Below are 141,223 nucleotides of genomic sequence, written 5' to 3' on the forward strand. Positions count from 1 at the left end.
TATCTAAAAGGATGCCTATAACTAGATAGTGCTTCCCAAGCCTGAAAGGTGCTCAAGTTCATGTCTTAGACTTGAACCACTGGAAAAACTTTTGGTCCCTCTTTTGGAACAGGTTGTAAGTAATAGCTGTTTTCCAAATACTCCTATCTATGCAATGGTTGTGTGTTATTCATAAATATATTAAATTTTATAAGAATACATCATGTTTGAATGACAACCTAATTTACTTAAATATATAGGCAACCATGGCATGGTATGTAGTGCATGTTGGTCACGTGCCTAGGATTTATCGAACCAAGGAAGATTGCTATGCTCAAGTCAATCACTACCCTAGTAATTTGCACAAAAAATACAACATAGAAGCTGAAGCTTTCGGGGCCTACTATAGTCATCTGGCCTACCTTGCAAACCGTGGGCAACCGGCCTACTATGGTCTAATGAATGCAAACCATGGCCATCCGCTGGCACTGGAGATTGAAGAGAAGCCACCCGCCGGAGACGTGAATATTAGGATAATTGCTCCTTGGTCTTAGAAAGATGTCATGCTTTTATTTATGGTTATGGCCATTGCTTTTCTTATTTGGAAGCTGATGTAGGCTTAGATTCGTAGAATAGTAGGTGGACTTTGTTGTATGTGGTCAATCAAACAATGAATTTGTTCTAGGTGAACATATGCTATTATTTGACTTTGTTGTATGTGGACTTATTATTAGACTTTGCATTAAACATATTATATATATACATATATATAATATGAACATATGATATTAGTAGTTGTCCGCAGCCAAAACTAACCATGATCGTGTCACGGCCATAACTCGTCCTCGCCTGTTACCCCATCGCCAAAGAATAGATCGGCAACAAGAAGCGGCTAATATCATTGGGATAGGAGAGCCACATGATCCGACAAATGGTGACGGTGTTAATCAGGACGGTGAGAACGAGCAGCCATGGACCCCGTCCGGCTTGCTCGATCTGGGTCAAAATGACCAAGATGGCCAGGTAACTTTGGTATCATGTGACTATGTAGCCACACACACTAATCAATTGATAGGGTCATAGCTTACTTGGTGTCTCCAGTAGGAGCCTCCGCCGGTCGAGGAGGCAGAGGGTTCGGGTAGCAGGAAGGCCAGATCCAAGCGAGGCATGTCAAAGATTCCTGTTGGTAGGAATGCACACTGGCACATCACTGAGTTCGATGAATTCAGGGATCCACTCTCACCGCGTATAGCTTTGACCAAATACAAGACTATCCTCAGGTTACTTGTAGGGGACTTCATCCCGATTGGGTACAGGAAGTGGATTGGGAAAGATGATGACCCGTGGAGGGTTCCTGAAAGTGAGAAGGATTACATATGGGATATCAAGATCCCAGAGTATTTCACTTTTCTAATGGAGTATGACAAGGAGTTAGTCAAGAAAAAAGCAAAAGAAATTATGGGGACATGCTTCAAGAATTTCAAGGGGACATTGTACAAGAATTTTGTCCTCTAAAATAAAGAGCCAGATTTTGATGCTGGACAGTTTAGCAAGCAGAAGTACTTCTGGTAGGATTTCAAGGAATATAGGTTATCCGGGGAGTACTTAGAACTGAGCAGGAAGAATAAGGAGAACTCATAGAAAGCGACGAATCCTCATCATCTCGGCTCTCGTGGCCACGCCAAAAAGATGCTAGAATTTGAAGCAGAACTTGAAAAGATGGATCGCCTTGCTGAGGAAGGCGTTCAGGTTGAGGCTGCCGATTGGCAGCCAAGATCGGTAATATACTATATGAGGAGGAATATACGCCACGCAGAGGATGGGAACTTTAGCTCCACAAATCAACCCATGAGCGAACTCATCCAGAGGATCTCCCATGTAACACCCAAAAACTTTATTACAAATTAGCAATTAATTCTTAGCATTTATTAAATTCTCTATGGATTTTTAACTTATGCAAAAAAAAAATAATAAATATTGGATAAATAAAATAAACTATAAGGTTCAGAAACATGTTTATTGCATTCATGTCGAAGCATATTGTTTTTGGTTGAGTGTAGGGCTAATTGATTTGAAGTTGAGTGTCTAGAAACTCTATTTGAATTTGGCTTAGAATTAAAAATAGATTTGGAAAAGTTTTGTTTTTTGAAAAAAAAATTTACCCTTCTTCCATTCTGGCCCAACCCCAGGTCTGGCCCAGCCCCTTTTCTCTCCCTTCCCACGTTGGCTCGCTGGCGGCCCAGCCGCGCCTTCCCTTCCTCCCTTTCTATTTCTCCCGCACGGCCTGCCACACCGGCCCGCTCCGCGCGTTTTCTACTTCGTCCAGTGCACTCACCGCACGTGGCCTAGTTTGGCCTGCTTCGCTTAGCCTTCATCACCCGCATGCGTTGCTGACCGCTCTCTCCCTCTCACTGCATGCTGGCCCCGCTAGCCAGCCGCCCACAAGCCGTTCTCTTCCCCGTTGCGACGCAGGCCCACCCGTTAGGGCCACGCCCTTCTTTCATTTCTTCTTCCCCAGCACCTTCCTTCTTCGGCGCCCGCCGATGGCACTGCCCGACATGGAAGGCCCCAGCCATCACCCACATATGGCAGGCGGCCAATCCCGCCCAATCTTCTCGCTTCCCTTCCTTATTCCCCTCACCGCTCGTCTTATAAAGCTCCGCGCCGTCCCTTCTCCCTCTCCGATCCTTTGCTCTCATTTTCTAGCAGTCACGCCACAAATATCCCTCACCCGTACCTCGGTACTTGACGTCGACGACCCCTCGAGCTCCATGGTGACCTCCCGCAGCCATAGGTACCGTCAATTTGAGGTTTTGGTCATAGCTTGATCGGATTCATCCTCACCCACGCGCTCTCTTTCTCTCTAGATCACCGCCATCGTCGACTTCACTTCTAGAGCCCTTCCCGGATGTCATGCATCCTTCTTCCCGACTCGTGGTGAGCTCCTCATCCTTCCTCTTCCCTCCATTTGTCGATTCACGCATTGGAACACCGTATCGGCGAGAACCAGTTAAGCCAGCCATGGCACCACCGTGGGAGGTCGCTTCGGCATGTACCCCACCATCATTTTTGTACTCCGTTTAGTCCACGAGGTCTTGTGCTATGCGTCTGTGGGTTTGGAATCGATCGGGGTGCACCAAAACGTTGTATCGGCGTTTGTTGCTGTGCTCGCCTCGCCACTGGCCATGGCAGGCTTGCTGGCGATGTTGTGCAGCGGGGGGGGGGGGGGGAGCACTCGATCGCATTGGCACCATTAGATCTCGCGTGGACGGCCGATATCACATACCCCTTTGTGGATTATAACCGGTCCACCGGTTGGACTGTGGACTCGGTCTGCAGCGCCACGTTAGCACGCCCACCATAGGCGTGGTGAACCACACCAACCAGAGGGTGCCATGTGGCCACCCAGTCAGCCGGTGACGCAGTCAACCGTGACCCACCATGCACTTTTGCGCTTTAGCCCTTCGGTTTTCTCACAATAAACCCACAGTCCAGTTTAATTCAAAGTAATTGCATATCAGTCCTGTTTTTATTCGTTTAGACCCCTGTATTTTCTAGAATTAGTACCCGCAGTCCTATAACCTTGAATATTCATATTTTTAATTGTTTTAATTCAAAAATAGGTTCAATTATTTATAGAAATGCCATTACATCTTAATTCATGCATAACTTTCGTGTTTTAAGTCTGATTTGAGTGATTCTTTCGCTCACGTGTTCGTAGCAATACGTAGAATAGATTTATAAGCTTTTAAACATATATTTTTACTGTTTGGTGTACTGTTCTAATGGAAGTCTATCTTGTATGCATGTAATGATTGGAATGATGCTTGGTTGGTGATTTGGAACATGATTAGAGGGTGAGCCATTTGAGGTGACAAAGGACCCACAGCAGGATCAGCAGTACTTTCAGGACGACTTTGAGGAAGGCAAGTGTACCAAAGGCCCCTTGTTACCTATGAACTATTACCATTCATATTCATGCATGTGTTTAATTTGAAATACCTTTAAGGACTTTACGTAGATGATTGCTTGTACCACATATCCTTGATACCTGGTGTTTTTGGGTAGGCATTATGGATAGATGCTGCAGCGCTTAACATAGAATAATTGTTAAACATGACTAAAGGCTATATACAGTGTGATAAAATGGAGTTTTTTAGCAACAGATAGGGGGCTAGAGTACGGGGTTGAGTACTCTAGTGCCTCTCCATAATGACTTAATCCTAAAGCGGCAACCCAGGAGGGTCTGTACAATCCCGAGTGTCATATGGCTCTAACTTTAGCCTATTAACTAGAGTATACTAGCTCATCTGTAGCTCTAGTAAGGGTAAGAGGGTATCTTTCCTTTTTCTGCTAGGGTGTGTACCATGCTACGATGCCCACGTGTGCCACTCCTTTATAGCTGCAACTTGTTAGTGCAACTAGCTAAGGGTTTCATAGTGAAACCCTGCCATACTTCCTGGGAAGAGGTGTAGTGGGTCTCGCGAACCCCGACATTGGGAATCACGGCTCAGTGGGTAAAGATGTAAAATTTCTATAGAAATATTTAACCTGTTATAACAGCCGTGATCACGGATACGAGCGGTCTGGATCCTTCAAGATTAGTGGTTACTATGGATGGTGGATGGTTGGGAATTGAGATAAATATGACTATACTTTAATATCACTTGGGAATTGGGACTGTTCATTAAAATAGTGATTCAGGATGCTAAAATCTGATCAACTAAAAGTTGCGAACCGCAGTCAAATAGTGTCAAGCCTTTTTGAGCCTCATAGATCCCTTTGATATACTTGCTAAGCATGGTGAGCTTACACTTGCTTTACATCCAATGAAAATCCTGGATGGGTAACAGATAATGGATACGAAGAGTTCTAGGAGGATGTCCAGGACTACTAGGGAGACATTCACCAGTTGGAGTCCCTGTGGCAGTTGGGCTAGTTATTCCGCTGTAATTTTAATAATATTGCCATTGAGCAAACTTTGTATTAACTTTATGATGATATATGCGATGTAATAAGTACTTTACTTTGATACTATTGCAATTTGTGATATATGTGTGTGTTTGGACATCCTGGACGCACATATATGGTACTTGGTTTTGCTATGTAAAATTGGGTGCGACAAATTGGTATCAGAGCTATAACTGACTATAGGATGATCAACCTAGTTAGAAATGGACGTTTCGAGGATCACGGTATCTTTATTTTACTACCTTTAATTTGCTGTAAAAATTTGCTTATCTTCTGTTCTTTATCTTTTGCTAAAAATTATTTTGTTCTAACACTCAACCTTTTCATTCTTATAGATGGCTCATACCAAGTAGACCCCGCGCAAGAGGACCATCGTGATGCCCACTAGGATGACTAGGTTCACATTGGGAAAGCGTGTCTCGACACATCTGGTGGAAGCTCTGAGGAACCAGGAAGAGGAACCGCCTATAGAGGTGCCATGGGGGAACCTCTAGAGGACGCGCTGGAAGATCCAATGGATGAAGAAATAGAAGAGAGGCCCATGTTCGAGGAGCCCATTGAGATAGAGGAGTCTAAGGAGGATCCTATGGAGGAGCATGGATAGGGTGGCTAGGAGGGAGCTAGTGACCCTGACGATGGAGATGACTATGATGATTCTGATGCTGATGGAGGTGATGATGGTGGAGATGGTGGTGATGATGGAGGAGACGGTGGAAATGGCGGTAATGATAGTGATGATGATCACAATGCATTGTTGGCTCAGGGGTGGACCGTGGTGATCCACTACAACTTGGAGGGTGTGCCTACTACCACCCCAAGCTTCTTGCACTTGTACATTGCTACCACCCCAGAGGCACTGTTCACTACAGGACAGAGCATTGGACCCACCCTGACTACACCGGCTTCTGAGAGATAGAAGTGTACATCCGAGAGGGGACTCAGGTGCGCTATATCCACCGTGCCATCACTGCACGGCTCACATGTGTGGCCGTCATTAGGGATGCAGCTCGATAGGCGCTGGTGGTCAACCGCGACCGCCACTTCGACGACATCGTTTGGGAGGACAACTGATATCTTCCTCGCCGTCGGAGCGGCCAGTCTACATGCAACATCACTGCGCCACTTGGAGAGGCAAACCTAAGGCTGAGTCCTACCTTGTTGTGCTTGGCTGAGACCAACACTGACTTGGATCAGGCCCTGGATGAGCTCGATCTCATGGGGAAGGCCTATCTGCAGCTTGCCTGTGAGAACGCTACACTGAAACAACAGTAAGGAGGTCCAGATGTGGAAGCGCCAGGAGTACCTGCTCAGTCACCCCCGAGGAACAGAGGAGAGTTTGGAGACCCCAACACCAGCACCAACGTTGACCCGTACCCATAGGAGAGTCTTAAAAATATGTAATAAACACGCGTAGATGCGCGAGAGAATGTTTAGTTTCTTTCTTTTATTGGTTGAACAAGTGTTACTTGCATGGTTGGATGTTTATCATTATGAACAATGTTGATTTGGATCTTTGATATGATTGTGATGACTTGTGGGCATGTCCACGGTCATTTAGTTAAGGTTAAGGTTTAAGGAATATTATGAATAAATAGTTGGGTTTCGTTTTATCATGCTATCCATTCTGTAATCATTCTGAGTAGTCTATCTTTATCAATTCATATCTCATATTCTAGATGTCCAATGGTTATGAAAATTTTATGGAGATAAGTAGACTTGAACATATTTCTTTTGTCTCTGGAATCACCTCAATACCTATTATAAATTGTGAGATACAGCTGTTGTAAGTTGAGGTTTCTGTGCTGTCAGAATTCTAGAACAGTACTGCTTATCATCTGTATTTGACTAAGTAAACGTCAGAATCTGAACAAGTGTTCTAAATGAAAGTTGTAGAGAATTTCATAAGCTTTCCATAAAGGTAAAATACGCAATCAGATGATAAACATAGAGTGAGATATGCTTGTTTTACCACACTGCAATTGTCCAACTCGCCGGAAAAGTTCAGAACAAATATCTTCTTGTATATCCTACATATATCTCTTATCTTGATCTTGTGATACCTACTCTTGTTAAACCATTATCTTTTAAGGGTTATATTCTTGGACATGTGAGACTTATATGATGCATCTACAGATGGTGAACACCAGGAGGAACAACCAGGGAGGCGAGGACCTGCCACCACCTCCCCCAGTCACCATGGAGCAGCTGATGATGATGCAGACACAGTTGCTTCAGTAGATGGCCCAGAACATGCAGAACATGGGGCAAGGGAATGAGAATGCACCCCCTCATGTCAGAGATAAGAGGGGAGAGTTCCTGAAAGGCAACTGGAGATTGCCCAATGTGATGATAAGGAGAAGGTTTTATATGCCTCTGGACAGTTGCAAGGAGCCGCACTAGATTGGTGGGACTCATTCCGCTTCAGCCATACCAAAGCTAATCCCATCACTTGGGCTGAGTTCCGCAGTGCCTTCCGCTCTCACCACATGCCTGCGGGACTGATGAAGCTAAAGAAGGAGTTCTTGGCTCTCAAGCAGGGGAGCATGACTGTTGCTGAATATCATGACAAGTTCATACAATTGTCATGGTATGCACCGACTGAGATAGATGAGGACGGGAAGAGGCAGGAGCTATTTATGGAAGGCTTAAATGATGGTCTCTAGTACCAGTTGCTGTCTCATACTTTTGCTAACTTCCAACAGCTGGTGGATAAGCCTTTAGTGATCGAGAATAAGCGCCGCCAGATGGAGGACAAAAAGAGGAAGTTTCAAGGACAACAATCCGGGAGCAACTCTCGCTTCCGTGTCAACCCTCAACAAGCTCAACCTCAGCAATGCTATCAAGGTCAGTCAGGTCTCAACCGTAACTAGCAACCCCAGTGTGCACAGCAGCAGCAGCAGTACAAGGCACCAGCTTAGCGCCAGCAGCAGTCCAACAATGTACCTATGAGGAACAATGCCCCTAATGCTCCACAGAATAATGGCACACCAAAAGCGCCAAATGCAGTTAATGATAATAAATGCTTCAATTGTGGAGAGCCAGGATATTACTCCAACAGATGCCCCAAGAGGACGGCTAACCTGTAGCAGAATTATGTTTGGGGGAAGGTGAACCATGTGACTGCTGAAATAGCTTAGGAGGCACCAGATGTGGTGATCAGTACATTTCTGGTCAACTCAAACTCAGCTATAGTACTTTTTGATTCTGGTGCTTCGCATTCCTTCATAGCATATACATTCATAAAGAAGCATGGTATTCCAGTAAGTGTTATGAAGAAACACATGTTAGTAAGCTCACCTGGAGAGGTAATGAAAGCAGAGTGGATATGTTTCAGCATAAGGGGGGTAGAATTTCAAGCAAACCTTGTAGTTATAAACTCATCTGGTATTGATGTCATCTTGGGTATGGATTGGTTAAGGTTGCAGAAGATAGTTATTAATTGTGGCAATAGTTCTATGAATCTTAACACTTCATCTGGAGAGGAAGTTGAGTATGTGGCAACTCAGTTAGTTGTAGAAATCTGCTGGGTTAATCAGTTGGAGGGCACAACCTTAGACGATATAAGGATAGTAAATGAGTACCCAGATGTCTTCCCTAAGGAATTGCCAGGTATGCCACCTGAACGAGACATCGAATTTATAATTAAACTTTTACCTAGAACTGCACCTATAGCTAAGAGACCCTATAGAATGGGAGTGAATGAATTAGCAGAACTTAAGAAACAATTAAGAGAATTGTTAGATAAGGGTTATATTCAACCTATTTCTTCACCTTGGGGTGCACTAGTACTATTTGTAGAGAAGAAAGATGGTACACAGAGAATGTGCATAGATTATAGGTTACTTAATGAGGTCACAATTAAGAACAAGTACCCACTACCTAGAATTAATGACTTGTTTGACCAGTTAAAAGGGGCTTGTGTGTTTTCCAAGATCGACCTTCGATCTGGATACCATCAGTTGAGAATAAGGCGTACTAACATCCCCAAGACTGCTTTTGTGACCCGATATGGACTATATGAGTTCACAGTCATGTCTTTTGGTCTGACAAATGCACCTGCTTACTTCATGTTTCTGATGAACAAAGTGTTCATGGAGTACCTTGACAAGTTTGTTGTTGTATTCATTGATGACATATTAGTGTACTCCAAGAATGAAGAACATGAAGAACATTTGAGGTTGGTGTTGCAGAAGCTTAGAGAACATCAGCTTTATGCCAAGTTTAGCAAATGTGAGTTCTAGCTAAAAGAAGTATCTTTCCTTGGTCACATAATCTCTAATGGAGGAGTAGCAGTAGATCCCAAGAAGGTTAGAGATGTGTTGAGTTGGAAGCCACCTAAGGATGTTAGTGAGATTTAGAGTTTTCTTAGTATGGCTAGGTACTACAGGAGATTCATCGAGGGATTCTCTAAGTTAGCAAAGCCCATGACTACTTTGTTAGAGAAGAATACCAAATTTGTATGGACTAAGCAATGTCAGGACAATTTTGAGGAGTTGAAGAAGCGACTGACTTCTGCCCCAGTGCTTATCTTACCTGATCTCGCCAAAAGCTTCTCCATCTATTGTGATGCCTCACGGCAAGGTTTAGGTGGCGTTCTTATGCAAGAAGGTAGAGTTGTTGCCTATGCATCTAGACAGCTGAGAAAACATAAGTTAAATTATCCGACTCATGATTTGAAATTAGCTGCCATGGTACATGCTCTCAAGATATGGAGGCATTACCTGATTGGTCATAAGTGTGAGATTTATACGAACCATAAGAGTTTAAAGTATATATTCACACAGTCAGATATGAATCTGAGGCATCGCAGATGGCTAGAGTTAATCAAGGATTATGATTTGGATATACACTACCACCCAGGAAAGGCTAATGTTGTAGCAGACGCCTTGAGTAGAAGGAGTTATGTGAACATGGCCTATACAACTCAACTACCTAAAGAGTTGTGTGAGGAGTTCAAATACCTGAATTTGGGTATTGTGGCTAACACCATGGAGTTAGAGGTAGAACCTACTCTGGAACAAGAGATTCATAAGGGACAGCTAAATGATGAGAGGATCAAGGATATTGCAGAACATATAGTGATTGATAAAGCCCTAGGATTCCACATGGATGATCAAGGGACAATATGGTTTGGCAAAAGGATTTGTGTGTCAGAAGTGAAATCTATTAGGGAGTCTATCTTGAGGGAAGCTCATGACTCAGCCTATTCCATACACCCGAGGAGTACTAAAATGTATCTTGATCTTAAAGAGAGATACTGGTGGTATGGACTAAAGAGAGATGTAGCTGAACATGTGGCCATATGTGACATGTGCCAAAGAGTAAAGGCAGAACATCAGAGGCCAACAGGTTTGCTACAGCCTATGAGGATACCCGAGTGGAAATGGGAAGAAGTTAGAATGGACTTTATAGTTGGATTACCCCATACACAGAGAGGATTTGACTCTATCTGGGTAATTGTAGACCGTCTGACAAAAGTGTCACATTTAATTCTAGTCAAGAAAACTTATTCGGGTGCAAAGTTGGCAGAGTTATACATGGAAAGGATTGTATGTTTACATGGAGTACCAAAGAAGATTGTTTTGTATAGGGGTACATAGTTCACATCACATTTTTGACAGAAATTGCATGAGTCCATGGATACAAAGTTGAACTTTAGCTTGGCTTACCATCCTCAAATAGATGGATAGACCGAGAGAACAAATCAGATCTTAGAGGATATGCTAAGGGCTTGTGCTCTACAGTATGGGACAAGTTGGGATAAGAGTTTACCTTATGCCAAATTCTCCTATAATAATAGCTACCAAAAGAGTCTTAAGATGGCACCGTTTGAGGCATTATATGGCAGAAAGTGCAGAACCCTGTTGTTTTGGAATCAAATGGGGAAAAGTCAAGTCTTTGGACCAGATGTTTTGCAACTGGCAGAAAAACAAGTACAAACAATAAGGCAAAACTTGAAGGTTGCACAGTCTCGACAGAAAAGCTATGCGGACACGAGAAGAGATTTGGTGTTTGAAATCGGGGACTTTGTTTATCTCAAAGTTTCACCTATGAAAGGAGTTAAGAGATTTCATACCAAGGGAAAGTTGTCACCCAGGTATGTGGGACCATTCAAGATCATCAATAGGAGAGGAGAAGTTTCTTATCAGCTAGAATTACCGGAGTAGCTCTCAGGTGTTCATGATGTCTTTCATGTGTCACAACTTAAGAAATGTTTGAGAGTACCTGAGGAACAACTACCTTTGGAAGAACTAGATATCTAAGGGGATCTATCATACAAAGAATATCCAGTGAGGATCTTGGAAACAACGGAAAGAATCACAAGGAGCAACATAATAAGAATGTACAAGGTTCAGTGGAACAGACACTCTATGGATGAGGCAACTTGAGAAAGAGAGGAAAATCTGAGAATTGACTATCCCACTCTCTTTGAACCATCTGAATCTCGAGGACGAGATTCATCTTAAGGGGGGTAGGTTTGTAACACCCAAAAACTTTATTATAAATTAGCAATTAATTCTTAGCATTTATTAAATTCTCTAGGTATTTTTAACTTAGGCCAAAAAATATATTGGACAAATAAAATAAACTATAAGGTTTAGAAACATGTTTGTTGCATTCATGCTAAAGCATATTATCTTTGGTTGAGTGTAGGACTAGTTGATTTGAAGTTGAATTCAAATTCTATTTGAATTTGGCTTAGAATTGAAAATAGATTTGGAAAAGGTTTTGTTTTTTGAAAAAAATTACCCTTCTTCCATTCTGGCCCAACCCTAGGTTCTGGCCTAGCCCCTTTTCTCTCCCTTCCCACGTTGGCCCGCTGGCGGCCTAGCCGCGCCTTCCCTTCCTCCTTTTCTATTTCTCCCACATGGCCTGCCGCACCGGCCTGCTCCGCGTGTTTTCCACTTCGTCCAGCGCACGCACCGCACGCGGCCCAGTTCGGCTTGCTTCGCTTGGCCTTCATCGCCCGCACGTGTCGTCGACCGCTCTCTCCCTCTCAGTGCATGCTGGCCCTGCCAGCCAGCCACCCGCAAGCCATTCTCCTCCCCGCTGCAACGCAGGCCCACCCGTTAGTGCCACGCCCTTCTTTCTTTTCTTCTTCCCCAGCACCTTCCTTGTTCGGTGCCCGCCGATGGTGCTGCCCAGCATGGAAGGCCCCCGCCATCACCCACATATGGCAGGCGGCCAATCTCGCCCAATCTTCTTGCTTCCCTTCCTTATTCCCCTCACCGCCTAGCTTATAAAGCTCCGCATCGTCCTTTCTCCCTCTCCCATCCTCTGCTCTCGTTTTCCAGCAGCTGCCGCCGCAAATCTCCCTCACCCACGCCTCGGTACTCGACGTTGATGACCCCTCGAGCTCCATGGTGACCTCCCGTAGCCATAGGTACCGTCAATTTGAGGTTTTGGTCATAGCTTGATCGGATTCATCCTCACCCACGTGCTCTCTTTCTCTCTAGATCACTGTCGTCGTCGACTTCACTTCCGGAGCCCTTCCCGGACGCCGTGCATCCTTCTTCCCGACTCACGGTGAGCTCCTCATCCTTCCTCTTCCCTCCATTCATCGATTCGCACATTGGAACACCGTATCGGCGAGAACCAGTTAAGCCAGCCATGGCGCCACCATGGGACATCGCTCTGGCGCATACCCCGCCATCGTTTTTGTACTCTGTTGAGTTCGTGAGGTCTTGTGCTATGCGTCTGTGGGTTTGGAATCGATCGGGGTGCACCAAAACATCGTACCAGCGTTTGCCATCGTGCTCGCCTCGCCGCTAGCCATGGCAGGCTCGCCGGTGGTGTTGTGCAGCGAGGGGGGAGGAACACTTGATCGCATTGGCACCGTTAGATCTTGTGTGGACGACCGAGATCACGTACCCCTTCGGGGGTTATAACCGGTCCACCGGTTGGACCGTGGACTCGATCTATAGTGCCACGTCAGCACGCCCACCATAAGCGTGGGGAAACGCACCAACTAGAGGGCGCCACGTGGCTGCCCAGTCAGGCGGTGATGCGGTCAACCGCGACCCGCCGCGCACTTTTGCGCTTTAGCCCTTCGGTTTTCTCAGAATAAACCCGCAGTCCAGTTTAATTCAAAGTATTTGCATATTAGTCCTGTTTTTATTCATTTAGACCCCTGTGTTTTCTAGAATTAGTACCCGCAGTCCTATAACCGTGAATATTCATATTTTTAATTGTTTTAATTCAAAAATAGGTTCAGTTATTTATAGAAATGCCATTACATCTTAATTCATGCATAACTTTCACGTTTTAAGTCCGATTTGAGTGATTCTTTCGCTCATGTGTTCATCACAATACATAGAATAGATTTATAAGCTTTTCAACTTATGTTTTTACTATTTGGTGTACTGTTCTAATGGAAGTCTATCTTGTATGCATGTAATGATTGGAATGATGCTTGGTTGGTGATTTGGAACACGATTAGAGGGTGAGCCATTTGAGGTGACAGAGGACCCACAACAGGATCAGCAGTACTTTTAGGATGACTTTGAGGAAGGCAAGTGTACCAAAGGCCCCTTGTTACCTATGAACTATTACCATTCATATTCATGCATGTGTTTAATTTGAAATACCTTTAAGGACTTTGCGTAGATGATTACTTGTACCACATATCCTTGATACCTGGTGTTTTTGGGTAGGCATTATGGATAGATGTTGCAGCACTTAACATAAAATAATTGTTAAACATAACTAAAGGCTATATACAGTGTGATAAAATGAAGCTTTTTAGCAACAGATAGGGGTCTAGAGTACGGGGTTGAGTACTCTAGTGCCTCTCCATAAGGACTTAATCCAGAAGCGGCAACCTCAGAGGGTCCATACAACCCCGAGTGTCATATGGCTCTGACTTTAACCTGTTAACTAGACTATACTAGCTCGTCTATAGCTCCAGTAAGGGTAAGAGGGTATCTTTCCTTTTTCTGCTAGGGTGTGTACTGTGCTGCGATGCCCACGTGTGCCACTCCTTTGTAGCTATGACTTGTTAGTGCAACTAGCTAAGGGTTTCAAGTGAAACCCTGCCACACTTCCTGGGAAGAGGTGTAGTGGGTCTCGCGAACCCCGGCATTGGGAATCATGGCTCGGTGGGTAAAGATGTACAATTTCTGTAGAAATATTTAACCCATTATAATAGCCATGATCACGGATGTGAGCGGTCTAGATCCTTCAAGATTAGTGGTTACTATGGATGGTGGATGGTTGGGAATTGAGATAAATATGACTATACTTTAATATCACTTGGGAATTGGAACTGTTCATTAAAGTAGTGATTCAGGATGCTAAAATCTGATCAACTAAAAGTTGCGAACCGCAGTCAAACAGTGTCGAGCCTTTTTGAGCCTCATAGATCCCTTTGATATACTTGCTAAGCATGGTGAGCTTACACTTGCTTTACATCCAATGAAAATCCTAGATGGGTAACAGATAATAGATATGAAGAGTTCCTAGAGGATGTCCAGGACTACTAGGGAGATGTTCACCAGTTGGAGTCCCTGTGGCAGTTGGGCTAGTTATTCCGCTGTAATTATAATAATGTTGCCATTGAGCAAACTTTGTATTAACTCTATGATGATATATGCGATGTAATAAGTACTTTACTTTGATACTATTGCAATTTGTGATATATGTATGTGTTTGGACATCCTAGGCGTACATATATGAGTACTTGATTTTGCTATGCAAAATTGGGTATGACATCCCAGGTAACTGAGGAGGTGAGGCAAGGGATTCGCACTTCTAATAGAGAGAAAGAGGTGCTCACCTAAGCACTTGGAACCAAGGAGCACCCTAGTCGCACTAGAGGAACCGGTGTTGTTCCTTGGAAACTAGCATTCCCCCAAGAATCTAACATTTACTGGAGCCGCTCGAGGGGTAGAGTGGATCAAGAGGCAGAGTATTTGAGGCGACTAAAAGAGATGGAAGAAAGAATGGATGCACGGATTGAGGCGACTGTTGAAGCATGAGTCCAGCAAATTTTACTATCCAAGGGGTTAGGAGTACCACAAAACCCTACTCCTACTGACTTTAGCCCACAGTTTAGGGGTCGCAGCAGCTGTGGATCGACCCCGCTCAACGAAGAAGATGCAAATGTGCCTCATTTGGTGGACGACATCACTAAACCCGTCAATGTCAAGTTGTACATCCGTCAGGAATGGACAAAGGACAAGGTGGCGCTCGGCCAGGCCTAGCCTATAGGAGACGGGACAATTAATGGCCGTCCAATTCTTCAGGGGCACGCTCGCATCACCATTGACAAAATACTTGATAAGCAGTATAACAAGATACACATTGAGTACCCCGTAGCGAAAGACAGGCCAAAACTTGGTCATAACAAGGGCTCTCAAGTGGCCTAGCGTAAGCGCTTCATTAAGCTTGACCACCAATTGTCCTCTGATGATGAGGATGACTGTGAGTCTTCACCAACCCACAATGATCACTCACCATCTCCCAACAGAGATCACTCCCCTCCTCATCCCTTGCCATCACCCCCGAGAAGACAGAGGTCTCCTTCTATTCCTCCTCATCCGACTCCATCTTCATCAGCCTCGAGAAAAGAGAAGACTCCTCCTCCTCCTCCATCTTCATCAGCCCCAGGAAAACATAATTCTCATTGTCATCCTCCTCCTCCTCCTCCACCTCAGCCCAATACAAGATCAAAGGCATCCTCGTAGTCGCAGAAAAGGTCCTTGGATTCGGTCGCTAATGCTCCCAAAGTGGACCAACAAAAAAGAAAAAGGCCGTTCAGTGGCAGCGTTACAAACTTGATGAAAGAAAATTTTATAGCACACATCTCGAAGGAAGATTGTGTTAGTTTCTTCAATCTTTGTGCCTCACTACCTCCGTTTTTGTTGAAGTCTGAATTCAAAAGGCAAACATAGAATCAGTACGCTACAACAAGAGCCAAAGAAGTACACAATGAATTCATCGAAGATTTATGGAAGATACAGAAGTACATCGAAGACAACCCCGAATTAACCATGGAAGAGGCCGCGAACATCTATTATGATGTACAAGAGATGGGAACACCGACAATAAAGTATGAAAGGGGCAATCTTTTGGTTCCCGATCACAAGTATAAAAATTTAACAACATATATGCGCTAGTTGCATGAATATTACATGGCTCAAACATAAGAGATGGAGGACTTTGGTTTTGAGGTTATTATCTGTTTGCCACATGTTTTTTATTATCCTGAAGAAGAGAAGTTCGATATCGAGTGGGAGTGCTTGTTCCAGCTATACCAGAAATACTCTCTCGATACACAAATATTGATGTTGTGGACTATGTAAGTACCCTACACGCACGATATTACAATTAACTACTCTCTCAGGACATAAATTGTTAACTTTTGAGCACTTCCTATGATTTTATGTAGGTGTATAGCAAAATTTTACATACTAAAAAGCAAATGGGATAACATAGGCTTCTTGGACCCCTTGCGAGTCAATGAGAAGACATGTTTAGGCCTCCATGGATGTGGCGTGGAAGACCTAAAAGTGAGATTGATTGTTGTTTTTGATTAATTCAAGATGAAGAACAAAACCCACATACTTCTAGCCTACAACTGCGAGTATGTGTTCTCGGCTTTTAATTTTATGCTTCTTTTTTTGTTAAGATTATTCGATGATTAGGATTATGTGATTGCAGCAACCATTTCGTCTTCATTTGTGTCAATCTTGCTAAAAATCTGATCGAGGTGTAGGACTCAAAGAAAAAACCATTTCATCATCTGGCTGCACTGGTGACAGTGCTGAATTAGTAAGCGATCCTAAGAACATATTATTTTGTAATCACACATACTGCTTTCTAATGTTTCTCCTTTTACTACTGCATAGTGTCCGAAGAAGACATATCGGTAGGACGCAGGTCCCATTCAAGGTTGTTGAAATGGAGGGGAAGTGCCTAAAATAACCGACGGAAAACAATGAATGTGGGTTTTATGTAATGTGGGCAATGATTCGCTACATCGGCGGGAAATCGGAAGATGCGGATAAGTTGGTGTGTATAATCCCCATTTCATTTATGTCTGTTAATAATTCAACAAAATGATTTACTGATTCATCTTTGGATATCATCTTTTTTGAACGACAGCGCAAGAAATATAACCACGAAAGGCTGTTAGACATGGAGATCATCGCACTGCAATCGGAGCTGGCAAAATTCATCTTAGCCGAGATATTGAAAAAAGATGGAGCATTTTCCATCGCACAATCCGTGAAGTTCAAGGACCAGTATGGCCCAGAGCGGCTCGCTAGATTATTGTAAGAAGTCTGAGAAGCATTGCACAATCCGTGTAGTCGGGGAACATTTCTTTTTTATTTTGAGGGATCCAGATCTTGATAAGAACATATAACCATAACATTTGTAATGTTTAATATTGATGGACCTATCATCTACGTAGCGTATATAAAGCGAAACCTGATTCCACGAAAAAATATAAATTAAAATAAATTATAAAACAATAAAATGCGAACGGGACATCACTGCTGGTTAGCAGCAAACCGGCAGTGTTGTCGTAACCATCACTTCCGGTTAGCAACAAACCGGCAGTGTTGTTATAACTATCACTGTCAGTCAGTAACAAACCGCCAATGATGGTCATGATGGCACTGCCGGCTTGAGCACTAAACCGGTAGCGTTAGATTAGCTATCACTGCCGGTTCTTGTCACAACCGGCAGTAATTCTTACGATAACACTACCGGTTGAATCATAAACTGACAGTGATGTTCGCGGTTACACTACCGGGTGGTCTCTTGTCACAACCGGTAGTGATTCTTACGATAACACTACTGGTTGAATCATAAACCGACAGTGATGTTCGCGGTTACACTACCGGGTGGTCTCATGAACCAGCAGTGTTGGTGGACCTAAATTCTACCGGTTTTAGTAAAGAACCGACAGTGAAGTTGAAGAACATTGCCGGTTTGTAGGAACCGATAGTGATAGCTAACTCTCATCACCGCTGATATGGTTGTGCCGGTTTAAAATCTGGCAGTGATGGGATGTTTTGAACCTGCAGTATTGTCGTGATCTAGGGTAGTGTCGGGGCATATCCTTTGTTAGTAATTTCTCTATTGCTTTGTTCGTTGCTTTCACTTGCCTCCATGATCGTTTTGGAGCTTGTGAAGTTATAGTGGCAGTGGTTGCCGCACCCAAAAATGCACACTGAATGCAGGTTAGACTTGACAGTTTGACACATTAGGGCTAGACTAAATTAATCTGTCTTTACACTGTCAGATCAATGGTGCTCTGCCATGTTACACAACACGAGTTTGGTGACATGTTTCGCCGGTGACTGCTGAGTGCTGACTAATATGCATGCAGATCCATTTTAGCACGCATGTTTGTTTGCCTCCGCTACATGCATCCAACTTGAAAGATTCAGTGTACTACCAGTTCAGCAGATGAATAATGCAGTGACGATGAAGCCTAATGACACTATTAGAGGTTTGTCGTGTTTGCAAATCACTTAAGCACGCACGCATGCTGTTTGTTGTTTAATACTGTAGTCGGATTTTCTCAGAAGTAAATATATTGCATGCATGAGCTAGATTTACATGTTCTTACACTGGCTGCGGTCGAAATTATTGTGTTCAAGCTCACGAAAGAATACAATAAAAACTAATACAAAATTAGATCATATTATAAGATATGATGGAACCACAAAACCAATAGCATGATGGATGTCTTTTTTTGTGTGCACTATGGATGCCTTATATTTTGATAAAATTAAAATAGTAATGCATGCATAGAGTATAGAGAGTGATGATGTGGATAGCCTGTGCATGATATGGACATTTTTTAGCATGGGGATGACGTCGATTACTTGCATGAAGTGGTAAAAGTTAGTTCAGATGATGTGGCATTTAGCGTAATGACATGGATAGCATGTATATCCAGATTAAAAGTTGGTGAGGTTTACTTTACTAAGATATATAGAATACATATATATAGATATAAATGTGTACCTATATTTTAAATTTTAAAAAACACAAACCACTAGTATTCAAAGGTTTTTTTTTTCGATCCAGACCAAATGATGGTAAAGCATATATAGCCAAAGTCTGTGCATATTGTCGACAACTGCAACGTATACGTGCAAAGTAGTGCTCCGATCGATGTGAGCGAGAACCCAAATATAATCCCTACCAGGCCGGCTAGACACCACCACGAAGCTTCACCCCTTGCCCTTGCAGGGCTAGCTTTGGGAGACATACAGTCTGGTGTTGGGAGTTCGGACCACCGCGTGAACCAAAGGCAAGTCCAATTGTCCAAACAGGTACAGGTACTCACGTACAGGAGTACTAATGTGTTTATTAATTAAATTATTAATAATTCACCGTACCCCTGATTTGCAGCCACTACCAGAGGCGGCTTCTTTGCCGAGTGCCTAAGGCCAATATACACTCGGCAAAGCCTTTACCGAGTATTACACTCGGTAAAGAGCGCTCGGTAAACAGTTTATCGGCAAAGACCTCTTTGCCGAGTGCACTTTATCGAGTGCCAATCTGACACTCGGCAAAGAAAAATGGCCGTGACGGCGAGCGCCACCGTGACGGCAGCTTTACCGAGTATCAAGGTCAAGCACTCGGCAAAGGCACCCGCTTTGCCGAGCGCCGTTGACTTAGACACTCGGCAAAGGTGGCCACTTTATCGAGTGCCACCGACAAGACACTCAGCAAATCTGTGATGTTTGCCGAGTGCAATGGCCATTGCACTCGACAAAGCATGTTCCCAAGTAGTTCCCAGGTAGTCACTTTGCTGAGTGTCATGGCCATTGCACTCGGCAAAGTGGCTGAAAATAGCCTTTTTTATTTGTTTTTTACATCTCATCCAAACAAACAGAAGATATATATAACAAACATCACCAACATCACATATATATCATCAACAACACATATATATCACCAACACCACATATATATCACAAACGTTACATATATATCACAAACGTCACATGTGTCACAATATATCATAAATAAGTTCACAAGCAATCCAAGTGCTCCATCATCGTCAACCACAATTGCAAATAAAAGTACCATTAACAACCACAAGTATCATCACTGATTTGGTGAAGGATTCGCTGAAACATGAGGATCGTTCGATGCCGCCGATTGATTCTGCATAAAGAAGAAGAGATTGCATGTGTGAGACAAGATAAATATATACCATACATGAATAAAATTTTCATACTCCACTAGATTTGACCATAAGCATAAACATACAAACTAAAACATTTATACTCACAGGAGTAGAATAGTGAGGAGTTGGAGGTGGAGGTGGAGCGAATAGCGAAGGTGGCGGAACTACACCCGTAGCGGTGCCAAGACTTTGCATGTACTGAAGAATCTCCGCCATCCTTCGCTGCTCGGCCTCCCGCTCAGCCTCCCGCTCGGCCTCCACCCTCTCCATCTTCGCCTACATCTGCTCCCGTATCCTCCTCTCTTATTCCTGTTTGCACATTTGCTGCAGGGACAACAAATTTTACTCGCTCCTTTAGCAGCCACGCCAAATGCCCGTTCTAAGAAAGCATCGGTCTTGTCGATTCATTCATTGGTAACCTGACCCTGACTTGCGCGGCCCGTGTACATCCACTCACGGTCCTCCATCGTCTAACATATATAGCGACGAGTAATATAAATATCAATTGCATCTACACGACGTTCCTACTATCTAATAGGTGAGGATATGTCCTAATCCCACGCGAGGATCCGTAGATGAGGTTAGTTTTCACGCTCTACTCCTATCTGAGATAGAATTTCGGCAGCACCTCCCCGATGTTCTCCAAATACACGTCCTGCTAGGAAGAGTGTGTATCTAGAGAACAAAAGGGAGATGATGCCGAAACTCTATCTCGGATCGGAGCAGACCATGAAAACTAACCCCACCTACGCATCCGCGGGCTGTCCAAAAAACGTGGATAATTCGAAATAGATACGGTTTTAGATATGGAAATATCTGCATATTTCCAACCGTATCTCTTTCGAACGGGAGACGCCTAACTGGGTTACGTGATCTACGACCATGATACGGAAAGAGGGGTTATACCTAGGGTGGCGGTGGAGTCAGGCTAGCGGGGCCATGGTGGGTCGGTGTAGTGGCGAGGCGACGCGGTGCAGGCAGACCCGCAGCGGCGAGGAAGGCAATTGGGGTCGCCAAGGTACTCCGGCTCCGCTCCGATGGGCTCTTCTCTGCAAAAAAAAGAAACATAAAACTATCAATACAAAATTTCGGCAGCACCTCCCTGCACGGTGAGGTTTCCAAAACCTGCAAGAAAACCAACGGCACGATGGCCGACATGGCCAACATGCACAAGATTATGTAAGGAACACCTAGCAACATAATCAGGATAAGCAAGGATCAGGGATTACAAATTCAGGATCTGTATCCCATTACTAATATATTCCATAAGCTATATTAATTTATGACAAATATCAATCCATGCATCCACAATCCATCCATGCTAAACCTCAGATTTGCAACTATGCACCATAACCAGCGTCCACGAAGGCACCCTAACTAGGACATCTTAATCTATTCATGCATCCACATCCATCAGGCAGAGACGGCATAGGGGCTCACCACTGCAGAATGGCGACCGAGATGACTGGATGCGAAGGCGTCATTGCTTCGGCAGCCTCCTTCTCTTCCTCCTCTCCTCCTCCTCCTCTCTTTCTCCTCCTCCGACGACGCGGCGCGGGCGCACGGGCGCGTGAGCGGCACTAGCGCGGGGCGGGCGGGCGACAGTGGCGCTGGCGCGTGCGTGTGTGCGTGTGTGCGGTGTGTGTGGGCCGGCCCAGCCGGCGGGGTTAAATCCCCCCTTTGCCGAGTGCCCCTGATCTAGCACTCGGCAAAGGTTTTTTTTAATTTTTTTTACTTCTTTGCCGAGTGCCACCTGGCCTGGCACTCGACAAAGAGGGTTTTTTTAAAAAAAATTTGCCAAGTGCCCCCGATCTGGCACTCGGCAAAGTATGTTTTAATTTTTTAAAATTCTTTGTCGAGTACCAACCGGTCTGGCACTCGGTAAAGAGGGGGTTTTTTTATTTTTTAAAAAATCTTTACCGAGTGTCAGCCGTCTTAACACTCGGCAAAGAGGCTCCTTTGTCGAGTGTTATTTTTTGACACTCGGCAAACAATATTTTTTTATCATTTTTGACCTCCAAACTTTTTCTGCAGTCCTCATAAAATATCTAGTACTCCATGTTCCAATGTGGCATATTTCTAAGACTTTTTCTATATTTCTTTAATTTATTTCATTTAATTGAATTTTCTTGGATAATTCAAATTATAACGGTTAGTCATTCGAATAATAAAAAAATGAATGGAAAAATAATATTCATGTTATTTAGTATAATGTGAGGCCATATCCAGGAACAGACCACCAATTTCGAACATCTTGTTCATGAAACATGACCACAAACTTACGGTCAAGTTATTTTTAAATTCTATAAAAAGCAAACGAAGTCCAAAAATAATGAAACTTATCAAGATGTCAAGATATCATATGTCGAGGCTGTGATAAAAAATTGAGGAGGTTTCGCACAAATCTGTCACGAATGATGCTTACCACCTCGTCGCCCTCTTCACGAAATCATGAAACTTCTTCGGAGATTCTTCGGTTTGCAAGCATCGTACATGACAACTTGCGCGAAACGTTCTCAATTTTTTATCACAGTCTCCACATATGATATCATGACATCTTGACTAGTTTCATGATTTTTGGACTTCGTTTGCTTTTTATAGAATTTAAAAATAACTCGACCGCAAGTTTGTGGTCATGTTTCGTGAATATGATGTTCGAAATTGGTGGTCTGTTCCTAGATACGGCCTCACATTATACTAAATAACATGAATATCATTTTTCCATTCATTTTTTTCATTATTCGAATGACTAGCAGTTATAATTTGAATTATTAAAGAAAATTCAATTAAATGAAATAAATTAAAGAAATATAGAAAAAGTCCGAGAAATGTGCCACATTGGACCATGGAGTACCAGGTATTGTATGAGGACTGTAGAAAAGTTTGGAGGTCAAAAGTGATAAAAAAATATGATTTGCCAAGTGCCAAAAAATGACACTCGGCAAAGGAGCCTCTTTGCCGAGTGTCAGGATAAGACACTCGGTAAAGGATTAACCCTTTGCCGAGTGTCTTATCCTGACACTCGGCAAACCACCTCTTTGCCGAGTGTTATTGTTTGCCGAGTGCTCGACACTCAGCAAACAACCTCTTTGCTAAGTGCTAGTTGTTTGCCGAGTGCTTTCTCTCTGGCACTCGGCAAACAGCCTTTTTGTCGAGTGCCCGATAAAAAGCACTCAATAAAGTCTGGGACACTCGACAAAGAAGCTGTCTCCGGTACGCTGGTTGTCATTGGTAGTCACTTATTACGGCTCTCCTCAGAACACTTGTCAGGTGGTTATCATATATATTTTACTCCAACTACTGTGCTTTTTCTCCTGTCATCGACCGGCAAGTTGTGTCGACACGGTGGACCGGCCCACACATGTGTGGTGAGCATATAGCCAGATCAGATTAAGTATTTAAGGAATTAAGTCAACAAGCAGAGTTGATTACAGGTAAAGGATGTCAGGACTAAGGCATTATACGAGAGAACGTATTGGCTATATGTTTAGCATGAGAATATAACACCATTCGCTCGGTGAGCAAAGCATTAGAGGTTTTGTTACTTTGGATATTTTCACTAATAATGAATGAAAAAGTAATGTTAGAATTTGTTTTTGATTTTCCCCCTTCCGTTTGGTGTTTTCTTATCCGTTTGAGTGTAATCAATAGATGAGCTAAAAACTTGTAACAACTTGGCTGTGCAGAGATCAGCACTATTCCTTTTCTTAAAAAAAAGAGGAATATTCGGGCCTCCTGGGTTCTAATATCTGAAATAATCTGTTTATCATAAACGGTTAACAACCATATAATGGAACGGGGCATAACTTACGGTAACCAGTTCAGAAATAATAAAATTGTCAATAAATTGGACAACACGTATGACATCCGGAGTTTTATGAATCACGATTTGTTTTTGGTTGGTGCAGTATCGATATTTTCACACCAAGGCCTCCTTTGGAATGCAAAAAAATTCTTATAAAAGTAAATTCATTCCAGCAAAATTTCTGCATAATTCTAGAATGTTCGCATTCCAACAAAATACTTAGAATTGGTAGTTTCATCAATGAGAAACGTTTTTGTAGTTAACAATTTTAACGAGATTTTTTTATTGCATTGAGAAATATTTTTGAAACAAATATTTACTAGCTAGCCTATCTCTTTTTAACACATAAATAATCTAATTACAGGCACACAGTACATGGAAAAGTACAAGAACTATGCGGGAAGACCTTATATCAATATCATTCATGCACACACAAGCTAAGAAGAATCAAGGGGCGGATGCATATTAGGTGAAAGGAATGGGCGGTTGCGATTAGTCGTGCGCTGTGTTCATATATAAGTAACCTATATACGTGTGCTCTTGCATTTCTCAAGGTTTTAATTTGGCAACAAATTAAGGGTTCAATAATGGACTACATCTTCTAGCAGGCTTCTAGCTAACTTTGTAAGGATGCTTGTTATATGAGATAGTTTGGTGAGTTTGCAAGGGGTCAAGAGAGGTTGAAGATTTGATTATATTCAAATAAATTATACTATCTTCACTCTTTAGAGACGTCTCTATCAATAAACGTCTCTCAAACGATTTTTAGAGGCGTCTCTATCAATAACCGTCTCTCAAAACAGTTTCAGAGATAACATGTCTCTAGAAATCGATTTCTAAAGGTAGTTGGTAATGTGACCAGCCTCTAAATATAGGTACAAGTTGGTGGTATTATTATTGTTGGTATCAACCTCTATTATTATTGTTGGTATCAAGACAAGCCAAATAAAAGCTATATATGCGAAATAACGGCGGCAAATTATTCAATGGTGGCAGTGGCACTGCATGCAGTTTGTGTAATCCCTTCTACAAGTACTTGATTTGTCCAAGTTCCATTCCTTCTCGCTTTCCCACTACTGACTTCTGTCAGTGAGCTTAATTAAATACAGAGGTATCGGTTCCTGTTTTATAGATTTGATTTGGTTCATCAAATCTTTGGATGTATAGTGCGTTATTACTTGGTATATCGTGCAAGGATTTGTGGGGCTGGATCGGAATGGGTTAAAAATAGATCGGAAAGGACTATATATATTATGTAACTATATTCCGATCGGATTCTACTAAGTACGACGCATCTTCTCGCATGCTACTCACTCCATTCCAAATTATAAGTCATTCTAAGAATCTTTAAAAGTTAAACCATCTCAAGTTTGATCAAATTTATATGATAAGATAATAACATTTATGATGCTAACAAAATATCATTAGATTCTTCATTAATTATAGAGTTAAATGTACGGTAGGTCCATTAACTTTTGGTTGTGTGTCATTTAGATCCATCAACTTTCAAACTGTATTTTTGGGTGCATTAACTTTTGGTGGTGTGTCATACAGGTCCATCAACTTTCAAACTGTATTTTTAGGTCCATTAACTTTTGGTGGTGTGTCATCCAGGTCCATCAACTTTTAAATTATATTTTTAGGTCCCTAAACTTTTTAACTGGTTCACCGTAGGTCCATACCCCTTTGTTTAGCGAATAGATCTGACATGACACGTTAAAAAAGCAGCCACCGTGAAGTACATGACGAGATCACCATCCGGAGATAATCTTCAATACAAAGAATCTGATGGGATCACCATCTAGGGTTTCTCGTGCGACGGCTCGACGGGGAATAAACTCCACAATAAAATCCAGTCTAATCTACCCGGTATAAGACCGAAGGCCACCGGTATAGGCATGCAGGCCACCTAACCCAAACAAAACTCGGACTCCACTAGCCCAACTAGGACCGATTGACCCTGAGTCCCTAATTCGACTAACATGCACGGCACGTCCAAATGCAGCCACCAGTTTGACTCACGTAGCCACTAAAAGCTAGATGCTAGATAAAAGATCGTGTATCATCACTAGATAGGAAACTAATACATGGAAATAATAAAATACTACGGCAAGGATGCTAATTACGTTGGGAAAATTCCATTGATGATCTTTACCTCTTTAGAATTAGTACTGATGTATTTTGTTGGCTTCATTTTCTTCTCATTTCCACGTAATAATAAGGCACCTCTATAAAATATCTTTGATGACAGTCCAACAGTTGTAAATTTCTCCATATCAACAATATATTTATCCTTAAAAATAATAGTCCCAAATTTAAGACCAGAGAATATTAACGAATTACCAGCTGCTACATTTGAATTATTGCTAGACAAGTCTCCATGAACATCTTGAGAAGCTATGGACTCATCACCTACTCTACGGTGACTGCGTATTTGGCGTGCCATGTCCGATCTATTCACTAAACGAAGAGGTATGGACCTACGGTGAACCAGTTAAAAAGTTTAGGGACCTAAAAATATAATTTGAAAGTTGATGGACCCGGATGACACACCACCAAAAGTTAATGGGCCTAAAAATGCAGTTTAAAAGTTGATGGACCTAGATGACACACTACCAAAAGTTAATGGATCTACGGTGCATTTAACTCTTAATTATATTTTTTAGTATATCTATTTGATGCCATAAATCTTTATAGTTTTCTCTATAATTTTGGTCAAACTTGAGATGCTTCGACTCTCTAAGATTCTTGGAATGACTTATAATTTAGAATGGGGGGAGTAATAAGCAGCCCGAGAGAGACAGAGAGGCAATTTAGAGTATCTGCATATGGTGGATTGGCAAAGTATAGGAGGTAGAGATACTCCCTCCATTCCAAATTCAAGAAATGTACTAACTTTTTCTATGCATTTACATACATATGTCTAAATATATAATGAAAGCTACGTATCTAGAAAAAAAAGATAAAATGACTTACAATTTAGAATGGAGCTAGTATATTAATTGCAATATTTCTACTTGTGGAAGACTGGACTTTCTTTTGCTTTCTCCGATATGATCCATCGTGTGTGTGTCCTCGCTCGATCGACAGGGCATCTTCTTTGTGCGTGTGCTAGTACTCGTAGAGCTAGAAAGCGCATCTCCACTGCACAAAGAAAAATGGCGAGATAAAGTAGTTAATCACCGGCCACGGCTGTTAGGCATCATATCGCACGTAGATTATATACTTAACTCCTATTTTTTTAACTTATTACCAAGCTGGCTATTTTAATATATATCTGGCCCGTGATAGCTCAAAGAAGAAGGTAAGTGTTACATCGAGTTGTGTGTTGTGTAGACATATCGTCATTGCGGCGATCACGTATCAACTACTAGTACCAAAGGACACACGATCATGCACGCTTGAAGTATCAAGTATGTCAATTTGGCAAGGAAAGCCTGTCACAGTGTCACTAGCATGCTCTTTTACTCGGGGCATGCCATACATGCAAAGAAACAAAGATACTAGTGGTTATTATATACGTCGTCTGGCCGGTTGGTGTCATGACACGTATGTCGAGCGTACATATATATCGATCTAGTGTGAACGACAAGAGTTAGGCATGGATGCATGCGCGCGCTAAGCTAAGCCTCCGTGTAGTTTGTTTTTAGTCTAGTGTTATGCATTGATCATTGACATTTGGTGGTGGAGTCGTATGGAACTAGTTAAGAATATCCTTGTTTAGGTCACCGATATCTTTATAATTTTTCACATCTACGTAGGCCTTGCGTCGGATATGTAAATGTATTAATCCCTTAGATACATACAAACTGTATATGTTTGACTTAACATTCTATCTTGTTTACATGCATGGATATGTTACCTTAGAAGCCAACTAACCCCAAGCCATAAACAAATATTAGGATTATTCATAAATGAACAAATATGAATTGATGGCATCATCAGTCATCACTGGACAAGGAAGCTTTCAAGATGAATATTGGTGGTGCAGTTGGTGACGGCCATGACATATGATGCTTGCGGTCCATACATGCATGTGTGGGTGTGCCTACTTACTATGCCCGTGTTTAGTTGACCGAATTTTAGAATTTGGGCTACTGTAGCACTTTCGTTTTTATTTGGCAATTAGTGTTCAATCATGGACTAATTAGGCTCAAAACGTTCGTCTTGCGATTTTCAACCAAACTGTGCAATTAGTTTTTTTCGTCTACATTTAATGCTCCATGCACGTATCGCAAGATTTGATGTGATGGCTACTGTAGCACTTTTTAGGAATTTGGGTTTGTAACTAAACGCGGCCTATATATAACATCAAGATCAAGTTTGGAACATCGACAAAGCCACATTCACTACTTGGTTTGAAGTGACATGATGATGGGCCTCTGCTGGATCATCACAGTAAAGAACATTACCTCTGCGGCTCACTGCCCCCAGCTGCAGGCCACTACTGTCTTGTCTACTACTCACCACACCAGTCTGTTTGTGTAAGGGGTGTGGTGCGGTCAATTATTCGGCATACCACCAATCATGGACGATGATGATCCATGCATGCATGCTCCGAAATGGACGTCGCTATATGCTATAGCTGATGCTCCGTTTAATTTGACACACGAATTGAAGCCCCTCAGCTAAACCGGCCGGTGCATTGCATGTGGATAACTATTTTTGCTGCTAGCTAACCATTACCAGCTGCTGCTTCATCCAAGTAGTCCACCAAGCTCATCGTCATCGTCATGGGCGCGCACTAATGAGGACGTACTCTACTTTCTTCTTCTTTCTTCTTTTTTTACATTTATTTGTTAAGTTTCTACGCGGTGAAAAGCAGTGAAAATGACACAACTCGCGCCATGCCTGCCTGCCAGTGCCAGCTTCTGCTTGGTCGTTGTTGATTCCTTGCCACCGTGCTGGTCGACATGGCTCCTTTGCTCACCGATGCCATTGGCTCATCGGTACGTCGTCGGTCCTGGCCTTGCTAGCTCAGCTCGTGAATGGATGTACGGTGGTAATGTGTCTGATCTATCAACTTCCTTTTTGTGCACCCCATCAATATATACTCCTACTAGGCAGCATGTTGAGCTAGCTAGTCGGTGGTGGTAGTGAATATATCGGGGAACACAGAAAGAAAGAAAGGTGATTCCATGTCCACCTTTAGACCTGGAATCACTTGCTTGCTTGGAGTGCTATATAGATATGGAGCTAGTTTATAGGCATATATGGTCCTAGCTAGCTAGACGGAATCGGAATCGAGGTAGCTACTTGCATAATAACTTTTGAATCGCCTTGTTGCCTTTTTTATGGCTTTATTAGTTCCTTTAATTAGATTAATTGGTGTGTGCTTAGTTCATCAGCTGACTAATAAGGCACATAAATTATTACACTGCTCATTTAGATGTCTGCAGTGCAGGGATAAGGATTTTTACCACCTTTAATTTGGATCAGCAGATCGAGATCACGCAACCGCACTCCTATATATCCTTGAGGGTAAAAAGTCAGAGGGCTTGGGGCCACCGTCACGTATGAACTAACACTACTTAAGTTAAGTCTGAAAGGATTCTAATTTAATTTTAGAAATAATTGAACTGGTCGATCCGGCGAGCCACGAATGATGATATGCATGCATGTAACCATCCTATGAAATGAATGATTCCTACCTCCTTGTGCTCGGTGACCCTTAGGGATGGCAACGGGTACTCGCGGCCCGTTTACCCGCGGGTAAAAACCCTATTAGGGTACGGGTTTGGGGGATTTTGCCCCCCACGGGTATGTTACTAGGGTGATTACCTCACCCATCAGGGTGAAGCGGGTATGGGTGCGTTCTTGTATACCTCAGACTCGTTACCCTGATGGGTCCCCTGTTTGAGTATGACACATAGGTTCATTCAGTCATTAAACAGTATATACGAGAAGAAAACCCTAGCGTTCCAATTAATCCTCCTCATTCAGCAGCGCCTGCAACCCAGGCGTCTTCGCGTCTGTTCGCATCCGCTTCCTGCGCCGCATACTTGCATGATCATTCTGAATTTTTGATGATGTTAGCTGTGTGAATTGTGATCTTGTGTTACTGTTAAATGGGGATGGGTCACCCGATGGGTACCCGTTACCCACGCGGGTGATGGGTCTGGGTAAATTTGAGACCTGTCACGGGTGACGGGTACGGGTGACGGGGTGTTTCAACCCTGGTGGGGGCGGGTGTGTTCTTCTGCCCCCCAGCGGGTTTCTCACCCGTTGCCATCCCTAGTGACCCTTCTATTTGATGATGTGATGTGTGTGTTGTGCATTGCCTTGTCCTAAAAAGAATGCAATTCTAACTCTATCCTTAATCAAACTCTCTAAAGTTTAATCAAATTTGTAGGAAAAAGTATCAATATATCTAGAACAGAAACTATGCACATACTATAAAAGTATATTTTTTATGGTGAATCTAATAATATTTATTTAGTATCATAAATAATGATACTCTCACTAGTACATAGGTGTGTGCGCTTCAATCCCGGTTGGGAACGGGCTTTAGTCCCAGGTTTCCCAACTAGGACTGTGGATCCGGGATTAAAGGCCGGGATACCGGGACTAAAGCCCATCATCGGAACTAAAAAATAGTTTAAATTCCTAAAAACCTCTTCTTGCGGTGCGTGAGATTCGAATTCAAGACCCCTTGCCTCACGTGTAGCTTGCTTACTAACTCAATTCCACACCACATGTGACCAAGGTCTGAGCACTTCTCCTTTTGAATTCACCTATGGGGGACCTTTATTCCTTGGTGGAAGACCTTTAGTCCAGGGTTAGTAACACCAATCAGGACTAAAAGGTCACCCTTAGTCCCGGTTGTTACCAACCGGGACTAAAGGTTGGAGAACCTTTAGGATGGCTTTTAGTCCCAGTTGGTGTTACCAACCGGGATAAAAGGACCTTCGGTGCCTCTGAAATTTAGACCTGAGACTAAGACATTAGTCCCGAACCCAAACACAACTGAGACTATGGAGTAAGACGTGTTTAGTATAGTGTTAGATAGAATACCAAAATATCATGTCTCTCTCTCCCACCATACACCTACCATGAAATCATAGATCTAATTACACTTACCTTCTTAAGAAACCACCTTCAAAGAAATAAAGATCAAAATCTCCTCCCTTGTATTTCGCAATTTTCTCAGGACCTCCAAGGACGCGGACAATAAAAGGTGGCTCAATCTGTACAATTCGGGTCGAGGGGGGAAGAAGGGTATTTATAGATGTTTTTATAGGTGGCAGATTAAGAAACCCCCAAATATAAAGTATAAATATTGGCGGCATGTTCGTTTACATTGGCGGTGGCGTTAAATAAACCACTAATGTAAATGAACTCTTCACTGCTTGTTGACTTAATTATGCCGCTAGTGCAAATGCTATATTTACACTGACAGTTGACTTAAGGATTTTGCAAGTGTAAATGTATCTACACTGGTAGTTCATCACTACCCCAGATTTGGACATTCACTGCTGGCCTCATCACTGCCGGATTTGTGACAACCGGCAGTGATGTACCTTCACTGCCAGGTTATGAGCTTGAAAATGAGAAAATGATTGGGGCTGGGCTAAAACCGGCAGTGAAGGACCACGTCACTGCCGGTTTGTGGCTTCAACCGGCAATGTTTTGGAGGCCATTCATCACTGCCGGTTTAAGCCAAGAGCCGACAGTGATTTTGACCAATCACTGTCGGTTCTAGCTAACAACCGACGGTGATAAGCCTATAGCACAAAAAGGTTAATTGCAGCTGTCCTCTTCTTCCTCCTCTCTTCCATCCCGATAATAGAGGCGCACGTTTGGGCCCTTACCTCCATTGTTGTGTCTGCTCTTCACCATGAAGCTAGCGCTTGGATTTTGAAGAATGGCTTGATCTTTTTGCTTTAAGGTCAGTAACAAACATCCACTCCTTTGATTTTGTTGCTTAATTAGCTTCATTTTGATGGCTACATTGCTTGATTCTCATTCTAGTTCTTTCTCTATTCTAGAGAGCACTTTTTCAATTGGACATTTGTGCAAGGCTCAAATTATGGTGAATCCATCATCCAAAAGGTTGGTGTCTATGAACACATTTAAATTCCTAGCTAATTATTCCTATGGTGGTCAAGATCATCATTGTTAGTATGTGATGCTATAATTAGTTCTTAGAAGTAGAGTAGAATAGATGTTCTTCATTATTGTGCAATAATTATTTTTACTTACGATTTTCAATTTATAGGGCCGGGGCTACCAATTTCAATTTTGCAATAATTAGTGTGCAATAATATTTTCCAAAAATGGTACTTTCGAGCTACAATTGTTGTTCATCAAGCACGATTTCTTATTAATTCTTTATAATTACTGTCTCAGTATTTTTTTGTGTAGATATAGATGGAGAGTGGATGCATCTGTCCTGAACGGACAAGCGGTATATGCATGGCGTCAGCTAGTTTATCACCTGATGCCAAAGCCTATGCTGAGAATGGGAACACTATCTTCTGCCCATGCAAAAATTACAAGAATCAAAGGAACTTTCATCAAATGGAGTCTATACGATCGTACTTAATTACTAGGGGGTTCATGCCAAACTATATGATATGAACTATGCATGGCGAGGTTGGTGTGAATGTTCTGTAGGAAAACGATGATTATGTGGATATGCCTGATGTAGCCATCCACGATGCTGACGAGGAACCCAGTGTCAGCACAGAACCCTATGGCCACTAGTTAATAATGTGTTTAGTAACACGCTAGCTGACGACACCTGAGGATAACGATGGTGTTTCTCAGCTACTACAGTAATGTAGAGACCAGATGTCTTAGTGAAAGACAGCTGAGAAAGCTAGAGAAAATATGACAAGATGGCAAAACACCATTGTATAGGAATTGTCCAATGAGCAAACTGGAAGCCGACATCATGCTTGTTAGAGTTCAAATCGACAAACGGATTGAGCGATAAAGGCTTCGATCAGTTGTTAGGTATAATAAGAAAAATGCTTCCAGAAAAAAATGAGTTGCCAGAAAAGGACATTCTTGGCCAAGCAAATGATCTACCCCATCGGTCCTCGAGGTTGAAAAAATCCACGCGTGTTCCAATGATTGCATATTATACCAGTGGAGAAAAATACAAAGACTTGGACAAGTGCCCCAAGTGTGAAGCTCCACGGTACAAGGAAGGGCCATCAGATGAGGGTACCAAGACCAGAGGAGGTCTCAGTAAAGGATCGTTTGGTATTTTCCTATAGCTCCCCAGGTGCATAGGATTGTTTGCATGTGCAAAGTCAGCCAAGCTGTTGCGCTAGGCATGGTGAAGAGCGTAAGAAAGGTACAATGATGAGGCACCTCGCCGATGGGCATGACTGGAGGACTATCAATACTATGTTCTATAAGGACATCGGTGGAGAGGTAAGGCACCTTTGGTTTGCTTTGAGCATAGATGGGATGAATCCTTTCGACCAGGTTAGAAGCAATCATAGCACCTAGGCCAGTGAAGCTCTGTATATACAACCTTCCACCTTGGGTCTGTATGAAGCGGTCGTACATCTAGATGCCACTACTAATCCAAGGGCCAAGACAACCTAGGAATGACATCGATGTGTTTCTAGAACCAGTGATCGATGAACTAGTGGAGATGTTTGAGAAGGGTGTGCTGGATGTTTGGGACGAGTACAAAAAGGAACATGTCACGATCAGGGGAGTACTTATCGCTACAATCACCGACCTACTAGGTCGAGGTCCATTGTCCGGAGAGAAGACAAAAGGCTATACTGGATGTGCCGAGTGCTTGGACGACACCGATGCGGTAAATCTGCCAAATAACTCAAAGATGGTTTATATGGGACACCGTAGGTTCCTACCTAAGGATCACCCTTATCGTAGGAACAGAAAAGATTTCAACGGTACTATTGAGAAACGCTTAGCTCTAAAATATCGAGACGGGCCTATGATACTTCGAGAACTCAATAAACTGGAGCCTGGAGGTTGTCCTTTGGAAGGGGGACAATGCAATAGCTGCGCCTGATGGGAGCATTTAGAAGAAAAAATCGGTTTTCTAGAAACTACCTTACTGGCCATTTCTGAGTGTACGCCACTGTCTTGATCCCATGCACATCACTAAAAACGTGTGTGCTAACACTCTTAACACCTTGATGGACACCAAGGGGGACATCAAAGGATTCACTAGCCATATGCCTAGACATGCAACACTTGGGAATTAGGAAGGAGTTGCATCCCGTGGAGCTAGAGAATGGCCAATTCAAACTTTCGATTGCGTAATGGACATTGAAGTAGGAAGAAAAGCGTTCACTTATTTCTTTCTTCAATGAACTCAAAGTCTCAATGGGCTACTAGTGTGAACTCGAAGAGGCTAGTGAATATAAGAGAACTCAAGTTCAACTATAGCCCTATGAAGGCCCATGACTATCATGTCATTATGACTCAGCTGCTCCCTAGTTGCCCTATGTGGTATCCTCTCCCAAAGGTCCTGCGCCCTAATCATAAAGCTTTGCTCGTTCTTCAACGCGATATCAAAAAAGGTCATTGATGTGTCCACAGCTAGAGCAGCTACAGCGGGACATAGCCAAAACTCTCGTTAGGCTTGAGATGCATTTCCTGTCGACTTACTTTGATATCTTATTGCATCTGCTCATTCATCTTGTTGACCAAATTAGAGCCCTTGGCCCAATGTACCTGCATCAGATGTTCCCTTTGGAAAGATTGCTGAAGGTTTTCAGGAGGTATGTTAGGAACAGATTCAGGCCAGAAGGGGGCATGGTAGAAGGATGGTCAACGGAGGAGGCCATTGAGTTCTACACATATTATCTGGATATCAAAAGGGTCGAAGTTCTAGAATCTCATCACGAGGGAAGACTACATGGCAAAGGAACGATCAGGGAGAAATCTGTTATAGTAGACGACCCTATTTCTTTCAGATAGACACAGTTCACTGTTCTCCAGCAAGCCGAGGGTGTGATGCCATACATTGACGAGCATAGGCAATCGCTGCAAACTCTGTATCCGAGCAGGTCATGGGCTTGGCTAGATAAAAAAATATAAGGAGGAATTTGTCAACTGGTTGCGACATCCCTTGCATGGAATAAAGTTGGGTAATCAACTAGATGCCTTATCCAAGGGAGTTTCGAGTACATATCTTAAGTATCAAGGGTATGAGATCAATGGATTCACATTTTACACAAAAAGCAAGATGGAAAGAGCACATACCAAAATTGTGGATGTTCGTTTTGATGCTCATGACAGAAAATGGCAACGTGCAAGCGACATATTATGGTTTCATAGAGGAGATATGGGAGCTAGCCTAAGGTCCTGTTGAAGGTAGCTCTTTTTCAGCTGCTTGTGGGTCCGGCTCGAGGAAATCAACACTGACAGTGAAGGGTTCACTACAGTTGATCTCACTAAGACCGCATACAGAGACTGACCCCTTCGTCCTTGCAAGAGATGTTATACAATTCTTCTATGCAAGGGACAACAAGACAAAAGGAAGGCTAAAGGTAGTCCTAGAAGGGAAAAGGAAGATTGTCGGTGTCGATGGAGTGACGGACGAAGAAGACTACTAGGGGCTATCAGGAAATGCCTCCATTCGGGTGAACGTACCCCTACCTATCCTTCAAGAGGGTGACTAAACCTGCTTACGTATGGCTTGATCACAATGAGGCCCTCATTGTTGGCGCACCTAAAGATAGTTAGATTATCGTTAACTATGTAATCATTATTCAGACGTTGTTCACCAACTATGTAAGCTAATTTATATTTTGTGTGTTTCTCTAAAACTAAATAATTGACTATGTAATCAAATATTGAGATGATGTTCAAAAACGCTATTATTTGATAATTATAGACAATTAATTAATTATCATGGAATTAAATAATCAAGACACAAATATTTGTATTATTTTACAATAAATTATATGTATTTACTCCCGTTCAGAGGATAAAACAAAAAAGAAAATGTACCTTAATGTACTCCCTATCATAGTGCAGCGGTAAAAGCCAGCTACTGTGAAGCCCGCGCCCTTGGCTAAAATCCTAGGTGCTGGCAAACTTTTTTTATATTTTTACATAATTAAATGAACCTCAAATTAAACTATAAAAATGATAAAAAATGTTTCCTAACGTAAATCCTCCTTTAACGTAGCGGTTAAGCCACTGATCCCTCTTTCTCGCTCCCTCGGTTTGAAACCCAGGCGAGACAAATTTTTTTATTTTTTTTATCTAGAGCCCACGGTAGTGGCTCTGATTTTAAAAAAAATAAAAGTTGTCGGTTTGTCAGGCCTGTCACTATCGATTTTTCTTAAAAACCAACAGTGATACATGGAATCACTGTCGGTTCTAAAAACCGACACTAATGACAACTATCACTACCAGTTTTTTAACAAATCGACAGTGATATGGCAGTGGCTCTAATTTCAAAAAATAAAAGCTATCGGTTTGTCAGGACCTATCACGATAGTGATACATGGAATCACTGCCGGTTCTAAAAATTGACACTAATGACCCCTATCACTGTCGGTTTTTTAATAAAACCGACAGTGATATGAATATTCCCTCATGGGCCTAGCAGTGCTCCCGTTGATCACCATAGCAGGAGCACTACTCCCACCTACCGCGACAGCTAGCCTATAAAATGGTGACCTACTAGGGAGCCTCTCCATGCATGTTGGTTTCAGCCAGGGCTTATCAGCCATGATACAATGTTTTTCCTCTTATAACAAACCATAGATATCGTTATGCATCATAGTCCATCAAAATGGTGCACACAAGAGGTACTAGAAGAATGCTACTGAAGATAGAGCAACGCCTGAAGATTGAGAGTTGCCACGAGGTTCACAGAGTCATTCCGCTGCGGTGCGCATCTGGAAAAAAGGCCATGTACAGACAAGGCATGGATTCATTCGATGCCACCTTGTCATCTCCAACCAGTATAACTCGTAGACCACCTCGGTGCTGCTATTTGACCCTAGTTAGTGCTAGAAGAATGATACTAAGGATGGTTAAATTATAATGTGTTGATACACATTGATTGTAACATTGACCTGTACGTAAATAGGTCTTTGTTATCATATATGGAATTTTAGTGTAAGGTCTTTGTTATCGTATATGTAATTTGTTTCTAATATTTTGTTATTTTTTTATGTATTTCATTACTATCTAAATAAATATATCATTGTTGTTAAAACCTTCCCACTGTACTATCTAAATAAATATATCCTTTACATATATGCACCTTCACTGTCGGTTCTATTTACAAATCGGTAGTGATATTCACTTTTACTGTTGGTTCTATTTAAAAACAGGCAGTGATGTCCATGCCCCCCTATATAAAACAAACCGCCGACCACATACATCGATCCCACCCACCCACGAACTTTGACAGTCTCATTTCTCACGTTTCACTCTCACTTCTCAAGAAATCCACTCTCTCTACGTAATTTGGTCATGGCTCCTGCATTTTTCAATGGTATTGATATGTTGTCTTCTCCTAATATTCTATCTATATTCATTTAATCTATATTTATATTCATGTTTCTTGGCATTCTACATTTATATATATTCTTATTCCTTGCATTCGATCTATATTTAATTATGTTGCCACATTTTACTTGGAAGAATTTTTTGTGCATATATTTTATGTTCATATTTTTTTACATTTTATCGATCAGGTGCTATGAACAACGGACCTCCCCCATCACAAGAACTAGGTTTCCACCCTGGCGATGAGTCATTCGCTCCTAATGTGGCCATTCCACAATTTCCTGTTCTAGCTATTGTATGAAATATTTTCCAACATCTTTTATTTTTTATGCTAACAAATAAGTGTAATTAGTTTAATATCATTGTTGCATACATATATGTCATAGACTATATTGCCTAATAGATTGGCTACGAACAACACTTAGCTGGTTCTTTATCTTGGACATCGTCGAGAACACGGCATCTAATGCAAGTGGTCGGCTATGGACATGTGAACTCAGTTTTTTCATCCCTTTGAGGGGTGCAAATCATCGGAACCATATCCACGAGATGGGAAGACAGAGCCTGGACGTGATAAGCAGCCTAATTCAGTGTCGTGCGCATCTGGTTAGAGGCACTTCGACGTGTTTGCTATGATGTGCCTGATTTCTCGCACTTCAAGGGAACTTGCTTTGAATGCTGGTGATATCCCTGTCCCGCAAGCAAGCGAATGGTTTGCGAGCTACAACCGTGTGGATGTGGTAAAATGGTCACTTATACCTGAGTCATGGTTATTTGTTGTTTATTATTGTCATAACATTCTCTAATTTTTTTCTTTTTCTCCGCATGTAGATTGTGCTCTTGGACCTCAACCTAGCTCACTATAGAAGGACGTCAGTACTGCATAAAGATTACTAACAGGGGCAATGGTTCGTTCAGTAGGTTACATCTATGATCGACCATTCTTTCAGTATTGTAAGGCACGACGAGAGTGCACTCATACGGGCATTGACCTTCATCGATACAAGTGGATACATAATTTGTGACATCAATTACCATATATGGCTACAGAGGCATGTTAGTGTGCATGGCCTGATCGATCCCGACAATGATTCTGATAGTAATTAATATTTATTTAGCTAGGTTTTTAAGGTTGTAGTTTAATTGGGTTCTAATTTTAATTTGTACGACTTGTGTGTTTAATTATTGTCATGCATGTAATTCGTGTAATATTTGTTGGGCAACTAGAAATATACATTCCGATGTTGTATTGGTCTTAAAATTATTCTCAGGCTTGCACGTGACACAGGTGAAGGAAACACCAAGTTTGGAGATATTTCCAGAGATGGTTTGCTACTTTCTGAGGTTTAATTGAATTTCCGCGCGATGACACCGAATTAATTATAGGTTGAACTGAGTCTACCCACGAAAAGATCCTAGAATGGTGCTAAACTTTTACACAGGCTCTAATGTACCCTAGGGATAAGAATTTTGTGGAGGTCGATGAAAAAATCTATTGGGTCCAAGATGTAATTCACCCTCTTTTGTCTCATTCAGCATAGAGAAAAATATATTAATAAAAAATGAATCAGAAAAATCTCAGATCTTGTTTGGGACCTTAATTTGGGGTATACATGCTTTCCAAAAAAATTTCAAGCCATTTCGACATAGGCGGAGTATACATGCTTCACATAGTTACATGAGCCCTTTCATCGAACCATGACTATACACATAGGTTATCAAGATTTCTGTGGTTCAAACGCATTCCGGTGTTGTATTGGTCTCAAACTTTTTCTTAGGCTTGCACGTGCCACATGTGAAGGAAACACCTAGTTTGGGATTTTCCAGAGATGGTTTGCTACTTTCTGAGGTTTAATTGAATTTCCGCGCGACGACGCCAATTAATTATAGATTGAACTGAGTCTATCCACGAAAAGATCCGAAATGGTGCCAAACTTTTACACAGGCTCTAATGTGCTCTAGGGATTATAATTTTGTGGAGGTCGATGAAAAAAATCTATTGGGTCCAAGATGTAATTCACCCTCTTTTGTCTCATTCAGCACAGAGAAAAATATATTAATAAAAAATGATCAGAAAAATCTCAGATCTTGTTTGGAGCCTTAATTTGGGTATACATGCTTTCCAAAAAAAAATTCAAGCCATTTCAACATAGGCGGAGTATACATGCTTCATAGAGGTATATGAGCCCTTTCATCGAACCATGACTATGCACATAGGTTATTATGGTTTCTGTGGTTCATACGCATTTTGGTGTCGTATTGGTCTCAAACTTTTTCTTAGGCTTGCATGTGTCACATGTGAAGGAAACACCTAGTTTGGGATTTTTCGGAGATGGTTTGCTATTTTTGAGGTTTAATTGAATTTTCGCGTGACAACACTAATTAATTATAGGTTGAACTAAGTCTACCTACGAAAAGATCCAGAATGCTGCCAAACTTTTACATAGGCTCTAATGTGTCCTAGGGATAAGAATTTTATGGAGGTCGATGAAAAAATCTATTGGGTCCAAGATAAAATTCATCCTCTTTTAGCTCATTCAGCACACAAAATATAATAAATAAAAAATTAATCAGAAAAAAACTAAGATCCTGTGTGGGGTCTTAATTTGGGTGTACATGCTTGCCAAAATTTTCAAGCCATTTCGACATAGGAATACACATGCTTTTATTTATTCAGTATATATAAACATCACTCTCGGCTTTAAAAAACCGACAGTGATGAGACAAAACCGACAATGATGTTGGTTATCACTATCGGTTTATTTTGAAAACCGATAGTGACATATAAAAAATTAAAAAAAATTGTGCCAGCCCTTGGGTTCGAGCTCAGGGTCTCGGGCAGCAGAGTTCCGAGATTTAATCAGCTGCGCTAGTATAGGATGTGTGTCAAGGCTAATTTATTTTTCCTTTTTAACCTTTTAGAGCGCTTAATAAATTATAAAATTAAACCAAAAAATTTGGACCACCTGGGACTCGAACACGGGTCTCGAGGGCTAAATTGCAGGGGTCTTAACTATTGAGCCAGTCGGAGGAATTTGAAAGAAAGGGAAAAGATATCCTACTTAACCCGTAACTGCCACACAACAATCACTGCCGGTTCAAAGAATGGTCCAGCAGTGATATTGCTTCATCACTGTCGGTTTAAATTTACAATCGGCAGTGATGAACCATTTCCCAATGTCATTTAATATTTATAAAATTGAACCAAAAACTTTGGGCCGCCTAGGACTCGAACACTGGGTCTTAGGGGCTAAATTGCGGGTCTTAACCATTGATCTAGTTGGAGGAATTCGAAAGAAAGGAAAAAGATATCCTAGTGAACCCCTAACTGCAACACCTCAATCACGGTTCGATGAATGGCCCGGCAATGATGTTTCCTCATCACTATCGGTTTATAATTAGAACCGACAGTGATGAACCATTAGTGTAAAAGCAAGGCGTGGGTTAAAATTTTCCAAATTCATTTCAACCCCGCGCTAACCCCTCCCCCACGCTGTCGGAGCACCACCCCACGCCGACGGGCACCACCGTTCCCCATGCACCCGTCCACCGCCCCCACGCCACCGTTCCTAGCCCCACGTCCCTCTTCTTCGACGCCAACGCCCGTGCACTGCCCCATGCCAGAGCACCACGCCCTCCATGCCCTCATTCCTCATCCACGATGCTGACCGTGCCCCTCCTCCTCCATGCCTACACTCCCACCACCGAGGCCTTCAGGAGCGCGCAGACAGCTGCTTTCCCACCCCCCCATGGTGAGTGCGTGGCTCACTGCCCGCTATGTGTTTGATGAAATGCCCCATGGTGAGTGCAAGGGCCCTGGTATTCTATAGTTGCTTATGATGCTTGCATCCGCCTTTGCCTTCATGCATGGGCTAGAGGCTGTATGGAAGCTCCTATTTTTCTAGAAAATGAATGCACGCTCTTGAGAAATACATTCAGGTAAGTTAACTCTTGCACATAATTGAGTATAGGTCACTAAAACCAAACTATAAGGACTGCACTAGATATTGTATCAGCACCATGCTCGCTACCTCTAGCAACTATCAGTTCTGTCTGTGATGAGGAATTGAGGATATCCATTACTTTGTGTTTTGCATTTATAGGGTCAGGTGGCAGCACCTAAAAACCGCAATTGTTCAATGTAGGAACATGTCTATTCTATTATTGTTCTTGGTTATAGCTGCTGCTGTCCACTATGATATGGGATTTTCTTTAAATTAATTCACCATGAAATGATATTGACTGTTGAGGCACATCGTGTGTTTTTGTTCAAGGTCAACTATACCAAAAATCGGTAGGTGTGTAAATCCTACCTGTTCTGTGTGCTATATAACCATGGCTATCAAAATCATTCAGCTTGCATGATCCTCCATGGTTCCTATATAATTTTGGTATTGTGCATCAGTATACAGCCTATAAAGGGCTTGCAATTAGAATGAGCTTAACCAGATGTTGGTCTACTCCATGGTTCCTATATAATTTTGGTTCTGTGTTGAATGTTGGCATTTTAAACAACTATTTTAACTTTTTAGACGAGAAAGTACTTTGTTACAACAACAACAACAACAGCAGCAGCAAAGCCTTTAAGTCCCAAACAAGTTGGGGTAGGTTAGAGTTGAAACCCAGCAGAAGCTATCAAGGTCCAGGCACATGAATAGCTATTTTCCAAGAACTCCTATCTAAGGCTAAGTCTTTGGTTATATTCCATCATTTCAAGTCTCCTTTTATTGCCTCTACCCAAGTCAACTTCGGTCTTCCTCTGCCTCTCTTCACATTACTATCCTAGCTTAGGATTCCACTACGCACCGGTGCCTCTGGAGGTCTTCGTTGGACATGTCCAAACCATCTCAACCGGTGTTGGACAAGCTTTTTCAATGCTAAAATCATGAAGAACAATTTAATTTGTTAGATGCTGCAAGTACCTCCTCTCACAATGTAGCTTGCTCCATGCCTCTTTATCTAGATAATATTTGTTCATTAGCTGTATGTGAACTTAATATTCTGATACATCATGTTTGAATGACTAACCTAATTTACTTAAATGTATAGGCAACCATGGCATGGTATGTAGTGCATGTTGGTCACTGTGCCTAGGATTTATCAAACCTGGGAAGATTGCTATGCTCAAGTCAATCGTTACCCTGGTAATTTGCACAAAAAATACAACACAGAAGCTAAAGCTTTTAGGGCCTACTATAGTCATCCGGCCTACCTTGCAAACCATGGGCAACCGGCCTACTATGGTCCAATGAAATGCAAACCATGGTCATCCGCTGGCACTGGAGATTGAAGAGAAGCCACCCGCCGAAGATGTGAAGATTAGGAGAATTGCTCCTTGGTCTTGGAAAGATGTCATGCTTTTATTTATGGCTATGGTCATTGCTTTTCTTATTTGGAAGTTGATGTAGGCTTAGTTTTGTAGAACAGTAGGTGGACTTTGTTGTATGTGGTCAATCAAACAATGAATTTGTTCTAGGTGAACATATGCTATTAGTTGACTTTGTTGTATGTGGACTTATTATTAGACTTTGCATTAAACATATTATATATATATATAATATGAACATATGCTATTAGTAGTTGTCCGCAGCCAAAACTAACCATGATCGTGTCACAGCCATGACTTGTCATCGCCTGTTACCCCGTTGGTGAAGAACAGATCGGCAACAAGAAGCGGCTGATATCGCTGGGATGAGAGAGCCGCATGATCGACAAACGGTGACGGTGTCAATCAGGACGGTGAGAACGAGCAGCCATGGACCCCGTCTGTCCTATTCGAGCTTGGTCAAAATGACCAAGATGGCCAGGTAACTTTGGTATCATATGACTATGTAGCCACACACGCTAATCAATTGAGAGGGTCATAGCTTACTTGGTGTCTCCAGCAGGAGCCTCCGTCGGCCGAGGAGCTAGAGGGTTCGGGTAGCAGGAAGGCCAGATCCAAGCGAGGCGTGTCAAAGATTCCTATTGGTAGGAATGCACACTAGCACATCACTGAGTTCGATGAATTCGGGGATCCACTCTCACCGCCTATAGCTTTGACCAAATACAAGACTATCCTCGGGTTACTTGTAAGGGACTTCATCCCAGATTAGGTACAGGAAGTGGAATGGGAAAGATAATGACCCGTGGAGGGTTCCCGAAAGTGAGAAGGATTACATATGGGATATCAAGATCCTAGAGTATTTCACTTTCCCAACGGAGTATGACAAGGAGGTAGTCAAGAAAAAATCAAAAGAAATCATGGGGACATGCTTCAAGAATTTCAAGGGGACATTGTACAAGAATTTTGTCATCCAAAATAAAGAGCCAGATTTCGATGGTGGACAGTTTAGCAAGCAGAAGGACTTCTGGTAGGATTTCAAGGAATATAGGTTATCCGAGGAGTACTTAGAACTGAGCAGGAAGAATAAGGAGAACTCACAGAAAGCGATGAATCCTCATCATCTCGGCTCTCGTGGCTACGCCAAAAATATGCCAGAATTTGAAGCAGAACTTAAAAAGATGGATCGTCTTGCTGAGGAAGGCGTTCAGGTTGAGACCGCCCATTGGGAGCCAAGATCGGTATTATACTGTATGGGGAGGAATGTACGCCACACCGAGGATGGGAGCTTTAGCTCCACAAATCCACCCATGAGTGAACTCATCCAGAGGATCTCCTAGGTAACTAAGGAGGTGAGGCAAGGGACTCACACTTCTAATAGGGAGAAAGACGTGCTCACCCAAGCACTCAGAACCAAGGAGCACCTTGGTCGCACTAGAGGAACCGGTGTTGTTCCTTGGAAACTAGCATTCCCCGAAGAATCTCACACTTACTAGAGCCGCTCGAGGTGTAGAGCGGATTAGGAGGCAAAGTGTTTGAGGCGACTAGAAGAGATGGAAGATAGAATGGACACATGGATTGAAGGCGACTGTTGAAGCACGAGTCCAGCAAATTTTATTGTCCAAGGGGTTAGGAGTACCACAAAACCCTACTCCTACTGCCTTTAGGCCCACAGTTTAGGGGTCGCAGCAGCTGTGGATCGACTCCGCTCAACGAAGAAGATGCGAATGTGCCTCATCCGGTGGACGGCATCACTGAACCCATCAATGTCAAGTTGTACATCCATTCAGGAATGGACAAAGGACAAGGTGGCGCTCGGCCAAACCTAGCCTGCGGGAGACGGGACCATTAATGGACACCCAATTCCTTAGGGGTACACTCACATCATCATTGACAGAATACTTGATAAGAAGTATAACAAGATACACATTGAGTACCCCGCAGCGAAAGATAGGTCAAAACTTGGTCATAACAAGGTCTCTCAAGTGGCCTGGCGCAAGCGCTTCATTAAGCTTGACCACAAATTGTCCCTCTGATGATGAGGATGACTGCGAGTCTTCGCCCACCCGCGATGATCACTCACCATCTCCCAATAGAGATCACTCCCCTCCTCATCCCTTGCCATCACCTCTAGGAAGACAGAGGTCTCCTTCTATTCCTCCTCGTCTGACTCCATCTTCATCAGCCCCGAGAAAAGAGAAGACTCCTCCTCCTCCTCCATCTTCATCAGCCCTGAGAAAATAGAATTCTCGTCGTCATCCTCCTCCTCCTCCTCCACCTCAGCCCAAAACAAGATCAAAGGCATGCTTGCAGTCGCAGAAAAGGTCCTTGGATTCGGTCGCTAATGCTCCCAAAGTGGACCAACAAAAAAGAAAAAGGTCATTTCAGTGGCAGCGTTACAAACTTGATGGAAGAAAAATTTACAGCACACATCTCGAAGGAAGATTCTGTTAGTTTCTTCAATCTCTGTGCCTCACTGCCTCCGTGTTTGTTGAAGTCCAAATTCAAAAGGCAAACACAGAATCAGTACGCTATAATAAGAGCCGATGAAATACACAATGAAGATTTAAGGAAGATACAGAAGTACGTCGAAGACAACCTGAATCAACCATGGAAGAGGCCGCGAACATCTATTATGATGTACAAGGGATGGGAACACTGGCAATGAAGTATGAAAGGTGCAATCTTTTGGTTCCCGATGATAAGTATAAAAATTTGACAACATATATGCGCCAGTTGCATGAATATTACATGGCTCAAACAATAGAGATGGAGGACTTTGGTTTTGAGGTTATTATCCATTCGCCACATGTTTTTCATTATCCTGAAGAAGAGAAGTTCGATGTCGAGTGGGAGTGCTTGTTCCAGCTATACCAGAAACGTTCTCTCGATTCACAAATGTTGACGCTTGTGGACTATGTAAGTACCCTACATGCACGATATTATAATTAACTACTCTCTCGAGACACAAATTATTAACTTTTGATCAATTTCCATGATTTTATGTAGGTGTATAGCAAAATTTTGCATACTAAAAAGCAAATGGGATAACATAGGCTTCTTGGACCCCTTGCGAGTCAATAAGAAGACATGTTTAGGCCTCCATGGATGTGACGTGAAAGACTTAAAGAGAGATTGATTGTTGTTTTCGATGAATTCAAGATGAAGAACAAAACCCACATACTTCTAGCCTACTAACTGCGAGTATGTGTTCTCTACTTTTAATTTTATGCTTCTTTTTTCGTTAAGATTATTCGATAATTAGGATTATGTGATTGCAGCAACCATTTCGTCTTCATTTGTGTCAATCTTGCTAAAAATCTGATCTAGGTGTGGGACTCGAAGAAAAAACATTTCATCATCTGGATGCACTGGTGGCAGTGCTAAATTAGTAAGCGATCCTAATAACATATTATTTTCTAGTCACACATACCGCTTTCTAATGTTTCTCCTTTTAATGTTGCACAGTGTTCGAAGAAGATATATCGGTGGGACGCAGGTCCCATTCAAGGTTGTCAAAATGGAGGGGAAGTACCTAAAACAGCCAGCGGAAAACAATGAATGCGGGTTTTATGTAATATGGCAATGCTTCGCTACATCGGTGGAAATCGAAAGAAGCAGATAAGTTCGTGTGTATAATCCCCATTTCATTTATGTCTGTTAATAATTCAATAAAATAATTTACTGATTCCTCTTTGAATATCATCTTTTTTGAACAACAGCACAAGAAATATAACCACGAAAGGCTGTTAGACATGGAGATCGTCGCACTGCAATCGGAGCTGGCAAAATTCATCTTAGCCGAGGTATTGAAAAAAGATGGAGTATTTTCCATTGCACAATACGTGAAGTTCAAGGACCAGTATGGCCCAGAGCAGCTCGCTAGATTATTGTAAGAAGTCCGAGAAGCATGCTTCATCTTATCGAATATTTTTTTTTATTTTGAGGGATCGAGATCTTGATAAGAACATTTGAATTGTAACCGTAACATTTGTAATGTTTAATATTGATGGACTTGTCATCTGCGTAGCGTATATAAAGCGAAACCCGATTCCACGAAAAAATATAAATTAAAATAAATTATAAAACAATAAAATATGAACGGGCCATCACTGTCGATTAGCAACAAACTAGTAGTGTTGTCATAACCATCACTGCCGGTTAGAGACAAACCAACAGTGTTAGGCTTGCTCAACACTGTCGGCTTGAATCATGAACCGACAGTGATGGTTACGACAACACTGCCGGTTTGATCAATGAACCAACAATGTAGTCTTGCTTAACATTGCTGGCTTGAGCCAAGAACCGACACTCTTGAAGCAACCGTCACTATCGATTGGAACTACAAACGGGTAGTGTTGTTCAACTAGACACTACCGGGTGGAAGCCAGAAACAGACACTGTTGCCTGTAGATCAGTGTCGGTTTTTAAGGACCGGCAGTGATGTCAACCCCCATCACTGTCGGTATGCCACTATCAGTTCAAAATCCGATAGTGAAGGAGGTTTTTAAACCGACAGTGATGTCCAGATCTGGAGCAGTGCATAGTCGTAGGCCTACAGATCTGTTTCCACTACCACCTACTCTTTATAAACAGCTTGTGAAAAAAAATCTAAGCATCAGTAAAACTCGCTTCTTTACTGGTGACTTAATTTATGTGCTAGTGCCATACCGGCCGTAGCATATCATGTTGCATGGGCACGGGACGCATGGCCACTCGTGATCTTATTTTGCATTATCACATATCTATCATCGCCTGCTTGCTGGTTCAAACCGATCTATCGAGGAGATATGAAGGTGCTTCGGCGAAAGCATGCGTGCACACAGCTTTCTGCTGATTCGCCACATGAAAAGGGAGAAACTATACAACGGGCCACAGTGTGTCACCGTGTGTGTGCGTGTGTGCATGCAATGCATGCATGCGGAAAGATAGGTTAACTGGGAAAGCTAGTGTACCATCGATCGAATAATGGAAAAAAACCCAGACACGCCACATGCAAACGACGCTTTCTGCCATCACGTACTGCTACTGGTCCTGCGTTAGGGTTTTTCTCGCCCCTCATTATCGCTTGGGGTTCTTCTTCCCGACACCACTCTGTGATCATATGCCATGCTGCCGGCCGGCCGGCCGGGTCCTACCTGCTTCGATCCACCCAAAAACTCTTGAGTCCAACCGTCCATATGTCCCTGCAGTCTAGCTGCATGGTCTTGCAAAAGTGACCAGGTCAATACCTCGTGGTCTCTGGCACGATCATGGCAACCACAGTACAGTGCCTCCCTGCGAAATGCTCATGATGAGTAACTGATCAGTGACGAGAACGAACTACCACGTACTAGTACTCTGCATTTTCAAAATCGTTATTATTGTCTGCTCAAATTTCCATGCGTGGAAACGCGTAGGTCGATCGGTCTCTTTTGGTAATCAACGAAATTTTCTATCTTTTTCTCTTATATAAAAATAAAAAAGTGTCCATACATGCAACGGAACGTACTTAAACACCTTGTCGCGTGGTCACCTGAATAATTTATGTAAATGTTAGCATCATTTGTTCCAATATGTAACCGGACTTCAACCATTGCTGGACGCACAAACATGCACGAGTCTAACTCGTATGAGTTGGAGTTTCACTTTCAGATAAGAAAAGAAGGGACGCAAGAGTTTTGTAGGAAACAAAAAGAAAAGATGCATGAAAAAATCATTTTATATAAGGTACATGTTGACGCCGAATTAGACCACACACCAGCAATGGCTAGCATGCCCGCGGTTGCAAAGAACATTGATCACAGCAAGAACACAGCGAATCAACGAAACCAACCGTGGGGTTGGTTAGGCCGATAGTGTGCCAGTTCTTTGTGTGGTAGACTCCCGAATGCCTCTCGGAAAGACTCATCGGGGAGGAGCACGTGTTGGTTGTCCTAGGGTTGGCAAGGCCACTTGGAATGCCACCAAATCTCGCCGGGAGACGTGACAAACAACAAGGTAGAGAGAAACTAGCACAAAAAATGGAACTAGTTAGCGCATTGCCCTCGTTTCATATTGGTACATTTTCGCATGTCAACAGTATAGATATAAATACATACAAACATTTAGCTTTAGTGGGGTGTACACGTTTGGCTTCTTTGCCTGCTATGCTGTTTTCGCTTGGCCTGCCTAGACAAGCCTCCTTGGCCTGGATAGCAAAGGAAAAGCGTACTTTCACACGCACCTAGGAAGCTAGTAAAGAGTCGAAGATGGACTTTAGTTCTGGTTACGTGAGAGATCTTTCAGAATTTAAACTATTTTTTAGTTTTGAGGATGGGCTTTAGTCCCGGTTGCGTGACCCGAGATTAAAGATTCCGACCTTTAGTCCCGGATCCGCAATCCCAATTGAAAAACCGGGACTAAAGCCAGTTTTCCAACCAAAATTGAAACCCACCGGTGTACTAGTGGAAACGGCATGTACTATTCAATTTCTTATCTGGCAAGTCTAGGTAAAACCTTTCAAGGGATCCAAACGTTTCCTCGGTCTAGCTTACATCGAAGTCACATCTATTTGCAATAGTTATGCATGTGTCACACGCACGTGTCTTTGAATCCATTCCAATTCACTTTAGATTTTTTAAAAATAAATCCTGTTTAGAAGTTATTTTTCTCAAGCTTGTTTCATTTTTTTCGATTAATAATATTTCTTAAATATTTTTTGTATGTCTTGTCCAAATTATATATGAATATGAAATTATGAACTAATTATCTCTTGCTTTTGAGACTAATACTAACAGCCCGGCTGCACAAAAGTCAAACATCGAACATTGCATTTAGAGTTTTTATCACTAGGTCCACGTAACAATCGATGCAATTAGGCCCTCTTGCTCCTGCCCGCCTTCCGGCGCCCTGTTCGTTTGAGCTTGCTTGGCTTGTGTTTGATTTATTTTCAGCAAACGAACAGTATTTTTCTCTCACACCAAATCAGCCAACGGTACTTTTAGTCATGCCTTATAAGCCAAATGAGACCAAACGAACAGGCTGAAGGTCCTTCAAGGTTTTGTTTTCTGGGTTTTTCTTTCACGGCAGGCTGCTTGGACGGAACGGAGGGGGCCCAAAATGGATCGATCGACACGCTCTTTCTTCTTGTTGGGTTCATCAACCCGAGGTCCCTCGGGGACCGGCATCCACGCTAAGGATTGGCCCAAGAGTCTAAAACGACAGACCAGAAGGGCGGCCCAGTCACGACCAGAAGGACTGGCCGAAGAAGAACAGCGCCCTCTCATCGCGTTGCTTCGGCCCACCTCTTCGACCGGAGCGTTCACTTCGACTCCAGCCGCCATCGGATGGCCTCTCCAATCGGAAGGCCTGGCCCAAAACACTACTTCCGGCTCCAACCCCGCGTCTCCGACCAGGGGATCGCAGGAACCTTGATCACCGCTCTTCTCCGATCGGCGTACTCAGAGCCGACTAGAGCCATCCGATCGGGGACGCCCGCTCGGTAGGAACCAGAAGACGTGCGGAGAAAGGCAAGACAAGCCTCACAAGTCAAAACCACTGTACCAGGGACCATACCCTGCACGAAATAGTACTCTACAGCCACCCTGACACAAACAGTATTGTAGGCGCCGACATCTCCCTCTACAGTATTGTAGGGACCGCTAAAACTCCCATACGGTAAGGCCCCCTGCGTGCCTCTGGACATCGATAGCAGTATGGGCACCAAGATTTACCATACCGGGTGAACATAGCGAGACTCCTCACATGCCTCTAGGCATCAAACAGTATTTATAGGTACTGACGTCCACCATCCCTGAAAAAGGCAGCACGACCTCTGCCATTCTACAGTAACATCAACAATGTTGTAGGCGCCTACCATTATCTTATACCCACTGGTGTGGGCAACAAGGCTCGGTAGGCGTGGGTAACAAGGCTCGGTAACATACGCACCCTTTTCCTTCTCACTTGTAAAGTCGTCCCCTTCATCTATAAAAGGGGGTGCGCTTCCTCCAACAAAAAAGGATTCCAGTTGATCAAGTTCAATAACTCACAACCACAGAACCGTCAAGTTCGTACCCCAAGCACACGCTTGAACACTTAGCTCATAGCGTAGCTCCTGTCGCTCTTGGCCCTTCCGACCGGAGCCGACCGGACCTCTTGTACACCCCTTCTTTCTCCTTCTCGTTTGTAACCCCACTGCAAACTTCGAGCACCTAGGCTCAGGAATAAAGTCACCGACCGACCCCAACTGGACGTAGGGCACGTTGCCTGAACCAGTATAAATCCTGTGTCATTGAGTGCTAGGCCACCTCCGATCACAACGTACAGCAAAACTACAAATATTCACTAGTTGGTCACTTTCTGCACCGAAAGTTGACGCCGTCCGTGGGGAGGACGTTGTACGTTCAATACTTTTTGGTCATCGGATGGCCCACTTTTCCGTCACCCTTGCCGTGGCGGGCTCGGGCGATATGATTCGCTTCGGCTCGCTGGAGTTTCCCGCACTCTCACCTGCTGGGATGCGGGTTCCACCCGTCTTCGAGCCATCCCAGGCCTTCCTCTTTGAAAGCCTAAACTTCATCGCCGATTGGCTCAGCAGGCTACATCTCCGCGAGGAGGCTCATGACCTGGCACCTGTTAGAGGAGCGCCCTCCATCAACTCTAGGACGCGTGGCTTCGATGGCGCAGCATCTGCGCTTCTTTTCGAGTAAACTCTCTGCTCAAACCCCGCTGTAAGCAATATGCGTACTGTTATTTACTCTTTGCTTACTGTCTCCCACCGATCACCCGGAAGGACTGTGTCACCCACACCACAAACACTGTACGATTGATTCTCATATGGCCTCATGTCCTCCACGGATGCATATGCTCAGGGGCTCCGAGGGATGCTGGCGTCATCCCCCTCGCATCCGAATTCTTGGAAATGGCAGGCTATGCTCCTGACGAACTCCCAGATGGCGAGGGTGAAAGCGACGGTTCTAGCATCAGCGACGTGGCGCCCTGCCACCATCCGTCCCGGGAGTGCGCTATGGCAGACGCTCCAGGATAGCCGCCGGTGGTTATGGAGTCCGCGCAGACTCACACCCCTCCAGACCCACGTGTAGGGGCCCTCGCGTCTGCGCAAGCGCACGCTGAGGAATTATGACAATGGCGGCAGAGCCAGTCATCGCCTGCGCTGACACAATTAGTGCAGCACGTTGCGCCCCATGCACGTGGCCCGACGGGTGGCGTTCGTGGTCGCGCCCATCAGGTCCAACACGACATCGTGAATGAGGGGAACGTTCTCCCCCAATTCACCCGGGCGGGCCAGAACATCGCTGCTGCGGTAAAGCTTCTGTGCGGCGTTCCCGAGCCCATTGACCCCCGGGAGCGCGCAGTCCACCGGAACCTCTGGGTTCTAGTAGAAGCCGCAGACGTCCAATAGGCGGAAAGCTCCACATCGTGACTCCAACCCGCACCCTCTCTCCCCACCGGGGAACAGGGACGTGCTAGACAGATCGCTCCATTCGCTCGCCGCTACAGCCGTCAGGCATGGCTCAGGGGGCGGCAGCCCCACCACGGTCCGGCCTGGCGCCTGCCCCGCACCGACCGCCGGTACCCGAGTGGCATGGCATTTTCCTTCGATAAGTTGAGGTACTTTTGCCAACTCTCAGAGGTGGATCCCGAATCCGCACCAGGACGCACGTAGCATCGTCAGCAACCGGCATCAGGCCCGACACAATCATGACATCCACCGTACGACGACAGGCGACACGGATCCTAGCCAAACCCTCGAGGGGAGTAGTGAAACACGCCCTAGGTGCGGTCACCGGCCAGATGACCGAAGCCTAGCCCTGAGGGCCTGGGACCATGGGCCTTCAGCCGGTGTATCCGGAGAGCACCGTTCCCGCAGTGATTTAGGCCACCCACCAACATAGCCAAATACATCGGGGAGACAAACCCAGGCATTTGGCTTGAAGACTTCCAGCTCGCCCATCAGGCCGGACAAGTGGATGATGACTATTTCATCATTCAGTATCTTCCCATCTGCGTGGGGAACATGTACGGGCATGTCTTGAATTCCTCCCGCACGACAGCGTCCGCAACTGGGTGGACCTCAAGAGGGGTTTCATCAGGAATTTCCAGGGGGATGTATGTCTATCCTAGGAACTCTTGGGACCTCAAGAGTTGTTAGTAGGAGCCTAGCGAGTCCCTATGAGATTACATCCGTAGGTTCTCCCAACGATGCAATTCCCTCCCTGATGTCATCGACGCAGACGTCATCAGTGCCTTCCTCTCCAAGACAAACTGTGAGTCCCTGATCCACAAGCTTGGCTGCCTGAAACCCCGTACCACCCACGACCTGGTCGATGTCGCCACTAACCACGCCTCTAGCGAGGAGGCGGTCAGAGCAGTTTTCGGCGAAGGCCAGGACAAAGGCAAGGCTAAGTGCACGAACCCAGACGAGGGCCCCTCCACACAGAGGGGCAAGAAGAACAAAAAGGATCGGTGCCGATCGGACAACACCACAATGGTAGCCGCGGCTAATCGCACGGGCAAGCAGCCCCAACAAGGGCTACCTGACCACTTCAACAAACTCATGGATAGCCCATGCACCAACCATGCCTACCTCGTCAAACACCTCTATAAGGACTATGAGCTCCTCAAATGTTTCCTTCGACAGACCGGTGGGCCAAAGGAGGGAGACAACAAGGAGATGGTGGCCAAGAAAGGAGGCATGGCAGGCAAGGACGGGGATGTTTTCCCTGACCTAGATGAATGCATCATGATCTTCGGTGGGTTCAATGCCATCTGGACCAAGCGATAGCACAAGGTTTGCTATCGAGAGGCATGCACCGCCAAGACGGCCATCCCCTCCTTCCTCAACTAGTCGGAATCTCCGATCACCTTCGATCAGAGGGATCATCCCCCCATGTCGTGAGACCGGGATGCTACCCGCTCGTCGTCGACCCCATCGTCCACAAGAAGCGCCTTACCAAGGTGCTGATGGACGGAGGTAGCGGCCTCAACATCCTATACGTCGACACCCTCGATGCCATGTGCATCCCCCGATCGGAGCTCCGCCTAGCAGGCTCCCCCTTTCATGGGGTAATCCCAAGAGCGCAGGCATACCCGCTCAGATAGATCAATCTGTCCATCATGTTCGGTAGCCGGGCCAACTTCCGCTTAGAGATCCTCACCTTCGAGGTGGTGGACTTTCCAGGGTCCTACCATGCCATCTTGGGGCGACCATGCTACACAAGGTACATGGCGATCCCAAACTACACCTACCTCAAGATGAAGATGCTGGGACCAAACAGCATCATCACTGTGAGTAGCGCCTTTTCGCACACCCTCGCGTGCGACTGCGAGCACTACGAGCTCACCACCGCGGTCGTCAACTCATCTGAGCTCCCGCAGCTCGGGGAGTCATCGGCTCCGGTAGTCCTAGACTGCAATAAACCAACTTCCTCGATGGCCTTCCGTCTGCTCAAAGAAGCCAAGGCGGTGGGAATCGACCCCGCTAACCCAACCAAGACGGTTTGGATCGAGACCTAGCTCTCGACCAAATAGGAATGCGAGCTCGTCACCTTCCTACGTGACAATCATGATGTATTTGCATGGCAGCCCTCTAACATGCCGGGGATACCACGGGAGGTCGCCGAGCACACATTGTGCCTTATCCTAAGCTCAAAGCCCACCAAGCAGCGTCTATGTCGCTTCGACGACGAGAGGCGTAGGGCCATAGGTGAAGAGATCGCCAAACTCCTAGCAGCAGGACTCATCAGAGAGGTATTCCACTCTAACTGGCTCGCCAATCCCGTTCTTGTCAAAAAGAAGACTGGGAAGTGGAGAATGTGTGTTGATTATACTGGGCTCAACAAGGCATGCCCAAAGGATCACTTTCCTTTGCCGCGCATAGACCAGATAGTTGACTCCACCTCGAGTTATGAGATCCTCTCCTTTCTGGATGCCTACTCAGGCTATCACTAGATCGCGATGAAAGAATTTGATATGCTTGTGACCTCGTTCATCACCCCGTATGGTTCGTACTACTATGTAACTATGCCTTTTGGCCTAAAGAATGCTAGCGCCACCTACCAAAGGTGCATGCAGCAATGCTTCACCGACCAAATCGACCCGCTCAATCAGCCTGGTCAAGTCGAGCGACCGAAACCAACAATTGCCATCTACATTGATGACATAGTGGTCAAAACAGCCAAAGCTTACGACCTGATGGCAGACCTAGCCACGACATTCGTGAACCTCCGAAGGTTCAACATCAAGCTGAACCCCAAGAAATGTGTTTTTGGGGTTTCGAAGGGGAAGCTGCTCGGATACATCGTGTCCGAACGCGGCATCGAGGCCAACCTCGAAAAGGTCACGGCCATTTCCAACATGGGCCCCATACGCAATGTCAAGGGCATACAAAGGCTCACCGGTTGTCTGGCTGCCCTGAGCTGCTTCATCTCTTGGCTCAGTGAATGGGGGATGCCACTCTACAAGCTCCTCAAAAAGATGAATGCCTTCATTTGGACTGAGGAAGCCTAGCAGGCTCTGGAAAGCCTCAAAGCGTCCCTGATGTCGACCCCGATCCTCATCGCTCTCGAACAGGGAGAACCACTACTCCTGTACATCACGGCAAGCAACCATGTCGTGAGTGCCGCCCTGGTCATTGAAAGGGAGGAACCAGGACACCAGCTCAAAGTTCAGCGACCCGTATAGTTCATCGAGGAGGTACTCACCAACCGAAAGGTCCGTTACCCCCAGGTGCAAAAACTCATGTATGCCATGCTAATGGCGACCAGGAAGCTCCTACACTACTTCACCGACCACGAAGCTATGGTCGTCACTTCATACCCACTCGGAGAAATCATCCGCAACCACGATGCCGCGGGACGAATCTCCAAGTGGGCGCTCGAACTCATGGGCCATGACATCAGATATACCCCTCGCACCGCTATTAAGTCCTAGGCCTTCATGGATTTTGTCATCGAATGGATGGAGGTCCAGCTACCGACCCCGGATGTCACCCACAAGTACTGGTCAATGTACTTCAATGGGTCTATAATGGCGCTCAGCTCGGGGGCTTGAGTGGTTCTGATCTCTCCAGATGGGAGTAGGCTCCGATACGCCATCCGCCTACATTTTTTAGCCTCAAACAACGCCGCAGAATACGAGGCCCTTATCAACGGACTGTGCATCGCCATTGAGCTCAGTGCTACATGACTCTATGTTCGCGGCGACGTAGAACTAGTCGTGGATCAGGTCATAAAGGAGTCCTCCTACAAAAGCCCCCTCATGACAGCATACTGCCAAGAGGTCCACAAGCTCGAGGACAAATTTTAGGGGATCGAACTGCATCATGTCCCTCGAAGGGACAACGCCACCACCGATTTCCTTACAAAATTGGCTGCCAGACGGGATCCATCCCCGAGCAGGGTCTTCATCAATGACATCCATGAGCCAGCCGCCCGCATCCCAAAAAGTCCGATCTAGAAACACCCCACCGCCTAGCTGGCGTATGTCGCCGTATTGGCACTCGATCAAACCGACTAGCGAATACCGCTACTCGCCTACCTCCTCGAGGAGGTTCTCTCGCCCAAAAAAACCAAAGCCCGACGAATCGCCCAGCGCGCCAAGACCTTCGTCGTACTCGGTGACGAGCTCTACAAATGGAGTCCGTCAGGGGTACTCATGAAGTGTATCCCCACCAACCAGGGGAGGTAGCTCCTCCTCGAGGTCCATGTTGGGATTTGCGGGCATCATGCGGCCCCACGGTCGCTGGTTGGAAAAGCCTTTCGCCAAGGTTTTTACTGGCCCGCCGCGCTACAAGATGCAGAGGAGGTCATCCGCAAGTATGAAGGATGACAGTTCTACGCTCGGTAAACACATCTGCCGGCATAGGAACTCCAAACCATCCCCGTCACCTAGCCATTCATGGTCTAGGGCCTCAACATGGTGGGACCCCTCAAAAAGGGCCCAGGCGATTTCACTCACCTACTCATAGCAGTCGACAAATTCACCAAGTGGATAGAGGCCAAGCCCATCACAAACCTCTGCTCGGAAGAGGCGGTCAAATTCTTCCTCGACATTATCTATCGGTTCGGAGTTCCTAACTATATCATCACTGACCACGGAACCAACTTCACCGGAAAGAAGTTCCTAGACTTCAGTAATGGATACGGCATCAGGATCAACTAGGCCTCGGTCGGACATCCATGAACCAACGGGCAGGTCGAGCGCGCCAATGGCATGGTCCTCCAAGGACTCAAGTCACGCATCTTCGACAGACTCAACAAATACACTGGATGATGGGTGGCAGAGGTCCTAGAAATCCTCTAGAGCCTAAGAACGACCCCGAACCGATCCACAGGGTTCATGCCTTTCTTCTTGGCTTACGGAGCTGAGGCAGTGCTGCCCTCCGACCTTGACCAGGGTACCCCAAGAGTGAAGGCTTTCGACCATGACCGAGCCGTTGAGGCTCAGCAAGACATAGTCGACCTGCTCAAGGAAGCCCGTGAGACGATCGTCATCCGCTCCGCTCGCTATCAGCAAACTCTCCATAGGTACCACGAAAGAAAGTTCAGGGGGAGAATCCTCGAAGTTGGCGACCTCATACTCTAGAGGACCCAATCAACAAAGGAAAAACACAAACTCTCTCCACCATGGGAAGGACCCTATACGGTGACTGAAGTAATCCGACTGGGCACCTACCAACTGGAGGACGACAACAGCAACGCTATCACCAACACTTGGAACATTGAACAGCTACGTCGTTTTTTCCCCTAAAAATTTGGTATTACTAATTTTTTAGTCAACACTTACTCCTGAAAAGCACCCCGGCCCGAACAGTTTTGGCCCGGGTCGCTCGGGGGCTACATAAGGGCATAATATCAAATATTACCTATGTTTTTATTATCACATGGTAAACAATTTTTTCTTGAATGGAAGCACTTTTCCTTTCCTTCAATTGTCCTACGTAACTTTGTTCTCACTCCTAACCGAACGCGCCCCGCCACAACCTACGACTACGAGCAGTCGAGCCCCACGGGCCATGCCCAGGCTCTTAAAAAAGCTATAGCCTATGGAACTAACAGGCAGGTGTGAAAAAGAAAGGACAAAAACAATAGCTATGCCAGGATAAAAACAAGGAACAGATAGTGATCCTATCACAGAGAACGGGACTCATGTGTTCATTAATATAAAAACTGTTCACATAGGGGCTCACCCACGAACAACGAGCGTGGATCCCGGTCGGCCATTTCTGACTAAAGCTCTCCAAACCACATCACTTAGGCCATCAAGGTGAGCATGTGTTCATTAATCCAAAAACTATTCACACAAGGACTCACCCACGATTGACGAGCGCATGTCCCGGTTGGACATTTCCGACTAAAGCTCTCCGAACCCCATCACTCAAGCCATCAAGGTGAGCACTACCAACCCCCTCTATTTCCTTACAATTGTTTCATACATCCATACGCGCATTCATCCCATATGCCCGAACCTCCTAGACGATTCAGGCCCTGAACCGCTCGGGGGCTCAGGAACTAAGCATCACACGTGCAGCGAAATGCATCACAATGTTTCGTGTTGCGTCACAAAGCGGCGGTTGCCTCATTCGACATGAGCAACCAACAGAGTCATCTCAACCTTCTCATTCGATCCTGAACCTCTCGCCAAGCCCACAAAATCTCCATCGAGGAGAGGCCGTTAGGCCCCCGGGTCGGTCTCCAGAACGACCCAGGCATCTGTCAGGTTGTAGGTAAAGGAGTAGTGGGATGTCACAAGAGGGCTATGCCGACCCCGTCATGAACGACGGACCCAGATTCCACTCGATCATACCCGTTAGCAAACTCACTGAGCGACGTCGTTCGAGCCCGAGCGATCAGGACAGGCGACAAGACTTAGCCCTCCGGTTGTGAGGAACCGAGGATGGGGTAACGCACACAACTCACATCGACCCCTATGAAGGCCCAATAGGGCTCGGGGGCTCAAGACAAACGCCAGGGACTGCGACCCCGAACTCGCTAGGATCCATGACTCTGACTTGCCCAGTCCCATGGCGCGCACCGACGCCAGGATCCGCGAGCACCACCTCATCCGATCTGTAAACTAACCAACTAACTACACTTCTAACTGCGCTCCAAAAAACTAGGGACCACGACTCCGAACTCGTGTCGACTCTGCACACATGTCATCCGGCTACACTTCTGACTGCGCTCCAAAAAACCAAGGACTGTGACTCCAAACTCACGTCGACTCCAAAAACATGACTCCGACTCGCTCGATCCCATGGCGTGCATCGACACCAGCATCAGTGAGCTCTGTCTCATCTAAGACTGACTCCCTCGCTCGATCCCACGGCATGCATTGATGCCAGGATCAGTGAGCACTATCTCGTCCAAAACACGACTTTGACTCACTCGATCCCACGGCATGCATCGACGCCAGCATCAGTGAGCTCTGTCTCGTCCAAGAATGACTCCCTCACTTGATCCCATGGCGCACATCGATGCCAGGATCAGTGAGCACTGTCTCATCCAAGACTGACTCCCTCACTCAATCCCATGGCGCGCATCAACGCCAGGATCAGTGAGCACTGTCTTGTCCAAAACATGACTCCGACTCGCTCGATCCCATGGCGCGCATCGACGCCAGCATCAGTGAGCTCTATCTTGTCCAAGACTGACTCCCTCGCTCGATCCCATGGTGCGCATCGACGCCAGGATCAGTGAGCACTGTCTCATCCAAGACTAACTCCCTTGCTCGATCCCACGGTGTGCATCGACGCCAGGATCAGTGAGCACTGTCTCGTCCAAAATAAGACTCCAACTCGCTTGATCCCACGATGCGCATCGACGCCAGCATCAATGAGCTCTGTCTCATCCAAGACTGACTCCCTCGCTCGATCCCATAGCACGAATCGACGCCAGGATCAGTGAGCACTATCTCGTCCAAAACACGACTCTGACTCGCTCGATCCCATGGCGCGCATCGACGCCAGCATCAGTAAGCTCTGTCTCATCCAAGACTAACTCCCTCACTCGATCCCATGGCGCGCATCGACACCAGGATCAGTGAGCACTGTCTCATCCACAACACGACTCCGACTCGCTCGATCCCACGGCGCGCATCAACGCCAGGGTTAGTGAGCTCTATCTCGTTCAAAACTAACTGCCTCACTCGATCCCACAGCGCACATCGACGCTAGGATCAGTGAGCTCTGTCTCATCTAAAACTAACTGCTTCACTCGATCCCACGGCACACATCGACGCCAGGATCAGTGAAGCTCTGTCTCGTCCAAAACCCTTGACTGACTCTCTCACTCGATCCACGGCGTGCACCGACGCTAGGGTCCACAAGCTCCCTCTCGCCCAATCTCTCAAAACAACTAAAACCCGCCTCGACTGCACAACAACGCCTTGGTCGACAAAACTCCATCTCAAAAACGAAAAAACTCCTCCACTGACAACATAGAAAACCCCCCAAACGGTTCTGCCCGAACCGCCCGGGGGCTCGAGGGCTACACCAGCGTGTGTGCTCGCACGCACCCGGCGGCAAGACAAAAATCCCCCGGATGATTCTATCCGAATCACCCGGGGGCTCGAGGGCTCCTGTCAGGTTCATCAACCCGGGGTCCCTCGGGGACCGGCTTCCACGTCAAGGCTCGGCCCAAGAGTCTAAAATGACAGACCAGAAGGGCGGCCTAGTCACTGACCGAAAGGACCGGCCGAAGAAGAACAGCGCCCTCTCATCGTGCTGCTTCGGCCCACCTCTCCGACCAGAGCGTTCGCTTCAACTCTAGCCGCCACCGGACGGCCTCTCCGATCGGAAGGCCTAGCCCAAAACACTACTTCCGGCTCTAACTCCACATCTTCAACCGGGGGATCGTAGAAACCCTGCTCACCGCTCTTCTCTGACCGACGCACTCAGAGCCGACTGGAGCCATCTGACCGGGGACCCCCGCTTGGTAGGAACCAGAAGACAAGCAGAGAAAGGCAAGGCAAGGCTCACAAGTCAAAACCACTATACCAGGGACCATACCCTACACGAAACAGTACTCTGCAGCCACCCTGACACAAACAGTATTATAGGCGCCGACATCTCCCTCTATAGTATTGTAGGGGCCGCTAAAACTCTCATATGGTAAGGCCCCCGCGTGCCTCTGGACATCGATAGCGGTATGGGCACCAGGATTTACCGTACCGGGTGAACATAGCGAGACTCCTCACATGCCTCTAGGCATCAAACAGTATTAGCAGGTACCGATGTCCACCATCCCTGAAAAAGGTAGCACGACCTCTCTGCCATTCTACAGTCACATCAATAGTGTTGTAGGCGCCTACCATAATCTTATACCCACCGGTGTGGGCAACAAGGCTCGGTAGGCATGGGTAACAAGGCTCGGTAACATACGCACCTTTTCCTTCTCACTTGTAAAGCCGTCCCCATCATCTATAAAAGGGGGTGCACTTCTGAAGGGTCGAGATGGCGACTAGAGGGGAGGGTGAATAGTCTTTTCTAAAATTAATCGCGTCGACTAACCGAAACAAGTGCGGAATTATAACTATCGGTCTAGCCAAGACTACACCCCTCTATCTATGTTCACTAGCACCTTGCAAAGATAACAATTATGCAACAAAGGTGCCGGGCTAGCTAGAGCTCTCCTAAACAATTCTAGGAGCAAGGTTACACAAACCTATGCCACTAGTACTTTAAGCAACAAGGGAGCTCCTACACAAGCTAGTAAGCAAAAGCACAAAGCTAACTAAGCTCACTACCAATGCTCAATAACAAGGCAACCAATGCCTAATTAGAGAGCGCAAATACTTAGCTACACAAACTAAGCAATGTGACTAACAAGGTTACTAAAACCAAATTAGCCACGCAAGGGAGCTACTTCTATGCTACACAAGCAAGAAGGTAATTAGCAAGCTACACAAGCTATCTAATTACAAGAGCAACTACACAAGCTTAATATGTATAAAAGTAATTGCAAGCTTGTGTAATGGGGATGCAAACCAACGGGAAGAACAAGGTTGACACGATGATTTTTCTCCCGAGGTTCACGTGTTTGCCAACACGCTAGTCCCCGTTGTGTCGACCGCTCACTTGGTGGTTCGGCGGCTAATTAGCATCACCCGCTAAGCCCGCACGTCGGGCGCCGTAAGAACCTACCCCTTGAGTGAGGGTAGCTCAATGACATGCTTTACTAGAGTTGCTCTTCGAGGCTCCCGCGGGGCGAGCACAATGCCCCTCACAAGCACTTCTCTGGAGCGCTGCACAAGCTTCTTGCGCGCTTCGACAGAGACCACCACCAAGCCGTCTAGGAGGTGGCAACCTCCAAGAGTAACAAGCACCACCGGCTTGCAACTCGATCACCTAGTGCCACTCGATGCAACCTCACGATGCAATCGCACTAGAATCGCTCACTCACACAATCGAATAATCACTATCAAGTATATGTGTGATGGAGGGCTCCCAAGCACTCTCAAGCATGGACACAAAGTCCCCCAAGGTGCTCCACACCAGCCATGGCCGAAGGCCACTTCTATTTATAGCCCCAAGGGCTAAACTAGCCGTTACCCCTTCACTGGGCAACGGTCGGGCCGACCGGACGCTCCGGTCGTGTTGACCGGACGCTGGACCTCAGCGTCCGGTCGCTCGCAGACAACCACGTGTCCCGGTTCCAACGGTCACTTAACTTGACCGGACGCAGCAGCACTCAACTGACCGGACGCTGAACCCCCAGCGTCCGGTCGTTTCCAGTAAGCTCCCGAGCATGACCGGACGCGTCCGGTCGAACATGATCGGACGCAGCACCAGCGTCCGGTCACTCTCCAGCTACTGCTACACTCCACGTCAGCGCGACCGGACGAAGGCAGTCAACGTCCGGTGCTTTTGGATCCAGCGTCCGGTCACTTGACCGACGCTGGCATCTCCTCCATTCTCTTCACCCTTGCTCAAGTGTGCTAACCACAAGAATTTGCATCCGGCGCAATAGAAAATAGACATTCCATTTTCCTGAAAGCGCCGAATCCCGCCTCACAAGCTCGGTGGGAGGGAGAGAGGGACCCAAACCCATCTCACCCTTGCAAACATCACCTCCTTTGTAAATGTGCCAACACCACCAAGTGTACACCACCATGTGTATGTGTGTTAGCATTTTCACAATCATTTCCCAAAGGATGTTAGCCACTCAACTTGCAACGCCACTCGATCCTAGCGACAATGCAAAGTTAGATCACTCGAGTGGCACTAGATGACCGATATGCAAACAAGTTTGCCCCTCTTGATAGTACGGCCATCTATCCTAAACCCGGTCATAAACTTCTCTACACACCTATGACCGGTGAAATGAAATGCCCTAGGTTATACCTTTGCCTTGCGCATTCCATTCCATCTCCTCCAATGTCGATGCAACACATGCACCAACACGATCAACAATGATATGATCCACTTCATATCATCACGTGATCATATTGGTTCATCGATCTTGACTCTACTTGCTCTTCACCGTTGCCATCGTCATCGGCGCCAAGTCTTGCTCAAGCTTCACCGCCACGCGGTCCATCACTCCAAAGCCTTCGACTTGCCCTTCACGCTTGCAACCGGTCCATCAAGCCAAGTCTTGTCTTGATCTTCTCCACCTTGATCACATGACTCAATGTCATGTCTCATGTGCATTTAAGCTCCTTCATCATCACATGTGTGAGCTTTGCAACATCTCCAAGCCATTTTCACCTTCATGGCATATGTTGCTCACACACATGTAACTGTGGACTAATCACCTGTGTATCTCACATAAACACAATTAGTCCACCTAAGTTGTCACTCGATTACCAAAACCAATCAAGGACCTTTCAACTTCCTCCAACGAAAAAGGATTCCAGTTGATCAAGTTCACTAACTCACAACCACAGAACCGCCGAGTTCGTACCCCAAGCACACGCTTGAACACTTAGCTCATAGCGTAGCTCCTGTCGCTCTTGGCCCTTCCGACCGGAGCCGACCGGACCTCTTGTACACCCCTTCTTTCTCCTTCTTGTTTGTAACCCCACTGCAAACTTCAAGCACCTAGGCTCAGGAATAAAGTCACCGACCGACCCCGACTAGACGTAGGGCACATTGCCTGAACCAGTATAAATCCTGTGTCATTGAGTGCTAGGCCATCTCCGATCACAACGTACAGCAAAACTACAAATATTCACTAGTTGGTCACTTTCTACACCGACACATCTACTCCAAGCACGGTGGCCCACACCGCCGCCCGCCTCCCCACGCTCAGTGCCCCAATGGCCAGCATAGCCCGCCCACCTCGCACACCCCCACGGCTAGCGCCGCCCGCCTGCCCCGCTCCCCTTGGCCGGTCCCATGGGCAGCGCGACTACAGCGCCTCCCCGCCGCCCTCCCCACGGCGGCCATGGACTACAGCATGGCAGCGACGCCCCCAAGGCCGGCCATGGAGAACAGCAGCTCCTCAGTACCCCGAAGCCGAAGGATTTCAGACCATAGAAGCCAGGGCGAGCATGCTTGGAGAGAGGAACAGCGCTCAAAAGAGAGGTAGCACGTGGGGAGAGGCAGTCTGTGGGGGAGCTAGCCATGGGAAAGGTGGGCCGCCGTGAGGGGTGCTCGCCGTGGCAGAGCGCGCCCACTTGCTCAGTGCTCAGAGAAGCAGCGACGCCTTCGCGTCTTCCTCCTTTCACCTCTGCCACCCCGCGAGGGGCTGCGCTCTTTTTCGCGATCTGGCCACCACCTTCGATCTAATAAGAGTGGAATTATACGTGTGCATCATGTACATGAGATTGAACCTGTATATGCGTGTGCATGATGGCTGGGTAGGACACGGTTAGGGGCTAGCTGTGATTGAGAGGGAATCAAGCTGTGTGATTAATTCCGTTTTGCTGACGTGTTGCCGCGCTGTGACCGAGTGGGAGTCGAGTTACATTCCACAGGTGTATGTGACCGAGACTCCTCCGAGAGGCGTACGTGACCGAGACTCCGAGATGGAGTCGAGCATTGGGATTGAGGGGGGACATGGGGTAATGTAAGATCTCAGATAACGGAAGGCTCATATGTCACGGTGGTTAGATCAAAAAGGTTATTAACAGGGGAGAGTAAGATCTTGGACGACGGAAGGTTGATATAAAACGATGTCAAGATCAAACGGTCATGAAAGAGGGATAGCCCCCCACAAAAAAACTTGTTCTTTTATTGTGTGATATATCCCTACAACTTTGATTCATGGTGTGTGAGTTTTAGACAAGATTTTAAATAGCGGGCCGAACAGCAATATAGCTTCATTCGAAAGTTATGAAAAGCTATAGCGAAGATATAATATAATGGAAGCTATTTCATTTAGCAATTTTATAGAAAACATGAAAATATTAATTAGTTAGTTATGTATACATAAAACATGTAACTAAATAAATTTTATGACAAATATTCAAATACATATACAAGGACCTAAGAGAACATGTCTCTACATTCATTGCTTAACATTGATCAAATCAATCCGTGTATACATGACTATAATCAGTATTCATATTCATTCAACAATAAACAATTCAACAATGTTTTAGCGATTCATTACATTATTTATTAAGTAAAAAAACACAACAAAGAGGCATAATCATAGTTATCTAGAGTAAAGAATGGATATTTATCTCGATCAAGATTAGCGGTGCTAAAATATTTGGTGGCAAAGTCAAATTAGTAGTGTTTAGCGGAGTTAAAGCGTCATATGCAACAATAGCAGAATGACAACTAGCTTACCATAGCGGTATATACATATGCGAACTGATAATATATCAGTTGGTTAGGTTCCTTGTGGTGGAACCTGCCCACTCGGGTTTAAGTCCTCGACTTGGCACGGGTGTACGTATTTTCCTGGATTTATTCCAGGATTTAACAGCGCTATGCTTTCAGTGGTAGGCGACGTCTCCGTCGACAGCGAGGCGTCTGTGGTGACTTCGTGAATCTCAAGATATGCCTGCTCAGTCCTTCGAAGGTGCTCATAGAGTAGGGTTTACGTACGTGTGTTTATAGGAGTGAGTGTGCATACGTGTTGGGGACGTCTGCGTTGTACTATGTAATTCTAAAAAAACTATATACATATGAAAATAGCGGTGCTATAACAGGCCATTTAGAACAATAGTGTCCTATGATTACTAGCGCAAATGCATCAACATCGATGTGTACATGCGTGCTTTTACCTTATATAGAGAATTACATATCCATCAACATTTATACTTTAGAAATTTTATACATGGATGCTTTGAATTTACACATGGAACACAAGTTCTAATAAATTTGAAACTCTCCTAGGTCGAGCACTATTAATGCAAAACTCAAATTTAAATATTAGAAATGTTCATTGATCCTTAAGTGCTATCAACTTAAAGAGAAGATAAGGACAAACCACGTTAGAGGACAGCACAGAGCAGTGGATAAGTGGTAACAAGTACTCTCTCTATTCTAAATTATAAGACGTTTTGGTTTCTAAATACATAATTTTTTATATATACTTAGATATACATTATGCCTATATGCATAGTAAAAATAATGTATTAAAAAACCAAAGCGTTTTATAATTTGGAATGGATCGGGTAGGAGTAAGCGAAACCAAGCAAGTAACGGGGACACGGTGAGTTCACTTAAATGCGTAAATATAAATCCAGGCCTTTCTAAAAATATATAATAATGATGATCTCTTTTAATTAAAAGCAAAAATAAGGATCTCATTTGTAAATAAGGATCTGCTTAGCCCCGTTCATCATAACTTACCGATCGCAAACGACCAATAAGCCGTGGCTGTTTTCTGGAAGGAGACCAACAAGCGCAATCTAATGCAAAGATCAGGCCCAAGGCTGATTTGGTCTCTACCAGGCGTTTGCTTCAATAGGCCCAAGTACACAAATTTTGGGCCTTCGGTTTTTCTTTTTTGGATCATTGGGCCTTCAGTTCGTCACTGAGGTTTGTGAGTGCAGATTCCGAGTTGGCAAGTTCTTGGGCTGAACCTTTCAACTTTGCCCTTGTTTAGTTCCACCCCAATTTCCAAAAGGTTGCTACAGTACCTGTCACATCAAATGTTTGTGGCTCGTGCATGGAGCATTAAATGTAGACGAAAAGAAAAAACTAATTGCACAGTTTGGTGGGAAATTGCGAGACGAACGTTTTAAGCCTAATTAGTCCATGTTTGAACACTATTTACCAAATAAAAACGAACGTGCTACAGTAGCCCCAAAATCCAAATTTCTCCAACTAAACAAGGGCTTTGTGACGAAGTCTTATAGATTAGTTATAATATAGCTAGGTAATCTTCCCTGTAAGTTATCTCGAGACGCAAGCTATCCAAATCATCCTCCACTAACTATCAACATCATCTCTCACTAATAAACATGTCATTCCACTAACTTTCAACATCTTAATTGTAAGTTATCTACATTATCTCTAATCAATTAACTTCCTTCCAATTTGTTCGTGGAGTAGAAGATACCCCGCGCGTTGCTGCGAGAATTGCAAACAATTTGGAAGGAAGTTAATTAATTATCATGGTGCTTCTTCTTATTTTTCCCACAATGTTTTAAGGAGTTTTGTCTAGGTATACTTTGTTTTTTTTCCACAGGTTTCCCAAAGATTCAAGACGATGACTGATGAACAAAAAATGATGCCTTTATGAAACCAATTGATCAAGGAGTGTTAAGATTTTTTTTTGGTATACATTTAGGATTATCTACATCATTAGCAACTGTTAATGACGGTTCCCTTTAGGCATACAGAGAGCATGTGACTTGTGTCACTGACAAGCAACTGTCCATTCTAAGCATGTATATATATATATATATATACTTTTACTGTTCCCTAGAGAATACATCCGTCACTTTTCATCCATGCTCTATTCACTCGCTCACGCTTTAACACTGGCGAAGAATGAGCCAACTCTCCGCACTAGCAACTGTTCCATACTTCCATGCTCTATATATTATCGATGCACTACTAGTAGTGTGTGACATGTACGCCGGATATAGGGACAAAGACGGCCGACGTTGGTCCATCGGAAAGATCCTCTGATAACGATGTTCTCTCTTCTTGTCACGCTAGCAGCTTCCTTGTAAACTAGAAAACAGCGCGGCTTTGCCGCGCCTTATATAGAATTTGGACCAGTGTTTGGCGACCTTCTGATGGAACATGCAAGCGGACTGTGCATTGGTTATTTAGGTTGAACCTTGTGATGAATATGCAGTTCGTATATGACTGTCAGATATAGATATATTTGTTAACATATTATGTATATAAAATAGTTTTACTCTGCTATAAATTGTACATTTGAAGTGATGTTGCTTCGTGGTCATCATGAGAATCTTCTGAAGAAATCAATGCAGGCTGCCAGCCTTTCAAAGTTTCAGAATCCACCGAGTAGTACTTCCAAGTAACGACGGCATTACGCATATGGTAAATTAACCTATTTAATAAGGTACCAAAACTTGATCGGGCTAAGCATAGAATATCAGGAATGTTATGGAAACCAATAGCCTGAAGAAAAAAAAAAGTGATTTGTAGTCAGTCTAATTAATCTTTTTAGGAAAACTTTGTGCGTTTTTTTTTGGGGGGGGGGGGGGGGGGGGGGGGGGGGGGGTTGGGATTTGTATTAAGTTACCTAATACTCCAATGGTCAAATAAATGCGCGGTGCTATATACAGTGTAATTGTAGGAAACATTGTTTATGTAATGTAGTCTGGCAGTGTTGGAAGTTCCAAACTACTATGCTAAGTATATAACATGATGTCTAGTCGATAGGTAGGATTGATTTTTTTTCTCTGAAGAGGTTAATAACAGATTCTATTGAAAGGAATGTGCATCACTAGCCGGAACCCCGCGCGGGCTAGCAAGCTCTGTATCATAGGGAGCATGGAAAATATAGTACTAACAAAGGAGCAGTTTTGAATCATAGGAAAGCAGAAAACGTCTGTTACTGAAGGCCACTTTTATATACATAAAGGATAGTGAGCTTTATGTTTTTCATGACATTGAGACCTTGGTCGTAGCACACGAAATGCATTGAAACTGAAAATCTGCACAACAAAAATGCATGAGGAGGGTTGGCAACAAAAATTCATGACATTGAGACCAAAGATTGGCAACCAACTTATCTTACCAAGTCGATTCATAATAGAAGGTAGACTCATTGAAAAGGAGACTTTCAGCAATTTAACAGAGGGAAACTATGACTATATTATTTGTAGGAATTCAGGATGGTAGACTAATTATGTCAAAGATATGATTTTGCAGGGAGCAACCAGAAAACCTTGATAATATAATCACACAATGGTCATGTAGAAGAATGTATACGTTATGTAGTTGATAAGACCTTTTTCTTTTAGATACATGCATATACCCATAAAGTACATAAGGTCGAATCATCATGGCATGCAAATAAGAAAAAACTCACCAGTATGATTAATGCTAAATTCTGATAGCTAAGATAAGGCAGTTTAGGATACCTCGGATTAGTTAAGGACAACATTTTGTCGTACCCAAATACCCAACAGAAACATACGAACCATTTTTTTTGGCCCTGCAAAAAACATATAAGATATTAATGAGGAAAGGATGGTAACTGGTGTGCCGATGCACCCATTTGCAGAGGAGATCTTTAAGCAATTATCCATGCAACTCAAACACAACAAAGTATATATATTAGAAATTTATTTTATCAATGTGTGTGATACGAAACCAAATGATTAGATGTAGCAGCAAACTGACAGTAAGTTACCTGACCATCATTACTAAGAATCATGTCTTCCCTACACTTGCCAACTTCTGTAGAAATACCAAATGGTTCAGGTGCTGGAAACTGTACCAAAAAAAAAAGATGAGAAGACACGGCATGGACAAATATTTGACAGGGCAAAAAATATGAAAGTGCAGGGGTCGAGCAAGTATGTGCCCGAAAAAACAGTCAAGTTTCAATGGTTGACTTCAGCGGCCGAATGTGTAGAACGAAATCGAAGGCTGTGGGAAAGCCATCACCAAAGTCCAGTAGCTCTACACCCAGCAAACTGTCATGCGCAGGGGCAAGCTGTGGAAATAATCCCATGAAATGGAAGCAAACAAAATGTTGGTACAATGCTTTTGACTAGCAAATACTAAGGAGCGATTGCAAGGGCATTTAATAGGCCTCTGGAAACAATCCTATAGAATGGAAAAAAAAAATGTCAAGGTTCAATGTCTGTCTGAGAAATAAACATGGCTTACCTGCAGTAGTTCACACTAACATAGTTTGTAAGTTTGAGGAAGCCACCAGTCATGGTCTCATGGACGTTCCAGAAGATCGGAAGCTCTACAGTAGGAGGGGGCAAAACAGCAGCCAAACGTGAATCTGGGATACGTAGCTTTTAGAAATAAGAAACTGAAGGAAATTGAAAGAGAATAAAAATTAATATCTGGAGCCATGAGGAAAGGGAACGAATGATAGGTTCTTGCCTGTGTTGCAAGGTAGATGGCGACCTCTCCTAATCCTTAAGCGGCGGGTTTAGAATGGGCAGAAAAGTGAGGAGGTACGTGAGGTGGGTGAGAGGAGCGGCAAAACATAGGTGAGCCGTGGAGGAGGATGAACACATCGAGCGGCGAATCGGACGGAGCGGCGAATTAGCGGCGACGGCGGCGGGGGCCAGGCACCGTGAGGGGGAGGAGCGGTGCGGGGAGCAGAGGAGGGAGCGTCCTAAGCAGCCGGCCGCGGCGGGGGCCGCGGGCTTCAGCAGCCGGCGGCATCCGCGATGGAGGCGGAGGTCGCGGTGCAGTAATCCTGTAGGGGACGGGAGGTAGGGAAGGGGAGGGAGCCGGCGATGGGGATGGCCGGCGCGACGGCGACGGACGGAGCGACGGCGGCGCTAGCAGGGTCGGGGAGCAGCGCAGACGGCGGCGTGGCTGCGAGGCCGTGGCACAGAGGGCGGCGCTGGGAGGGGTAGGGAGCGGCAGAGTTCACGAGGGAGCAGGCGTCGCAATGCCGAAGAAGGTTCGCGAAAAGCGGAGCGCGGGTTGATTTCCGAAAAACATAAGGGTTTTTTTGCAAAATGACCGCGGCTCGCCCGATCTGGGCCGTCCGCGCGCCCGATCGAACGGCCGGGAAAAGCAGGCGACGTGGCACGCTCGCCGGCCAGCTTTTGGACCCAGGATTCATATGTAAAGATGGTTGTATTATTCCATGTCATGCCAGCTTGCTAGCAGCTAGCATTCCTAATCCTAGTGGCAACGAAAGATACTAGTACTGAAAATTAAAGGAAGGCAGCTCGTCATCCAAAGAACGTATGCATTTGCATCTGCAAATAAGTGAAACAACACGTGATGGATTAGAAACTTGCAGCTCAAGAAAGGCAGTCCAAAGGAAATTACAAAAAAAAAATCAAGCGAAAAGGGTCCACACATCTCTTGAACCAAGGAAAGGTAACAGTGATGGACGTGTTGACAACCAAATTCGAGTGGAGAGTTAAAGGCCCCGTTCGCTTCGCTGAAAAACAAGCCGAAACACCGTTCCGGCTGATTTGTTGTGAGAGAAAAATATTGTTCCGGCTGAAAAAAAAAACAAGCTGAAAAAGATGGATTAGAAAACACGTACAAACCCCAAAAAAGAACAAAAAAAGATCCATCGAATGAAATTAGGTAAACAATTGCAAATTTCCTAAAAAATGGCCCTAGCCAGTTTTGGAAACCGGCTTAGGCCGGTTTTGGCAGAATATCTACAGTAACTTGGAACCTGCCAGTCTCAACCTCTTGGGCCCCAAATCATGTTTTTTTTCTTTTGGAAACTCATTCGATCTCGTGGGATACATGTAGATTGTGTGTGGATTAAGTTTTCTACTGGGATAAGGCCACTGCCCTCTATTCATATGATAGAAAGGATCACCGCTGACTAAGAGATCCATCTATTCAATCGTCAAAACACATTTATCTTTACTTTTTATCTTCTACCTCCAGATTTACCAACTCCGGCCCCTTGCTGTCCAGCACATCTCTCGATGAGATTTGCCAATGTTGTAGGTGACCTTTCTGATCCTAGGACATCTGTACTGTGTGTTTTCACCAATGGGTCTTCCCGAGAGGCATTTGTGGGTGTTTCGGGAAAGAATGAGTGTCAAATCAGCCTCCTTGACCTGCTAGTTGGCCTTGTCATTTAGACCTTCCTCCAATGCATATCTAGGCCATGTGCGGCCTCGAGCGATCTAGCCCCTGCTAGTGTGTTGGCCGTATTTAACGTCAACAAGATGTTAACCTTCATCAGCTGATGTTATTTATATATGTTGGAACAAAAGATGAACACACACCACAGTTCTAGAATGCACAGATCACAGAACAGGGAACCCTCAGCAAAGAAGCAATCACTAGACAATCTGGTGCTGGTGAAATAATGGACGCCGAACAATCCAAATCACGGCGCTTGAACACACGATGTGTGGATAAATAAAATGCACACACCGGACCGTACGATGGTGGCGGGCTTGTATACGTGGATCCATCTGATGCTTTGAATTTGTCAGGAACAATGGATAATAACACTCTTACATGGTGAAGAATGACCAAGATTTTTTAGCAAACCAACAAAGAGTAACTATCATGCTTACATGCCAAAGAACGACTAGTTTAAGGAACCATTGAAGCTCTCGCCCAGGAGAGACCCTATCGGGGCGAGGACAACAATGGGTTGCCCTAAGTCGGCTAGCAAGACTAGGGTGATGCCCTTAATTGGTCATCGGATCAAGATAGGAACAACAATTGGGGTTCGAAAAGCAGAGCAAAGGAGAAGACAGAATAAAAAGTAAGTTTGTAGATTAAGTTGGTTTGATTAGGTCCTCAATTTGCCATGGCCCTTTATATTTATATGGTAGGTGGTCTATCCCAAGGGCACTATAATACACATAGCCTTTCTATGACCAATATGGCATGACAATGGGCCAATACATCACAAAATCACCCGGTTTATGACTTTTTTGAGGCATGTGGTTAGTGACATAAGAAGATGCACGTCACGATCAACATCATAAGACAGGTCCAATTCCATACTGTGATAATTTGTTGTGTCATAATGGTCAATTTGCAAATACCATAAATCTGTGATAAAGTTTATGTGTTATAAATTATTTTATTCAAATAAAAATGTGTCCCTATTGTGGCATGGAAGCCCACCTGTTAGAACGGTCCTACTGCCACCAAGTTAGGTGGGTCCCATATGTCATATGTTTTTTTCTTATTTTTTTCATGTATTCAGCCCATCATCTTTGGCTCTGAAGTGGCCCGTAAGTTGCATTCACAATATGCATGGAAGTGGCCCAATCGAAGTGTCCCGGCTGCATGTAACTGGCCCAATCAAATGCGCGCGGAAATCGTGTAAAATGTGAAAATGAAACACTTCGACCCGATCGAATTCATGACGATCGAATGGAATCAGTCTTACCACTACGTTGCAAAGGTGTTGTTGTAAACTGTTGCAATTTATTTGCTAACACTGTGTGTAAGAAATAACAGTTAAGGCGCTTCAAAGTACCTTTTCTTCTTCCACTGTTATAGTCGAATTCTGAATCATGTGGGTTTCTGAAACAAAATTAGATTTTTGTCACATGGCATGGCAACTTATGTATTATGTTAGCTGGCCTCCTGGATTATTGAAAACTCATCATGACATCTATGTTTAACTATTGTCTATGTCTACATGTTTAATTGATATTCATTCAAATTTACTTGATGTGCTATTATTGATATCATGTGTTAACTATAATAACATGCATAAGGACTTAGGAGTTTCATAGCATCCTGCTGATGTTTTATTTCCATACCAGTCAAAATTAAATAACATAATAATGGGAAGAGAAGATTGTAGAACTACGGGCGATCCTGAAGGCGATTCTATCCCTCCTCCAGTCTAAGCCGCCTCACCGGCGTTCTAGGCCTGCGCCGCCACTAGTCACTCCGACTACGACGTACACGCCCCGCTACCGACCCTCAGTCGATGTCGGCCACCACGTATCGCCGGTTAGCCGTCGTAGCGCCGTCGACCACATATTTCCCCTCTAGGGTCTAAGCGCCGCTTAGGGTTCGTAGAGTTAGGATCGTGTTTTGTGCCTGCATCCTTCGTGAGTGCAGTCACCGTGTTGTCCCCCCCCCCCCCCCCCCCCCGAACTTGATCGTCGCCATGGCATCATCCGGGAGTGGAAATAAGGGGGATTGTGATGGCTCTGGAGGCAGCGATGGCGGCGCCAAGGAGAATGTCGTAGATCTCCTCCTGAAGCTCAACCTCACCGAGTTAGAGGAAGCTGTCCTTGAGTTCAGTGATGACAAAGGGGAGGCCGAGCCGTCGGTGCTGGAATGGGCGGTGGTGGGAAAGGTTCCCTCGCCATCGATCGTACATGTGGCTACTGTCCGGTCGGCTATGAAACCGGCTTGGGGGAATCCCTGCGGCCTAAAGTTTCTAGCGATCGGTGTGAAGACTGACAACATGTTCATTGTGGAACTAGGCAGCAAGATGGAGATGGAGAGGATATTGGCGGGTGCACCGTGGATGGTGGGAAGACACAACGTAATCCTGCAGCCATATGATGAACGTTGTAGCGCGTCGGAAATTGTCTTCGATCGCATGGCGATTTGGGTCAGGCTCCTGAACCTACCTCTGGGATGGATGAATCAACAGTGGGGGATCCGAGCCATGAGCCTTATTGGGAATGTCCTAAAAATGGATGTTGATAGGGACGAGAAAGCCAGTGGGGCATTTTTACGGGCCCGAGTGGAAATTGAGATCGATAAGCCTCTATGTCGTGGGGTTCTACTTCGAACAGGCAGGTCAGAGGAACCGAAATGGTTCAAAGCACAGTATGAAAGGTTGCCCTTTTACTACTTTGCCTATGGCATCATGGGTCATTCTGAGCTGGAGTGCCCCCAGTAGGTGCATAGGAATGAGTTGGGAAAGCTACCGTATGATATCCAACTGAGGGCTCCAGAGGAACGACGAAGGCGAGTGCAGTCCTTCTCTGAGGCTACGGCGGAATCCTTTGGAAGTGGCTCTTCTATAGGTTCGCGCCCACCCCGAGCTCCACGTGGGGGTGCATGGGTCAAGGGGTGAAGGTGGGTCCTACCACTCTTCTTCAAATCTGATGGATGATGAAGAGGATCAAGAGGTCTAGTCACCTCTGAAGGCGCCCCGGGAAGCTCCTAAACGTGTGCAAAATACTGAACGTGGCTGGGCTGGTAGGAAGCTGGACATGGACGGCGCTGATAACACTAGGATTCCAGACAGGAAGAGGAAGTCCAAGCGGTCTAGGCCTGAATTGCAAACCCCGGGCCTAAATGTGCCGGTGGGGTCGAATGCTATTGTCCCCATCAGCCTAGTGAACTCAAGAGTGTCCCAATTGGATTCGGGCGCTGAGAGTACTGGTGAGAGTCTGGAGGAGACTCTAAAGAAACAAAGGAGGGGTAGTCTCACAAACAACGCATGATCGGCAGCGGGTGCGATTGACAGCCCCCGTCGGGCATAATGAAAATCTTATGTTTGAACTGCTAGGGACTTGGGCGGCCCGAGGCAGTTCGTGAGTTGCGTAGCTTGTGTGAGCTACATCGCCCGTGGTTGGTGTTTTTGTCAGAAATAAGGTATTTTAGTAATAATGTGGATGGCCTAGTTAGGACCCTGAATATGTCAGGGGATATTGCATTGGTTGTTTCGGTAGGGGGTGGCCTAGCACTCTTGTGGACCTAGGATGTTGAGGTGAAACTCAAGAGCTATGACAAACTCCATATAGACGTCACGGTTCATCAGTCGTCTGCACCAGGAAAAACTTGGTGTTTCGCTAGCTTTTATGGTGAAGCTAGACGTGATCTGAGGTATAGAAGTTGGGATTTGCTCAAACTCCTTAACTCGAGCAACAATCTTCCATGGCTGTGCGCAGGTGACTTCAATGAAGTGATGTATGCGAGTGAGAAAATTTGTGTTCAAGGGCGTTCGAAAAGCCAGATGGAAGGTTTTCAGGAGGCGGTGGAATACTGTGGTTTCTCGAACCTAGGTTATATCGGGCTTCTGTACATGTGGGACAACAGGCAACCGGACAGCACTAATGTTAAATGTCGCCTAGACAGAGGTCTGGCAAACTCTGAGTTTCTGAACCTCTTTCAGTCGGCCAGGGTCTAGCATGTGTAGACAATGGAGTCAGATCACTGCTGCTTGGTTCTGGAATGCCTTCAGCATAGCGGGGTGAGAAGAAGAATATGCATGTTTCACTATGAAAATATGTGGCGCCGTGATTCTTCTTATACTCGAATGGTGGAAATGACCTAGGATAGACTGGACAATCCAACGAACTTGTCACAACTATCATCGTAGCTTGAGGGGGTGACGGGTACGATGAAGGTTTGGGAGAAGTCCAGTTTTTGTTCAGTGCGTTAGGAACTGAATAGGCTACGTTAGGAGTTGGAGTCAGTCAGGCGCTCATCCTTGCGCTTAGGGCCAACACGGCACGAAAGACAGTTGATGGCTCAGCTGTCAGAGTTGTTAACAAGGGAAGAAGTGATGGAGAAGCAGCATTCTAGGATTGAATGGCTACGAGTAGGGGATCGTAACACCTCTTTCTTCCAAGCAAGATCCAAGGAGAGAGTACGCATCAATCGGATTTCTGCGCTTAGGAGGGATGATGGCTCCATTGCAACTAACCAAGAGGCACTGGAATCAACTTCCTTGGAATTCTATTCAAAATTATTCACTAGGCAGGAAGCACTCGATCCGGGACTAGTTCTAGCTTGTGTCCAAGAAAAGGTTACTCAAGAGATGAATGATGACCTTCAGAAACCATATACGGCGGAGGAGGTTCGGAGAGCGCTGTTTATGATGGGAGCTAATAAGGCCCCCAGTCTGAATGGGCTAGCAGTGGGTTTCTAACAGTTCCACTGGAATGTTTTGGGACCGGGTGTAACAGTGGTAGTGCTGGATTTCTTAAATGGGGGTGAAATACCGGACTCAATTAATAGCACAACTCTAGTGCTAATCCCGAAGGTTAAAACTCCACAGAAGATGAAGCAATTCTAGCCAATCTCCCTTTGCAATGTAATATATAAAATATGCTCAAAGGTGGTGGCCAATCGCCTCCGGGTGCATCTCGATGATGTTATATCAGAGGAGCAAAGTGCCTTCGTCCCTAGCAGACTGATTACCGACAACGTGCTTGTGGCCTATGAGTGCACACATTATTTGTAGAGTAAGAAAGGAAAGGTCGGGGCCTGTGTAGTTAAGTTCGACATGGAAAAGGCATATGATCGCGTTGAGTGGGACTATCTCAAGGGAATTATGCTCAAACTGGGGTTCCATGAGAATTTTGTCTCACTTGTGATGAGGTGTGTGACATCAGTTTCATTTTCAATTAAAGTTAATGGTGTTCTCTCATATGCTTTCAGCCCCACTAGAGGATTATGGCAAGGAGACCCCATCTCGCCGTATTTGTTCCTGCTGTGCGCAGAGGGCTTGTCTTCTTTGTTGAAATCTGTTGGTCCAGTGCATTTATCCAGAGGTGTCCACGTGGGCATCCATGCTCCATGGGTATCGCACCTTCTTTTTGTGGACAATTGTATAGTCTTTTCTAAAGTGTCGCAAAGAGGGGCTGCCAGACTTCAAGAGATCCTAGATACTTATAGCCGGGGATTGGGACAGCAAGTTAACAGAGATAAATCGGTTGTCTTTTTTAGTAAAAATTGCCTAGATGAAGTGAAGTGGTTGGTTCGGCATGAGCTGCATATAGATACAGAAGCACTCTCGGACAAATACTTGGGCCTACCTACTGCACTAGGGCGGTCTACTTCAGAAGCTTTTCAGTTCTTGCCGACAAGAGTTAAGCAGGTAGTGGGTTCTTGGAGTGGCAGACATACGAGCTGTGCAGGAAGAGAAATCCTTCTAAAATTGGTGGCACAAGCAGTCCCTATGTATTCGATGAGCTGCTTCCTCCTCTCAAAAACTACTTGTAAGAAGATGAGATCCACAATTGCTAATTATTGGTGGGGCGGTTCTACGGATAACCGTTGGATACACTGGCTATGATGGGAGGGCCTAACCCAGCACAAATCAGTAGGGGGCATGGGTTTTAGGGACCTGCACCTCTTCAACAAAGCTATGCTAGGGGAATAAGGGTGGCGCTTGATTAGTCGGCCTGACAGTCTTTGAGCTAGGGTCCTCAAAGGCCGATACTTTCATGATGGGAATTTTCTTGATAGTACATGAAAGAAGCATGCAAGCCATACTTGGAGAGCCATCCTAGCCAGAAGAGAAGTTCTGGAGAAGGGTTTGATCAGAAGAATTGGTGATGGAACATCTACAAATATTTGGCAACATAGATGGATCCCCCTGCATTTTTGGGCTAAACCGTTGACGCCTAGTGATGGACAATAGGTTACTTTGGTCTCTGATCTCCTGAATGACACAGGGCAATGGAACGAGGAGCTAATCAGGGCGGTCTTTTTCACGGTTGATGCTAATGCCATACTATGGATCCCCTTGCATCCATAAGAAGAAGACTGGTGGGCATGGGAACCGGAGAAACATGGTGAATTCTTGGTGAAATCAGCATACTGGAAATTAGCTGAATCGGTCATGTAAGAAATTGGAGGGTAAGGTGATAATTCTTGGAAGATACTGTGGAAACTGAAGGTCCCTCCAAAGATCAAGGTTTTTTGGTGGCGGGTATTAAATGAATTCATCCCAGCCAAGGATATTCTGAATCATCGTCATATTGAACCAGTTGGTTTCTATGAGTGGTGTGGAAGCGAAAGGGAGACAATCAAGCACATCTTCAGGGATTGCACTACTGCCAAGGGTTTCTGGCATGAGGCAAAAGCTCTAATAGGTGTGAAGCTCCCTCCGCTACATCCCTTGACTTGGGCAAGTGATATTTTACGAGATGAGGTTTGTTCTGAACGTGATCGCTGTGTCATCATTATTGGAATGTATGCTCTCTGGACATAGCTGAAAGGTCCTAATGGCTAGAGGGGGGTGAATAGCCTATTAAAATTTCTACAACAACACTTAACAAACCAATTAGACAATTATGAGGCAAAGCAAGTGTTGCGCTAGCCTACTAAAAATGCAAGGCACCTACCACAATTCTAGTTTCTATAGTTTCTAACCACACAATGGTTATGTCACTATACTAAGTTAGTGTGCTCTTAAAGACTAACTAAAGAGTCACACTAACTAAACTAACAAGCTCTCACAACTAGCTACACTAAAGAGCTTAATAACTAGTTTGCAGTAATGTAGAGAGAGTGAGAAAGATGGTTATACCGGCGAGTCGAGGAATGAACCAATCCATCACAAGAATGAATACCAATGAAGACCAATCACCTCGGAATCAAATGATGACACAATGATTTTTTACCAAGGTTCACTTGCTTGCCGGCAAGCTAGTCCTCGTTGTGGCGATTCACTCACTTGGAGGTTCATGCGCTAATTGGCATCACATACCAAACCCTCAATAGGGTGCCGCACAACCAACACAAGATAAGGATCCCATAAGCCATGAGCAATTTACTAGAGTACCTTTTGGCTCTCCGCCGAGGAAAGGTCAAGAACTCCTCACAATCACCACGATCGGAGCCGAAGACAATCACCAACCTCCGCTCGATGATCCTTACTGCTCCAAGCCATCTAGGTGGCGGCAACCACCAAGAGTAACAAGCGAATCCCACAGCGAAACACGAACACCAAGTGCCTCTAGATGCAAACACCCAAGCAATGCACTTGGATTCACTCCCAATCTCACAAAGATATTGAATCTATGATGGAGATGAGTGGGAGGGCTTTGGCTAAGCTCACAAGGTTGCTATGTCAATGCAAATGGCTAAGAGAGTGAGCTTGAGCCGGCCATGGGGCTTAAATAGAAGCCCCCATGAAATAGAGCCGTTGTACCCCTTCACTGGGCACAACTCGGGGTGACTGGATGCTCCGGTCGGATCGACCAGACGCACCCTATCATCGTTTGGTCAACGGATGGCTACCACGTTGTCCCTCTCTTCAAACACTGAGCGCTCAATCCCAACAGTCAAGTGATGACCGGACGCAGCACAGTGCCATGACCGAACATAGGACCCCAGCGTCCGATCACTTCCAGTAGATTCCAGCTGTGACCGGACGCATCAGTTTGATCATGACCAGATGCAAGACCCCAGCGTCTGGTCATTTCTAGTAAGCCTCCACTCATGATCGGATGCATCCGGTCACGCCCGACCGGACTTACCCAGTGTCCGGTCACACTATCTCCTCTGTGCGCTGCCACATCAGTAGGACCGGACGCACCCCACCAGCGTCTGGTCACGAAGTGACCCAGCGTCCAGTCGAAGACTGACGCCATGATCTTCACAACTTCCATTGACCGGACGCTCTGGTCCAGTTGAGACCAGCGTCCGGTGCACTCTGTAAAACCCTGTCTTTTCTGTACAGTGCGCCGGTGGCACCGTTGGACTGTCCGCACTCTATGGGCGGACACTCCACCGGTGAAGTTTCTAACCCTTGCTCCCAAGTACTAAACACAATGTGTATCACCTTTGTGCATGTGTGTTAGCATATTTTCACAATCGTTTTCAAGGGTGTTAGCACTCCACTAGATCCTAAATGCATATGCAATGAGTTAGAGCATCTAGTGGCACTTTGATAACCGCATTTCAATACGAGTTTCACCCCTCTTAATAGTATGGCTATCGAACCTAAATGTGATCAAACTCGCTAAGTGTCTTGATTACCGAAACGAAAAGGCTCCTACCATTTATACCTTTGCCTTGAGCCTTTTGCATTTCTTTTTACTTCTTTTCCAAGTCCAAGCACTTGATCATCACCATGTCAACACCATCATCATGTCATGATCTTCATTTGCTTCACCACTTAGAGTAGTGTTACCTATCTCTTGATCACTTTGATAAACTAGGTTAGCACTTAGGGTTTCATCAATTCACCAAAACCAAACTAGAGCTTTCAACAGCGCAACAGGAAAGACCATGGGGAGTAACAGCTATCGCTGTGGAAAGCTATACAATGGGTAGTGGATATGGCCCATGATTTTTGGCAGACCACCAAACAAGCTATGCAATGGACAACCGGGGTTTCTAAACCAACATGGAGGACACCACCGACAGGTTGCATGAGATGCAATGTGGATGGGGCATTTGATCCAAGGACTGGCCAGGGGGCAACCGGGCCTGTTCTTCGGAATCACAGTGGTAGCTTTATGAGTGGAAGAGCGAGATGGTACCCGTATGGCCTAGACTCACTAGCATTGGAAGCATTAGCCTACAAGGATGGGGTATGGCTGGCTGCGGAGAGGGGTGTCCAGTGTCTGTAGGTTGAAACTAATAGCTAGGAATTGGTGAAGCTCTAGGAGGCAGTAGACACTCAACAATCTAGTATATATCCGATTCTTAAAGAGATAAAAGACCGCAGTGCAGCTTTCTTTTTAATTTTCCTTGATGTATGCTAATCGCTCTTGTAATCAAGTTGCTCATGTACTAGCTAGACAGGTCTCATATGACATTAGGATGGGTGAGTGGCATTCGACCCCATCCTGTGTTCTTCATCTGCTGACTGAAGATTGTACTCTTGTTGATTCCTGATAAGAGAAAGATCATCAAGTCGTAAAAAAGATTGCAGAACTACGCTTCTGTTACACTCAAAAAGTCAACAGGATTATAAACACAGACTTTACGTAACGGCCAAGTAGGACTAGTAGGAGTAGAACTAATGCATGGCCACGCCTTCATTTCAGGTTGACGCTGCAACAGGTGACTCGGGGGCGACCTCGTCTGCGCTCTAGGCGCCCCCCCTCCCTACCTACACTCCGCTGGCCATCACCGCCCTCCACATGCAGCGGCGACGGCCCCAAAAAAAGGGAGCTCAGCCGCAACCCCACTCCCTCCCCCTCTCTTCTCCAACCTCCCCCCCACCCCATACCAACTCCAAGTGACGGATCTGGGCCTGCCGTCAACGGATCCGGCACATCCACCTTCCCGTGCCCCTGCTCAGGTACCCTCCGGCGGCCGACAACTCATCTCGTGATGGGCGGCCAGGTCTGGGTCTAGTCAGCGACCTACGCCCTTTGGAGACGGGCCAGCGACTGTCCGTGGCCGGGGGTGTCGGCGGCCTGGCTGGGCCACGCGAAGCGTTCATGCCGGTCGGTGCCTGGCTCACGCCGGTGCAGCCGCCCACTGCGTGCGTCTCGTGTCTGCTTACATGAAGGCCACCTTCGCCCTTCGCGACACGTGCGCATGCGACACATCTAGGCCGACGCTCATGGTTCGGAGGTGCCGCTAGGGTGCGTGGCTGGCCTGGACGTGGCTGGTGCTGGCGGCCATCTCCGGCTCTATGGCTGTGGCTGGCAAGCCGTCGGTTATTCTCGAGCATCCCCAGCGAGTATGCTGGCCGACGAGCCAGATACGGGCAACCTAGGGCTGGGTCCCGTCTCCCTCTCGCCGGATCTATGCTTGGTGGTGACTAGCGCTTTGGGCGATGGCCTCTGCGCGGCGACGACGGCTTGGAGGCTTTGCCTGTAGGCACGCGTTCGTGGCACCGGTGGCCTCAACGGGGCGCTGGGGGCTTTGGTGGGTAGGCATGTGCTACGGTTGGGCATGGCTGGGCCACCACCATGCGGTGGCTAGTGATCTAGCTGGGCAGGGGCGGTGCAGCCCTGCCTCTGGGGTCGGTGGTCGGGGCCAAGGAACTCCCTAGCGCCGTCAGCAAACAAGCTCTTAGGTGGAAACCCCGCCCAGCTTCTCACTTTGGGCCGACGACGGTGGTGCAGCGTGCATCATTCACCTTCCTGAAGGTGTCGCCGAAGGATCAGTTCATCGTGCGAGTCGTTGGGGCCAGTTTTGGGGCGAAAGTCCTTCTTGTGCCCTCTAAACGTTGTTGGCGTCTGTGGACGTCATGCCCTCCTTGCAGGCTTCATTGTTGGCCACCATCTGTCGATGCCGGTCCTTGCTTGTGCTATACCTGCCTGTGCTTCAGCTTCCTCCTTGCTTTGGTCTGTCCACCTCAGGTGTTGGTGTCGCCGCAGTCGTCTTCTTCTTCGCAGCGGCTACCTGGTCGCTGGCGCATACGTCTTCTTCGCAGTGGCTACCTGGTCGCTGGCGGATACGGTCGCCTTCTTCTTCGTAGCGGCTACCTAGTCGCAGGCGGACACTGTCGCCTTCTCCTTCGCAGCGGTTACCTGGTCGCTTGTGGATGGATGATGAGCTCTCCGCAGCTAGTCGCTTGCGGATGGATGCTAAGCTTTCTACCGGTGGATGCTTTGCCACCACGACTTCACCCACCCTCTGTTGGCGACATTTGCACGAATGTACTTTTTCTTTGGTAGGCTTAGTTGGTTGGTGTTTTGGGGTGGAGGGCCCCCCCTACCCCCTTGTGTATTCTTGATGTTCGTTTCTGTCTTTGGGTCTCCGCCGGTAATCCTAAGATTACTTGTGAGTCCTTTGTATCCGTATTCCGGTCTTTCTTTTGCCTTTTTCTCTTAATGAAAAACTAGTAGGACTGGTGTAATATAATGTCAGTTGTCATGGGCGGAGCCACCGCCGGCAACCTAACAGGCCAGCTACCGGGCTCTAGCCGGTGGCAGGGCATCTGGACGGCCCCTGCTGCAGAATCCAAAAAAAAAAAAAATTGCAGCTGAGTCAAGGTCTACTTATTGTTTGTTATAAGGTGAAGATACTTTTGTCGACAAGAATCAAAGTGCAAGTTCCCAGTTGAATGTGTAGCAGCAATCTACCAAACTAAGAGCCGGTTTAGATGCACTAGCTAAACTTAGCTGCTAAGCATCCAAACAATCTAGCTAAAAAAAAGCTAAAGTTTAGTTAGATTTAGCTATTTCAATCTAGCTAAAGCCAGCTAAAATTTAGCCGAGTTTATTAGTTGGAGCATCAAAACATCAAGCTAAAATTTAGTTGAGAGACATTTAGCTAGCTAAAGTTTTACTTTGAAATTTTAGCTAGCTAAATTTTAGTTGGTTACATCCAAACGTATTTCACAATCACAAGATTCAATAATTGTGTATAGTTAGCGAAGCTTCGTAGGCACCTGTAGTGCATCACCGAATCGTGCTAGGATCTGGAGCAGGTGAAAAAAGTGGCGACGACAACGTACTGTACTACTCTACGAGCAGTCGAGCACGCTGTCGTGATCAGCTGATTCTCTATTGAATACTAATTGGTACTCCCTTTGTTCGAAATCTAAGTTATTATTTTAATACTGTTGAAAGCATCTTAAGTCATACAAAATTTATATTATGAAATAATAATATTTATGATACTAAATAAATATTATTAGATTTTTTATTAATTATGTTTTCATAGTATATCTATTTGATGTCACAAAACTTTATAATTTTGTCTATAAATTTGGTGTAACTGATATGTTTTAACTCTACAAGAAAGTTGGAATAAACTATAATTTGAAACGGAAGGAGTAACTAAATTAGCTTGTGGAGAAAGGAATTTGCTAAATTTCAGGTGCCTGAATTTTAGTTTTCTTTCAGGCGACGGTTATTGCATATATTTTATACTGAAGTTGCAGTTTTAGTTTGTTGGAATATCTATAGACACAATCCGCAGTTCTGAGAATAAAAAAACCCGTTAGATAAAACTACAAACTTGACAAAATCCAATATATGCTGGCACAAAGACAATTTAACAATTTACAATTATTTTCATAGTCAGACAAGAACAAAATTTGATATGTTATGACATAAAAAAAATAACAAATTATAAATGTGACAATTTACTTATACTAATTGGTAGTACAATAGTGTGTTGACTGAAATTATCTTAAAACTTAAGCGTCTGGGATATAGGGGAAGTGGTGTAGAAAACACGGGCTGCTGAACAAAAAAAAAAAAATCTACGGCTAGGAAACTGAATTCCTCGTCACACTTTTGTTGGCTCCGAAACCGACAAGCGAGGGGCGGCAATTGTTCCATCTGTCTAGAGCTACTAGTACGTCAGGTCAAATAAACCACGTGTGTGTACATCCTTGTTGTCCTAGGAGTCAAGTACAACCGTGCCAACCGCAAAGACGAATCAGTAGTAGAGTGTACGAGAACAAGTGCTAGCTAGCTCTACCTCTCCATTATACTGTTTCACCGAGAGATCGATCGTCGAGATGATGGACGCGCTTGCTGCATACTCATGGTTCGGTCAGCTCTCAGTAGTGATCAGCGTCCTGGCCGTGTGCTGGACCATGGTCTGGCAGAACCTGGAGCACATCCGTCTGCAGCAGTTCTTCGCGCGCAACTTCAACCGTCGCCCGCGGCGGATCGCCGCCATGGTGGACCCCTACCTGTCCATCACCTTCGAGGAGTACGAGGGTGGGCGCATCAAGAGCAGCGACGCCTTCAACGAGGTGAAGTCGTACCTGACCACGGCGAGCACGCGCGACGTGCGCCACCTCAGGGCCGAGAGCGGCGGCGGCCAGCGCGACGCCAACAACGGCACCGACAAGGGCAGGCTCGTCCTCAGCATGGCCAAGGGCGAGGAGGTGGCCGACGTCTTCCGCGGCGCCACCGTGTGGTGGTCGGCCGACTCCGTGCCGTACTGGACCCGCGCGGCGCGCGCCGAGCGCCGCTACTTCCGGCTGGACTTCCACGAGACCCACCGGGACCTGGTGATCAACGACTACATCCCGCACGTGCGCAGGCAGGGCCGCGCCATCATGGTCCAGAACCGCCAGCGCAGGCTCTACACCAACATCCACTACGAGGGCTACGACGACGACGGGTGGTACGAGGACGTGTGGACCCACGTCCCGTTCCACCACCCCAAGACGTTCGACAAGCTGGCCATGGACCCGGCGAAGAAGGAGGAGGTGATGGACGACCTGGACATGTTCAGGAACGGCAGGGAGTACCACGACCGCGCCGGGAAGCCGTGGAAGCGCGGGTACCTCCTGTACGGCCAGCCGGGCACCGGCAAGTCCACCATGATCGCGTCCATGGCCAACTACCTCGACCACTACGTCTACGACTTCGAGCTCACGTCGGTGAAGGCCAGCACCGAGCTCCGGAAGCTGCTCATCGAGACCAAGAGCAAGTCCATCATGGTGTTCGAGGACATCGACTGCTCAGTCGACGTAACCGGCAAGCGCAAGAGCAAGCAGGAGGAGGAGACGGCGGCCGACAAGGACGACGAGGCGGAGGAGAATAAAGACGGCGGCGACCCGCGCCGCCAGAGCAAGAAGGATGCCAAGAGCAAGGTCACGCTGTCCGGCTTGCTCAACTTCATCGTCGGGCTCTGGTCGGCGTGCGGCGAGGAGCGGCTCATCGTGTTCACCATCAACCACGTGGAGAAGCTCGACCCGGCGCTGATCCGGACGGGGCGGATATATGGACAAGAAGATCGAGATGTCCTACTGCGACTTCGAGTACGTCCTTCAGGTTCCTCGCGAGGATGCACCTCGACGAGGACGTCGAAGGCCACGAGCTCTTCGGCGTCGTTAAGGCGTTGCTCCAGGAGGTGAATATGGTGCCTGTCGACGTCGGTGAGCTTCTTACACCCAAGACTCTCGACGACGACGCCGGGTCGTGCCTCGTAAGGCTGGTGACGGCGTTACAAAAGGCGAAAGCCGAGGATGCTGCAAAGGCAGGGGCACAGGCTCAACAAGACGGGAAGGCTATCGTTGTCGAGGACGACAAATAGCTGAAGAATCAGCGCACACCGGTCACTCGCTGGCTAAAGTATGCATAGTGGCTTAGGTCACTCCGTCAATGTGCTTTATTTCAAGAGTCAGGATTGTATCCGTTCAGTTTAAGTTAGTGGTGCAAGTGAAATTTGTCTGGGTAGTTGTGGTTGTAAACACGTCTTGTATAAATGTATATTTATGTAGGAGTACATTAATTATTGATACTTTTAGTGAGTTATCGCTGTCTACCTTGTACTATTAGAAAAAAAACTATTTGAACTTAGTAAGAAATGGATTTTCTACAATTTGCTTCACTAAATGACATTTCTAAGAATGAATTTCAAATGTTGTTTGGACGATTGAAAATATAGAGAAACAACTACCCCATCCGTTCTAAATTATAAGTTACTTTGACTTTTTTTTGTACATTTATTTTGCTATGCATGTACATATAATATTATGTCTAAATACATATTAAAATAGATGGAGCAAAAAAATCAAAACGATTTATAATTTAAAACAGAGGGAGTATCCCTCTTCACACACAAAGTATGATATCTCCCCTCACAGGAAAAAAAAACCTCTATAGAAATGGCTCCCGCGGGCTCGAACACGCGCCCCTCGCGACTCGACTGCGAGATAGTGAGCGTAGGTATACTTGGTCATGCAGCCCGAGGCACGACGGCACGGCACGAAGCCCGCTTTTTTAGCACGACACGAGCACGGCACGGCCCGGTGACATGTGGGCCCGGGCTGGCCCGGCCCGAGGCAGCAGGCCGTGCCTGGGCCGCTGCTCAGGCCCGTGGGCTGGCACGGCGCGGCCCGCCCTGAGTCAGCCGGCCCGGCAACGGCCCGATGCAAGCCATGGCCTGCTAAAAAGGCCCATCGCCCTAACCCTAAATCCCCCCTCCCAACGCGCAGGCGCAGCCCCGTCCCCGTACCTGCGCCGCACTCAGAGTCACGGACTCGTTTCCCACCTGCTCGCCAGCACGCCACGTCGCCACGGCCGTGGCCGTGCCCTGGAAGGCTGGAAGCACAGCCACCCATGGGGGGCTCCTCACCGCCGCGCGGGTGCACCTGGAAGTGCCACCACCTGTGGGGGAATCGGCCTCGACCGCAGTGGCTTCCTCGGGAGCAAGCGCGCCGACCTAGGGGACGCCGACCCCGAGCTCCGCCCTGCTCCCTTCTCCGCTCACCCCGACAGATCCGGCGTCAAGCGCCCTGGCTGCCTCCCCTCCGCCCGCGCAGGCCCCTCCCCACCAGGGCGAGCACGCCGGCGACGGCCGCCGCTTCCCGTGCGCCTCTTCCGCATTCCCCGCGCGCGGCGGTGTCTCCCTCGCGCGCCGCACGACATCCACGGCCAGATTCGAACGACGATGGGCGGATTCAAACACGCCAGCAACCACCGCCTCCTTACCTCCCCGCGCGGCCCCACATCCAGCCTCCAGGGCGAGCGCGCCGGCGGCGGCCGCCGCTCCTCGTGGCTGCCCTTGCCTCCTGCTCTCCCCTTCCCTCTCTCTGTGGGCCTCGGGCTAGCCTGGCACGCTTGGCAGCCCGTGCCTTCTCGGGCCGGCCCGGCCCAAAAAACGGCCCAGCAGGCCGTGTCGGGGCCCTTGGTCAGGCACGACGCCCGGCTGGGCACGGCCCGGGAGGCCCGCGTGCCGTGCCGGCCCGACATCCTCCGGGCCGTGCCTGGCACGGGCCCGTGCCGTGCCGAGCCGGGCCGGCCCGATGGCCAAGTATAAGCGTAGCTAGGTAGCTACAAACCAGAGAACATGCCACCAAACAACTGCTGTCGGGATCCTGAGCAAGGCGCCCAAACACCAGTGGTCTACGTGGCCATAGCCTGGGCAGCGGCGGTCTGGATGCTAGACGCGATACAGGCTAGGTAGAGAGAGAACCAAACAGGCAACCAGGGGCGGAGCCAGGGCAAGTGCTGCCCACGCTGCATCACCCAAGAGCCAATGAATTTAAGTAGTACATGTATTTTTAGCAAGGCTAAGAACATTTGGGAAACCATGTATCAACAGATACGCTGAACATTTCTACCGCGGTAACAAAACTAGGTCCGCCTCATTGCTCTGCAGTGCATAAGCTAGTGATCCACAGCAAATCACCGTGCATCCATGCTACTTTAGGCACTATTCTTTGAGACTTTGGGAAGTCTTGACTCTTGGGGCTTCATCAGACATCAGGAGCCCCCCCCTGTGAGTTGTGACGAGGTCCAGCTCGTAGCCGTCCACTACTCTGTGGCCACCACTCCTCCACAAGACCACAATCCAAACCTCAGTTCCGCGCCATAAACCGCACCCACTACGGCAGAAACTAAACGACACGGGCCATACGCCCTCAGCCACCACAAGAGTCCATAGCCACAACCCATGGACGACGCCTGGCCGTGGCTGGCCTCCCTGCCGCCTCCTCTTCGTGATGAAGGCGGGCCCGACACACCGTCGCCGCCGCCATGGTCTCTCCCGCTCGCCGCCTCCATCGCGCTGCAGGCCCACACAACGGCTGCTGCTTCTGCGTCTCCCGCCGGCAACGGCGATGACGATGATGACGGCGAGCCCGCGCTGCTCGTCGCTTTCTCCGTCGCCGTCATCGGCGCAGGCGGCGAGCCGCGCGCGCTGTGGGCGTCTGAAGGCTTCGCGGCGTCCTCGCCGGTCGCGCTGAGGGTGCAGCTTCTGGTTCAGCTCCTCAACGAGGTGCTCGCGCTCTCTCCGTACGTCCCCTGCTTGGGCGCGGCAACCGGCGTTGACGACCTCGGCCGCGGGGACGTGTCCGAGGCCAAGGTGGACGCGGAGACCGTCTCCGCCGTCGTCGGGGCGGGTGGCGCCGATCCTTCTGCGCCCGCCGCGGCGGCCTTCTTCTCGATCGCTCTTCTGCTGCGACTCTTCTGGCTGTGCGCACTCGACGCCCCGGCAGACGCCGGGTACCTCTTCTTCCGAGACCTCGGGGCGGAGATCGAGCGCGGCCTCGGCGAGTGCCGGCCGGCGCTCGGCGTGTTCCTGCGCTCCGTCGGCCCGGACGTCGAGGACCAGTTCATGCGCTCGCTCGGGTACATGCTCGCCAAGTGGTGCCTGCTGCGGGAGATACAGGCTGCTGCTGCCGGGCCGGCGGCGGCACCGCGTCGTCGTCGCGCGCTCCCCGCCGCGTGCCTGTCGTACGCCACCGAGGTGCACGGCCTCTGGGTCCTGAAAGGCTACGCGCCCGTGCTCGCCATGCCGCGCGTCGTCGCGGGCCCCGCGTCCACGTCCATCGCGGCGTCGCCGCACGAGGTGCCCGAGGAGCCGGCGCTGCGGTACGCCCTGGCACACCAGCAGCTGGAGGCCGTGGCGCAGCTGGAGTACGCGGTGCGCGTGAGCGACAGGAGGTTCGTGACCGTCTCCGTGCGCGTCGACAACGTTCGGGTACGCGTCGCGCGGCTCGCGTTCCGTAAGGACGACGGCGACGGCGGCGGCAACGACGGGTATGAAGAAGACGACGCCGGCGTCGACAACGACGTCATGGACGGCGAGAGCCATTTCCCGTCCCGTATCCGCGTCTGGGTCGGCCCGCTGTTCGGCGCGTCCTATGCCACGGGACCGAGCCTCGGCCGCTCCACGGGGAACCCCGAACGTGACGTCGAGATGACGCGCACCGTCAAGGGCGCCTTCGCCGGTGCCACCAAACCAGCCAACGGCGCGCCAAGAATCAAGGCGAAGATGCGCTCGTCGTCGCGGACGCGTAACAGGAGCTGGCGGTGGGAGCAGGAGGCCGAGGGCAGCGCCGGCGTGTTCGAGGGGGTTCTCTACGACCCGGTCACCGGGACGGAGGTGTCCGCGTGGCGCCCCGGCATCGGCGGCGGTGGCACCGGAGCAGCAGACCCGAGGAACGGCATGAGAAGGCGGTATGGCGGGCCTGGGCGGGCGTTCAGCAAGATGCGAGGTCTGGTGGTGGCCGGCGACGAGCTGCCGGAGGAGATGACGTGGAGGGTGGGGAGGGAAGCAGAAGGGAGGACGCTGCGCTGGCGGTTAGGGCTCAAGGCCTGGGTGAGCTACCTGCCCAACGAAGTGAGGAGCCGCCACTTCGAGACCCGCTGCGTCGAGTGGGCGCGCGAGGTGGATCTGCCGCTTGTGGCCGTCGACGGCGACGAGAGCTAATAAGGGTTGATCGAATCTTCACATCCCTCCGCTTATTAGCAAAATGTAGCATGAGACTAGAGAGGCTGCCGCCTGCCGGTGCCCTGTAGATAGATAATGTAACATGGCAACATGAGATGCACTATAGATTTACAGAAAAGAAATGGATCGCTTGTACGGGGTTGTATCAATTACCATTTACCAAAATTGGTTCGCCACCAAAAAGCCAACAATTTTTTTTTGGCGGCCGTTCATACTTTTGACAAACTTTGACTAGCAAATGAACTGAAATTAACAAGGGGCACTATATCACAACATGGTTTTCAAAAAAAAAAAAAACTATATATCGCAACATATGTTGCAAATGGCGCAGTATGATATGGATTATGCTCATCAGGTGCTTGTACAAGATCTTGTCTTTTTGCAAGCAAATATTGCCTTTGTCCCAAATTATCTGTCGCTTTTGGTTTCCGTGCGGCAAGTTTAACTCGATTTGTAGAAAATGCGTGCAACATTTGTATCTCCGAATAAATTTATTAAAAAACTAGATTCAAAGATCTTTTCAATGATACCAATTATATACCATAAATATTAATATTTTTAAATATATATTTTGTCAAAATTGTTTCTCGGAAAACGAAAACGATAGATATTTTGGGACGGAGGTAGTAGGGTGGCTTTAGAGTAAAGGAGGGATGAGCAAGTCTGAATTTGAGAGACCCATATGTTAATTTTTTCTATTGAGCTGACATGAGTGGATGGAACTAAAACATAAAGCGAGAAAAACTAAGGACTTCATATCTAGACATTTTAAATGGGCAAGACAAAAATCAGAAGGAATTTTCTCTGGAGGGGAAGAAGAGAGGCCAATGATGGACATTGGTTGCTTAATCACTTGGCCAAAAGTTTGTATGCCCAAAGATCTCGGAGGACTTGGGCTACATGATCTCAAACATCTAGGTTGGGCTTTGAGACTAAGGTGGCTCTGTACGTATGGCAAAAGAGACAGCCTGTAAACCTTGGGCTGAATTTCAGATACAACTTCGTTCACTCTCTGAAAGATTTCTTCTCTGTGTTTTAGTGTGCGACACAGGCAATTTTGGCAGCATTAGGTAAAGCATCACTTCTGTACAAAAGCAATTGTCGGCTTCAGTTCGCACTCTGCTTCCGGGAAAAAAGGGATCGATCTGAGCAGAGGTGGCCAGCACCCAGTGGCGATTTTGACTGCAATTTTTTTCTATTTAGAAGCGCTGTGCTTGCAACAAATGTCAGGAGCAGACACGGAATCGGCCTGCCATTCATCCTATGGATAAACAAAGACAAGGTCGTTTGGCAGGCAAGGCGCAAGAATCCAAACCTGTACTCCTACTAAAAATGGGATCAATGCCACGGGAAGTTGGCATTGGGCTGGGCAGCACGGCGAGATGCATGGAGTAGACAGACAGCTACGGGCTAACGAACGCGTTGCGGATAGCAGGATTTGGACGAAACCGGACACCTGCGGACCACGGAGTGCAGCGGCGGCTTTTGCGGCCACGGGGCGACCCCGACGCCAAACGTCCGGGACGCTGCTCCGCGGTCGCCACGAGGAACTTCCCGTCGCAGCCCCCGCCCCGCGCCCGCACCGGACGGCGTGCCAATGGTAGCTCCCATGCTCGAGGGGTCTGCGTCTGCCCGGAAGAAGAAAAAAAAAAAATCCGTGGAGACGACGTACGATCCCATCATCCCATAGAGGTGACTGTTGCAGTGGTGTTTAATAAGTTTATAATAAGAGAAGTAGTTAGTTGAAAAAAAAGCTACAACATTTTTCTGAGTATAGACACGTGTTAGTGAATCCACGGCAAGATCTGTTCAACACGGGTAGGATGAAAACGGAATGGATCGGAGCGGATAATGCCTTTCTCAATTCTCATACCCTAATCCACTTTTCTTTGTCGGATTCGGATCGGAGTGGATAATACTTGGATACGGATGCGAATACGGATTTTTTTGATGTCGAAACTGATATGGATATAGAGCGGATACGGATTTAAATAGTCGAGTAATATGTGCATACTTAAAGAATTTTATACTTGTCAAAAAATTAATTGTAAAGATTTAATAGCAAGTAGTAGACAAAAATCATATATTGCATTCCATGTTATGGTTATCACACAGACAAAATTAACATTTAACAAGTTATCCTCACTCACAAATGATAAGTTATTAGCCGATATGTAATAGCAGCAAGCAAGATCTCAATTCAAAGTTTATAACGTCAAACAACAACATCACAAACTAAGAGTTCTCAACTAACAAACTTTTTTAAAAATCCTAAATTTCTCTAAGTTTTAGTCTAGGAAAAGAATTATCGGATATCGTACTTTAAACATCGGATAATCCTCATAGAATTTGCGGATAATCCATATCCTCCGGATTTTGCCGATTCCATATCCTATCCCGCATCCGCACAGAACCGGATTCGGATTATTCGTATCCGCGTGGATTTTAATTTTTTTCCTCCATATCCTTAAAATTCGGATTCGGCTTGGATTGGAGCGGAGAATTATCCGCACCACTTTCACCCCTAAACACGGGACAAAGCATGTGTACGTGACACTATTCTAGTTTTGAGAAACTATAGTATATATAAAAAATAGTTTTTGAAAAATGTGCAAAATCTCATTTTAGAAAAGAAAGGAGATCTAGAGTGGAATTTATCTCAAATAGTGCTAGAGTTACTTCTGCAAACTACATAGGTTTGGGCAGAGATGTGAGATGACACATGAAAAAAGTAACTCATTTGCGAGTTGCAGATCTACAAGACTTGTATGCATTGAATGGGTGTTGGTTTCAGCTAGGGATGAAAATGGATCGGATACGGACGTTGCTGGGCTGGGACAACTTTTTCTAAAGCTTTAGATTTGAAACGTGGTCGCGTATTAAATTTAGATTAGAGACGTGTTAGCTTAAGAAGTGAGACGTTGATGAAAAGAGTGAGGTGCGGTGGTACAAGATATGTGCTCTCTTTTTTTTTTAAAGAATTTTGGAACATTCAGCCGTTCATATGTAAAGAGGGGCTGCATCGAAGTTTGGTGAAATCAGCTGGCCTCGTTTACACTAGACTAGTCGTCGTCTCGGAACAGCGAGGGTAGGCGAGGCCACCGGAATCCGCGGGGGGACACGTCTGCGCGGCCGCAGCCGCGCAAAAACTACTGGGCACCGGCGCACAAACGCCGCGTGCTCCCCGACCACCAGCTCCAGCTCCCTCCCTCCAAAGCCCCCAATCCCTCCACACTGCTCTGCCCCAGCACCCAATTGAGCCATCCCAATCCCAACCCTAGTCCGTCGCCTCCCCCAATGACGTCGCCGGGCGGCGTCTTCTCCGCCGCGCTCGTCGCCGAGGACTTCCCGTGGGTGCGTCGCTCGTGCCGGTCCAGCCCGATTTGTCCCTTTATTTGCTGATGAACCCGGAGAGGTATTGGCTTGGACCGAATTCGCTGATGCTGCTTCTGCTGACCTGCTATGAGTGGTGGTTGCTGCGCAGGTGGAGAGGGAGGAGGAGATGGGGATGGCCCCGGACAAGTACAGCGAGGTGTTCGGCCTCGCGCAGCGCGGCACACGAGCCTTCCGCGACAGCCGCTTCGACGAGGTGATCGCTGAGTTCTAGCTCCTTCCCTGACTCTTTTCGTGTGTGCAATTGTGCATGCAGTCGAGTTGCCAGTGTCTCGGTGTATCCGGACTGGGAGTTCGCATATGCCTCATGAGCGTCTGCTAGTTTAATTGGTTATATGCTTCGAGTGTTGGGAGAAAAATGAGAATTGGCTTTGGAGTTGGACGGGGAGTCTGTGAGTCTTAGAGTCTAGTGTACCCTGGGTGACCTGAGATTCGGCTTCGGGGAGGAATGAGGATGCAACGACTGTCTTTTGCTTTTTGACTCCTTGAGATGAGATGAAGTCCAATGTAATGTAAACGAACCAAGCTGAAGTGGCACAATGGTGTTCAATTCATTCTTTGTCAATGCAAGTTAATTTCCTGAAGAGGTTCTCCCGCATATGCAGCGAACGCCTGGTACCAGCAATTGCAGTTTGTAGACAGTTTTCAGAAGGGAGAAAACTATACAAGTTATCAACTAGAGTCATTGCTTTCCCTTGCTCTGCCTCTTACAATAGTAAAATATGCTTGACAGAGTTAGCATATGCAGATAATCTGGAATATCAAGGAGGTTTCACATACAGTTAGTGTGGCATTCTGAGTAGCCCCCCCTCCCTCCTGGAAAAAACTGCCCAAACTATTTATGGTCCTAGTAGAGGAAAGCCCTAGATATCTTTGTGGGTATCACACAAGGTTTTATGGTCCCAGTGATTCCTGAATCTCACCTAAAGGAAAGCCCAAACTAATTAACAAGATGGGCCTCCTGCCAGTGGTGGAATGCTCCTGTGTTGGGCCTACTTATGCAGGCAGCAATGCAGCATCTCTAGTGATCCTATTAATTACATAATATATATTGACAGTAATTTTATCATTTTGTGTTGTTTTTTTAATTAACTGCTTTTAGGTGGTCTGCGCATGTACAATTTTTTTTTTACCTTAGTGCAAATGCTACTTGGCATGATCCTGTTTCAGGCAATATCCTGTTACACTAAAGCTCAAAATTTGAGACCAGATCCAATTATCCTTGGCAATCGAAGTTTGGCTTTCTGCCGGTGAGTTTCCTGGCAATGTTTTTGCATAATTTAGCTGTACAGATTTCTTTCGTTCTGTATAGATATGTTTGCTTTGGATCCACACCATGGTGTGTTACCACTATGACAGGTTAAGTCAACTGTTGAGGGAGAGATCAGCAGCTGACTCTGAATATCAGCCCTTGAATGGCCTTGATCCTACAACCCATGCGGAGGTATAGTACTTCACACTATTGTTGGATTCCAATGTTAATTAAGTGAACTTGCAGCGCATTAGGCTTTCTTTCCTTATAAGAAAAAAAACTCTGTTTATATTTGATTCATTATTACAGTTAGCTCTGAAGGATGCGGAGAAGATATTATCTATCAACAGTTATTCTCCTAGACCATATCTTCTCAAGGCATATGCGCTAATTCTGGTAACAGTTTGTAACTTAAGCACATCAGAAGATCTTGAATCCAATCTTCTTTTGTTAGTGTGAATAGTACTTTTTAAGTATTTTTTCCCTGAATAAGAGTACTCAGTTTAGCCCACTTGGATTAATTTTTGGAAGAACCTTTAATTGTCTGTGGACTGTGGTCATTTGGTCTTCTCACGTTTAAAATTTTAATATTGGACGAGTAACACCTGTACTTTTGCAAATTCCCGGATGTACTTTATGTCATATATTTTACCACTTCTATTTCTCATGACTTGAATGTTCACTTTATCCAGAAATCTCAGGCGGTAAATTTCAATATGCAAAATTTGGAATTACATGTGGCAAATTGTTAAGTTTGATCTGGGTGATCATCCAAAAGAAATACAAGTTCGCTAATCAAAAGAAAACATTAAAAAGATTCATGGATGTAGTAATGCATGACATATACCAAATTTCATTGCAAAATTCACCAATAGGGGGCAAGCCCTCCTGTTTCTTAAAAAAAGAGAGCAAAATGTCCATGTATATATAATTTGTTTTTTTTTTGTTATGCTCTGTTGTTCCACCATCAAGTGAACCATTCACAAGCTTCTCTTTTTATTATAATCTATTGGAACATATATACTATTATGTATATTATGTCCATGTTATAGTGGATTCATATTTCCTTGAATGTTTGTTTATCTAATTGGAATAACTCATTGATATGAAGATGGAGCATTACCATGAGTCACGTGAGGCCCTTCTTGCTGGTCTTCAAGTCGATCCCCTCAGGTATGATTGTTGGCTTATAAGGATATTCATAATTGACTTCATTGCTTGCAGATATCTATTATTAATGATCCTCTGGTGCATTTTATAACACTTATTTTCTATATATATACAGTCATATCTTGCAAACCTGTCTGAATGATCTGGATAGGAATACAAATATTGCAGCTGGGGCAAGGCGTGCAAGGTTAGATAGGACTGATGATTTTGAGTGCACATTATGCTTTAAGCTATTGTATGAACCTGTCACTACACCATGTGGGCATTCATTTTGTCGCTCATGTCTACATCAGTCAATGGATCATGGTGAGCTTACACAATTTTCACATGCCCAAATATCTGTTTCTGTTTAATTATGAACTTACTGCTATGTGCTATGTCCAATAGGAAATAAGTGCCCCATGTGTCGGACAGTGCTATTTATTGGTCCAAGGACATACCCTTTAAGGTAATCTAAGATGTTGAGAAGTTAATCTTCTTTACTTCAAACTTCAAAGTATCATTTTGTTAAGATGTCCATATTTTTCCCTGACATTTCTGATGGCAGTTATGGTTAAATGCTTCAGTGTAACATTGAGCAACATAATTCAGAGAAATTTCCCAGAAGAATATGCTGAGAGGAGGTCAGAACATGAGACTATGACATATGCCGGTGTTGATTTGATGCCTCTCTTTGTTATGGATGTTGTACTGCCATCCCAAAAGGTGGCACTGAACATATTTGAACCTCGCTACAGACTGATGGTAAAGTTATCACAAAATTAGATACGCTTTTGTCAGACACATTTGTTGATAATGTACTTCTCTATTGATCAAGATCGCAAACCTAACTGTACATACATATCCAGCTTGCAGCTATAACCTTGCAAGATTTTATTATTTAATATTTATAAATCTTGCTGAACTAAATTCCTTTCTCGAATGATGCATTAATTATCGAAATGTAAACATGTTCAAGCGTTATTTCCATTTTTATTATATGTTAAATTTCAATAATTTCGATAATTAATGCATCATTCGAGAAAGCAAGGTTAGTGTTCTTTGAAGAAAAATTATATGTGCATAGATGTTTTTTTTTCAAAACATGGAAAGCTGCATAGGCTATATAATTTTGAAGACATTAATTGATCATCCTGCACATCTTGGTTCCAGTGAATAGAAAAAAGTGTAAGACCTTATCGTCTTTTGCTGTTGATGCATGACTCAGAAATTTATTTTTTCCGTTGGATTCTGCATTCTTTGGCCACACACAGTTGTGTATTTGTTTGTTATTCACCAATTCACACTAACCTTAATGAGCCTAGGAAAATTTTCCTAGGCTTTTTTGCGAGAAAATAAGACATGTAACTGAGTGGTATTTTGCTCTATTTATTTCTTCATTATCTTTTAATGCTTTCCATTTGAAATTAGGTACGGAGAATAATGGAAGGGAACCATCGGATGGGAATGGTTAGGAACTAATGTCAAAGCATCACTTTGTTTGTTTTGAAATAGTTATTTCATTTATTTTTGGTTTGAAACTGTAGGTTGCTATTGATTCAGCAACGGGTACTGTAGCAGATTGTGGCTGTGAGGTGGAAATTTTGGAGTGAGTTTTACTTTTCATTATTTGCAACTTCCTGACAATATTTTTTTGTTTAATGTTTAATATTCATAAATTTATAGGTGTGAACCACTTCCAGATGGGCGCTTTTATTTAGAGGTAATTTTTGTATTAGTACTGGATTTCATAATTAAATAACAGTGTAATTATATACTGCAAACTGCTTTCTGTATGTGCAACTGTGTGGTGTGCGTCCCTGTGAGCCTACAGATCCTTGACTGTGTCACTGCAGAAATAAAATATTCTGTTAGTATTGTCTGGTGAAAACTAATTGTCATATATATTCTTAGACTCAACGTTGTTTTAGAACCTAAAAGATGTAAGATCTATTTGCAAATGTTCTTGGAATATTTTTCTTTGTTTTGCAAATGGAGTCCTTAATTCTTGTTACATTGAAAGAAATTTATTGTAGAGACTAGAAAAGAGCATAAAGAAAGTATCGTTTTGGTCAGCTGCAGCAAGAGGAGTAGAGGACCTTGCAAAGTATCACTCGTTTCATAGTTTCGTCTACCTTCTTTTTTCCCTACAGGCACCATTGTTTAATGTCAAATAATGTGGACATTTGATGCCTTTTTATGTTGAACCAATGTAATGAATTAAATTGTGAAATTCTGAAGTCATTTTCAGAGGACAAAAAATAATAGTTTCCATCATAGGTGGAAGGCACACGTCGGTTTCGTATCTTACGATCATGGGATCAAGATGGGTGAGTCTTACATGCTTACTACAAATCTATCTGGGAGAGAATGCCAGATCATTTCTGTGTAATTCTTACTTTTGTTTTTTTTTTTGAAAAAATTGTAGATATAGAGTTGCTGATGTTGAATGGTTGCAAGATATACGTCTGCCAGAAGGATCGCAAGAGAGAAGAGAAGTAAAATCTCCATACCTTTCTCATGCTTTTCTTTAACTCTGACAATAATTATGTCCAAATGCAACCAATATTTTTTATCAGTATATCCTGTTGATTTTTTTTTCTAAAAAGTATTCCCTCCATTTCAAATTATAAGACGTTTTGGCTTTTCTAGATACATAGCTTTTACTATGTACCTAGATATACACTATGTCTAGATACATAGTAAAGTAAATGTATCTAGAAAAGCCAAAACATTTATAATTTGGAATGGAGGGAGTACATCTCACATCAGCTACATACTCTCAAAACCACATTGAGGTTCTGTTAAACTACTGCCAAATTGAAAACCTATAACATGTTAGTGTAACTTTTGAAACTGGGCGAGATGGACAATTGGAACATATCTGGTATTTGTTATGATCTTATTGGACTTAGAACAAGACAGCTTTTAATCGGTGAAAATTCTGTAGAATCAACCTTAGATGTTAAGAGATGGCACGGTGAATATTATGTGGGCCCACACATATGATGGTTGCCCAGCATAGCCCATAGCCCCATAAACAGTTCAGCATAGCCGAAGCTGAGTAGGTCAGATTAGTGCTTGCTGTTTGCTTTTGGATCAAATCGCTAGGTATGATTGGTGTGCTATGATAGGAGATTTGAGTTGACTAGTTAATTTGTTAAAGTTTGATGCAGCTGACCATGTAACATTCGTGAATAGATTTATCTCTTATCTCCTTTGTTACATCTCATCAAAATCAAAATAGTAATGCTGTCTCTGTCACTTTTATTTATTGAGTTTATAAGTCTATCTAATTCTTCACAGCTAATGGAAATGGCCAATGGAGCTTCAGAGATGGCCAGGGCATATATTAGACGTGCTAGAGAAACCATACGGACTGGTATGCTTAATTTCAGCTTTTCAAGTACTTCATAGTGAAGTAGTTATTTATACAGTGAAACATATTGTTTTAGACCTGTTTAGAGAAAAGTAGGATCTTGTATGCAAATTTTCAGTATGGTGCATGAATCATTGGCTCCATAAATTGATTTGAATTAACAGAGTAAACAAAACTCAAATTACACAAGAACATAGTACCATTTGATTTTATTTGAAGCCTAGAGCTGCCAAAGTTTGAACACAAAATCTAGAGATGAACCAATCAAGCCCTTAAGGTTATTTGGTGTGCATTGGATCATGATAATGATTGTCTGGGATGCTAATATTTTTGGATTATTATTTGCTTCTACATTGCATTTTGTTTTAACATTCATTGAATGCAGCAAGGCGAACAAGACATTTGGATCTTGAGAGCATGCCTGGGCCACAGGATCCTGAGAAATTTAGTTTCTGGGTACGCAGCATGCTTGTTTTTGCTGAATTTGTAATGATGGCATATTTGCTGATGCAATATTTTATTTTATTTTTATCTTCCCTGCAGCTAGTCAACTTGATAAGTTTGAGGCCCTCGGATAGATTAGATATGTTACGCCTTCGTGACACTAGGGAGGTAAGCTCTTAAGGCTGTCTTCTGTTTTCACGGTAGAGACCAGGTTTTGATTTTGCATTGTTGTTGCCTCTGCAGAGAATTTCTAGTAGTATCAGGTTGCTGAGTGATGCCGAACAAGGTTGCCGTGTACAATGACAGAAACAGAACTATAGTACAAGAATTGTTTCCACAGAGACAGACCAATTCGTTCATCTAGGGGTATATATATACCGAGCAGCTCCTACATGTATATCGATTTGTAGCATATATATTTCTCATAGTTGTCATTTAATTGATTCTGTTCTATATGATTTCCTCATGTAACTGTCAATGGAAAAGGTGTATCATTACTTCCTCATTCGTGTATTACTACCTCCTTATTCTTGTATCGATCCGTTTTCGCCTTTAATGCCATTTGAGAATTTAGGTTTCCGGGAACTATGTCGTGTTGGTAATTTGGTATGCTTCTGCGGATGCTACTATAGTGCTCTTGTTATTTTTTCTAGGTTGGTCGAAATTACATTTTTCCTGGTTCATCGTACCTAAAATGCATGCTTGATATAGGAGCATTGCCGCAAAAAAGGGGGAAAAATCGTGCCACTTGCACGTACTACACCTGTTTCATAGTTTGAAAGCATTTCCGGTCAGAGATGATATGACGAAACAGGGGCGCAGGTGTCAGCTGACTGCCAATGACTTGCCGGTAAGTTTTTACTTTTTTTTTATTATTTTGAGGAGGACGGTAAGCTTTTACTATACCCTTCAAAAATTACCTGTTCTGACCTCAGTATAAAATTAGCCTTACATCAGCAGCCCAGCTGCCATGTGCCCAGCTCATACTCTAGGCCATAAGCCCATTCTGTCGTTCATAATTTCACGTGGCCCATAATGTCAATAAGCAACAGCCCACAAGCAGATAAGGCCAGAAGTCTACAAGAGCAGCCTAATAGTCGTCTAGCGCTCATAGTTGCCAGTCTGTCCCCTCGACGGCCCGACGCTTTGTTGATAATTTACCATCGCCATTTTTTTTAACAACCGGGAAGGATTTTTCCGTAGCAGTAAATGTGTCCGTGCGTTAACTTATAGTAGAAGGAAACAATAAAAATTAAAATTTTGAGAAAATTAACCATGTGATACACAGTGCTCGCCGGAGATAGGTAAGAGAGCTCGGATCTCAAGAGGACAAGGAATCAATAATTGAAGAGGAGCAAGGATGTAACACCCTAAAATTTGCTAGAAATAGATGTAAATTGAGTTAATTTTATAATTTAGTGCTCATAAAAACATAGGAAAATAAAAATTTTCATTAAATTAAAATTTATTATAAGACTTAGCAACATTTTTGTACATTGATGCTGATGCATATTTATTTTTTTGTGATACTTGGGTTGATCAAAATTTCAAAAGAATTTGAACTTGATTGGAATTTGTATTTCAAAATGAAATTAAAAAAAAGAAAAGAAATTATTCCTCTCCCCCTCACTCTCTTTCGGCCTGGCAGCAAAATCAGCAAGGCCTGGCCTAGCTCTTTTCCCTTCCTGCGTAGCCCAGTAGGCCGGTCCGCACTCACCTTCCTTCTTTCACTCACACCGCCGGCCCGCTTCCACCTTTTCTCCAGCACCGAGGCCTAGCCCGGCCTCTCTCCTTCCCCGCGCAGCCACTCCCTTCTCCGCTGGCCCAGTGCGCCACCGCGGCCCACTCAACTCTCTCCTTCCCTCAGCCGGCCTAGCTCCCTCTTTCAGGCCTGCTTCGCCCGCGGCCCAGCAGCACACCATGCCCCTCTCTCCGTCTCACTCTCCCTCACTGTCATCGTGGCCCCGCTTGTTAGCCGCATCGCTTTCTTCTTCCCCGAGCCATCGTCGACCCGGATTCACCGCCGCCGCATAGGAGTCCGCCGCCGCCCTGTTTCATTCCTTGGCGTGCACCCCACGTTTATTCACGGCTGTAAGAAAAATGGACCCTAGGCCCATTTACTTTGGATTTTGGTGTTTGATGACCAACACAACCAAAGTAGACTAATGAATTTGCAAGTAATTGTTTTGTAGTTCAATAGGTGCAAACGTGACTTGGACAAAGGCGACATGATGATCCGATGATCAACACCTGAAGCAAGACCCTAGAAGCACAAGAGAGGATCCAAGATCTCAAGTAAAGTCCAAACACGAAGATAGAAACCAAGCCGGACACAAGATCGCAAAGAAACGAGCTCCATAGAGGTGACCAGACGTTGAGCGAGGCAGTGACCGGACACACGGGCTTCACTGTTCATCGTCGCGACAACAACTCAGTGAGGATCAGACATAGCGGCACTAGATGACCAGACACACAAAGTGCAGCATCTGATCATGTCCAGAGAGGTTCTAGAGCGGCGCAAATTCGACCGGATGCGTCCGGTCGATGATGACCAGACTCGGTAGTACATCCGATCTCTACATGGGCGCTCAACGGTCAGGACGACTGGACATGTCCGGTCAGGACGACAGCAGTGTCCGGTCAGTAGCAGAAAGCTAGGTTTCATCCCCAACGGCTACTTTCTCTATGTGGCTTATAAATAGACCCCCAACCAGCCATTTGACAGGTGGAGAGCTGAGGAAATATACCAAGGGTGTTGATACACCATTTTAGTGATCTCCACTTGCATAGTGCTTAGTGATTCATTAGGTAATTAGCGTAGGTGCTCTGCGAAGTGCTTAGGTTGATTAGACCATTGCTTATGCGCTTGCTCTAGGTTTAGGCCTAGTGTTTAGTGAGGTTTGTACACCTTTTATCACTCAGTGCTTGCGCGCACCATTGTTGTATATTGGAGAGGCTTGTAGTCTTACGAGATCACACCAACCGTGTTTGTGGTGTGGCCACCATCATGTACCGAAGGAACAAGGCCCACGATGATTCGACCAAAAGCTTGATAGTGAAGACGGCGGGAAGCGGTCCAGGAGAGGCTTGCCGAAAGGCACACCGGAGACCCACTTGTGCGTGGGGAAGGCCCAGGGCTATCCATGGAGTTACCTGACCAGGAGCTTGGCCCTTGCGAGGGATTCCTTGCGAGGGGCTCCAACGAGGACTAGGAGAAAGCTTGAGTGCTTCTCGATACCTCGATAAAAATACCGAAGTCATCGACGGGAGTTTGCATCTCTACCTCATCTTTACCTTCCGTATTCACATTGCTACCTTGGTTGATTGCTTTACTTTCCTAGCTTAGTTGATAGGATTGAAACCTAGGTTATATAACTCTTTTACGATAGAGATAGCAACACACCTAGCAAAACCATAGTTGCACATCTAGATATATTATTTTCTTGCATAGGTTTTGACTAGGTGGAATTAGAGGCCATAGTTTAGAATTAGAATTTTAAGTTGCCTAATTCACCCCCTCTCTTAGGCTTCACGGTCCCTTACAAGTGGTATCAGAGCAGGTTGGCTCAATTTGGACCTTTGGCTTCACCGCCGTTGAGTCAACGCTATTTAGAGTGGTTAGGATGGATACCTCTAGGCCTTCACACTTTGACGACACTAACTTCCCCTACTATAAAGCTAGAATGGCTTGTCACCTTGAGGCGGTAGATTTGGGTGTTTGGAGTCACTCGTGATGGGATGAAACCCATTAAGAATCCTGATAAACCCACAAAGAGTGAAGAAAAAGAAATTCATTTCAATGCTAGAGCTAAAAATTGCTTGTTTGAATCTTTTAGCATGGATGCGTTTAACCAAGTGTTCACTTTAAATATGGCACATGAAATTTGGTTAAAACTCTAAGAGCTCCATGACGGCACAACTAATGTCCGTGAGCAAAAACATTGTCTAGCTAAACAAAATTATGATTCCTTTAAAATGAATGATGATGAGCTTATTCGTGATATGTATTCTCATTTGAATCTAATTATCAATGAGCTCCATTTAATAAGATTAACGAAGCTAGATGATGCGGACATCGTGAGGAAGATAATCTCCGTGCTACCACAAAATAAATATGCAAGCATCATTACCATCCTTCATAACATGGAAGACTTGAGCACCATGACCCTAGCCATAGTCATTGGCAAGATAGTGGCATTTGAAATGTCACGGAAGATGGGTCAAGAAGAAGCCTCGTCATCAAGCAAAGGCAAAGCTCTCGCATGTAGTGATAAAAAGAATATGAAGGGCAAACAAGTTGAGACAAGCTCAAGCTCAAGCTCCTTAAGTGAAGATGAAGAAGAAGATGAGGATGATGATGATGATGATGATGATGATTCAAGTGATGATGATCAATCTTCCATCTCCACCTCTGACCTTAATGAAGAATCATTCAAACTTATCAACAAGGTAGAGAATATGATCCAAAGGCTCAATGTCAAGGGTGTGCCCACAAGCAGATAAGGCCAAAAGTCTACAAGAGCAGCCTAGTAGTCATCTAGTGCTCATAGTCTCCGGTCTGTCCCCTTGACGGGCCGACGCTTTGTTGATAATTTACCATCGCCATTTTTTTAACAACCGGGAAGGATTTTTCCGTAGCAGTAAATGTGTCCGTGCGTTAACTTATAGTAGAAGGAAACAATAAAAATTAAAATTTGAGAAAATTAACCATGTGACACACAGTGCTCGCCGGAGATAGGTAAAAGAGCTCGGATCTCAAGAGGACAAGGAATCAATAATTGAAGAGGAGCAAGCATGTAACACCCTAAAATTTGCTATTTTTGAAATAGATGTAAATTAAGTTAATTTTGGAATTTAGTGCTCATGAAAACATAGGAAAATAAAAATTTTCATCAAATTAAAATTTGTCATAAGGCTTAGCAACATTTTTGTACATTCATACTGATGCATATTTATTTGTTTGTGATACTTGGGTTGATCAAAATTTCAAAAGAATTTGAATTTGATTGGAATTTAGATTTGAAAATGAAATAAAAAAGAAAAGAAATTCTTCCTCTCCCCTCACTCTCTAGCAGCAAAATCAGCAAGGCCTGGCCCAGCTCTTTTCCCTTCCTGCGCAGCCCAGCAGGCCAGCTCGCACTCGCCTTCCTTCTTTAACTCACACCGCTGGCCGGCTTCCACCTTTTCTCCCGCACCAAGGCCTAGCCCGGCCTCTCTCCTTCTCCGCGCAGCCGCTCCCTTCTTCGCTGGCCTAGTGCGCCACCATAGCCCACTCAACTCTCTCCTTCCCTCAGCCGGCCTAGCTCCCTCTTTTAGGCCTGCTTTGCTTGTGGCCCAGCAGCATGCTGCGCCCCTCTCTCCGCCTCACTCTCCCTCACTGTCATCGTGGCCCCACTTGTTAGCCGCATCGCTTTCTTCTTCCCCGAGCCATCGTCGACCCAGACTCACCATCACCGCTTAGGAGTTTGTCGCCGCCTTGTTTCATTCCCTAGCGTGCATCCCACATTTATTCATGGCCTTAAATACTGAGCCCGCACTGCACCCTACCCCCGCATAACCCTTAACGTAGCCGTAGCCTCGCCGAGTCAACGCAGCGCTGCCAAACCCTAGCCACCAACAAGCCGCCTGCCTCGCCAAGCACAGCTCTGCCTCCTTCTGCTTCGCACCGTGGTAAGCTACCTAGCTGAGTTCGCCCTCCCTTCTTGTACCTCTCGGTGTCCTCGGCTCGTGAATCTGTGGCCCGTAGGCCCTCCTCTAAGAAACACCGATGAGCTTGTCGTCGCCGACCATGGTGCCACCGCCTCCTCTTTCTGATCCGACGGCTACATTCTCTCTCCCCCCGCTAGATCTAGTCTGCACTGTCCATTCTCGATCCAGTGGCCCTGATTCGCCTATACCGGTTTGGCCGATTACTTTTGCATAAGAGCCCCTTCCCTTTTCTAGTATAGAACCCGCCGTCCCTGCACTTTTGCTAAAGAGACCCTCGGCTTTTGAATAATCTAACCCACAGTCCATGGCGCACTTCCAGAATATGTTTTCCTATTCTAAAAACGTAGTTTCTTCGGTTAGATCCAAAATACGTTTTTATCTATTTATAGTTTTGCCACTATTTTCTTTAGGCCATAAAATCTTCGTTTTAACTCCGATTTAATCCGTTCAAGTTGCGTTAGATTCATAATTGAGTAATCTACATGTTCAAGCTACTGTTAAACATATTTTTAACTTTTGAAATTCGAGGTTAGATTTAATCTATTATTTTTATTAAAGGAAATCTTGTTTAATTCATAACTTCTTCGTTATAGCTTCGATTAGAGTGCTTTTCGCGCCTGTGTGATCGTAGTAACATGCAGAACATCTTTAAAACCTTTTTACTTACTATTTATTATGTTTGGTGTACTGTTCTAATTTAGTTCTATTGTTTGCTTCATATATGATTGCATGGATGCTTGTGTGGTGCTTCATGATCATGTCCAGTCGGTGAGCTTTGCGTTGGTGATATAAAAGAAGTTGGTGATCCAGAAGAAGTCCTTCGAAGGTTACAATTCAATTGAAGAAGGGATCTGAGTTTAAGTTAAGTATAGCATGAGATCTTCCTTGTTGTCCTATATACCTTTAATCATTTAATTCATACTGCATGTGTCTACCTTGACTACCACTAAGGATTTCCTAGTACTTTGTACCTTGTACCTTGATTCCTATGGGTTATTGCATTGGGTAGTATGATGCTAGTGCTCAACCAAAGCCATGATCTTGTAACTTGACTAATGGATTATGCAATAAACATTAAAAAATGTTTTTTAGCAACATGGAACAAGGGGGCTAGAGCATTAGGCTATTTTATGGTGCTCTAGATTCCTCTCCCTAAGGACTTATCTATAAGCGAACATCCGAGACTTACAATATAGCTGTGAGGGCTACATGGCTCTAGCTTTAGCTCAGTATGAGGACCTTTTCTAGCTTGTTAGTGGTTACCTTTATTGGCGTAAGAATGGCTTGACGAATCGGGTATAGTGCGGCCTCTGTCCCCTTGTGTATAGGTTGTGTGTCATTGTGCCATCGGAAAGGGGGGCTCTATATCTGTTTGTTGAGTGAATATAATGGCCCTAACGTGTTAGATTGGAGTTGTCTTTCCACTGTTTGCTATCGAAGGTTATATCCTTTATACTAAGTACGGTATATATTGAGCATTGTCTTTTGATATTACCCTTATTTCTAGCTATATGTGAGATTTGACTTCCTGGGCTCACATATGGTGTGTATCTGGTTTTGTTCTTAAAACCGGGTGCTACAAAGGAAAAAAAATCTGGACAAGCACCTCCATGTCTCATACCAGTTTCTTATTTTTTCATACATTTTCTCTTTTGAACCATGCAAAGGCGCACACACATCTTATGACATTATGCCAATAAAAATTAAGCTTGGAGATATTCAAGCATTGCAGTTGAGGTGATCTTTTGAATCTTCCCTTCGAAACAAATCAGAAACATAACTCGGATGTTAAATCTCACTCTTCTCTATATGGATACTTGCTGGCTGGGCATTAGCAGACCAAGTCCTTTGTGTTTAAAGTTTAAACATTTCAGCCTATGTCTACTCAAGTCGGCATTAGTTTCTTGTAGCTTATAAGTATCTTGGAGCATCTCTGTTAAATATCATAATATTCAATCTTCTATGCCTAAAAAGTACTCCCTCCGTTTCAAATTATAAGTCGCTTTGACTTTTTTTGTACATCTATTTTGCTATGTATCTAGATATAATAATATGTCTAGATACATAGCAAAATGGATAAACCAAAAAAGTCAAAGCGTCTTATAATTTGGAACGGAGGGAGTAGTATTTTAAAAAATAGAGAAGCTAGCAAATCTTCTATCTCATCTCCTATACCTATAATTTTTAGGATATCTCCTAAAAGAAACATCATCTCTCTTAATTAAAGGAGACAACCCCCTCTCATCTATTCCTAAAAAAATATAGGAGACAAGTTTTAACTAGGTAATCCGCTGCAGCATACTCTCCTATATCTTATATGAGATACAATATGAGAATGAGACAATGTGCTTGTTCGCTTAGAGCCTTCCCCAGTGATAATGTTTGGCTCACCACAAAGGCTTCCGCCAACCATCGTAAGTGCCACAAGCGACTTATGGTCACCACCTCTCTCCAACTATTCCCATCACCTTGGCATCATCCACTATGGAGTTTCTCCACCAAAGAAAGGGTCTCATTATCCCTCGCACACTAATTCACGTAGCTCCACACCGTTGCCAGAGAGGCACTAAGCCCACCTTTCTCTTTCTCTCAAGCTATGGCGTAATCAATAAATAATGATGCCACTAAGCATAATACTAAACCTTGAATATTATCACTAAGATCTTATATGGTGGATGGAGTATATTTCACTTGCACTTACTAATTTACTATTTATAGCTTCTAGGTACTCCAAAATCACCTTCAAATAGCTAGTTAAGGGCATATTTATAGCCCCAGGCTTAATTAGCCATTATGCCTATGGTTTACAGATGCAAACAACACCAGATGATCTGGTGGGCACTAATATTCTTCATCGATTCACCCCATGAGGAATCCAATTGTTGTTGCCATTGTCACTTGAGTCAGTACATCTAGGTCCCACATCATTGGATGATCCAGCATTGGTCCTTTCTCTTCATGATATTGTTTGGTGATTCCATGCAACCTCCTATGCATGTCTATATTTTCTACATAGGATGATCCTCGTGATCATGTTGATCCTTCACCGGATCTTCCAACACTACTATACTACCACCTCTCTAATCATCACCGTATCATCTAGTGGCCTTCTCCTTCCCTTTAGTGGATCACCTGGTGGTCACTATGTCTTGGGTTGCTTCTCCTATGGCGCTCATCATATGATCCGCACATGTTGATCAACTAATTTGATGTATGTTCCTCTATCATTTCTTCTAGGATCTTGATCATTGGTTTTCCATATTGCTCCTAGCATACATAGGACCTATGTAAAGTTGTCTAACACATACTAGCATACATGTTAATCATATTGATCGTGCATGTCATTTCAAATTTCAATCACCAAAACAACTAAGACATGTTAGCATAGGGGCTATGTTTGCTACATCAGCTCCTCTCTCTCTCTCTAGTGCCATGGATGGCAAACTCTTAGTGTTGAAGTGCTCGAGCTCTTGGTCTCAGGGAGCTTGGAGCCTAGAAAAAAACATCCACATCTGAGCCCTCCTTGGTGTTGGCTTAGCCAGTTGGTAGTGTAAGTGCATCTAGCCCTTTAGTGGGTTTTGGTGAATTGAATGATAACACCATTAAAAGTCTAACAAGTTTGCTAAGTGTTGAACATAAAATTGAGTTTATTGCATACACTTGTGAATTGTGAAATGAGAAGTGTATATAGGTTCAATAGGAAGGCAAACTTGATGATATTCCACATAGTGTTGAAATGAAGGCCAAATTGTATATCATTTTATTGGAAGATTATGGAAACAATCTAATTCAAGCAAAAGACAACAATGCAAATGGAATCAATGAAATGGCTTTTATGTTGTGGGATATCATAGCATCATGTGAAAGCAAGCATATTTGGCAAATGGCAAATGAGACATGAGTTGATTTTGGATTGGTCTCTATAATGGCTTGCTTTGCATGAACAAGAAGAGTTGGATAGTGGACTAGCTTTGATCAAGGATTAAAGAATGAATCAAGAGTGCATAAGTGAGGAAATGTCAAGCAAAGGTGAAATGACAAAGGAGACAATGTATAATGGATATAACATGTTCTCTACATTGGTTTGCTTGTATGGATAAAGATTTGGAAAATCACTTTGCATTAATATGATCAAGCTAGAAGTATGAAGATAGAGATTGAAGTGAGTGTTAGGAATGTCAAGCCAAAATGAAGTGGATATAAGGAATCGTGAATTGGCTTGACCATATTGATGTTGATCCATATATGTCTCTATGTGAGTCTAACTGAAGCTTGATTGATCTGAACTTTTATATCTAGAAGATATTCAAGCAAGGATCACAATATTGAAGAAATGTTTTTTCAATGGATGCTTAATATGATGTGACTTGAGTATGGCTTGATAAGATGAAGATAGCAAGGAAAGGGCTTCGAGGGACTAAGCGGAGGTGAAGGACAAGCGATGGCTTGAGGACCGAGGTACCATGGCTAAGGTGAAGAAGAGAGTACTTGCATTGAGTCGAGGAACTAATCAAGCTATGTGGAGTCATATTGTTTTAAGGATCAAATCATTAGTGAAAGTGACTTGAAACAATGAACTGAACTCACATGTGTTAGAAAGATTCAAGTCACATGATCAACATGTGTTTGCTCAAAGATATGAGACAAAGATAATTGCAAACCTTATGAAGTGATATTGAGAAAGAGGACAATACATTCGATGATGAAGCCCCCAATTATAAAAGGATGTGGTGACCAACTCAAAGGTGTTTAAATTCTTTGATATTTTGAATTTGGGCTTAGGAAAAGTCATACTATAAAGGGGGATACAGTGCACAAGCTTTAATGTGCAACCAAGTGCTCATTTACCCACCAAATATCCTTAAAGCCTTAGCCAAGACAACAAGCTTTGCAATCCTATCTTTTGTGCTGCCTAGCAGATGAGGCACTGCCGCGCTGAGGTGAGGCACTGCCGTACTGAGGCACTACCATAGTTTAGGTGAGGCACTGCCGCACTAAGGCACTGCCGCACTTCAGTCGTAGCATTGCCGTGACTTAACTGACCATTAGGAGCAGGGGGTATTTATACCTTCTCTTCTCCCTCACAACGGTAACCTAGATTCAGATCAACCATTCCCTTTCCAAGTGCGACCAGAGCAGCTCTCTTTCTCCGTCTCTCACCATTGGAGCCCCTCAAGCTTCTCCCTTTGATTCCCTTCCAAATCCAAGAGAGTTTGAGCCTCCAAACTGCATTAGAGAGCAGCCCCAACTGTTCTTCATCTCCTAGAGCACTTGGTTAGTGTTCAAGCTAGTGGATTGTATTTGTTACTCTTGGAGCTTGCTCCTAGCTAGCTAGAGCGTCGCCTATGGAGCTTGCTAACTTGTGTGGCAGCCCTAGGAGGTTTGTAATCACCCCAATCATCTAGTAAAATCACCCCTCATCTCAAGAGTTTATTATCTTGACTTGAGAATGAGGATAAGGTTGAAAGAGACCAAAGCCTTAGTGGATTCCTCAATAACATGGACATAGGCAAGCCTTGGTATTGAGCTGAACCAAGGGATAAAACTGTGTCTCACTTGTGTTCTTGTGATTTGCATTGCTATACTTGTATTTGTGGTGATTCTAGGGTTTGGTCCCAATCTACTTGCTCGTGCACTTTTGCCAACATCTAGGTGGTGGAACAGGCTCTACACTACCCTAGGAACATCAGTAATTTGCTCGATCTACTTTTCCTTGTGCGGTTTTTGAATTATAGTTTGAGCTTGTCTATAGGCGCAACAGTGCTGCATTTTTAGTGCGGTAGTGCTACACCTTGGGAGCAGCAATGTTGCACTAAGAATTTAACTTCTGCTGCAAGTTTGTTTTAAACACATCTATTCACCCCCTCTAAGCGACATCAAGCTCCTTTCAGGTAGCAAGGAAGCCCTAATTATATATCCAGACATGGTAGGCAAGCAAAGGGCACATGGACACAACCATCCCCGCTTATCCCGCTCATGCACCTTGGGACGCGAGCATGTCATGGAAGAAGACAAACTTGGCGGTGAAGAGTGAGTGCATTTGTGCCTCTAATTTAGTTTTGGTGATTCATGAACATAAGTTATTGTGACTAACATGTGTTTTTCATGGGTATTTGTAGGATCTCTAGTTGGCCTAGAGGGAGGTGAATAGGCCTGTCAAAAGAAACACTCAAACTTTTATCAAATTCACCATATGGCACTGCAACTCTGGAGGGCGGCACTACCGGACTGCGACACTGCTGGACCAGAACAGCGGCACTGCCGCACCTGTAGACAACTTCGAGTCACAGTTCAAAATTAGTGAACAGAAACTTAGATCGGAGAAATTTCTCAGCCTACTGTAGGTATGATAGTCATAGATCAAGAGCTAGAAGTTGTAGGAACACCACACACAAGTAGATCGACTAGAAACCCTAGAAATCACCTCAACCAACAATATAAAATGCAAGTAATGTAAATCAAGCACAAGTGACATAATAATTTATCTTGTGGTTTGGCTCACCACCAAGGCTTGCCTACCTCCACGTTATTGAGGTTAGCCACTAAGGCTTAGGGCTGTCCAACCCTTCCTCGTTTTCAAGTCAAGAGACTTAACTCTTGAGATGAGGGGTGAGTATACTAGCTTCAAGAGATGGTTACAAACCTCTTGGGTCTACCACATAAGTTGGTAAGCTCCATGGGTGATGCTCTAGCTAGCTAGGAGCCAAGCTCCAAGAGTAACAAACATAACCACCGGCCAAAACATGAACCAAGTACTCTTTTAAGTTGGGGAATTAATGGAACTGCTCTCTAATTGAGTTTTAGACCCTTTTCTCTCAAGGATTGATGGGGAAATCAATGGATTTGCTTGTGGACTCAAGGTCAACAATTGAGAGAGAGAGGCTCCTTTCTGTTTTGGATGAGCTGGAGTAAGAAAGAAGAGGCAGAGAGCCATTGGGGAGGAAGGGGAAGGGTATAAATACCCCCTAGCCCCCAACGGTCACTTAAGTCGCTGCAGTGCCACGGCTCAAGTATGGTAGTGCCTCTCTTCAAGTGAGGTAGTGCTGCACCACGCAAGACAGCAAGGGTAAGAGTCAAGTGTAGACTATCTTGGCTATGAATCTAAGGATGCATGTGTATGTTTGAGCACTTGGTAGCACATATTAGCTTAAACATTGTGTCCCCCTTTATAGTATGGCTTTTCCTATACTCAAATTCAAAATATAAAAGAATTTAAACCTCCTTTGAGTTTGAAGCCATCTACATTTGTAATTGGAGGCTCCTCCATTTCGTATAGCATCCTCAAACATGAATTCCCTGCTTGTCATCTCGATAAACACCATTACTTCTCTAATTGCGTGGTTATTATCACCAAAACCCACAATTAGGGCTTGATTGCACTTTTAAACTCCTTTTTGGTGATTGATGACAACCCAATTAGAGCTTACAAAAGATATGACATAAATACTGAGATTTTTGAGCCATGGGTGTAGAGTCTCCTCCTAAGTATGTGAATAGAGAATTGAATACTCAAATTGGCATAAGAAGCCAAGATTCACATTTTAGTGAAAGTGATGGGGCTCCCCCTACATTCATGCTCCTGTGGGGTGCTGCATACTGTGTCTGGTATATAAAATATGATGCAAATGATAATTTATGCACAACATGTTTTGCTGTCACAGCTAGGTGTGGCACTGCCGCACTTGCTATAACAGCATAGATCAGAACAGACACCACACAATATGTGATACATATAAAGATATACATTCTAGCAAAATTATATCACAAATGATAGCATAGATTAATATATCCATGTCCCACACATATATAAAGTACTTAAGTAGCATTATTACATAAATAGAGTTTCTAATGGACTCTCAAACTCTCACCTAATGAAGACTACTCTAAACGGATATGAACATGACTCTAGCTGTAGCAACGTCCTCTCCATGGCGTCCAAAAAGTTGTTGACCCCTCTAATTTTCACCCCCTTTGGCATAAAGTGCCAAAAAGAGAAGAAAAGAAGAAAGACCAACACTCACTCCTCATCCTCTTGGATGGTGTCCCAATTGACATCATCCCCACCAGCAGCTCCACTAGCACCTGCAACTTCCTCCTCTCCACCATCATCATCATTGTTGTCGTCGTCAGAGGAAGAAGACACCACCGCCCTCCCTTGGCGATGAGTGGTCGAAGTGTGGCGCTCATGCCTAGTGCTCCTTCTCAGGGACTGCAAGGCAGACCTCAAACTCATGTGAGGATCAAGCTCTAGCTTCTCCTACTCCTCCTCATCCTCATCCTCTGAATCTGTCTCATAAAGACTAGGGAGGTCATCAAACCTCGGTGGTGACTAAACTAGAGAAAGAGGTGGCAGTCCTGAACGCTCTTGTCGGGGACCTAATATCGGGGTACCCAATGAGGTGGAACTAATAACCATCGAATGTTGATGCTTCTAGTCAGACAAGAACACTACTACACTTCTTGCCCGAACAACGGAAGATTGGTTCTGCCTCGCCCGACCCCAAGGGCAGGCTCCGCCTCGCTCGATGGCTAAGGGCTGGCTCCGCCTCACCCAATGTCTGAGGGCAGGCTCCACCTTGCTCGATGGCTGAGGGCTAGCTCCACCCTGCCCGACGGCTGAGGGTAGGCTTTGCCTCGCCCAACGTCTGAGGATAGGCTCTACCTCGCCCAACATCTGAGCTCCAGGGCTAGCTCTGCCTCGCCCGATGTCTTCACCCTGCCCCTTCATAATGACAAAGCACAGGGTAAGACGGGACACTCAGGTCAACTACAGTATCAAGGACCATGCCCTATGCACCTATGAGAAGGTACCATCAGGATACGATGGGATGGGTGCTTTAAGCCCTCCCAGGCATGGTAGAGCCTAAATAGTGTTGTAGGCGTCAACTTTTGTCCTACAGTGTTGTGGGCGCCACTTTCAGCCCTCGGGTGTAGATCCTAACATGAGCATACGACATCCACTACAATCCAAGAGGGAGCTCATGTCATCAATAGTAACAAGCATGCAGTCACTTCCCCGTCTACTCCCCATAGGGTCACGACTCGGCACCCTGACACACCACACTGTCCGCCGTGGGAGGATGGGACGTGACCACTCACTGAAACGAAGCCAAAGCCTGGCCCTATCAGGATCAGCGAAACACGCAATCCCTGGCATGGTCTGCCATGTCAGCAGGGCAGGCTCAAGGGAAAAGGAAGACCCGACACCTTTGAAGGACCTTCTCTACCTTTGGTTTTTTCCTCTTTCTCCCATCTACAATCCCTGCTCCCCCTTGGTCTATAAAAGGGAGGGCAGGGCACCCCACTAAAGAGATGGATCGATTCCACAGACAACACACAGCCAAGCAGCAACCGAGCTCTTAGCATCCTTTTGACCTTTCCATTAGAGACTTGGGACCTGTCCCACTCTCGACCGTTTGTACCCCCTACTACGAACCTTTTTCAGTACTAATAACATGAGCAGCAGCAAACTAGACGTAGGGACATTCAGCCCAAACCAGTATAAACCTTGTGTCCTTTAGTACACCATCCGAGCCTAACGCGCAACAAATACAAATTTACTAGTTGGTGTTTGTTCAGAACACCGACAGTTGGTGCGCTAGGTAGGGGCCTTTGCGCATTCCAAATTAGTCCTCAGATGGCTAGCCATGCAATCAGCTGGGTCCTGGGCGCACACGTGCATTTTGGTGACCTGGACTTCATCATCACGATGGGAGGAGAGTTTGCGTTGGCCCACGCGGCCATCCAATCTCTCCCCTCGATCGGCTTCAACTATAGAAGGCTTGAGCGCCAGCCCAGCGTCTCCCTTAGACCCTAGCTGTCTAGGGAGGACCCACGCCACCTCACCCTCTCTCCAGAACACTTCGCATGGGGCGCCCTGATGGCACTTCCGTTCGATCTCCGCAATGCCACGGTGACTGTTAGCCACCTTGTGGCATAGCGCATGATCTCGTTCCCCACAAACAATGAGTTCATAGGGATGATCAAAAGTGTCATGGAATCCCTCCATGGCCTCCTCATGGAGGAGCCGGGGTCAGACTCTGGCTCTGACTCCAGTAGGAGGAGCCATCACCCCTCCTAGGAATGTTTCATGGTGGGTACCCTCGAGGGACACGTCAAAAGCGTCTCCATGGAGGAGGCTACCCCAGCGGGCAACCTCGGTGATGAAACCGAAGGGGGGACAGCGGCCCCACCTCACGTAGGGGTGGAGTAGCTAAGAGCCCAAAAGCAGGAGATCGATGAAGCTGGACTCTAGCTTGTTTGGGAATACGTAGAGGTCGATCAGGAGATCGAATGCCGTGGAGACGGTGGCCACGCATGCACCGTGGCCCCTGTGATGTGAATCAAAGGATCATCGCCGATGATGAAACCCTTCCTCACTTCGCTTGGGCAAGCTAGAACATCACCACCGTAATGGCCTTGCTCCATGGCCTTGCAGAGGCTGCAACGCCCGAGGATCATTGGGCCCACCGCGAGATTCATATGCTGCTCAAGCGTGCGGCAGCACAACAGGTGGAGAGCTTGTTGTCACGACAACACGAGCTCGACACCAGCCAGCATGCACCCTCGGTGCACCCCGCTAGGGATGCATCAGTCCACCAAGCACCACAAGGCAGCAGGCAATGCGCTGCGGTCTAGATACATCAGTGTCTCAGTCGTAACCGCGATGCATGTAGCACCCTCAATGCCTGCAGACACACCTACAGTGACCCAGGAGAAGGAGCCCGCTGTGGCTATCATCCTCATCACGACGGACGCTACGACAGTGGTGAGGACCGAAGCCCAAGCCCTGGCCTGCTAGGCCCTTAGGCCTTCAGCCGACACATCCTCAATACTGCTTTCCCACCAAGGTACCGATCACCTACCAATATCCCTAAGTACCCTAGGGAGACAAACCTCGGACTTTGGCTCAAAGACTATCGGCTTGCTAGTCAAGTTGGTGGTGCAGATAATGATGACTTCATTATTCAGAACCTACCACTGTTCTTGGCTGATTCGACACGAGCGTGGTTGAAACACCTGCCGTCCAACACAATCTAGAGTTGGGTGGATCTGAAGGAGATCTTTGTGGGAAACTTCCAGGGCACATACAAGCGCCCTGGGAACCCATGGGACCTCAATAACTGCCGTTAGAAGGCCGGTGAGACCCTCCACTGGTACATCTAGTGCTTCTCCTGATAGTGCAATGAGCTCCCTAACATCGCCGATGCTGACATTATAGGAGCCTTTCTGTCTGGGATGACCTATGAGTCCTTGGTTCATAAGCTAGGACGCAAAGGCCCACGAACCACCAAGGAACTCTTGGACATCGCCACCAGCCACACCTCAAGAGAGGAGGCAGTTGGAGTGATCTTTGATCGCTTCGAGGGCAAGGCAAGGCAGGATGAGGGTGTCAGCGAAGGCACCTCCAATCATTCTGCGAAAAGGAAGAATAAGAAGCAACAGCGCGAGGACTCGCTCATGGCCGCTACTGATCGCAAGGGTGGTCAGAAGCCCACGGAGGGCACTCCAAACCACTTTGAAAAATTACTCGAGGGGCCATGCCCGAACCACGCCTTTCCTGTTAAGCAACTGCTCAAGGACTGCGGCCTCATGTGGTGGTTCTTGTCCGAAGGCTCCAACAAAGGGGAGCAGGAGAAGGACCCTGCCCCCACTGCAGACAACGCCGAGGAGAAGGACGATGGCTTTTCGATGCCAGATGGCTACCTTATGATCTTTGAAGGATCAGCGGCCTATGACTCCAAATGCTGTTAGAAGGTCGCACGCTGCGAAGTCTACATGGCCCAACCGGCCACACCTCCCTTCCTTCGGTGGTCGGAGTCCGCTATAACCTTCGATTAGACCAACCATCTGGATACTGTCCCGCACCCGAGGAGATATCCACTTGTGGTCAACCCAATCGTCGGCCCAAAGTGACTCACTAAAGTACTGATGGATGGAGGCAGCGGCCTCAACATCATGTATGCCAAGACACTCGATGAGATGGGTGTTGACCGGACACGCCTCCGCCCAACCTGAGCACCTTTCCATGGCATCGTGCCCGGGAAGCAGGCTATGCCACTCGAGCAGATCGATCTGCCCATTACCTTTGGGGATTAGTTCAATTATAGGACTGAGACCCTCACCTTCGAGGTGGTTGGGTTCCCCAAAACTTTCCATGCCATACTAGGTCGTCCATGCTACACAAAGTTCATGGCCGTTCCCAACTATACATACCTCAAGCTAAAGATGCTGGGCCCCCATAGGGTCATCACCGTCGGGACCTCCTTCTAGTGGGCCTATGAATGCGAGGTCGAGTGCTATGACCACGCCACAACAATCGTCACCTCTAGAGAACTCGCTGCCCCTCAAGGAGGAGGTCGCCGAAGAAGCGCCCGACACGAAGAAATCGACCGGATCATTTGAATCGGCAGAGGGCTTTAGGGAGGTCCTCATAGATCCTAGTGGCTCCGAGGGTAAAATGGTACACATTGGTACCACACTTTCCTCTGAATAGGAAAGCGCGCTCGTCGACTTTCTCCGCGGCAACAAAGACATCTTTGTGTGGAAACCCTCAGATATGCCAGGCATTCCAAGGGAGGTCGCCGAGCATACCTTGAAGATCCATCTAGGCTCCAAGCTGGTGATGCAATGCCTATGTTGCTTTGATGAGGAGAAGCGCAGGGCCATCGGTGAAGAGATAGCAAAACTATCTACTGCCGGATTCATCAGGGAAGTATACCACCTAGAGTGGTTAGCCAATCCCGTTCTTATACGAAAGAAGAGCAGGAAATGGAGGATGTGTGTAGACTATACAGGTCTCAACAAGGCGTGCCCAAAGGATCCATTTCCTTTGCCGTGCATAGACCAAATAGTCGACTCTACCTCAGGGTGCGAAACCCTCTGCTTCCTTGATGTGTACTCCAGCTATCATCAAATTGCAATGAAAGAGTCCGACCAGCTCATGATGTCTTTCATCACCCCCTTCGAATCATTCTGCTATGTCTCAATGCCATTCGGACTGAAGAACACTAGGGCTACGTACTAGCACTGTATGCTCAAATGCTTCGAGGACCTCATTGAGTGGATAGTTGAGGCCTACGTCGATGACATCGTAGTTAAGTCCGAATGGGCTGACCACCTCGTTGCCGATCTTGAGCAGACCTTTGCAAAACTTCGGGCGAAAGGCATCAAACTCAATCCCGAGAAATGTGTTTTTGGGGTCCCGAGGGGCATGCTGCTCGGCTTCATCGTCTCCAAACATGGCATCGAAGCCAACCCAGAGAAAATCTCAGCCATCACAAGGATGGGCCTAATTCAGAACATAAAGGGGGTCCAGCGAATCATAGGGTGCCTCGCCGCCCTTAGCTAATTCATCTCACACCTCGGCGAATGAGGTCTCCCCCTTTATCGACTCTTGAAGAAAGCCGACCGCTTCAAGTGGACATCCAAGGCCCAGGAGGCACTTGACATGGTCAAACTACTTCTAACAAGGCCCCTGATCCTAGTTCCTCCAAGCGACAAAGAATCCCTCCTACTATACATAGCAGCCACCACGCAAGTGGTTAGCGTCGCCCTAGTAGTAGAGCGGGAGGAAGAGGGGCACACCCTTAAGGTACAACACCCTGTGTACTTCATCAACGAGGTACTATCCGACTTTAAGACCCGCTACTCCCAAATCCAAAAGCTCCAATATGCCATCCTCATCACCAAAAGGAAGCTACACCACTACTTCGAGTCACACCCCATGACAGTCGAGATGTTGTTCCCCCTTGGTGAGGTTGTCTAGAGCCAGGACGCCATGGGAAGAACCACAAAGTGGGCACTCGAGTTGATGGATCAAGGCATCATGTATGCCTCTTGAACGGTGATCAAATCCTAGGTGTTGGCTGACTTCATCGCGGAATGGACCGAGGTCCAGACACCACCAATGGTTGTCGATCAAGAGTACTGGATGATGTACTTCGATGGATCCCTGATGAAGAAGGGCGCCGAAGTGGGGTTGGTCTTTGTATCACCCCTCGAGGTCCGCATGAGGTACATGGTTCATCTCCATTTCCCCTCATCCAATAATGTGGCCAAGTATGAAGGGCTCATCAACGGCCCACGCATTGCCATCGAGTTGGGCATCCGATGCCTCGACATCTGTGATGACTCTCAGCTGGTCATCAATCAAGCCATGACATCAAGATGGCTGTGTACTGCCAAGAAGTCCAAGGGCTAGAGGACAAGTTCGACGACCTTGAACTCAGTCACATCCTAAGGCGCCTCAACAAGGCGGCTGACGCGCTTGCAAAGGAGGCGTCTAGTCAAGAGCCGATGCCAACGGGTGTCTTCGCTAGTGACCAACACAAGCCCTTGGTGCGCTATGAAGGGTCGAAACAGGCCAATGATGGTCCATCCGATCCAGCCTTGGGGGCTAACCAACCAACGGCTCTGTCTGGCCCTAAGGTCATGGAGCTTGATGAGGATCTAGCAACAAAGACTGACCCTCTAAATGACGGGAGAACACTCTACCTCGACTACCTCGTCCATGACACACTATCGACGGACAAGATGGAAGCTCGATGGCTCACACATCGCGCCAAGTCCTTCGTTCTTGTAGATGGCGAACTCTACAAACGAAGCCACACTAGGATCTTGTAGCTCTGTATCCCCATCAAATAGGGGAAGCTTTTGCTAAGCAATATCCATGGTGGGGTCTACGGTCACCATGCCATGCCTAGAACCTTGGTTGGGAACGCATTCCGACAGAGCTTCTACTGGCCCACTGTAGTAGCCGACACCGAGCAGATCGTACGCACCTGTGAAGGGTGCTAGTACTATGCTCGACAAACTCACCTCCCGGCCTAGGCACTCCAGATGATCCCCATCATGTGGCCCTTCGCGGTCTAGGGGCTCGATCTGGTTGGGCCTCTCAAGAAGGTGCCCGGGGGCTACACCCACTTACTTGTCACCATAGGCAAGTTTACAAAGTGGATCGAAGCTCGGCCGATCTCCATGATCAAGTTCAAGCAAGCTGTGTTGTTCTTCCTCGACATCATCCATCGCTTTGGAGTACCAAACTCCATCATCACGGACAATGGCACACAATTCACTGGTAAGAAATTCCTTTGATTCTACGATGAACAACACATCCGAGTCGATTGGGCCGCCGTCGCACACCCCTGAACGAATGGGCAGGTCGAGCATGCAAACGGCATGCTCCTATAGGGCCTTAAGCCTAGGATCTTAAACCAGTTGAACAAGTTTGGTGCATGCTGGGTCACCGAGCTCCCTGCGGTCCTCTAGAGCCTAAGGATGACTCCTAGCCGTGCCACCGGCTACATGCCTTTCTTCATGATCTACGGTTTCGAGGCCATCCTCCCAACCGACCTCAACTATGGAGCACCAAGGATCAAAGCATATGATGAATAGGGAGCTGAGGCATCACACGAAGACGCCATGGACAAGCTAGACGATGCTCGCGGTGTCGCCCTCCTTCATTCGGCCAAGTACCAGTAGGCACTGTGATGGTACCATAGACAATGGGTGTGGGACTGAGCCTTCAATGTCGGGGACCTAGTTCTCTACCTTGTGTAGAGCAACAAGGACTGCCACAAGCTCTCCCCACCCTGGGAAGGGACGTACATCATCATAGAAGTACTCCGGCTAGGTGCCTATAAGTTGAAAACCATCGACGTCGAGGTCTTCACCAATGCCTGGAACATTGAGTAGTTATGTCATTTTTACCCTTAAATAAATGCATACTTTCTCTTATTAGTTCTATCATCAAAATCCCCGATCTTTCATGACATCGGACCCCTGCAAGTGCGAGGGGTTGGACCTCACTCAGGGGCTGGTATGAGCACGTTTTCTTTGCAAAAACATTCTCTGTGTTATCTTGCAAACATTCTCTATGTTTTTCCCTCTTTTCCCATGGCAAGTCCTAAGGGCTAGGATTTCTTGGACCAAATCTAAGTATAACTGGTAGGACTGTAGGAAACCCACGCCCTATGGCTATGGTCTCCTTGCTCACCAGCATGATCAAAATTGCCTCACCCACACTCCGAGTCTTTTGTGACTGTAACTATGGGAAGGGTCGGAAGGCATTGAACCCCTTTTGCCAAAAAGAGGGAGAAGAGCTGAAAAGCTGTTTGCCATAATGAAATTTGAGAACATGTTCATTTTTGCATAAATTCATCGCTTACAAAGTGATTTCATCACAAATAGTCTACAGTTATGGTAAGTACTACTATGGTCGCCGTGCCACGCTCTCCATCGGTAATGTCCTACCGCTCCGAGGGATCCCTGAGGGTGCCGTCATCGACAATGTCAAGCACCATGTCAGTGACCGTGGCACCTCCACCGGGGTGTCCAGGGACTATGCCATCATGATCAGCCACAACCCTAACAACGGCGTCTGGACGGGGGGCGCTTCCTGCCAAAGAATGGCCGCCATGGCTGATGGATTTCTCTGACATCTCTTCAAGCTTCATGAACTAGCCAATCTAAGTGGCTGCAAGGGCGAAGCCCCCCATCGACATAGTCCTAGGTGGCTTCCCCACCAACAAGACTCGCCTGGAGAAGATTCACCGGAAGAGCTTCCCATATGGCTCCATCCCAACAAAGGCCTCGTGGATGACGGCAAAACCAACGACGCTCAGCACCCTCTAGTGCACCTCCTCCTTTGGCGGAAGCAGCCCCTTCTCGGTGAAGGTGGCCAGCACCATCTCATCTATGTTGGAAGACCTCTAGCTCAACATCGTGCTCCGGATTCACGAATGGATCTATGAGTTCTCATCTCCCTCGCATCACCATCTCTCACTTAGGAACCGCCACGACATGCGAACGCGCTTGGTGAAAAGGAAGGAGGAGAAGCGGTGGCTCAGGAATAGGTGAAGGAATGGGACGAGAACTCCCCACCCCCTCCCTATTTAAGGAAGAGGCACAACAGATGAGGAAAGGCAAAAGGTTGGGATGAAAAACCCTCTCCCTTCCCCTATTTAATGCAGATGAGAATTCAATGCTGATGGGGAATTTGAGGGGATGCGCCTAGATTGATGGGACATGCCCTGATCGACGAGACATCACCTGGTCAAATAGAACGTTGCCTAGGCATGGCCCACCACTATTGCACATTGGGCATGAGAATCAGGGCGCACCCGCATGCAGGCGACTCCCCGCTTCCCCAGTCAGGACCTAGAAGGACCCGATGATGGAACCTCCATCAGGGGGCCCAACGGGACTCCTAGGTCAATCAGATGGCCTAGGTAAAACGATGAATGAATAGCCATCAAAATATAAGCACATCTGTTTACTTACTTTGCGTGTTAATTTCATTATCGAGCCTCCGACCCCAGCAACGGTAGGGGCACGTACATCGCTTGGGGGCTGCTAAGAGTGTCTACATGCTTAGACGTCCTCTTTGCCCGACCCCTCCTTATGTTGAAAATTGGAGACATAGGGTGCGGGTGTAAAACTTTGAGTAAAACTAGACGAACCGCTAGACCCTACACCCCGACGGCTATCATGTTTTTGTTCACTAGCATAATCGAATTCACAAGTCCCCCGCACCCCAAGCTTTAGCATCTGCCTTCTCGAGAAGGGTTCGGAGGGGTCCGCCTGTAGAATCTCCTTCAAGGAGAAACTATCAGGTCTCCTAAAGTCAATCAAACGGCTCGGATCGCCGCCGAAAAACAGAAATGAAAAAAATTGCGATGCTCATGCAGGTCACGCCGGCCCCATCGCAAACATCGGACCCGAACCCCGAATGGACATGTTTGGTAAGATTTTCTTGTCGCTCATGCCACCAAGGTAACATTATCGACCCCCACTTCTCATTTCAATTAAATCATACATTATACCCATACATCCAAATGTTGCATATGCGATTGCCACATCTCAAATGCTTCATGTCGCGTCATGAAGTGGCAGTCGCCTCATTCGATATGAGTAGCAACTGACTGAGGTTTGAAGGCTGGCCCGCGAAGGGCTCGAGGCCACCTCGCATTAAATAGAGCCAGGGGAGAAAAACTAAGATGAGCCCCAGTGGCCCTGCCCGACCTCACTTAGAAGCAGACAAGGACATCTTAATGTTTCTTGTTTGATTCTAACCTTGATCCAAACCCACAGAATCTCCATCGAGGAGAGGCCAACGGGCCACCTGATCCTATCGAACGGCTTAGGCATCTATCAGGAGGTGGGTTAAGAAGTAGTGGAATGCCACATGAGGGCTCAGCCGACCCCGTCAGCGAATGACGGACCCAGACTCCACACGAACATGCCCATTAGCGAGCTTATTGAGCATGACACTCGAACCATCGAGGCAAGTGTCGTCAGCTCAGCCCCTCCAGTTATGGAAATCGAGGACGAGGTGATGCGCAAAACATGGTCGACCCCTATTAGACCCCAAGGGGCTCGGGGGCTCAAGCTGCTCGATCCAAGATCAAGAGACCGAGGTTCGAAGACTGGCCCACGAAGGGTCCAAGGCTGCCTCGCGTCAAACAACAACAAGGGGAGAAAACACAGATGAGCCCTAGTGGCCTTTGCCCAACCCACATTGAGGCGGATAGGGTCATCTCAACCTTCTAGTTCAATCCAGCCTCTAGCCGAGCCCATAGAATCCCCATTGAGGGGGAATCTGTTGGAAGGCAGGTTAAGGAGCAACAGAACGCCACCCGAGGGCTTTGTTGACCCTATCACAAAGCAACAAGACTGGATTCTATTCAAACATCCCTGTTAGAGAGCTCATCAAGCACGTCACTCGAGCCATCAAGGCAAGTGACGTCACCTCAACCCCCCCTAGTTGCGAAAACTATGGATGGGGCGACAGTCATAAAACGAGCCAACCCTTGACCAAATCCCCGCCACACGCGGGGGCTCAGGGAAGGCAGGGCCAGCAATGAGACCAAATGCATGGTCACATAATGATCGTCAAAATCTTAAGTAAGGGGTATGTACGAATACAAGAGTAAGTTCGCTACCCTCACTTCGGTCTATAGTAACCTCCGGCCCTAGTGACCGCAAGGGGCCGGATCTCACTCGGGGGCTAATAAAGGTATAAATACCTCCCTTTTCAAAATAGTCATTGCATCAGACCTCTTCCTCGCATTACGGATAGTGGCAAGGTTTGTGGGAATAGATAAACGAGCATGCCTGGTAAGACTGCAAAAAACCCATGCCCCAATGGCTTTGGTCTCCTTGCTCACCAGCGTGATCAGAATTGCCTCACCCGCACTCCAAGTCTTTTGCGACTGTAACTATGGGAAGGGTCAGAAGGCATTGAACCCATTTTGCCAAAAAGAGGGAGAAGAGCTGAAAAGCTATTTGCCACAACAAAATTTGAGAACATGTTCATTTTTGCATAAATTCATTGCTTACAAAGTGATTTCATCACAAAAAGGGACTAATGTATTAATGAATACATAAAACAGTCCACATGGGGGCTCCCCCACAAATTAAATGATTACATCTACTGACCATTTCTACTCTAAGTACTACTATGGTCACCGCGCCACGCTCTCCATCGGTAATGTCCTACCGCTCCGAGGAATCCCTGAGGGTGCCATCATTGACAATGCCAAGCACCACATCGGTGACCGTGGCACCTCCACCGGGGTGTCCAAGGACTACGCCATCATGATCAGCCACAACCCTAACAATGGCATCTGGGCAGGGGGGCACTTCCCTCCGAAGAAAGGCCGCCATGGCTGATGGATGTCTCTGACATCTCTTCAAGCTTCATGAACTAGCCGATCTAAGTGGCTACAAGGGTGAAGCCCCCCATCGACGTAGTCCTAGGCGGCTTCCCCACCAACAAGACTCGCCCGGAGAAGATTCACCAGAAGAGCTTCCTGTATGGCTCCATCCCAACAAATGCCTCATGGATGATGGCAAAACCAACAACGCTCAACACCCTCCAGTGCACCTCCTTTTTCAGCAGAAGTGGCCCCTTCTCTGTGAAGGTGGCCAGCACCATCTCATCTATGTTGGAAGAACTCTAGCTCGACATCATGCTCTGGATTCACAAACGGATCTATGAGTTCTCATCTCCCTCGCATTACCATCTCTCACTTAGGAACCGCCACGACATGCGAACGCGCTTGGTGAAAAGGAAGAAGGAGGAGAAGCGGCGGCTCAAGAACAGGCAAAGGAATGGGACAAGAACTCCCCACACCCTCCCTATTTAAGGAAGAGGCACAATAGATGAGGAAAGGCAAAAGGTTGGGACAAAAAACCCTCTCCCTTCCCCTATTTAATGCAGATGAGAATTCAATGCTGATGGGGAATTCGAGGGACGTGCCTAGACTGATGGGACATGCCCTGATCAATGAGACATCACCTGGTCAAATAGAATGTTGCCTGGGCATGGCGCACCACTACCGCACACTGGGCATGAGAATCAGGGCGCACCCGCATGCAGGCGACTCTCCACTTCCCCAGTCAGGACCTGGAAGGACCCGACAATGGAACCTCCATTAGGGGGCCCAACGGGCGTCCTAGGTCAATCAGATGGCCTAGGTAAAATGATGAACGAATGGCCATCGAAAGATAAGCATCTCTGTTTACTTACTTTGCGTGTTAATTTCATTATCGAGCCTCTGACCCCAGCAATGGCAGGGGCACGAACATCGCTCGAGGGCTACCAAGAGTGTCTACTTGCTTAGACGTATTCTTCGCCCAACCCCTCCTTATGTTGAAAATCAGAGACATAGGGTGTCGGTGTAAAACTTTGAGTAAAACTGGATGACCCGCTAGACCCTACGCGCTGACGGCTACAGTGTTTTTGTTCACTAGCATAATCGAATTCACAAGTCCCCCGCACCCCAAGCTTTAGCATCTGCCTTCTCGAGAAGGGTTCGAAGGGGTCCGCCTATAGAATCTCCTTCAAGGAGAAGCTGTCAGGTCTCCTAAAGTCAATCAAACGGCTCAGATCGCCGTTGAGAAACAGAAATGAAAAAATTGCGATGCTCATGTAGGTCACGCTGGCCCCATCGCAAACGTCAGACCTGAACCTTGAACAGACATGTCTGGTAAGATTTTCTCATCGCTCATGCCACCAAGGTAACATTACCGACCCCCACTTCTTGTTTCAATTAAATCATACATTACACCCATACATCCAAATGTTGCATATGCGATTGCCACATCTCAAATGCTTCATGTCACGTCATGAAGTGGCAGTCGCCTCATTCGATATGAGCGGCAACTGACTGAGGTTCGAAGGCTAGCCCATGAAGGGCTCGAGGCCACCTCGCATCAAATAGAGCCAGGGGAGAAAAACCGAGATGAGCCCCAGTGGCCCTGCCCAACCTCGCTTAGAAGCAGACAAGGATATCTCAATGTTTCTTATTTGATTCTAACCTCGAGCCAAACCCACAGAATCTCCATCGAGGAGAGGCCAATGGGCCACCTGATCCTATCGAACGGCTCGGGCATCTATCGGGAGGTGGGTTAAGAAGTAGTGGAATGCCACATGAGGGCTCAGCTGACCCCGTCAGCGAATGACAGACCCAGACTCCACATGAACATGCCCATTAGCGAGCTCATTGAGCACGACACTCGAGCCATCGAGGTAAGTGTCGTCAGCTCAGCCCCTCCAGTTACGGAAATCAAGGATGAGGTGACGCGCAAAACGCGGTCGACACCTATTAGACCCCAAGGGGCTTGGGGGCTCGAGCCACTCGATCTAAGATCAAGAGACCGAGGTTCAAAGACTGGCCCATGAAGGGTCCAAGGCCACCTCGCATCAAACAACAACCACGGGAGAAAACACAGATGAGCCTCAGCGGCCTTTGCCCAACCCGCATTGAGGCGGGTAGGGTCATCTCAACCTTCTAGTTCAATCTAGCCTCTAGCCGAGCCCATAGAATCCCCATTGAGGGGGAATCTGTTGGAAGGCAGGTCAAGGAGCAACGGAATGCCACCCGAGGGCTTTGTTGACCCTGTCACAAAGCAACGGGATCAGATTCCATTCAAACATCCCATTAGCGAGCTCATCAAGCATGTCACTTGAGCCATCAAGGCAAGTGACATCGCCTCAACCTCCCCAATTGTGAAAACCATGGATGGGGCGATAGTCACAAAATGAGCCAACCCTTGACCAAATCCCTGCCACACATGGGGGCTCAGGGAAGGCAGGGCCAGCAATGAGACCAAACGCATGGTCACATAATGATCGTCAAAATCCTAAGTAAGGGGTATGTACGAATACAAGAGTAAGTTCGCTACCCTCGCTTCAATCTCTAGTAACCTCCGGCCCCAGCGACCGCAAGGGGCTAGATCTCACTCGGGGGCTAATAAAGGTATAAATACCTCCCTTTTCAAAATAGTCATTGCGCCAGACCTCTTCCTCACATTACGGTTAGCGGCAAGGTTTGTGAGAATAGATAAACGAGCATGCCTGGTAAGACTGCAAAAAAAACCCATGCCTCGATGACTATGGTAACTTTGCTCACAAGCATAATCAAAATTTCCTCCTTATACACCTCAGGCCCTATGGTCTTAATGAATAGAAGGGTCAGATCGTATAATACGTTTCTTCTCAAATGCAAAAGGGAAGAAAACAAGTTCAGACAAACAAAACAAAATTGCAAAACAAAATCACGAAGCTGTTTTTGGACACAAAAGTACCAACACTTGTCCACAGATTATAGATAAATATTTATCAAACTCATTCGACTAACTACTTCCTCAAAGGGAGAACTATGTCTTTTAGCCTGTCCGCCAGGTTCTGCGCAATGGGAGTCACTGCCTTCTCAATCTCATCTAGCTCGGAGGTTTCATAGCCAGGCGTGAAGCTGAGGCTCATTGCCTCCAAGTTAATCTCCTAATCATAATGAGAGCGGGCAACAGCAAAAGCTTAGGTGATCCTGGTGTGAAAAGTGTTCTCCTCAAGCTGGCGCACCCGCGCTATGATATCTACGGCACAGACCGCAAGTGAGCCGGTTTCCACCGGCCACGCCACCCCCAGGTCATCGAAAACCACCCCGATGGGAGCATGAAGGAGACTGTGCTCATCACTCTTGGCCTAAAGAATCCCCCGCACCTTAGCAAGCTCCGTGCCTAGCCTAGCACAGATGCTCTTGGCCTCCAGCCATCGGGCCATCGTGCCCCAAGATCCGCCTAGAGGGAGCTGACCCCTTGATGTGCCTCGTCGCACTCTCGGACGACCTGTTCATGCTCCTCGCAGGCCATGCCATGCTCTAAGCGAAGTCTTTCTATAGTCTAGCATAGCTCATCTCGCTCCCTGTGTAGCTAGACAATCACCTCAGCATCTAGATTTGCCCTCTGTTGTTGGGCCGTGGACCTTTCCTTGGCTCCTAGCTTGAGATCCCACTCTGACTCCAGCTCAGCTAGGAGGTCGACGGCCTGCTAGTAGGCCTCAACATCCTTCTGGAGCATCTCGTCCTGCTCCTTTTGGACCCTGATGGCCGCCTCCTCATCCTATTGCACCCTCACCGATAGATCCTGGAACATCCCATGGACCTCCTCCGTGTCCCGACGCGCCTCGACTTCCCATTGTTGGGCGGTAGCAAGCTGGGCACTCACATCTCCATGCAGCTGGGCCTCCTCGGTGAGGCGGTCCCATTCCACCTTTTGCTCATGAAGGAACCATGATTTCTCCCGGCTACGAGCAATGAGGGACTGAAAAGAAGACCAGTGTTAAAAATACAAAAATACATGAAGAAAGAAGAAAGCGAGAGGGAAGATCAAGCGGATACCTGACCAGTGGGAATGATGACGTCACATAGGATGCCCCTATCCTGGCTCTAGTCATCTATCATAGCCAAGAACCCAATGTCGAGACTCTCCCGGTCTATGCTCTCGGTAGCATCGTCGAGCGAGAAGAGAGTCGACATTGGGTCTTGAGGATCCATCCACTGGAGCAGCGACTCACTCCACATGGGCGAGTGGCTGCCCCCCAATATCAGGACCGAGGGTGACCCCCTGTTGATCCTCTCCACCACCACCACGATGCTCGAGGACCCTCCAGTCATATACCCCTCTGTCCGACCCACCTCGGACGCTGTCGCCTGGGCCACCGGTAGCACGGATTGCACCGCTCCTTCGGACACCACCATGGCTATGGCCGGTGGTGCTTGGCTTGTCATGATCGTGGCCACCTTCACTTGCCACGCTGGGGCCTTAGCTTGCGGCGCCATGCCCACCACGGAAGGCACCATAAGCGCGAGCGGCGGCTCCATCCGCTCCAACATAGGTGGCAGAATCACCTCTGTTGCCGTATGCTCAGTGGCCCCCAAGGATGCTTCTTCAGCCCCGGTGCCTGATTGACCCGTAGAGGGCATAGGTGCCACCGTAGGCGGCGCCTGACCGGCGAATGAGGCTGCAACATCAGCTCCACTCCTATCCAAAACAGGAGTGACGTTGGGCGATGACGTCTGTCCTGCCTGAAGAGCAACACTCTTCTTGGGCGCCAACGCTAAAGAGCGGCCCCGTCTCAAGATTCTGCAAAACTTAAAAGGCATAGGTCACACTTAAAAACAAAAAAAGGAAAAATAGAGGAATCGGTGACTTACGCTGGCGCTGTTGGGCAGTAGGAATGTTTTGGGGACAAACCCCCTGATTCCTGCTCCAATTCGTCTGGGTGGGACCGTTTTGAGCCTACCCCCTACTCTTGGGCAGAGGGGCTTGTCTCCCTTGCCTCTAAGGGTGCGACGGTGGAGCCACCCCTCTCTGTTGGCACCTCTGGTGCGGTGGCAGATCCGCCCGCCCCCATTAGCTCATGGGGCACGGCAGTGGAGCCACACCCCTCCACTGGCACCCCAGCCATGGCGATAGATCCGCCTGCTCCCACCAGTCCTAAGGCGGCCTGTCTCCACCGGCCTCATGGACTCACTTCCCCCGCATGGAATGGGAAGGGTCCCTACGTGGATGAGTGGGTACCTATCAGCGAATCCTCACCCTCTAGGACATCCCACTCCACATCTGCTACTACCTTGTCATCATCGTCTCCATCATCTTCACTGTCTGTCTCCTCCCCTCGCTCTCGTGCCTACTATTTCTGCTGCTTCTTCTTCCGCTCAGACTCCTTCATCTTCCTCTACCACTTAGCTATGGCGCGGTTGGCCGCCGCCATGAACTTGTCCTTTGGCAGCAGAGCCGGGCAATCCATTAAAACAAGTTTCTTCGGTGGGTCCTGTTGTCCCAATGTCGGCACCAATGGGTCAGGAATTCAAGTAAAAAGGAGGCACAGGGAAAACGAACTTACAAAGTCAATGAATCCTAGTTCCGTCCAAATTAGGGGATGCCCCGGCACTGGATACATGAAATTAAGGACAACGCCGGCGTTGTCCTTTGAAGGCTCCATCGCCTTCTTGATGCACTACGCCACTTTGGAGGGGGAGGTGCTTCATCGACAAGCGCCATCCCTTCGAGCGATGCTCTAGGCACCATCTGGTGTAGAGGAAGCATGCACTCCATCAGTGATGCCACCCTCTTCATGTGGTAGGCGTCGACGATCCCCGACCCCTTCATGCCCCTCTCCTTCAGAATTTGAAGGGCAGCGAGATGATCCTTGATCTTCTTCTTATCTTTATTTGGGACACCCCACTTCCATGACTCTAGGACCTCTTCAATGATGCACCCAGAGAACACTGGCAAGGGGGCAACAATGTTATCCTTGACGTAAAACCAATGCAAATGCCACCCCTTGTTGGAGGTCGACAGACGCATCGATGGGTATTTGTTCACCTAGTTGTTACGGAGATGAATGGTGACACATCCCACCAGCACGCTCAGCTCTTGCTTCCTGGCTCACTTCTTTAGAAGGTTGACGGCAAAGAGATACCGCCATAGGTCAAAGTGGAGATCAATCCCCAAGAATCCCTCACATAGGGCGATGAACATCGCAATGTGCTGGATCCCATTAGGAGTAAGGTGCTGCAACTCCACCTTGAAGTAATCCAGTAGCCCCCTAAGGAACTTGTGGGTGGGGGTGGCAAATCCCTACTCATGAAAACAAGTGAAGGACACCACATTGCCTTCGGACGGTGATGGCTCGTCCTCATCACTGGGTAGCCACCACTCCTCGGTGGCGGTCAGCGGGCAAAGGAGTCCATGGTGAATGAGGCCCTCTAGGCACTGAGGGGTGATGTCGGATTTGCACCATGGCTCCATTGAACGATTAGGAGGGGGTGGATGTGAGCTTGACAGTGGCTAAGATGCAGATGCGAGCTTGACGGTGGCTACGATGTGGGTGTGGAAAGCTCAGGCGATTGTCGGCGGAGGTTGTAGATGCAAAGTAGAGGAGGCAAAGTATGGAACCCTAGGGGTGAACCCCTTAGTTTTATAGGGGCAATGGATGCGAGAAGAGCAACCACCCGCCTAGGTCTCTGAGCCTACCACGATACACCACCACGTCACATCGTAGGATATACGCTCGCGATCCCTATCCTCTCCCACCAAAATCGAGCCGGACGTTTCGTCTTCCTGAGCAGACCAGGACTCTTTTCCCACAGAGGGGATATGGGTCAAAAAGTATTTCTTCGACCCACCTGGGCCTAGGAGTTCGAGGGCTGGCCCAACAATTTTGACGGTCGTCCTAATGAGGGATGGGCCCACAAACGGCCAGAACTCAGGCACACGAGCCTCGATCCACAATCGAGTCCTAACCGGGCTGACCTTGGATGAATCCCTATGAATGGGATACCAGGGTTTCCTTTAAGCTATCCAATTGTCAAAACACCAAATCTCATAGTCATACCCACGAAGGGTGCAAAATACCCCCTGGGTGATTCTGTCTGAATCACCCGGGGGCTCGAGGCCTACACCCTATGGGTGCGCTCACGCGCACCCTATGGCGAATCAAAATACCCCGTGTGTGATTCTATCCAAATCACCCGGGGGCTCAGAGGCTACTATCAGGGACCTAATACCAGGGTACCCAATGAGGTGGAACTAATAATGATTGAATGTTGATGCTTCCGGTCAGACAAGAACGCTACTACACTTCTTGCCCGAACGACGAAAGATTGGTTCTACCTCGCCTAATCCTGAGGGTAGGCTCCACCTCGCCCGACGGCTGAGGGCTGGCTCTGCCTTGCCCAACATCTAAGGGTAGGCTCCACCTCGCTCGACGGTCGAGGGCAGGCTCTACCTCACCCGACGTCTGAGGATAGGCTCCACCTCGCCCGACGTCTGAGCTCTAGGGCTGGCTCTGCCTCGCCCGATGTCTTCACCCTGCCCCTTCATAATGACAAAGCACAGGGTAATATGGGACACTCAGGTCAACCACAGTATCGAGGACCATGCCCTACGCACCTACGAGAAGGTACCATCAAGATACGACAGGATGGGTGCTTTAAGCCCTCCTAGGCATGGCAGAGCCCGAATAGTGTTGTAGGCGCTGACTTTTGTCCTACAGTGTCGTGGGCGCTGCCTTCAGCCCTTGGGCATGGATCCTAACATGAGCATATGACAACCACTATAATCCAAGAGGGAGCTCACATCATCAACAGTAACAAGCGTGTAGTCACTTCCCCATCTACTCCCCGTAGGGTCACGGCTCGGCACCCTGACACACCACACCATCCATCGGAGGAGGATGGGACATGACCACTCACTGAAACAAAGCTAGAGCCCTTCCCTATCAGGATCAGTGAAACACGCTATCCCTGGCATGGTCTGCCATGTCAGCAGGGTAGGCTCAAGGGAAAAGGAAGACCCGACATCTTCGAATGACCCCCTTGGTCTATAAAAGGGAGGGTAGGGCACCCCACTAAAGAGACAGATTGATTCCACAGACAACACACAACCAAGCAGCAACCAAGCTCTTGGCATCCTTTTGACCTTTCCATCAAAGACTTGGGACCTATCCCACTCTTGACCGTTTGTACCCCCTACTACAAACCTTTTTAGTACTAATAACACGAGCAGTAGCAAACTGGACGTAGGGACATTCAGCCCAAACTAGTATAAACCTTGTGTCCTTTAGTACACCATTCGAGCCTAACATGCAACAAATACAAATTTACTAGTTGGTGTTTGTTCGAAACACTGATAGCTCTCTAGCCTCCTAGTTGGCATCATAGTTCTCCAACTGGTCTTGATATGCGGTCCTCGCTACATAGGTGCATGTGGTGAAAATAGCCTTGATCCACTTCCCAAACTTCTCCATCTTCTTTTCCTTGCGAGGCCTAGAGCAGGATGACTCAGGCACATCCACAACTAATGGAGAGCGTCTCACTGCCCTGCTAGCACCTGAGGCTTGGGTCTTCTCAATCTTGTAGGTGGTGTGAAGACCATCTTTCTCAAATTTGTAGCTAGTGACCCTCTCAATCATAAACATGAGATAGGGGGCATAGGGTATCCCCTTTCTCCCATCCTCCATGGCGTTCCTCAGCTCATTCCACATGAAGCGAGGGACATTAAACCTGTCACCTCCAAGAGCAAATCTTGCAAGCACATTCCTGACATAGCCATTAAGTTTAGAGTCTGCTCTATCCTTGGGATTGATAGTGTGCCTGATCAAATTATTCAGAATGTAATAATAGCTCTTTAGGCCACTGACCTTCCCATCTGCTCCTCTTCTATCAATCCACATATATGCAATATCATAGATCTCAACTCTAGCCTCATCATGAATATAAGTGAAGCCCCGCTCCTCCTCTCCAAAACCAAGGATCCAACTGAAAGTCACAAAATAAACTCTATATTGCCGTCCCTCAGTCATCTAGTGAATCTCATTAGTATAGATGCTATAGAAGAAAGTGGCATGGAACTGGTAGCACTTCTTCATTTCAACTACATCTTAAGCTCATAATATCAGTGAGGCCAAACAACTCACAAGCCTTGATCACCTTATTGAATTCTGGCCCATTCTTTGCCTTCATCTCCTCCCAATCAACATACTACATCTTCACAACCTTGGATTTCTTAGAGTTGAAGTTCACACATGTATAGAAGTTGTAATGAAACTCATTCCAAAACCTATAATCAATCTCCAAATACTTTGGCTGCTCATAGGGATTGTTCTCACGTGCTTCCTCCACCATCTTCAGCTTTTCCTCATAGTTGAGCATGGGATGAGCATGTGTGTCAATAGGACGCCCAATGACCACATCCTCAGAATACTCTCTGATGTAGCTCATGTCGAACTCCTCAAGAAGAGGTGGAGTATGTAGGCAAGCACCTAGAGGAATAGTGCATCTAGCCCTCTCCAAGTTCTCCTCATCCTGGATTATCTGATCTCTCCTCCCCCTATCTCTAGCAACATCTCTGCCTACTGCACTGCTGCTGCCCCTATGGTCCTGCCATGACCACGATGAGGCATATGCTTATCCCAAGGCTCGGTCATCTTCCTCTTCCCCCTCCAGTCATCATCACCTCCAGAGGACATCTATGCAAATAAATATAGATCCAAATAAGAAACTATACACAAGGGGTATAGAAGAACACTTGTAAAACACTCTAGATAGATGTGATGATTCAAATCTCGAGTTAGGAAAGCACTTTGAACTAATTAGGTCAGAGGGTGTGGCACTACCGCACCTAGTGCTTCACCTCTCCCACAATTCAATTCTTCTCAACTATTCAGACTATTTCTCAAACATTCTACTAAACCACTAGACAATCTCAGAATGAGTAGACCTAAACAAATACATGGAGTTGTCTATGTGACAGAACCACCCAATTTATACAAGATCAAGTACGGTTGTCCCCGCTAACACGTTGACACACGCATACTTTCACTCATATAAACCCGGTAGTCCGCCGAGTGTCCCAAAAGACCTCGGTAAATCAACATCACAACCAAGATCACGTGATTAAGCAAATACACATCACATACACAGGGTTGCAGCAGAAAATAATATTACAAATGGATTCACAAATAATAGTACAAGTTTGGGTTTCAAAACCACTTAGTGAAAACAACATAGCTTTCAAATGATTACATTAATATAAGTTCCAAATATATTGCTAGTATAAGTGACATCATCTGACAAAAGCATGTAGATGAGAAGTAAGTATAGAATCACCGAGCCCACCGGCGGTTAGCCACCATCAGCAACAGGTCGAGAACTTCACCTGCAACAAGGTGGGATAAACCCTGAGTACTCGAATGTACTCAGCAAGACTTACCTGTCAGAAACCAAAACAAATGACACCAAGGATCATGCAAGGCTTTCTTTAGTGGGCTAGCTGACTTGTTTGCGAAAAGCATAAGCTATCATGAAGAAACCATTTTAAGTACTTTGCATCATCTTTATTATGACCTATCCATCTAGGTAAGCACCTATACTATAGCAATCACTTGATTAACCAATAACATCTAGTTACCAACTTAGATTTAGCATATCCCATATCATCTAGATAACCATCCTTGTTCCATAATAATTACTACGATGCCGTAACTCGAGTCAAGTGCTCACTATCCAGGAGCGATGGCGATTCGAATCGATTCCTAACCAGCTGGTGATTTATTCCTTACACAAACCTCACTCACCCGCTAAAGTGAGGTATCGGTCACTGAGTCAACTATCCAGGAATCTCATGTTTGCTAGGAACCACATGTACCCGGGGGCTGACCGACCGCCCTTTGGTCTTATCATCGCGCCCCCGTGTCCTACCACACCTGCTCCGATACAGTGCGCTGCGGGCAATCTACTCGGCCCGAATAATCTCCCAGCTTCACGGTCGAAAGGTACTTTATTCGGCCAGCTAAATGTAAGGCATGCGTTCAACATGACCCAAGGCCCAACAACGGTCGGTTCTTAATCGACACAGACAGAAACTAACAGCACCCCAGAACCCAGTCTGGTTGCCTCCAACTTTTTCCGTTCGGTCTCCAATTATCCATTACACATGGTTAATTCCAGGATATCATTCTTTCCATAGCTAAATTCTTCTAGTAACCCCCTATAAATGTAGGTGACCGGAAATCACCGATCGCTACCGGTCTAAGCAAGGCTAAGCAGTTATTCGATCCTAACCTAACAGGGTAAAAAGGTAATAAGGTAGGCAAGGATAGTAATAAATGCATCAACGGTTTCAATCAACTCCTACAACTTAATGCAATAATATATAACTCATATATAGAAAGAATTGCTTTTATAAAGTAGGAGACTTAGAATGCTCCGAGGCTTGCCTGGGATCCGACACAAGTCAGTTCTGTTAGCTTGCACCATTATGGTGACATCTCCGGTCCTAGCACTTGCTTAGTCCTTCCATCTTCGGGATAGATCCTCCATACACCGTCTTCGGGTTCGGCTCCAACATCACGTCCTTCACGTGGTTCATCTAGCATACCTAGATGAGATGCAATATGCAAGTACATAAATATGAAGAATAGTATCATGAGACACATCACAAAATAGCAAGCAAGACAAGCATAGTTTACACTAACACACTTAAGTACTTTGCGATGCTTAACTTAAACATCACACAATCTATCATGCTAAGATGGCAAAGAAGACGACAACACCAAGCATGACACAAGTTTCCCAAGATCTCAAGTGCTCTAACTCAGTCATCATTCAAGGCATACGTCACACTTAACAATATACAAGCAAGCACTATAATTGGAATCTGCCAATTTCTGGACATGCAAACAGCAGCTACAAGATTTAGCTATAACTGGAGTTACACAAATCCAAATGACTTGCAAGAAGACATTATGGAAAACTTATGAAATTTTCTACAATTCATCTTTAATCATCTTAGCATGATTCTGAAGTTAACTAAGTCAAATATATCCATTTATAGAAACTGGTCCACAATTGACAGAAAGCAGCCATTTCTGAAACCCAACTTTAAACAGCTGTAACTCTTAAACTACCTAGCCAAATGACACCAAATTTTAATAGAAGCTAGATACATGAATTATCTACAACTTTTGTATAAACAAGTTTCACAACAAAGCACATTATCATGAAGAACTTTGCTAAGTTCCCAGATCTGTCCATAAACCACATCGGCAAGAAAATAATTATTAACTTATATTGCAAATACATAATTGGGCAAAACGAACTTTACCAACATTTCACACATGACTAAAAGAACACCAGAAAACCTAGTGTCCATGACCAAATAAATTCTTTTAATGCATTTCTTAATTTATTTTAGATAACAAGGTGACTTAATGAACATATACCAAAGTGCACAATAACTTCTACAAAAATTACAGTGGCTCACATATACTCTCAATAGTCTAATGTACAAATTTTACTCCATTTGAATATGTATAGCAACCTCTATGAAAAGGACAAGTTGATAAAGCAAGAAATCATGTGAGAGCAAGATAAACCAATAACTCACTCATGCAGCAACCAATGACCATGAAATTTTTACCACACATCAAACATCACATGAGTAGCATGCCACAAAAATTTCACTTCATTTGGAGCCCTAGATCAGCAGTGGTGGAAAATAACAAATTCAACTAGCATTACAACCTTACTGCACAAATCTATTTTTACCACAAAATATTTAAACTAAAACATGCCATATTATAGATCTAATGCATAGACAATTCCACAAGGATTCCAAAAAGTCCTTATTTGCTATTTTACGAATTTTCTATGATTTATTATGATTTTCCAAACTTTCAGCCGATTTAAAACAAATAGGCCCCTAATGGCACTATTCACCTGAGTCACGGCTTCGCAAAACGACCCCTGCTCTTCTTCGAATTGCTATAGGAGGTCCTTGACGCGAACATGAATAGAGGAGGCACTGGAGCTTGTCGATGTCGGCCGGAGGAGGCTTGTTGGCGGCGGGGGAGTGATGGGGAAGCATCAGGGGCCTAGCGTGCATCCATAGGGCTACCCAGCTCGGCTCGAGGCGGCTTGTGGTGGTGCGGCCACGGCAGCCAACAACGGCGATGGCAGCAGTAGCTTCGGTGACGGCAAGCAGGGCGACGAATCCGGCTGGAGAAGAGACGGCGGAGGAGGAGCAGCGTGGCCACCACATGATTGGGAGCTAGAGAGGTTGGAGGAGTTGGAGGAGGCGCGCTGCGGGGGAGGAGCAACGGCGGCAATGGAGCTCCCGCTTGCCTCAGCCATGGCGAGCTTGACTAAGAGGGAGAGGGAAAGAATGGGAGAGAGTGGAGAGGAGGTGCTGGTCCTTTACTTGAGCACGGTAAGGAGACGAGCTGGCGGCCATGCAAGCAACGAAGGCGCCACGCGACCTGCAGCGCCTGAGCATCGGTTGGCCACTGTTCATCAATTTCGAATTTCCATTTCTACCTCAAAAATACCACTGAAACCTAATGTTCAACCCTCCATATATCCTAAACCACTTAGTTTTGGCACAATCCGTAGTAATCAAAATTGTAGAGCTATGCGACATCTACAACTTTTCTTAAAGCATCAAAGTCTGATTCAGCCTGGTTGGAGAGATACACGGCTACGAAGAGGGGTACATAAAAACTAAAATCATGAAATTCAGGCATCCCAGACCTAGCCAATTTTTCGGACTCTAAAAACCGCAGTAGATTCAAAGTTGGAGCCTCGGTTTGACTTGCTTACAAGATGATCTAGCTCATGGTCCAAAAACAAAGTTTGTTGTACTCCACTCAATCTTCAACTTTTATTTAGGTTCCACTACCATGCAAACACTCTAAGCCATAGTTCAAACTAAGTCAAAGTAGCATCATGATAAAGCTTAAATTACCATTTTTGATCTATTGGAGCATTTTCTGGCCACTTGTTCAACATGAACCCTTCATAACTTTTATTCATGAGTGTAAGTAGAGTTGTTTGAGCAAGGTTGCAATGTTTGTTTGTCATTACATGTTCTTATTCACCTAATAAAGTAATTCAGGCGAGGACATAACTTGTCATTTCATGTGATTTCTTGATTCCAAACTTTATGAAACTTTTCCAATCATCCATGTGGGTGGAAATTGATGTGAGGCACATGAAAGAAGCACCTTCAACATTACTTAGGTATATATCTGAAAAGGGCCAATAAGCAAGCAAAGGTGTGTTGCCCAAGTTTAAGTTGGAGCTCGCTCATGTAGAATTGATCTTGACACCGTCATCACCACTTAACATGTCATGTTTGAGCTCAAACCCATTGCTTAACTGGTGGCAAACACATGGGGTGTTACATCCCTCCCCCTTAAAAGAATCGCGTCCTGAGATTTAGGACGAAAGACTTTTATGGAAGAGAGACATGCTACCAGTTTCCAATATCAGCCATAGCTTTAGGCTACCTAGCTTCAAGCATAAGAGAGGCTAATTTGGTCAAGACACTTTCTGATACTTGTCCTTTGTAGTAAGTTTTGTCTAAAGAATTTCCTTCGTTGGCCTTCATGAAGTATTGTTACTTTGGGAGGAATCCAAGATAGCAATGTCCTATGTACTTCATCCTTGATGTACGAAGAGCGATACAAACATAGACTAAATACTTGTAGCATCTACTTCCCAAGTGGATATAGCACAGACCATATGAACTTTGCACTAGACCGTAGCCTGTTGATGGATATTCCTTGCAACGGTGCTATATTTGCTCCCAAGGTTTGAAAAGCAGTTCTCTATTAAAGTGGCTTGACACAACTTCTCGTAAAGGATGTGATCATAAATGGGTAAACGTCCTTTGAGGGTATGAGAAGCTAGTTAACCAATATCCAAACTGGTTGTAGCGGTGCAATCACTCAAATGTCAACTGATGGAAAGCTACATAATGTTCCATGTGCGCAGTGCTCTTTCTTTAATAACAATATTGTATGGTCTAAGTCTGCTGAGTGAGAGATAAACGTAGTAGCTGACTCTATCAGCTCAACATTCTTGATGATCATTCCTTAGGGAGCCTTTGGATCCAAGTTGCAACAATGATTCTGGGTGGAATCTGATGCAACCTCTTGGGTAAAAACACATATAAGGTACCAAAGGCATGTCAGCATTGGAGAACCATTGACGTAGAAGGATGTTAGCGAGGCTTGGAGGACAACACAAGTTGCAAGTAATCACAAAACTAGGGACTAGTTCACTACCAAGCAGGTTGAGCATAATTTGCCTTCGTGGTGCAGTTGCACAGCAAGTTGGGTTGACTTGCATCGCAGCAAAACCAGCTTTCTTGAACTATATTTGACATCGAGGCTTCCATTCTTAGGCCAATCAATATCTCGAAAACCATAATCCAAGAAAAATATATGGTTAGACACCTTTCCAATTGCTTTCGAATTGCAAGGGCATAATTTTGACTTCTAGAACACCTTGACTGCGTTGCTAATCTTGACGTCAATTGCAAACACAACTTTCTAAAGTAAAGGATGATCACAGTCAACAGAGAAATTGCAAATTCTATACCCTTTTGTTTGCTGTTCATAACTCACAATCTACATGTCGGTGTTTCGTACAAGCACCGGCAAGTAAATTTATAGTAATGCGCGTTAGGCTCGGATGGTGCGCTAAAGGACACAGGATTTATACTGGTTCGGGCGGAACGTCCCTACGTCCAGTTTGTTGCTGCTTGTGTTATTAGCACCGTA

General features: G+C 46.0%; 4 protein-coding genes, 1 long non-coding RNA gene and 1 pseudogene across 8 annotated transcripts; 5 read left to right on the forward strand and 1 right to left on the reverse strand.

Moving 5' to 3' along the window:
- Positions 1-53,802: 53,802 nt before the first annotated feature.
- On the forward strand, positions 53,803-54,201 carry LOC136537026 (uncharacterized). Its single transcript, XM_066529129.1, has one exon. It carries the CDS (start codon positions 53,803-53,805, stop codon positions 54,199-54,201), a length of 399 nt encoding a protein of 132 aa, XP_066385226.1.
- A 14,087-nt stretch (positions 54,202-68,288) lies between these two features.
- On the reverse strand, positions 68,289-70,657 carry LOC136539605 (uncharacterized). 2 transcript variants are annotated; one of them, XR_010779720.1, is made up of 5 exons: positions 70,136-70,657; positions 69,908-70,031; positions 69,426-69,731; positions 69,154-69,227; positions 68,289-68,724 (listed from the first exon to the last, which is right to left on the reverse strand). It is a non-coding gene; the product is annotated as an uncharacterized lncRNA (long non-coding RNA). The 2 variants fall into 2 exon arrangements; XR_010779719.1 differs by having other exon boundaries at positions 68,289-69,227.
- A 3,178-nt stretch (positions 70,658-73,835) lies between these two features.
- LOC136537027 (uncharacterized) lies at positions 73,836-74,582 on the forward strand. Its single transcript, XM_066529130.1, has one exon. The coding sequence runs from the start codon at positions 73,836-73,838 to the stop codon at positions 74,580-74,582; it is 747 nt and encodes a 248-aa protein (XP_066385227.1).
- A 10,224-nt stretch (positions 74,583-84,806) lies between these two features.
- LOC136537028 (AAA-ATPase At3g28540-like) lies at positions 84,807-86,335 on the forward strand (annotated as a pseudogene).
- Positions 86,336-88,655: 2,320 nt separating this feature from the next.
- LOC136539606 (uncharacterized) lies at positions 88,656-90,694 on the forward strand. Its single transcript, XM_066531563.1, has one exon. The coding sequence runs from the start codon at positions 88,700-88,702 to the stop codon at positions 90,458-90,460; it is 1,761 nt and encodes a 586-aa protein (XP_066387660.1). The 5' UTR covers positions 88,656-88,699; the 3' UTR covers positions 90,461-90,694.
- Positions 90,695-93,534: 2,840 nt separating this feature from the next.
- LOC136529271 (uncharacterized) lies at positions 93,535-100,633 on the forward strand. 3 transcript variants are annotated; one of them, XM_066522362.1, is made up of 18 exons: positions 93,535-93,896; positions 93,966-94,070; positions 95,045-95,124; positions 95,234-95,318; positions 95,436-95,522; positions 96,238-96,299; positions 96,412-96,602; positions 96,684-96,744; positions 96,863-97,040; positions 97,707-97,745; positions 97,823-97,884; positions 97,962-97,998; positions 98,556-98,605; positions 98,704-98,773; positions 99,582-99,657; positions 100,040-100,110; positions 100,198-100,266; positions 100,342-100,633. In XM_066522362.1, exons 2-18 carry the CDS (start codon positions 93,984-93,986, stop codon positions 100,399-100,401), a joined length of 1,365 nt encoding a protein of 454 aa, XP_066378459.1. In that variant the 5' UTR covers positions 93,535-93,896; positions 93,966-93,983; the 3' UTR covers positions 100,402-100,633. The 3 variants fall into 3 exon arrangements, 2 of the variants coding, with proteins under 2 accessions (XP_066378459.1, XP_066378455.1); XM_066522358.1 differs by having other exon boundaries at positions 93,535-93,835; XR_010777249.1 differs by lacking the exons at positions 100,198-100,266; positions 100,342-100,633 and having other exon boundaries at positions 93,535-93,835; positions 98,527-98,605; positions 100,040-100,103.
- Positions 100,634-141,223: the final 40,590 nt, after the last annotated feature.

Source organism: Miscanthus floridulus, chromosome 2 (genome assembly GCF_019320115.1).
Source record: "Miscanthus floridulus cultivar M001 chromosome 2, ASM1932011v1, whole genome shotgun sequence".
In the NCBI taxonomy this organism is placed as follows: domain Eukaryota; kingdom Viridiplantae; phylum Streptophyta; class Magnoliopsida; order Poales; family Poaceae; genus Miscanthus; species Miscanthus floridulus.

Coding starts and splice junctions, on each gene's coding strand:
- LOC136537026 (XM_066529129.1), top strand. CDS start 53,803: ATGTTCGGTAGCCGGGCCAACTTCCGCTTAGAGATCCTCACCTTCGAG.
- LOC136539606 (XM_066531563.1), top strand. CDS start 88,700: ATGGACGACGCCTGGCCGTGGCTGGCCTCCCTGCCGCCTCCTCTTCGT.
- LOC136537027 (XM_066529130.1), top strand. CDS start 73,836: ATGGCATCATCCGGGAGTGGAAATAAGGGGGATTGTGATGGCTCTGGA.
- LOC136529271 (XM_066522358.1), top strand. CDS start 93,779: ATGACGTCGCCGGGCGGCGTCTTCTCCGCCGCGCTCGTCGCCGAGGAC. Junction 97,885..97,961: donor TGTGAGGTGGAAATTTTGGA/GTGAGTTTTACT, acceptor ATAAATTTATAG/GTGTGAACCACTTCCAGATG. Junction 98,774..99,581: donor GATCGCAAGAGAGAAGAGAA/GTAAAATCTCCA, acceptor AATTCTTCACAG/CTAATGGAAATGGCCAATGG.